The sequence below is a fragment of the Caloenas nicobarica genome, chromosome 21, assembly GCF_036013445.1.
Source record: "Caloenas nicobarica isolate bCalNic1 chromosome 21, bCalNic1.hap1, whole genome shotgun sequence".
NCBI lineage: Eukaryota > Metazoa > Chordata > Aves > Columbiformes > Columbidae > Caloenas > Caloenas nicobarica.
Window position 1 is genome coordinate 5,315,163 of NC_088265.1, and position 126,259 is coordinate 5,441,421.

A 126,259-nucleotide genomic window follows, 5' to 3' on the forward strand; every position below is an offset into this window, starting at 1 on the left:
ATCAGTGTCACATAGCCAGGAAGGAGCGTGAACAAGCCTCAAAGGTTCAGGACAGCATTACGTGCCTGTAACAGGTTTTATCCTACTTGAGGAATGTGACTTCAGTCTATAAAGGAGGAGGAGGTGGGACAGACACCTGTGGGACACCCTGTCCCATGTCCCCAGCGTGCAGGAACTGGCAGGAACCGATGCACATTGAGGGGCTGGTGCTTTTTCCAGAGCTTCTCTATTTTTAGAGGGGTTTTTGTGTCAAACTTCCCATCAGCCGATGAGCCAATGTCATCCAAAGAGCGAAGGTCCAGCTTCCCCGGCCCCGGCACCGTGTGTCTGCACATCTGGGTGTGCACAAAAGCATCTCCTTACGCACGCTGCTTTGAACGGGGAGCAGTGCCCGCTGTGCCGCCGAGCTGTGCGAGACACGAGCTTTTGTTCCAGCCCAAAGGGCCAGAACGAGCTGATCCAGCCCATGGCAGGTCCTTTTTGTCTGTGTGCCTATGGTGGTTTGAAAGTAGGGTGATATAAGGATATTCAGACTTATGGGGCTTCAGCCTGGAGAACAGGAGCTGAGGGGAGACCTTCTGATCTCTGCGCTGCCTGAAAGGAGCTTGGAGCCCGGGGGGGTCTGGCTCTGCTCCCCAGGAACAAGCGCCAGGACCAGAGGAAACGGCCTCAAGTTGCGCCAGGGGAGGTTGAGGTTGGATCTGGGAAACAATTTCTTCCCCAAAGGGCTGTCGAGCATTGGAACAGGCTGCCCAGGGCAGTGCTGGAGTCACCATTCCTGGAGGGGTTGGATGGACGGAGATGAGGTTCTCAGGGCCATGGGGCAGTGCCAGGGCTGGGGGAACGGTTGGACTTGATGATCTTGAGGGTCTTTTCCAACCAAAATGATTCCATGATTCTATCTGTTGTAAAGACTTAAAAACTTGTGAAGTTACAGTGGGACTATCCCATAACCAGCGTTGGACCAGCGGCCCTTGCACTGAGCTTATCCCCTTGCAGACAAAACCTGGCAAAGGTGGCACTATAGGGTGGGCAGGTCCCCAGGGCAGCTGTGGTGACAGTGGCACACTGAGCCTCACTGCTGGGGACCCTCATCTGGCTGCAGTGGGCTGAAGCTCACCTGAAGGTCTGTGTCACCAAAAAGCCCTGTCTGGCATCTTGCTTCTGGCTGGGATGGGGACATCGCAGCATCTGACACTGGTGGGTTTGGGCTGTGGAAGTGGAGCTGAGGCTGCAGGTACCAGCATCACCCCTGGGGTCAAATCCTTGGGTCCACCCGTGCTTTAATCCAGCCCAAATCTAAGCTGCTGCCCAAGCTGGCAGCTCTGCTGCTGCCTCCATCCCCCACGTAGAGATTTGACTGACACTGAGTGGCCAGTCCCACCACATCTGTCCCTGTTGGGGCCACAGGGAGAGCGGGGGTGAACATTAGTCTGATCACTCAACTCATTTGTTGCTGTAACTTCATGCCAGGTTTGGGCCAAACTCAGGTTTGAGCCTGGTTTTCTGCAAAGGGTGAGTTTCTGTGGCTGGGGGACACTTGGGCCGTGAGGTCCCTCGGCAATCTACAGAGGGGACAGGATCTTGGGATGAGATCTCGGCCCCAGATATGTGAATGCCAAAGGCAATTTTAGGATTTTGGGGTCCCAGGGATGCTGTTCCCTGCAGCTCCATACCACACTGGGTTCAGTGGAGTGCCACAACCTGACACAGCCCGTTCGTGGGTGCTGAGCCCACGTGTTGCAGCCCTCCGGGGTTTGGTGGGGGGCAAAGGGTGCCGGGCAGGTGCCCTGGGCATTTTGGGGGCAGCAGGAGGGATCTGATCTCTGTTCCCTGTCCTGTAGGTCACTGCCGTGTGTTTGAAGAGCTGTGATGCCAAACGGAGACACGTTCCCACACCCGCAGTGACCATCTCATCCAGCCTTGGGGACAGCAGCCTATTGTCACCGGGATCCTCCTCAGCATGTCCCACCAGCCCAAATATCCCCCGGACCCTCTCTGCGCTGCTGCCAGCTTGGCCGCCCCATTGGGACAAGTCCTCGAGGGTGGCTTTGTCCCCCTCTGAACACCCCATGGCTCACTGATGCTGCAGCCCCTCGGAAAGGCGTCAGAGAGGTGACACAAGGGACCCTGGCAGTGACAAGCAGCCGAGCAGAGGGATTTAAGACGGCGAGGGCCTTGTCAGCACCAAGGACGTCCCTCCATCCTCGCCGGAGTGATGCCAGCTTCTGCTTAGCACCCAAGAAGAAGGGATGGGGGATCCCCCCCACCTTCACCACCTCATTGTCCCCTCCCATGCTGGCTCCCCTGACCCACGGGAGCCCATAGCGATGTGATCAGGGCCTCGCGGCTCAACAGCACCCACCGCCCACCCCACCGGGCACCTTCAGGACCCTTGCCCACCTGTCGCGCCCCACCATGATGTGTGAGGTGATGCCCACCATCAGCGAGGGGGACCCTCTGGGTCCCCCACAGGGCTCCGAGGCGGACGCCGACTTCGAGCAGCTGATGGTGAACATGCTGGATGAGAGGGACAAGCTGCTGGACACCCTGCGGGAGACCCGTGAGACGCTCTCTGTCACCCAGAGCCGCTTGCAGGAGACTCTCCGGGAGCGCGACCAGCTCCAGAGACAGCTCAACTCGGCCCTCCCGCAGGTAAGGACCTGACCCCGGGATGAGCAGGAGCCTCCGCTGAGGCACACGAGGGCCATCAGCTGCTTGGATGTCATTTTTAGCTCACGCCTTTAGGAAGGTCGACCCGATGTGCCAGCGGTGATGCTGCCAGGTGTGTTGTCCCTCGTTCCAATACTAAAACCTGTGTGTATTCCCAGGCCAAGCCACAAGCAGCTCAGACATCTCCCCTTGTCCTCTGTACCGTACTGGTCTGTGAGTCCATGGGGGCAGGTGTGGGACTGCAGTCCCTTCTGTTACACAGGGGAATGTGTATGGAGAAGGGACAAAACCTCCTGAGGACATGCCAGGTCTGGTCTAAACCTTCCCTGGCACAACTTGGGTTTGTTTCCTCTCTGAGGAGTCCCTGCTCTGCTCCCACAGGAGAAGGCATCTCGGGAAAAGGGAAGCCTGTGTCCCCATCCACAGAGCTGTACTTGTCCTGGTTCTGCCCGGTCTCCCAAAAGCAAAACACCTGGCAATGCTTCTCCATGGCATCTGGGGTCCCTGTGGACGAGCTGCTCCCTGTCCTCAGAGACAGCCCAAGCGCTGGGTGCAGCAGGGCCACCGCCACCTCCCGCGTCCCCTCTGCTCCGGAGAGATCAAGCCAGGTCACCCTGAGCGCACATCGCCCGCCCTGCCGCAGCGCCTCGGATTAAGGCACCGCGCGGATTTAGTCTCCGCTGCTGCTCCAATAAAGGGACCGCGGTGCCTCGGTGCGGGCGGCGTGCGGACGGAGCAAACTGGGTCAGCGCAGAGGGACTCGGTGGCAGTGCCGGCACCCATCAGGCTGCCGGGTGCCCCGCGCCAGCCGGGGCTGTCCCCAGCCCCCTGTCCTGCAGCCAGGGATGTGATCAGGGGGGTGACAGATGGGAGCTCCCGCTGTCCCCCGCCGCCCTGCCTGTCCCCGCGCGGGCAGGGGGGCTTTGCGCACGGGCACGGCGGCCACCGCTGCCCATCGTGCCGCTCGCCCTCGGGGGAGATGAGGGCTCGGCATGAACCTGGGGAGCAAACCCAAAGCTGCTCACCTGCCCAATGGGACTAATCCCAGCATGTGCATGTACCAGGTAAGCTGGATGCGGTGGGTCCCTTCCCTGGGGGGCTGTGCGGGGGCTTTCCATGGGCCTGTGCCATCCTTGTCCTCCTCTTCTGTGAGCCCTTTTGCCCAAGAGCTTATCGCAACATGTTGGACCCCGCTGGGACGGGATTTGAAGTGGATTGCTTGAAGGAGTGGATTGTTGAAGCTGCTGAAGAAGCTGGAGCACAAGTGTGATGGGAGCGGCTGAGGGAGTTGGGGGGTTCAGCTGGAGAACAGGAGCTGAGGGGAGACCTTCTGATCTCTGACCTGCCTGAAAGGAGCTTGGAGCCAGGGGGGGTCGGGCTCTGCTCCCCAGGAACAAGCGCCAGGACCAGAGGAAACGGCCTCAGGTTGCGCCAGGGGAGGTTGAGATTGGATCTGGGGAACAATTTCTCCCCCAAAGGGCTGTGGGGCATTGGAACAGGCTGCCCGGGGTAGTGCTGGAGTCACCATCCCTGGAGGGGTTGGACAGACGGACATGAGGTTCTCAGGGACATGGGGCAGTGCCAAGGTCAGGGTGACAGTTGAACTGGATGATCTTGAGGGTCTCTTCCAAACAAAATGATTCTATGAGATTAAGAAACCTCCTTTTTGGGGCAGGGTTGGGCACTCAGGAAGCTGACAGCCCTTCCCCGGGTTGTGTGGTGGCCGTGCTGCCTGGAGAGGGTTGGGTGGGTGGTGGCCGGGAGATGTGACACTGTGTCCTCGCAGGGCACAGCAGCAGCTGAATGTGTCTGTGTCGGCACAGGATCTGGAGGGTCAGCGGAGCCGTCAGTGGGGCGGGCAGGGGATGTGTGTGTGGGGCAAACCCCGGCGTGGGGCAGGCAGGGATGCTCCAGGGATGCTCCTGCCTGTAGCTCCCGCCCCCCCTTGCTTGTGCGGGGTTTGGCTGCCACGTGGCCGAGCCACCCCGCTCCAATCCACGGGGACATCCCTCAACCCCTAAAAGGCAGAACTCCAGGGCGATTTCCCGGGGAAACTAAGCTGCCTTAATGCTTCTTACATGATTTATTTATTCATATGGGAATGCTCAACGCGACTTAATCGGGCTGAAAGCTCTCGGCTCCAATCCCTCGGCCTGTGCAGGGGGTGTGCGGCTGAGGACCAAGCCCTGGCCAGGGTTGGGGGGCCCTCAGCAGCCCCCTGGGGCTCCCAGGTCAGCCTCTGCTCTCCTGGGTGTAGGTACCACCTGGGAATGTGACATGCAGGACTGCAGGTGTGTCCAGATGTGTTCCCAGAGCATGGGGTGGCACTTAGTGGGATGGCACTTCTCCCTGCCATGCCAAGACTTGGGGGTTTGGCTGAAGTCCCTGTCCCTGTTTGTGTCAGGAGGAGAACAGGCTCCCAAATCTCACAGGAGCTGCTGTGCTCGGGGCTATTGATGGCCACGAAAAACTCCTGCGATGCTTCCTTCCAGGCCCCGCTCTGCTGAGCCTTCGCTGCCTCTTGGGGCTGCCCAGGGAGCTGAGAACTGGACTTTTTGGGGTGGGCAGACACCCTTAGACTCCCCGAGCTCCCTGGAGGTCCCTCAGGAGCTGGGGAGGGTCCTGGCATGAAACAATTACCCCAAATCCCTCCCATTGAGCTTAAAAATATATCTACAGTTAACACTTGCAAAAAGCAACATGGAAATAGGAACTGCAGAGGCTCCAAGCTGGGGGAAAACACTCGCTGGGTGAGACCTTTAAAGTGTCTCAAGGTTTTGGGGAAGGACGGAGGGATCTGGTGGCTCAGCATTGGAGCTGGTCACCCTCCCACAAGACCAGGTGTTGGATTCCCACTCGCTCAGCTGCACGATGCTCCTCTGCAAGCAACCCTGGGTGGAAATACACATCGTGACCACAGGTTGAGAAGAGAGGACACCAGTTCCTCATGGATGGTCCCCTAGAGTCACAGAGCTGTTGCAGAGCGGTCCAGGACATGTCACCGCGCTGCCCAGCGCTGGGGGTGGGTGATGGTCAAAGCGCTGGGTTTACCCAGAAGGATTTAATCTTCGTAATCCCATGCTACACACTGCTGGGGTTGTGTTTATCCCTTCAACTGTGACTTAGGGCTTTCTCGTCGTTCCGTACCGCTCCTGGGACAAGAAGGAGAAACTGCGGTGATGGGTCTGCCAGCTCCCAGTGCAGCCAGACGGACGGAGCTCCATCCCGTACATGCCGAGTCAGCAGCGCTGATTTCCCATTGCGGGCATCCTTCCCACATCACCCTCCGGCACACGCCTGGCCCATGAGGAGCAATCACTCCAATTATGGGCTTTAAAATGCCATTAATCCCACAGCTGGAGCCGGTTCGTTCCTGAAGCTCCGGCGCATTGGAGCAGCAACTGCACTCCTGCCACAAACGGGGGAATTTTGCTTGTTTTGGTGCAATCTTGGGATGGCACGGGGAAAGGCAGAATCATATAATCACAGAATGGTTTGGGTTGAAAGGACCTCCCCAGCTCCCCCAGTGCCACCCCTGCCATGAGCAGGGACATCTGCACCAGCTCAGGTTGCTCAGAGCCCCGTCCAGCCTGGCCTGGGATGTCTCCAGGGATGGTTCAGCCACCACCTCTCTGGCCAACCTGGGCCAGGCTCTCACCACCCTCAATCAGAAGATGGCTCTGGGCTGAGGACTTTTGCATTTCAGCTTTTTCATGCTATGAACCTTCTCCCCCGGAGCTTCCTAAACCTCTCCTTGCCTTCTGTCTCCATGTAGCTGGTTTCTAACCTCCCTCCAGCTCTTCCCCATTGATGCAGCCAAGGGGCGGCATCTGGGGTTGCACAGAACCCCAGACCTGCCCGGCACCGACCAAATATCCCAGCCCTGAGCCATGAGACCCTGTTTCAATACCTCGTGTGGTGCTCTGAGTCTCCCTCCCTGCTCCAACGGTGCAAATAGCATCTGTCCTCGCTGCTCCCTCCTGCCCTGGAGCTTGGGGCTGAGCCCAGCCGGTCACGCTTTGGGTGGTTCGGTTTTAATCTAAATGAGCCATTTCTCAGGCTGCTGGGCTCCCCGCAGGGCTCCCAGGGCTGTCTCTCATCATCCGTGCTTTGACTGAAGATCAGGCACCTCTCCTTCACTTTCTAATCCATTTATAGGTGTCCCTGCTTAGGTTCAGAGCTTATCGGAGCTGGGGACAGGCGGCTGCATCTCCTGGGAAACTCCTGGCAGAGGAAAATTACCCAGATCCTCTTTATTACCCGTTCTCTGGGATTTAGGGCAATGGCATAACTGTGGAGCGGGGTGAAAGCTGTGCTCCACAGTGTGACACTGCAGCCAGCAGCTGGGGACAGCTTGTCCTCATGTCCCCAAACTCGCCTGGTGCCACCGGTGGCCCAGAAGCCGGGTGGCAGTGCTGGGGCAGACGTCTGGCACAACCAGGGCTGATGGAGGGAGCTACAGGCGGGTGCTGGAGTGATTTATTCCTAATTTTTATTCCCAAGGCATCAAAATCAGGCTTTCAAGTGCCCCCAGCCCTGTGTGCTCAGCTAACCCTTACTGCTGCCCCGTCTCGCTGCAACGGAGTTGAGAGTCAGGCTCTGCTCCCAAGGAACAAGCACCCGGACCAGAGGAAACGGCCTCAAGTTGCGTCAGGGGAGGCTGAGGTTGGATCTGGGGAACAATTTCTTCCCCAAAGGGCTGTGGGGCATTGGAACAGGCTGCCCAGGGCAGTGCTAGAGTCACCATCCCTGGAGGGGTTGGACAGACGGAGATGAGGTTCTCAGGGACATGGGGCAGTGCCAGGGCTGGGGGCTGGATGATCTTGAGGGTCTTTTCCAACCAAGATGATTCTATGATTTTATTTTTGGTCGTAAATGCCTCTTTTTGCAGCCTTTCCCCAAGGAAGGACAGTTATCGTGGCATCTTTTGTTTGCTGTGGGATGCCCCAGCCCTGCCAGCCCTGCTGGGTGCAGGGCACAGGATCCAACCAGCCATTCCTGGGGGGCCGGGGGGCTCGGAGAGGAGCACCCGCTGGGATGGGGTCGGGCAGGAGCTTTGTGCCGTGCCGGGAGCGGAGCCACCACCGCGCTGACCCGCTGACCCGTGGATCGCATCGGGCTTGCAGGGTGGGACCTGCTCGTCTCTCTCCAGTGGATTTTCTCTCTTTTAATCCCCTTGCCTTTGGGGATGAAAGCCTGATTGCGGGCGCAAGCTGTACAGCTCGGCCAGCCCAGGCGGGTTGTGAGGAGGGCTGAGCACTGACCGTCACCATCCCCAGTGTGGCATCGCATCCCTCTTCCCTTGCTGCCCCCGCTGCCTTGTCCCATCCGTCCTGCACTCCCCGTATCCCTGTTCACCCTGGCAGGGACAGCATCCATGTCCGTGGGGCAGAGCAGGAGGTTTCCACCCTTTGCAGATCTGGGGGTTTGGATCTGCAGCGTCCCTGCCCCGTGCTGGGACAGAGTCCACAGCCAAGGTGTCACCCCTCGTTACAGCTTGGGCTGCTGAAAGACATTCCTGGGGCCATCGCAACTGCGAGGATGCTTTTACTGAGCTCCTTCAGCCTCACTGCCAGTCTCCTGACGTATCGAGGGACTGGGGGAGTGACACATCCCAACGTCTGAAGCAGCCAGCGGACACGGGCACCTGCTCCGGCACCTCTCGCTGCTGCTCTTGCTCCCGCACCAGCGTTCCCAGCCCCAATATAATCCCCGGGGATGCTCGCGAGCTGCTCGCTCTGGCGCAGCGCTTGCATAACCCAGCGGAGCGTACGCCTGTGTCAGCGGCTGTGCGAGCGGTAATCCCCGCTGGCAGGAGAACGCGGCTCCGGGAACCGCTTGGCCGGCACAGCCGTCCCCGGGGAACCGGCTCTGCAGGGGGTGCAGCGGTGCTTTGGAGGGCTCTGGGGTGGTGCAGAGGTTGGGGTTGGAGATTTGGGGTGCCATGAATGATTTGGGGGACAACTGATGGGGACACAGATGACCTAAGGGCTGGAGTGGTCCCTGGGGAAGTGATGGGTCTGCCCTGGTGAGGCCCCATCTGCAGAATTGTGTCCAGTTCTGGGCTCCCCAGTTCAAGAAGGACAAGGAATTACTGGAGAGAGTCCAGCGGAGGGACACAAAGATGCTGAGGGAGGAAAGGCTGAGAGAGCTGGGGCTGTTCAGCTGGAGAAGAGAAGCTGAGAGGGATCTGATCAATGGGATCAATATCTCAGGGTGGGTGTCAGAGGATGGAGCAGACTCTGTTCAGTGGTGCCCAACGCCAGGGTGAGGGGCAACGGGCACAGACTGAAACACAGGAGGGTCCATCTGAACAGGAGGAGAAACTTCTTTGCTGGGAGGTGCCAGAGCCTGGGCCAGGCTGCCCAGAGCGGGTGTGGAGTCTCCTGCTCTGAGACATTCAAACCCGCCTGGACCGACCTGTGTGATCTGCTCTGGTGACCCTGCGTGAGCAGGGCTGGGCTGGGGATCTACAGAGGTCCTGCAACCCCAGCCAGCCTGGGGTTCTGTGACCCTGTGATTCTGTGAGCGGGGCTGGAAAGGAGCTGAGAGACTCAGGGTGATACTGGGGTGAGGATGTTGGGTGGCAGCAGCCCTGAGGCCTGGGCCTGGGCAGCAAAGCAGCTGTTTGTAGGGGCGATTATGACCTGGGCTGCTGCAATTGCTGTTTCGCTTCCTCCACATTGCGACGTGCTCAGGTCCTGTCTCCCCATGGGGTGTCAGCATCACCAGTGACACCAGCATCCCCACCAACCCCAGGCCAACAACCACAGCAGTGTGAGCAGGTTGGGCTGGGAAGGGAGAGGGAACATCCAGCTGGGACAAACGGAGATTAAAAAGCTCTTGATTCCTTGGAGGGACGTCAGCTGTTGTAGGAGGTTTCACTTTGAGCTGAGCAGAGCATTTGATTCAGCCTGAGCCTCAACGTTTTGCTTCAGTTTGAAGGGTTTTTATTTGTTTAACTTGAAAATTAAAGTGAAAGAGAATTTCATGCTGTAAAACGCCTCTCAGCCCCCAGTCGAAATTTGGTTTGTTAATGCTCAATCAAATCCTTCTCAGCTTCTTCTGAAACCCTTTTCCTTTTTAAATTCTTCTCAACGACACTGTGAAACTAGTGTAAATTCATGAAGCGTTGCCACATTTGCATTTTTCACCCTGAAAAATCCCAGCTGCAAAATGTTGCTTAGTCCTGGCACCACTTGGCGACTGAAAGAGCAACTGGGAGCAATGGGAGAGTGTTCCTGAGCTAATCCAGCCGCTTGGTTTTCATTTTTTAAGGGAAAATGAACTCTTCCTGCATCTGAGGAGCTTCACAGCAAGTTTTCTTTCCCCTCCAACACAGTCACGATCACGATCGCCCCTGTTTCCAAGGAGTCCGTCATGTCCCAGTGGATGCGCTGGCTTTGCAGCTCTGCTTGGCCGTTGCTCTGTGCACATCCCTTCCTTGGTGGCTGTCACCTCCCTGGGGACAGCGGTGAGTGGAGCAAGGACTGGTGGCATCTGCACATCTGCTGCGCCCCATCTCTCTCAGAGGGTTCAGCTGGAGAACAGGAGCTGAGGGGAGACCTTCTGATCTCTGACCGGCCTGAAAGGAGCTTGGAGCCAGGGGGGGTCGGGCTCTGCTCCCCAGGAACAAGCGCCAGGACCAGAGGAAACGGCCTCAAGTTGCACCAGGGGAGGTTGAGGTTGGATCTGGGGAGCAATTTCTTCCCCAAAGGGCTGTGGGGCATTGGAACAGCTGCCCAGGGCAGTGGTGGAGTCACCATCCCTGGAGGGGTTGGACAGACGGACATGAGGTTCTCAGGGCCATGGGGCAGTGCCAGGGCTGGGAGAATGTTTGGACCGGATGATCTTGAGGGTCTCTTCCAACCAAAATGATTCTGTGATTCTATGATTTGGGGTTTGGGCGTGCCCCATAAGATGCTCGATGGCATCCCACATGCAGGACTGGGGCAGATCTCGCTCTTTCCTTTGGAAGGAGGTTTCGTCACAGGCCATAGCAGAGCCTGGCTCAGGGCCGGGGGGACCCGTCCTGGCCGCTGTGGTTTGCGGTGAGTTTTATCCCAATGGGATGCGCTGAGGTGGGTGCTCTGCTGGGCTGCATCAAGGGGACCGTGAGGATGGCAGCATGCTGGTGGCCTTGACTGGGATGCTTTAAATGCCATCAAGCACCTCTGGAGCTGTAGAGCCATTTCTTGTCTCATGGACATCAAACCAAATGGAGAAATATCAAGATGCTGCGTTCTCCCTTCTGCAGAGCACTTGGGGAAGCCGGGAGCAGATCACCTCCCAGCCTGGCTGTGCTTCTCTGCTGATTTCTCCGTGTTCTCTGTGGTATCCTCATCTCTCACTGGTTGGGTTCGGATGGGAGATGCTCTGTGCTGGCTGTGCTGGCGGCGGGGCCGGGACGCCGGCTCCATCTCTGTGCTCTCTGCTCACGGCCGTGCCCTGATTTCCCGCAGGAGTTTGCGACGCTGACGCGGGAGCTCAGCGCGTGCCGGGAGCAGCTCCTGGAGAGGGAAGAGGAGATCTCGGAGCTGAAAGCCGAGCGCAATAACACCCGGGTAAGCACAGAAAACCTGCTGCCTGGCTTTCGATCTCCAGAAATATGGGACACCGCAGGCTGCTGGGCTGCTATCCGTGTCACCAGCCCCTGGGATGGTGACGGTCTCATCCTTGTCCCCTTGCAGCTCTTGCTGGAGCACCTGGAGTGCCTGGTGTCGAGGCACGAGCGGTCCCTGAGGATGACCGTGGTCAAGCGTCAGGCCCAGTCGCCGTCTGGGGTTTCCAGTGAGGTCGAGGTGCTCAAGGCGCTCAAGTCACTCTTTGAGCATCACAAGGCACTGGATGAAAAGGTGAGACAGGCTATTGAGACCCGTCCCATCTCTCTCTGAGCATCCTCTGCTCAGAGCTGACCTCCCAACCCTCCTCCTCCCTCTCACTGTTTGCCATTCTTTGTTGTTAAGCTCAGTGGTGACATGGGCTCCCTCAGGATGTCCAAAAGCCACAGCACCCTTGTTTTAGGAGCTGGTGGGGCTGCCAAGTGGCTCCTGTGGCTCTGAGGCTGTCGGGGACAGGGATCTTGCTTCCCCACGTCACTCACGTGGTGGTGGTGAGTGCTGGCATTTGGCCGCCCTGGTTCAGTCTTGTGGTTCCTCCTGATTCGTTTACCTCAAACAGCTCTTCACTCTGCTGAAACACATCTTCAAGCTGCCCTGGCCATGGGTCTCCTGCAAGAATCAGTTTGGTCTGCGCCGTTCCTCTCCAACTTGCTTTCGCTCTCCCAAGTGATGGGCTGGAGCATCAGAGCCTGTGCCGTGGATGTGGATCCATCTGAGCTGGGCTGTCAGCCAGACAAATGGGCCTGGGAGCTTGCCTAGACCCTGGGCACCCTTGTCACGGATAAATAATGATCTTTCCTCTTGTCTTCCACAATTGCAGGTTCGGGAACGCTTGCGAGCAGCCTTAGAGCGAGTGGCGACCTTGGAGGAGCAGCTCGTGGACGCCCATCGGCAGGTAAGAGATGTTTGGGCAGCCCGGGCTGGTTACATTTGTGAATTCTTCCTGAATTTGCTGAGATACCACCCCAAAATGATCGTTCACATCAGAGAAATGGCTCTGGGGCATTTTTAATGTAAGGCTTTTATTCTATTTACAGGAAGGATTGTCTGTATTTAAGGAAACCTTGTAAATATTCTGAAAACTTTTATCTCACAGGCAAGGTTTCCTCTGTCATTTTGCTGTTTGGTGTTCATTTTGCTGACAAAAGCAACCTGAACTTGAATCATTTTGAGGACTGAGAGTGACCTGGGATTTTCCCTGCCTAAGCAGAGACCCAAACCTCACTTCTCCCTGGCATGTGGGCTTCGCTTTCCCCAACATCCAGCCCTTTTCATCTTGGAGAGATATTACCCCTGTTTTCCTTCCTGAAGTTTGTGCCCAGCCAAAAGGAAGGAGCCATCCTTAGAGCCTGCGCCTGGCCAAATTTTGCTCCTCTGTCCGGTTCCTGGAATGTGTCTCCTGGCACGTCCCCAGGCTTTTGGGGAGGCAGTGCCTGGCTTTTGGTCACCTTGCAGGGACATGTCCCCATCCTCCTGCGACAGAACAGGGTGCAATGCTGGTGTTTATTGCCTGCTCCTGACGGCCACATTTGCACCAGGTTTGGAGTCTGTCTGACTGCAAACCAGTGAAATGAATTGGGAGGGAGTCCTGGGATGTGAAGCTCAGATCGCAACCCCAGGAAAACATGGAGGGTTGGAGGGTGTTGGTCTCTGCTCCCAGGGAACAAGCACCAGGACCAGAGGAAACAGCCTCAGGTTGTACCAGGGGAGGTTTAAATTAGATCTTCGGAACAATTTCTTCCCCAAAGGGCTGTGGGGCATTGGAACAGGCTGCCCAGGGCAGTGGTGGAGTCACCATCCCTGGAGGGGTTGGACAGACGGAGATGAGGTTCTCAGGGACATGAGGCAGTGCCAGGGCTGGGGGAACGGTTGGACTCGAAGATCTTGAGGGTCTTTTCCAACCTAAATGATTCTATAATTCTTTAATTCTAGAACCTGATTGCTGGAGCTCAGGCTCTTCGTGTGCCTGTAGCAAGCACCGCTCTGTCCATGCGAGACGGACAGGCTTCATCCTCCATCAGTGCTGAGCCTTCATCTCTGCCTTCCCCTCGCTTCCTCACCCCGTCCCTCCAGCTCCTCCCCAGCCACAGACACTACCTGGAGGAACCCGATGGGGAGCCGGTTGCAGACCGGGGTGCACCAGGACTTGCCTGACAGCCAGACCAGCCAGTCCCATCTGCTTTCTCTCATTGATTAATCCCTGTTGTCACGCAGGTGGCGGCTCTGCAGCAAGGCGCCACGCGGGAGGGCCCGGCGGGTGAGCGGGATGAGAGAGAGACCAAGGAGCCGGCGCAAAAGCTTCCCTGGAAGGTGAGAACCCCAGGAACCCTGCTCTGACCACACTCACCGAGGCCATCGGTTCTCCATGCCCCTCCTTGCTGGCTCCAGGGTGCTGAAAACATTTTTCCCCCCTCCCCTGGGTCCAGCCCCTGGGAAATTCCCTGATGTCCCAATGGGTACAAGCGATTTCTGAGTGCAGATGCTCCTGGGATCTCTACTTCCCAGAGATGCGCTGGGAAACCCTTAGACATCCCTGTTCCATCGTGCGTGTGAGAAGCCACGTCCCTGTCTGGCAGAGACTCTTGACAGAGGGTCCCAGAGCCCCACGTCCCCACTGTCCCCCACCTCCCCGGGTCCCCGCGGGTCCACGTTCCCCCTTCTGCAGGCCATGCCAGCCCGTGCATTGGGGCAGCCCAGCATCTGCCTCCCTCTCTGCTGCCTTGCAGCGCCTCTCCAACGGCTCTGTCCACCCGGATGATGAGGCTGGGCGGGTGGTGGAGCTGCAGGAGCTCCTGGAGAAGCAGAATTTCGAAGTGGTCCAGGCCAAGGAGCGCATCTCTGCGTTGGCTGCCAGCGTCGCCGAGCTGGAGGAGGATCTGGGCACCGCCAGGAAGGATCTGATCAAATCAGAGGAGATGAGCAGCAAGTACCAGAGGGACCTCCGAGAGGTTAGACACTGCCCTCTCGCACGGCCAAGCCTGTTGCAGTGACATTCGCAGCAGCTTTCAAAGCTTCTGGGCTGGGAAGAGTTTGTAATCCCTGTTGTATGTGGGGTGAGGGCAGTGTTCCCCAAAAGAGGCCACTGGCTTTGGGAGATCTTCCCCAAGTCCATCAGCAGGACTTCCCTGAGGTTATGAGCGGACACTGAGATACCCAGGTGTGCTGCAGACCTGGGGCAGTTGTGTCCATACTGGAAGGTGTCTTTAGGACAAGAAGAAATGGCCTCAAGTTGCGCCAGGGGAGGTTGAGGTTGGATCTGGGGAGCAATTTCTTCCCCAAAGGGCTGTGGGGCATTGGAACAGGCTGCCCAGGGCAGTGCTGGAGTCACCATCCCTGGAGGGGTTGGACAGACGGCCATGAGGTTCTCAGGGACATGGGGTAGTGCCAGGGATGGGTTAATGGTTGGACTTGATGATCTCGAAGGTCTCTTCCAACCAAAATGATTCTGTGACTGTCTGACTCTCCCTTTGTTGCTCTCCCACTCTGCTGTCTCTCATTCCTGTGCAGAGCAGGGTTTTCATTGCATGCTTGGACTTTAAGGTGTCCCACGTTAGCAGGAGCTGGATGGGCCAGTTATTCCCAAACTGGTGGTCACGGATGAGGATTTGACAGCCCTGTCACTTCCCCAGGCCCTGGCTCAGAAAGAGGACATGGAGGAGAGGATCACCACGCTAGAGAAACGCTACCTGGCAGCCCAGCGAGAAGCCACCTCCATCCATGACCTCAATGACAAGCTGGAAAGCGAGTTGGCCAACAAGGAGTCCCTGCACCGCCAGGTACCGAAGCTGGACCCAACGTCTCCCCACCACCCTGGGGATTTGGGAGGGAAAAGTGGGTGCTGAGGATAGGACAAGCGAGTGAGCTGCGGTGCCAGGCACACATCGTGTCCTTCCCGCAGTGCGAGGAGAAAGCCCGGCATCTGCAGGAGCTGCTGGAGCTGGCAGAGCAGAAGCTGCAGCAGACGATGCGCAAGGCAGAGACGTTGCCCGAGGTGGAAGCGGAGCTGGCCCAGCGCATCGCTGCACTCACCAAGGCAAGTGTGCGGGCTGCTCAGAGATGGCTGGGGCAGCAGAGAGTGCAGGAACCAGGGGGAATTCCTCTGAGGAAGAGGCAGGTTTGGCCGATGTCTCCAGTACTGGAGGCCCTGGCAGGCCCAGTACACCCTGCTGTCATTCCCAGGCTCTGAGCTTCGGTGTCCTCTGCCTCTCCCGTGGCTGCAGGGACAATGCAGGGGTTTTAAAGCTTCCAATATACTCTGCACACACAAGGATTTCTCCCTTCCCTTGGCTCCTTTCTCCAAGGCAGAGATGGCCTTGGTGGGAGTGGGACCACTCTGGGATGAGGAGGAAGAGGAAGGACGCAGGCTGGATCTGGGAGGGTGCAGGGCTGGAGGGAGGTGTGGATCCGGCCAGTCTTGCCCTTCCCAGGCGCTAGAACAGGTGCCAGTTGCTCACAGAGCACATCCATCTCCCGTCACCTTGCTGGCGGGGCTGGTTTGGGCTTCCAGCACACCGTGAGCCTGGCAGGGATGTGGGAGGGAGCACCGCGTCCCGGGGAAGGATGCGGACACAGAGGTGGAGAGGGGGATGCAGGACAACCTGCGTGGTTTTGGGGAGCATCATCCGAGAGGGCTGCTCTGCTTTTCCCAGGCAGAAGAGAGGCACGGGAGCATCGAGGAGCACCTCCGGCAGCTGGAGAGTCAGCTGGAGGAGAAGAACCAGGAGCTGGCCAGGGTAAGCGCTGCTCAGCCGGGGCTGGGGAGCCCTTGCAGGTCCTGATCTGGCCTTGGCTCCCCCTTTCCACAGTGCCTGGGTACCTGGGCACACCACAAAGGGCCGGTGTCTCTGAAACAGGATGGAGAGAGGAGCTTGGTTAATCCTTTCCCACCCAGGACGTCCTGAACTAGAGCCACCCAGGAGCTCATGACACTCTCTGCTGGGATTTCCCCCTCTCTCAGGCACCTGAGTCTTGATGTTAGTGTGCCACACGCACTCCTCTCCCAGCATCACCTTCTGGGGCAAGCTGGGACCCGAAATACAGGGTGGAGGAGGAGGGTCCAGCTGCTCTTCCCCCCAGCCTGGCTCAGCAGCAGGGCAAGATCGGGGGCACTGGGAGCAAAGGTGCTGCCCTCAGGGACAGGGAGGCTGTGTCGAGGTGTTGAAGGATGCACAGTCCGTGCTGTGTGGCTCAAGGCTGGGCTGTCCACGCAGGAGGTTGTGATACACATTTCTGGGGTCACCCAGGTGGCATTACAGCCTGTGCCTTTCACAGAATCCCAGGCTGGTTGGGGTTGCAGGACCTCTGTAGATCCCCGGTCCTGCTCACGCAGGGTCACCAGAGCAGATCACACAGGTCGGTCCAGGCGGGTTTGAATGTCTCCAGAGAAGGAGACTCCACACCCGCTCTGGGCAGCCTGGTCCAGGCTCTGGCACCTCCCAGCAAAGAAGTTTCTCCTCCTGTTCAGATGGACCCTCCTGTGTTTCAGTCTGTGCCCGTTGCCCCTCACCCTGTTGTTGGGCACCACTGAACAGAGTCTGGTCCATCCTCTGCCACCCACCCTGAGATATTGATCCCATTGATCAGATCCCTCTCAGCTTCTCTTCTCCAGCTGAACAGCCCCAGCTCTCTCAGCCTTTTCTCAGCAGAAAGATGCTCCAGACCCCTCAGCATCTTTGTGTCCCTCCGCTGGACTCTCTCCAGTAATTCCTTGTCTTTCTTAAACTGAGGAGCCCAGAACTGGATGCAACCAGGGAAGTCCCTGGTTGTTTTGTCCTGGGGCAGAGATTTGGAGAGACCTTTGCAAATCCAGAGGGATTGTCACCCATGGGGGTCTGGAAAGGGTCCCTGGTGTGTCTGTCCCTGCCAGATGCACAGGTCAAGCTTTCTTGAGCGGCAGGCAGGCAGGATCTCTTTGAGTCCCGTCCTCTCTCCTCCTCATCCCTGGCTGGGGAATGGCAGAGACCAGCAAAGCCCCAACGGTGGGTCCGATCTGTGCTGTAAGCGGTGGCTTTGTGCCCACAAGCGGGGCCCGGGGGATCAGCTCTGACATGGGATGGCAGGAGAAGCAGATCTGCTGGATCTGACGTGTCCGGTCGCTGTTTGCCATTGCAGGCCCGCCAGCGGGAGAAGATGAACGAGGAGCACAATAAGCGGCTCTCGGACACCGTGGACCGTCTGCTGAGCGAGTCCAACGAGCGGCTGCAGCTGCATCTCAAGGAGAGGATGGCGGCCTTGGAAGAGAAGGTAATAATGGGGGACAGGGCGTCCTGTGGGGGCTGATGGAGGGTTGAGGGGTCAGTAGCCCGTCTAGCACGGAGCCTCGACCAGCCAGACCTCAGGGTTGAAAGTACCTGCTCGAGGATGGAGAAATGGACACATGCAGGACGCCAGCTGGGCGCTGAGGCCGGTGGGAGCGCAGGGAATCGCGCTCTGCATTGCACCCCCACCTCCGGCCGGCCCTCGCTCGGCAAGACCCACCGCCTTCCACCTCTGACCACAGCGGGATTTGTCCGGCTCCGTTCCCTGTGTCTCTTCTGGTGCAGCCTCGACTGCAGCCTGCGCTCGGCTGTTGGAGCAAAACCCCACTGCATTTTGCAGGAAAAAATGCAGCGTTCATCCTCTCCCGCCTGCCCATCTCCTCCACATGCTGCCTCAAAACCTTCCTGTCGCCCAAGCTGGATGGATCTGTCTTCTCCAAGCCAGGGCAGGGTCCATGAGCAGCCTCCCAGCTCCCATCCTGTTCCTCCTGGGGAACTGGGCTTTGAGGAGCCGGCTGAAGCTTCTGCTGCCTCAGTGTGAATGCAATGAGCTGGGAGAGCAGGGGACTCGGAGCGAGCATGAAGCTCACGATGAGGGAGGTGAGAGCCTGTCCCAGGTTGGCCAGAGAGGTGGTGGCTGAACCATCCCTGGAGACATCCCAGGCCAGGCTGGACGGGGCTCTGAGCAACCTGAGCTGGTGCAGATGTCCCTGCTCGTGGCAGGGGTGGCACTGGGGGAGCTGGGAAGGTCCTTCCAACTCAAACCATTCTGTGATTCTACGATTCGATGATTCTAATGCCCATGGGAGCTCAACCCTGGATAATTCCCCTCTCTCTGGGTTCCTGCAGGGACCAGATCCCCCTTAGCAAGTCAGAGCCCAGAGGGGCTGCATCCCCCAGCTGATCCCTCCAGGACCAGCTCCGTGTCCCTGCTGCTCTGCACCTCCTGTCCCCAACCAGACCCATTTGTGCCACCGTGTCCAGTCGTTCAGCAGACGCCTGCATGGCACTGGATAAAAAGCACGTCCCAACACATGGGACTGAGCCCAAATTCCCAGCCCAGCAAGCAACAGGGACCTGAATGGTCACTGTCTGCTCCCCAGCCTGCACCCAGCACTGCCTGACCCACAGAGTCTCTGCGGGTTTGCCATGGGCAAAAATGATGCTGTTTGGCCACCAGCACCTCCCAGAAAAGAGCATTAGGTCAGGCTGTTGCAAGCACATCTTGTTTTCCCCCTGCCTATTCTCCGGCTGAGATGCAGGGAGTATTTTTGCCCTTGATCCAGGTGCTCGAGGAGTTGATCTCCTTTTAGACACCTTTCCTAATTTTCAAGCCCTGCCCATCAAATCTCTAATCACCGCTTGCCTTCCATGGCCATGCCCTGGCTCTGGTGTGGGGCAGGAGTGGAGCCGTGGCAACCAAGCTTGAGGAGCAGGAGGTTTGCAGAGTGGAGTGGGTGAAGAACATGTTAGGGAGCTGTGGCCGTCCTGGGGAGCTGGTCAACAGCAGCAGAACATGAGCCAGCATGTGCCCAGGTGGCCAAGAGGCCACCAGCATCCTGGCTGGTACCAGCACTGGTGTGGCCAGCAGGCCCAGGGCAGTGACCGTCCTGTGCTGGGCACTGGGGAGGCCAAACCGCGAATCCTGGGGGCAGTTCTGGGCCCCTCACGCCAAGAAAGGCCTTGAGGTGCTGGAGCGAGTTGAGAGAAGGGAACGGAGCTGGGGAAGGGGCTGGAGCACAAGTGTGATGGGAGCGGCTGAGGGAGCTGGGGGTTCAGCTGGAGCACAGGAGCTGAGGGGAGACCTTCTGATCTCTGACCTGCCTGAAAGGAGCTGGGAGCCAGGGGGGGTCGGGCTCTGCTCCCCAGGAACAAGCACCAGGACCAGAGGAAACGGCCTCAAGTTGCGCCAGGGGAGGTTGAGGTTGGATCTGGGGAACAATTTCTTCCCCAAAGGGCTGTGGGGCATTGGAACAGGCTGCCCAGGGCAGTGCTGGAGTCACCATCCCTGGAGGGGTTGGACAGACGGACATGAGGTTCTCAGGGACATGGGGCAGTGCCAAGGTCAAGGTGACAGTTGGATTGGATGATCTTGAGGGTCTTTTCCAACCAAAATGATTCTGTGATCACTCCTGCCAGGCGTCCATCACACCATCCATGCAGCGATTCCACGCTGGCCATTCCCAGGAGTCCACGTGGCCGTTTTCTAAACGGTCTCTCTTTTTCTTTCCTGTTTTTGTTCCCTTTTGTTTTGTTTCGTTTTTTTTCTTTTTCCAAGAACACATTGTTACAAGAGCTGGAAAATACCCAAAAGCAGATAGAGGAACACCAGCACGACAAGGTAAATGCCGCTGCAGGGAGCCTGCCCTAATGCCTGCGCTTCTTCACTCCTCACTTCCTCACTCACAGGCTTCACCCGTGTCTTTAGAGGAGGGTTTATCCCTGTGCTAGTTGGTCCAGCCTGGCTACAAGGAACAGCCATGTCCCCTTCACCCCCCAGGCTTTCTGAACCCCGTTACTCAATGCGGGGAGGATCTGCTCCATGCCCAGCTTGCAGAGGGACCCGTAGGTCTTCACACCTCCGCTGCGCTCAGATACAGCATCTCCATAGGGTCTGCAACACGAGTCCACATTGGCCTGTGCTGGAAAGCTGGAGGGTCACAGCTTTTCAAAGCAACGGGAGGGTCGGGGGGCTGCGTTCCCCCTTGCCTGGGGTTTTGCTCTCCCAGATGCTCGCTGCTTGTGATAAGGACGTGCGGGACTGCTCACGCTTCCCACCACGGCTGCTCAGCTCGGAGGCTTGCATGACGCTGCATGTTGCCCACCCTGCTTCATCCCATTTGCTCTCAGGACAGGATCCAGCGGTGTCTGGAGGATCCTGGCTCCCTTGGCTCCCCGCAGCCCCTGGGGACAGCACAGCCACAGCGCAGGGACAGGTTCCCCATGGGGACAGGGCTGGCAGCAGGAGGGACACGGCCAGTGTCACAGGTTCCCTTGCTGCCGGCCCTTTGCCAAGGCGAACGCGCAGTCTGGAGCAAAACCAGAGCATCCCCCTGGGACCGATTTCCTTCATCTCCCAAACCGGCATCGCTTCGAGCACCCGTGTGTCTGTCTGGCCTGTGATTACCTCCTCCCTTTGCAGCATCTCCCCAGCGTCATCATTCACCATTACCTGCATGAGCTGTTTCTTTAATGATGTGCCAAAGGTGTTTTAAATCTGGGATGGAGATTTTTAAAGGCAATGCAAACCTGGAAATAGCTAAGGATATGGTTTGCCCCAAACCTGGCTGCTCTCCAGAGCAAACCCAACCCCTGCCTGTCTCTTTTCTCGCCCTGAACAGCGACGGTTGTCCGATGAGATCGACAAACTGAGGCTGGAGGTCGATCAGCTCAAGACCAGAAGTGGGACGTTTGTGGAGAGCGTGCACGCAAGGTAAGGGCCGCCTGCCAACCCCCAGCCTGTGTGCGCCCCGCTTGCCTCCTGCACCCACAGCTTTGGGGGCATTTTGCTTTTAAAGCCCCAAAAATGCAGTTGGCATCAGGTGTTTCTGGTTTCCCCCAGCCCCAGTGCAGGGTGGTTCATCACAGCAGGGTCGGCTCTGGCTGTGCTGTCCCCACCATGGATTTGTCCTGGGGTGGCACACAGATTGTTGACAATAGTCCAGCCCAACCAAATGGCCCTAAATTTGCTCTTCTAGGGGAAAAAAAAAGCCACTGGACATAGTTTCTTTTTCTGCACAAAGGGCTTAATTTTCTACGAAAACTGGATGTTCACTGAATACCTTTCCCTCTGTGGTGTGCTGGGGATGGGCTGGTGGAGAAGGGAGAATCTCTTTTGAGGTGTTGCAGGCAAAGGAGAATAGACCCCTCAATTTTTTCCCCTCCTCTCTGCAATGCTCCTCCCACACCCTTTCCTTTAAGGCCAGCTGGGAAATGAGGAGGTCCCAGCCCAGAGCACCAGAACGAGAGGTGAGCCCATCAGGTCTCAGCCTCCGGCACTGACCGGGGTACCCAGCACAGCTGCAAAAACCACATCCTGTAAGAATCATGGAGGAAAAAATCAGCAGAAAGCTTGAGTTACAGAGGCCAGAATAATCCCCCAGCTGAAATGTCAGCTTTTGTCTAAGGCTCCTTTATCCGTTTTTAGCTCTGGAACTGCTTGTCAGCGGCTCCACAGCTTAAATCCCCTTGAAACATGGGCTGTGCCTTCGTCTGCAAACACCGAGCTGACGCCAAGCCAAGCTGCCCATGTTAGCATTTTGTCTGCATTTGGTAGGATGCTGGGCTGGGGAGTCCAGATCTGTGTCTGCACTGGAAACCACACCCACTGTGGAGTTAAAACACTGATCTGCCTTGGACAACTGTGTTTGTCATCTTAAATCAAAAAAACCTCATGGCTCCCATGGCAATGCATACAAGGAGTAGTGACCCCATGCTCTGGGAAGGCATTTTGCTCAGCTGTGTCATTTGGTCTTCATAGAATTGAAGAATTGTTTTGGCTGGAAAAGACCCTCAAGATCATTGAGTCCGACTGTTAACCCAACCCTGGCACTACCCCATGTCCCTGAGAACCTCATCATGGGGGATGAGAGATTGGCCGTGACCCGGCCATGTGTGTTTGCAGCCCAGAAATCCAACCATATCTTGGGCTGCATCCCCAGCAGCGTGGGCAGCAGGTTTGGGGGGGATTCTGCCGCTCTGCTCTGCTCTGGTGAGACCCCCCTGCAGTGCTGGGTCCTCAGCACAGGACACACATGGACCTGCTGGAGAGGGCCCAGAAATGATCCGAGGCTGGAGCAGCTCTGCTGGGAGGACAGGCTGAGAGAGTTGGGGTGTTCAGCTGGAGAAGAGAAGCTCCGGGGAGACCTTATTGTGGCCTTTCTGGACTTAAAAGAGGCCCATAAGAAAGATGGTGACAGACTTTTGAGCAGGGCCTGTTGCGACAGGACAAGGGGTGATGGTTTTAAACTAAAGGAGGGAGATTCAGGTCAGACGTGAGGAAGGAATTGTTGGCCCTGAGGGTGGTGAGAGCCTGGCCCAGGTTGGCCAGAGAGGTGGTGGATGAACCATCCCTGGAGACATCCCAGGCCAGGCTGGACAGGGCTCTGAGCAACCTGAGCTGGTGCAGATGTCCCTGCTCATGGCAGGGGGGGCACTGGATGAGCTTGGAAGGTCCTTTCCAACCCCAGCTATTCTGTGATTTGATGATTATTTCATGCGGAGCAGGCCAGCATTGCTGGGGTGAACATCCCACAGTGGCCTCATCCTCCTCCTCCATCCAGTGACCCTGGGCTGCAAGAGGAGCAGCCCAGGGATGGGCACATCCTTGCGTGGAGCAATGTCCAAAACGGAACTCTTTCTCCCCAGGTCCCACATGGGCAGTGCCACAGACCTGCGCTTCCCGCTGGGTGCCGTGGTCCATGCCCCCGCCGAGCCCTTTGGGACAGCCCCGGGGCTGCCTCGGGCGCAGAAGGGCCGATTTGCCACCCGGCGAGAGGAACCAGCCAAGGTAACCCATCTTTGTGCCAGCACGGGGTCACGGTTGGGTTGGGGTCTCCTCCTGCCTTGCATGCTGGTCTCACGTGTCCTCGATTTGGGGGCATGGGGCAGTTTCCTTCACCCGGTGCCTGGATGGGGGTGACGTGATAGGAAGGTTTTCCCCACTGGGATTGCATTGGGGTGTGACTGGTGTATGGAGGTCTCCAGTTTGGCTTTTGGAGACATGGGGATGTCGTGTAGGACCAGTGGACCTTGTTCCCCCAGGACTGGGAGCAGGCCCAGGCAGGCAGCGTCCTGGCCACGGGGCCTCACGCCTTCGACAGCGACCCCGACATCTCCGACGTGGACGAGGATGACCGCGAGACGCTCTTCAGCTCCATGGATGTGCTCTCTCCTGGTGGGCACTCGGACGCCCAGACGTTGGCCATGATGCTCCAGGAGCAGCTGGATGCCATCAATGAAGAGATCAGGTAGCAGCCATGGCCAAAACCCCCCACTGCCTTGCTCTGAAGTTGCTTGGGGTGGGGGGGAAAACAATCTTCCAGGCAGTGGGAGGAGGCTCTTGTGCCCTAAAATTGAGGTCTTGGTCCAGCTGCAGCCAGGAATCATAGAATCATTCTGGTTGGAAAAGACCCTCAAGATCATCAAGTCCAACTGTTCCCCCACCCCCAGCACTACCCCATGTCCCTGAGAACCTCATCTCCGTCTGTCCAACCCCTCCAGGGATGGTGACTCCAGCACTGCTCTGGGCAGCCTGTTCCAATGCCCCACAGCCCTTTCTGGGAAGAAATGTTTCCTAATATCCAAAGGAAACTTGGCCCTTCCTGCATTCAGCTCCCTGTCTCTCAGCTGCACCTGTGCTGGCTCACAGAAAGTATCAGAATTAAAAAAAAAAATAGCCTCCCCATGAATATTAAAAGAAATCAGAGTCCCCGTCAGCTCTGGTTGATGTGGATCCTGATGGATCTTGCTGCCATTCCTGAAGACGTGGGGCTCGAGTCACAGCACCCAAGGCGCATTTCCGCGGGAGGTGCGAGACGAGTCCCTGAGCCCCGCCGCTCCTGCAGGATGATCCAAGAGGAGAAGGAATCCACCGAGCTGCGCGCGGAGGAGCTGGAGACGCGTGTGACGAGCGGCAGCATGGAGGGCCTCAACCTCACCCAGCTCTGCAAACGGGCGTCCATCCCCACCTCGCTGACTGCCCTGTCCCTGGCCAGCTCGTCCCCCCCGCTCAGCGGCCGCTCCACCCCTAAGCTCTCGTCCCGCAGCGCCGCTCAGGACCTCGACCGCATGGGCATCATGACGTTGGTGAGGAGGTGGCGGCGATGCAGGGGTTGGACGAGGGGGTGTGTGGGTACCTGGGGTGGGAGCGATGCCCCGACATCTGCAGGGGTGCGCGGGGGGGTGACGTGGAACGGGGGTGCCCGTGTTTGCCTGGCCCCGGGACTGCTCTGCGGGGGGGTTCTCCATTAACTGCCCCCCTTTCTGTGTCTCTCTCGCTTTCCCCCTTGCAATCAGCCCAGCGACTTGAGGAAGCACCGGAGGAAACTGCTAGTGAGTGGCTCCCATCCCGTTGGGTTTTGTCCAACCCTCCCTTTTCCAGCCTGCTCCTGGCTTTGTCCACACCAGGTCAGGGTGCAGCAGGCGCGGGATGGAGCTGGGGGATCCTGTAAGGTGCTTGGAGCCTGGGGGGCCTGGCAGGACATGGGGAGGTTCAGAAAGCCACTGGGTCCTCAAACCTTGTGTGTCCCCTCCGGTGACAGGGTGGCTTTGGGACATTCCCATCTGTGCTCCTCAGAGCCCTCTGCTGAGGGCCAGCAGCTTCTGTCCCCACCCTCTGACCTGGACCATGGGGCTGCGTCCTCTCTCCTCCCTGTTCCCAGGATCTTGGCCATATGGCCGCATCCTCCCCATCCGCTTGGGCATCTCGAGCCATTGCCAGAGCTCTAGTTCAGGCCAGTCCTGGAGCGTGGCAAAGCCTCAGGGCCCTGGTGGCTCTTTTGGCCATGTCTCCACGGAGCAAGAGAGAGGCAGGCAGCAGGGCAAGGATGGAGCTGGGCTTTGGCCACCCAGCCTCATGCCTCCCCTTGCTTGTTCAGTCACCTGGAGCTCGGGATGAAAGCCGAGAGGATAAAACCACCATCAAATGTGAGACATCCCCCCCGTCCTCACCCAGGACATTGCGGCTGGAGAAGCTGGGCCACCCTGCGCTAAGTCAGGAGGATGGGAAGAGGTACGTGGAGCATCCCTTTGGCTCTCACGCCAGTGCCTGCTCTGGTGGTTTGGGGATTTGTGTGGGGCGGTGGGATGGTCTGGGGTTTGCCATGGCTTGTGAGCTGCTCAGGAATAACCTCAAGGCTTTGCTGTTCCTCTCCCTCCATCCCCAGCTCACTGGAGGAGCAGACCGGCAACGCCAGCAGCACCAGCAGCCAGGACTCCTTGCACAAGGGCTCCAAGAGGAAGGGGATCAAATCCTCCATCGGGCGCTTGTTTGGGAAAAAAGAGAAGGGTCGCTTGATCCAGCTGAGCAGAGAAGGGGCCACGGGGCAGGGTCCGTGAGCAGCCCCGTTCCCGCGTGCGCCGGGCGGGTGAACCCTCGGGCCGAGCTCTCGGCACTGCCTGCCTTTGGGGTGCTGTTGGGGTGATGGGTGGAGGAGCGGGGACACCCCTACTTCTTTGGGGGTGTTGCGACCACTGGCTCTGGGCTCCCTGTGGCTCCAGGGCACTTGGATCCTGGTCCATGCGGCCCTTTCTGACCCGAGCATGGTGTCTCTCCTAATGCTCTGCGAGAGCTACAGTGGCCCCCATCACTGTGTCCTATCTTTAATGTCCCCAAATCTGCTTCCCTCCCCTTCTCAGTTTTGCACAGCCCTTTGGTGGGAGCTGCTCTTCGACCCCTAAATCCATTACTGCTTCAATGCTGAGCATCATGAAACAGGAGGCGGGCAGGCAGGGGTCCCCTTGGGCTTCCCAGGGATGCAGAGGACCCATGGGTTGGAAATGGAGACTGTCACCTCCTGTGCTGCCACTATGCATCCCCAATGCCCTGGCATGGGGACTGTGCCCACACTGACCCTGGGGGACGTCGCACTGATGTGGGGGTGTCTTCCTCGGCCCGCAGTGGTGCTGACCGACGTGGAGGTGGGCATGCAGGACCCTCTGGGACTTGGCAAGCTGGGCGCTCAGGCCGAGAAGGATCGGCGGCTGCGGAAGAAGTGAGTGAACCTCCTTCCCTGCCCCAGCAAGAAAATGTCCTGCTGGCTGGCTGAGAAGCCATGGCGTGGAACTTGCAATTGCTGAGCCCTGTTGGCTCTTTTATTGCTTTGCTGCCAGCTGGTTCTTACTGCCCATGGTCTATTCCCCTTCCAGAGCTGTTCCCTCCCCCATAAGCCCCCAATAAATCACTTTTCTGCTTCTGTTCCCTCCAGGCATGAACTCCTGGAAGAGGCTCGGAGGAAAGGATTGCCCTTTGCCCACTGGGATGGCCCCACCGTTGTGTCCTGGCTGGAGGTGAGGCAGAGTGCACCTGTGCATCGTCCCCGTGCATCGTCCCTGTGCATCATCTCCGTGCATCGTCCCCGTGCATTGTCCCTGTGCATCATCTCTGTGCATCGTCCCCGTGCATTGTCCCTGTGCATCATCTCTGTGCATCGTCCCCGTGCATTGTCCCTGTGCATCGTCCCTGTGCATCGTGCCCACGCACCAAAGGCTTTGCAGTCACCGCCGGTCTGTAGTGTGCTCCGCCGGCAGCTGTACAGCACCCCACAGTCTCACGGTGCACATGGTTGGTGGTTGTAAGGTCTAGGGGAGCAGAGCAGATCCCCAAATCCCTCAGATATTCTGTAGAGCTTTGAGCTGAAAGTCTCGGTGGGTGCATCCATCAGACAGAGGGGTGCTGAGCTGCCCGCAGGCTCTGTGCAAGGTGCAAACAGAAATGGAACCCCATATGGGTGTCCAACTTTGATATCGAGCTTCAAACAGGGTGGCCTTGGTCCTGCCAGAGGAGGGTAGGGAAGGTCAGCTGGGTATTCATGGGCTTCGCCCTGTTTTGGCAGCTCTGGGTGGGGATGCCGGCCTGGTACGTTGCTGCTTGCCGAGCCAACGTGAAGAGCGGAGCCATCATGTCAGCCCTGTCCGACACCGAGATCCAGCGGGAGATCGGCATCAGCAACGCGCTGCATCGCCTGAAGCTGCGTCTGGCCATCCAGGAGATGGTCTCGCTCACCAGCCCCTCGGCACCACCCACCTCGCGGACGGTACGTGCCACAAACCCCCTCTTCCCCCAGACAGACCCTTCGTGGGCAGGGGACACATTTTTCCCCCCTTTCCCCGACTCCTTGGGACCACAGTGCTCCATCGGTCACCAGGGAGTGTCACAGACAAGTGCAGCCGTGGAGGGGGTGACATTCGCTCAAACCCATCAAAGCACCAGACACTTGTCCTTGGGCACAAAGATGGTTTACAGCCATTGAGTGTGAAGCACTTTCCTGTCTTGAGGAACCAGCAAATGCTCTGGTCCCCACACCCAATGGTGTCAGCAGGAGCTGACCTGGCTGAGCAGCCGGCAAAGAGCAAAGCTCAGGGACTGGCTGCCCTGGAGAGGATAAAATCCCACCCAGACAGCACAGGTGTGATTTACAGGGCCAGCTTGGTTGTGCACAACCAGTTTGTCCATCATTTCAATACAAACCTTTTCCTGGGACCACATGAAATTCCTGGGGCAAGTCAAAGCAGCTGCAGATCCCGGCCTTGGCCTGGGCTGGGCATGGAACGGATGGAACGATCGTGTCTTGTGCTGGTCCTCGAACCACCTGAGGGATTAATGGTGCCCCAGTAATGCCAAGACAACATCTGTAGAAATGCAGACAGCAGAAAGAAGGGCCCCAAAGTGTCATGTGTCCCCTCAGATGGCCATCTGGGGTCACAGCTGTCACAGACAAGCCTGCAGGCTCCATGAGATGAAAGGAAATGGCCTCAAGTTGCGCCAGGGGAGGTTGAGGTTGGATCTGGGGAACAATTTCTTCCCCAAAGGGCTGTGGGGCATTGGAACAGGCTGCCCAGGGCAGTGCTGGAGTCACCATCCCTGGAGGGGTTGGACAGACGGAGATGAGGTTCTCAGGACATGGGGCAGTGCCAGGGCTGGGGGAACGGTTGGACTTGATGATCTTCAGGGTCTTTTCCAACCAACATGATTCTGTGATTCTATGAGCATAACACCAAAGTATAAAGGCAGCCAAAGGTCCTTGCTGCGCTCTCCATGGCCACACGGACAGCCCAGTGTCCCCATGGGAGCAGGTGCCACCAGCCCAAGTTGTAAGGACACTGCGAGATCTCCCCAGTCCAGCTCCAAGCTGATCCTAATCCTACCCTCTGTGCTGGTTCACCCTGACCACTCTGCTCTTTTCCCTGCAGTCCTCTGGAAATGTCTGGGTCACCCACGAGGAGATGGAGAACATGGCGACTTCCACCAAGACGGTGAGGCTGGCGGGCCCCGCCGCACGGCGTATCGGTTACCGAGCTGAGCTCCGGGCGTGTATTAACACGCTAAAGCCCGGGAGAGAAGGGGATCTTTGCTGCATCTCATGTGTCAGCTCTTGGCCAGCACCGTGCACCTGTTTAGAAACCATCTTTCAGCCTTTAATATCCCAACAATTTTCAAAAGTGGTTTGAAAACCATCAGATGCATTTTCCTTTTTCAAGCCCCCATGGGTTTTGCTGGGTTTCTGGAGCAGCTTGTCTGTTGGTTGTGTGTTAGAGGAAAGAAAGGGAAGATAAAACTCACGAGTGATCTCAGCTGCATGATACTGAGTCCCATGTTGGTTATCCTACACCCAAAGAGTCACCATCTCATCTCCCGTTGACCTTAGTGCACACAAATATTGTCCCTAGTGTCTGTCCCCACCACTCTGGCTTGGGGTCCCCTGCAGGGATACAGCCCTGCTACCCAAGGCTCTGGCTCCTTTGCAGAGATGTAGGACCAGCATTTTGGATTTATTGTGTGAATTAGGCATTTTATTGAAGCTTTTTGTCTGCTGGTCAAGTGGCACAGACCTGTAACCAGCACTTGTAGCAGGTGGGTGGCTTTGAGGGACAGAGAGCTCAGAGTTACCGCAGGGACGTGATGCTTTCCCTTGGCAGGTTTTGTGAAGTTGAGCAAAACCAGCACAGGTTGACAAGGGAAGAAACAGCTACAAACTGGGCAAATTGGGTTGGGCAGCCCCTCTGAGGGTTGTGACCCATGAGCTGAGGCTTCGGTTTCTCTCTGCACCCACCTGTCTTTGGGGGACCCAAAAACTACCCATATTTCCCAGGAAAGATGTACAAGCCCCCGTGACTGTGCCATCTCCAGCCCATGAGAAAAGCCTCAACCCGTATCCTCCTTACTTGACTGCGAGTTGGGCTGAAACCCAGGGCCCAGCGGGGTCGGGGTGTCCCCAGCACCCCGTTGACAAGGCTGAGGTCCCCGAGCCATGGGACGACCCCCATCCCCTCTGGGTCACGCCGTGCCGAGGGGTCCAACGCTCAGCACACGTGGCACACGCGTCCATGGTGCGGGGCCGCCGGTACTGACTTTCCCTGTCCTTTCTGTTGACATGCTGCGTGTGTCACACTTAGGACACAGAGGAGGGCAGCTGGGCACAGGTGAGGTCCCCATGTCACCCTTTTCCGCGGGCGGTACGTGGAGTGGTTGTGGGAGGGAGAACTGGACATCGTGGGGTGCCGGGAGATGAGCTTGGGGCATCAGTGTTCACCGAGTCCTTGTTGGAGCCTGAACCTGCACCTGTGGCTGCTCCTCTGGGGCATCTTTCGAGTACAGGCTGGTCCTCCTGGGACCTTGCACCAAGCAGTGTCCTGCTCTGCTTCAGGCAGAGTGACTTTGCCTGGGATCTCCTCTCCAAGATACAGATCCTGTGGCAAAAACCCCATCTAAGTGTGACCAGCCACCCTGCATGGGATGCAGGTTTCTGGCTGCACACACATTTCATTTTTGCATCTTTTTTAGCCCCAAGTTCAGGATATATAGCATGAACTGAGTGGGAGAAAAGAGTCCTGCTTGGATCCACCTCTTCTGATTTTATCACTCTCAAATGTTTTACTTTTCTTCTGGTGGGTTTTATTTCATTTTCGGACCCAAAATCAGCTGGCGGTGAGAGTGAATGGAGATTTTTCTGCCCAAAACTGACCTTTTCATTTTGGAGTCATAAAGCAGATCTTTCGGTGATTTCTAAGCTTCTTAAAAATCAGTTGGGAATGCACCGAAACCTGTTTCTTCATTTCAGCTTTCATGAATGTGTTTTTCCCAGAAGAAGCTGGTTATAAAGTTGAGCTATCCCTTACGCTTTTTGACTAATGCCTTGTCTCCTTGGGGACATCAGTAGGATGCAGACCATGGCCAACAGGACTCTTCCCTCCAGCTCCTTCAGTACAAACTAGGGTTAAACTTCTCTGGCCCAGGCTTGGTCCTCAAGACAGTGACCCCTGGGCTGCAGCACTGAACTGTCACTGGTCTTCTGGGAGCCTGGAGCTCCACCAAGCCCTGGTTTCTCCCCAGCTTCTCCATTTGCTTCTCCACAGACACTGGCCTATGGGGACATGAACCACGAGTGGATCGGGAACGAGTGGCTGCCCAGCTTGGGTCTCCCGCAGTATCGCAGCTACTTCATGGAGTGTCTCGTTGATGCACGGATGCTGGACCACCTCACCAAGAAAGATCTCAGAGTGCACTTGAAGATGGTGGACAGCTTCCACCGGTGAGTCCTGTCCTTCGGGAAGTCCCTGGGGTGAAGGTCTGCACATGGAGCAAAGGATGGGGCAATTTGTGGGATTCTCCCCTGTCTTGACCAGTTCTGGTGCTGGAGGATGGCTCTTCTAGGCTCAACTCAGCCATCTGGTCTGGGGCAGCTTGTATGGGCAAGTGTTCTCCTTCAGCACACTCCTTGCAGAGGAACGAGTCTTCTCCTGGCTGTGGAGCAAACCACAGGCAAAAAAAAAGAAATAGGCTTGTCCCGCCTGGTCCCCCACTGGCAGGCAGAGCAGATCTGCCAGCAGCCCAGCCTGGAGAAGGCTTGTGCCATCCCAACCACCTTGCCCAAACACCAGCGTCCTCCTCTGCTGCCCACCAGTACTCAGCTCAGCTCAGGAATGGTTGTGGTGGGAATCATGGGCATCGGCTCATTCCTCTCTTGGGCATGCAGAGGGGGAGGGATGCACGGGGAGCAGGTCCTGGCCTGGCTGTTGAGTGGGCAGAGCAGCACCCCAGCCCTTGAGGTTCCACCAGCTACCCCAAACCATGGGGCTGGGTCTGTGGTTCCTCCCGTCAGGCTGGAGCAGCTCCCGAGGGCTGATTCTCCCCAGCCACCAAGCTCAAAGTGTCATTGCTTGGATCCCTGCATCCTCGAGCAGGTGGAACAGCATAAACCAGAGCTGAGACTGAGAGAATTGGGGTGTTCAGCCTGGGGAAGAGAAGCTCCGAGGAGCCCTTACTGCAGCTTTTCAGTGCTTAAAAGGGGCCAATAAGAAAGATGGGGACAGACTTTTCAGCAGGGCCTGTTGTGATAGGGCAAGGGGTGACGGTTTTAAATTAAAGGAGGGAGATTCAGGCCGGACATGGGGAAGAAATTGTTGGCCCTGAGGGTGATGAGAGCCTGGCCCAGGTTGGCCAGAGAGGTGGTGGCTGAACCATCCCTGGAGACATCCCAGGCCAGGCTGGACGGGGCTCTGAGCAACCTGAGCTGGTGCAGATGTCCCTGCTCATGGCAGGGGGGGCACTGGGGGAGCTGGGAAGGTCCCTTCAACCCAGACCCTTCTGTGATTCTATGATTCCATGCTTCTAAAACTGATGGAGTGGCGAATTACTATGAAAGGGAGGGACATTCCCTGTTTTCCAGCCAAGATCTCCCCTTTGGGTTGTATCTGTACTGACCCAACCCTGCACCAACTCATCCTTTGGGCACATTTGAGCAAGCAGGGAAGTGGGTCCTTCCATAGGTCCCTCCAAGCCACCTGCCCCGCGATGCTGAGCACTCCTGAGGGTTGGGTGACATCTCATGTCCTTGCAGCACCAGCCTGCAGTACGGCATCATGTGCCTGAAGAGGCTCAACTATGACCGCAAAGAGCTCGAGAGGAGGCGAGAAGAGACCCAGCACGAAATCAAAGGTCAGCAGCCGCATCCGCCATCCAGCTCTGGAAAAGGACATGAGGAACCTCCCAAGAGACGCCCGGTGATGGTCTCTCTCCTGTCCCTTATTTTTAGCACAGCATTTGCCTGGGGACAAGGATTATTTCTGAGCAACCATGTCCACAGGGCTGTTCTCCGTGGGGAATCTCCTGCAGTATTTCCTCAACAGATTTCTCTGAGCGGCTTTATGCAGCTCACCCCAGCCAGACATGAGGAAGGAAGGTGTCAAGACAGGAAAGATCCTGTCTGAGCATCAGATCATCTTCTCCTGCCCATTTCAGATGCTCAGGACACCCCAGAGCTGGCTCAGACTTTCTTGTTGCCTGTCCTGAGGTTCCCTGTGCATCTGGCTGCTGCTTAGATTACATCTCATTATTGATAATGCCCCTAATTACACCAGCAGCCTTGGGCTCTTAGGATTAATTTCCACAGTTGTTTTCTGCCTGTTATTTCAGCATTTAGTTTGGTAAATTGAAGTGAGCTGTTCCTGGCGCTTGAGCACTCGCTATTGCTCGTGGAAGGGGCATCCCAGGTTCATCCTGGGGCTGTGCAAAAGGGCTTCAGGACATGGTCAGGTCCCCACGCAACCAAGAGCACGGTCTGAGCTGGCTCTGAGACGTCCCCTCGCTCTATTGCAGACGTGTTGGTGTGGACCAACGACCAGGTCATTCACTGGATCCAGTCCATCGGGCTCCGCGAGTACGCGAACAACCTCGCGGAGAGCGGGGTGCACGGGGCGCTCCTGGCCCTCGACGAAAACTTCGACCACAACAGCCTGGCGCTCGTCTTGCAAATCCCCACGCAGAACACGCAGGTAAGAGCAGCAGCTCTGGGGATTTTAGAGAGCGGGCAGCGTGGGACACGGCTGCAGCGTGACCCCACCAGCTCAGCTCTGCCTTTCCACACAGAGCACCTTGATGGCTCATGGGCTTTTTCTCTGTTATTCTCAGGGTTTCCTGGGATGGGGGTTTGTGCTGGGAACTTCCCACCAACAGAGAGTGCTCATTTGTTGTTGTTTTCAGGCTCGACAAGTGCTGGAGAGGGAGTTCAACAACCTGCTGGCCTTGGGCACGGATCGGAGGCTGGATGATGTGAGTACCAAACCTCTCTCATGTCCAGATCATGCTGAGCACCTGCTCTTGTGCAAGAAATGGCAGAGACGAGACCTCTGCCCTCTCCCTGCTTGTCCAGGGAGTCAGGTAGGGCCTCACAGACTCTCTAGAGCAGTCAGATGAGCAATATCCGTGGAATAAGCTAAAACTATTAGACAAGGCCCTGAGGAATGTGCTGCCAGGCTGTGGAGGCAGGCGAGGTAGAGTCTTGTGCATCATTTCTGCTCCTTGCCAGCTGCTTTCATATTGTCTTGTAGAGTCACAGATGTTCTGGGCATGATGTATCTGTCACAGGTGAAGCTGGTGGGTTAGAGATGCCCCATTAAGCAGCCAGAAAGCTGTTCGTGTTGAGTCACTGAAGGTGGGAATTCACCTAGATGTCTCCTACATATGGCTTTAGTACATGAGATATGACAGCAAAGATCACCAGGGCTCTCTTGAGAGCACAGAGAGAAGCAGACGCTTCCAGATGCTGTTACCTGGCCAAGGTCAGATGCATCCCTGGGAGTCCTTAGGGGCACTTGTGTGTTGATATCTCCAAGGCATCTGTGCAGGCTGGAGAGAAGAGATGGGCAAGCTGAAAAGGTTAAAGCCTATGTTGTGGGATCCTGGAGAAGTCTCCTATGTCCTTGGCCCAATTTGGTCACACACTTCTGCACTGTTGGAGTTGATATCTGCGTACGAGCACACCCTTGGTGGAGTGGAAGCAGTGCTGGTATCTCACAGGGGTGGAAGCTCCTGCTGCCACCGCAGCCATGCCCGTAACCTGCTCTTCCCTCGCAGGGCGACGACAAGACCTTCCGTCGCACCCCGTCCTGGCGAAAGCGCTTCCGCCCGCGCGACGTTCACAGCATCAACATGCTCAGCGGCTCGGCCGAGACGCTGCCCGCCGGCTTCCGCGTCACCAGCCTGGTGCCCCTGCCCCCTCCGTCCGCCCCCGCCAAGAAGATGCCCCCAGAAGGTGGGTCACACTCTTGTCCCCAGGGTCCCCTCGCAGCCCTGCTCAGGCCTCCCGGTGTGTATGGGGAACGATGCGCCGTCAGGAGAGGGAGAGTCTTGCTGATCGTGATGCTGAATCCATGGGATCCTTGAGCTCTTGTCTGCTGTAAATGTTTTTTTCAGGAGGGTATTTCAGACTCTGGTTTGGTGTGTGATTTCTCCCAAATCACAAGTGATAGGACGAGAGGAAATGGCCTCAAGTTGCGCCAGGGGAGGTTGAGGTTGGATGTTGGGAACAATTTCTTCCCCAAAGGGCTGTGGGGCATTGGAACAGGCTGCCCAGGGCAGTGCTGGAGTCACCATCCCTGGAGGGATTTAAAAGTTCTCCAGGGCAGAGCAGAGGGGGAGGAACAACCTCTCGTGACCTGCTGCCCACACTCTTCCTCACACCCCCCAGGTACCATTGGCCCCTTGGCCATATGGGCACATTGGTGGCTCGTGGCCAGCCTGTCCTGTGGCTCCAGTGCACAGATGCTGCCTAATGAATGGTTTGGTGGGAAACTGAGGGTTAATTGGCGCAGTCAGTAATTGCACACTCTGCTCTTTGCCTCACTTCCAGTTGGTGCCTCTGGGTCGCCAAGGCTGGAGACCTCCACGGTCCGGACGTACTCCTGCTGAGGGTCAGCGTGACGGGACCCAGCCCGGCCATGGGTAAGTGCAAGGATGGAGGTCTTGGAGCTGGATGGGGACCAAGAGCAGAGCACAAGGCCCAGTGTCCTCTGCCCAGTGTCCCCCAGGCGGGGTGGCTGCTGTCACCAAGGTTTGCCATGGAGACCTCAGCGGTGGGGGAACAGCCCGCTGCTGCCTGGGGCTCACAGGACCCTGAGGTGACGCAGAAGGGATGCTCAGCATCCCAACCATGTACGGCTGGTCCAGTCTCTGGACAGACAGCTCCACCGCGGACCCCAGGGCGGGGGACCCACTGGGGTGAGGGGAGGAGAGTCAAGCACTTCAGAGAGGCTCCCGGGACCCTGCTGTACCCCCAGGCACAGCTCCCCTGTGCCAGGAGGATTCGTTACCAACTCGGTCTGGGTTTGTCAGCCTGTGGGCACATGGGCAGACAAGAGCCCCCATCCTTACGCGGCCTTTCCCGCTTTGTTTCCCAGCACATCCCCACCGTCCATCCAGCCACGCGCTGGCTGCCATCCAGGACAAGAGCCCGGCCAGCGCCGGTTCCTCGGCCCAAACCAACAGACGCTGCAGTCTCGCTGCTGTGGACCGAAAAGGACGCTGTCCCTTCTGCTTGTGCACCCACCGCTTCCCCCAGCTCCCCACAGCTCCCACCTCTGGCTCATCTCTCACCTTTCCCTGTGCTGGCCGGCTATGGATGCACTCGCTGGGTGTCCACTCCGTCGCTGGCAGAAGTGAGGTACAACTCCACGGAGCAGCACAGACACCCTACAAGTGGGCTGCGATATTTGGAAACCTTCCTCCTGCCTGGTTCACGTCGCCAATGGGGCTGCTGTGCTGACTCGCCCAAGCCCCGGGCATCAGGGACGCCGCTGCCCGCAGGACGCAGAGCCCAGGAACATTCAGGCTCATGAAAATCTTCACGCCGGGGCAGCCGAGCGAGGAGCTCTCCCCAGGAGGGGCCATGGCCAGGGCTTGGTGCTGCACGGGATGGAGCAGGGACCGGCCACCATGGGGGCGAGGAGAGCAGCTGCCTGCCGAGAGGCGGGCGGTCAGGGTGCTGCATTTTGTGGTGCTGCGTTTCGGGGTGCCGCGTTTTGGGGTGCCGCCAGGTGCCACGCAGTGGGAGGCTGCGCCTGCACGGCGGCTCCACGAAGGGCTGGAACCGCCTCATACGGTTCGATGCCAACCGGGACGGTACCCGGCACCCACGGGACAGGGGACCCTCGTTGGGCACCCGGGGAGACATGGTGGGGACACCCAGCAGCCCGGGACGTCCCTGTCCCTTCCCTGCGGGTGCAGGGGAGCTGCTCTCCCCTCCTGCCGCTGAGCCACGGGCAGGGATCGATCCTGGAGGCTCTGAACTCTCCCCGTTTCTTCCCCGTAGGGTAGGATCTCCTCGTCTCCTCATGCCACGTTTGCCTTGTGTGGCCCCTATTTCTGATGTGATATTTATTGATGGCTGGAATGACCTTATACTTATCATGTGCTGTCTGGAAGTGCAATATCTGAGAGGCTATACAGTCACGATGTCTTTTCGGTGTATTATTTGCCTAATACAGTATTAAATATTTTTTTAATTTGAAGAGTCAGTGAGCCCTTTATATCGATGCCCTATTTCTTTCGTCATATTATTGGTACTGCATGGACTCCAAACCCTGGATCGGGTCAGGAAAGGATGTATGTGTGTTCCAATAAACAGGATTTTAAAACAGTGCTGGCTTGAGCCTTCTTTCTAGAGCCCAAATTAAAAATATAATTAATCTTTAGCTTCCTCAAGAGTTTTTGGGGTACAGGACTGAGCCCCAGTTGCAAACCAGTAAAATCACTGGTCTCTGCAGGGTGGATTTAAGTGTGGGACATAATTTCCCAACACTGAGTGACCATGCTGAGGTCCAGCTGGATTTTCTGATATGGAAAAATCCCCAACCTGGGAATTAGGAGAGACTTGCACAGAGGAGGACGGCAGTAAAGGAAGCCCTGAGCAGTCCAAACAAATGCCTTTATTTAAAAAAAAAAAAAAAATCCAAATAAGTTAGCAAAAATAATAATTAAGAAAAACAAAAACAAATGGCAACTCCACACAGAGATCAGTAGAAAAGACGGTGCGCGCAGCCTCCGCGGGGCTCGGCACCCGCAGGACACCAGCCGGAGAGACGCGTTGGTCAAAGAGCATCTTGGGAAAAAAAAAAATCAGCAAGCGAACCCAGCACACACATTGGCCCCCAAAAACCGATCGCCCCCAGACGGGGGGTGCAGAGCCCGACGCCAGGCGGCCGCCCTCACGGGAACCGGGGCCACGGCACCGCCAAGATCCCACCTCTCCCCATCGGCATTTCCCAGCTGGGCGAGCGGGAGCGTTTTGCGAGGAGTGGGAATGGAGGTGAGTAGTTCCAGCGGTGTGGTCCACGACGCCGGAGGGGTAAATACGATTTCCAGCGGCTGGACCCTTCCAGCATCTTATTCCCACCCCATCACCAGGTCGAAGAGCCACTGGGTGTTGTGCCGGCTCAGTTTTGAACCCGCTCCTCCTGGAACGTCACAGCCACGTCCTCCACGGCGATGTTCTCCACGATGGAGGAGAGCGAGTGGAGGTTGCGGTCCTCTGCCGCGTCATCGGCCAGGAGGTGATCTGCAGAGAGCAAGGGCATGATGGCTCTGCTGGGGACAGGGACCATGTGCTGAGGACAGGGACCACGTGCTGGGGCTGGGGACCATGTTCTGGGGACAGGGACCATGTGCTGGGGATAGGGACAATGTGCTGGGCATGGGGACCATGTGCTGGGGACGGGCAATGTGCTGGGGATGGGGACCATGTACTGGGGATGGGGACCATGTGCTGGGGATGGGGACCATGTACTGGGGATGGGGACCATGTGCTGAGTATGGGGACCATGTGTTGGGGACAGGGACCATGTGCTGGGGACACGGACAATATGCTGGGGATGGGGACCATGTGCTGGGAACAGGGACCATGTGCTGGGAACAGGGACCATGTACTGGGGATGGGGACCATGTACTGGGCATGGGGACCGTGTGCTGGGGACAGGAACTTTGTGCTAAGGACAGGGACCATGTGCGGGTACAGGGACCATGCGCTGGGGACAGCTTCTGGCTCCACGTAGAGGAGACCCCACAATCCCACCACATGGCTGGAGAGACCTGGGGACCCACTCCCGCTCCTGCCCTGAGGGATTTGGACCTTCCCCTGGAGAGAGCAAGAGGGACTGAAACTTTTGGATATTTTTTATGTTTTATTCTCTGTTGGCAAACGAGGTTTAAGTTTCTATCCCTGGGGGAAAAAAACAGGTGGATTTGGAGGGGGTTGACTGCAATAATGGAAAAAAAATCAGCAGCTGCAGAGGGGCATGGGGAGCCTGGGGCAGCGATGGTTTGTGATGCTCAGTGATGCTCAGCACCGCTGCGGGCAAAGCTGAGCCAAGGGACAGTGAGGGACAAACCCTTGATGGGGACCAGGCTGCTAATTCCATGGCTCACAAAGAACAGATATCGTGGGGAAATCAGGCAGCAGGAGAAGCCCGAAGTCTCTAAGCATCCAGCCAAGGAAACACTGGAGGATTTATGAGCTCATTTCTCTGCAACAGCGGGGTGGGCAGAGGAGGACAAGGCTCCTTTTGTCCTCTACTCTGAGCATCTCCTGCCTGGGGGGGGTTGGCTCAGTGATGCTCTGCCCCAGGACTGCAGTGTCCCCACAGCTGTCCCCCCCAGAGCCCAGCGAGGCTGCAGGACATGGGGATGACCTTACCTGCGGGGTTGGTGCCAAACTCCAGCTGGCTGCTCCACTCGGGGCTGCAGGACGAGCTGCCGGACCCGCACTCGCCGGCCGCCTGCAAGGAGCCGAGATACAGACTGTGGGTCTCACAGCCCCCGGCCCCACTAAACCCCACCAGCCACCACTAAAACACCCCGGGGGCGCCCATCCCCACAGCACAATCCCTCTGCGGAGGTGGGAACATCCATCCCCACCCGCAAAGATGCCTCAGGAGCCGACATCATTTCGGGTCCCCATCACCCATCGGGGGCAGATGCTTCGTTAACCAGTTTAGCAGGGTCTGTTGTGATAGGACAAGGGGTGATGGTTTTAAACTAAAGGAGGGAGATTCAGGCTGGACATGAGGAAGGAATTGTTGTCCTGAGGGTGGTGAGAGCCTGGCCCAGGTTGGCCAGAGAGGTGGTGGCTGAACCATCCCTGGAGACATCCCAGGCCAGGCTGGACGGGGCTCTGAGCAACCTGAGCTGGTGCAGATGTCCCTGCTCATGGCAGGGGGGGCACTGGATGAGTTTGAAGGTCCCTTCAACCCAAACTGTTCTGTGATTCTATGAACCATAAAGGCAGAAAAAAATCTCAGTTTGTGGCTCTGGACACAGGAGAAATGAAACTGTCCACTCACTGCAGGTAAAAAAACTCTTTTTGCTCAGTGACTCTGAGAAAGGGCCAGAGATGGACAAACGTACTTTGGCAAAACCGCTTTTTGTTGAAAATCACCTACTCGGGCTCACAAAAAACAACGCAGGGACTGGACACCCCCAGGCCATCCCAAGGGGATTTCTGGGGAAGATCTTTTGGCAGTTTGATTTGTGGATTTGGGGCTGAACGGCTATTTCAGAGAAAAGAGCTGACAGCCTGAAAAATGAGAGCGTTACTCAACAAAGCTCAGAATTAACTTTTGGTTTTGTCTGTGTATCTTTATTTGGAAGTGGATGCCAGCCCGCATTAAACACAAAATATGATTTATAGGAGCAACCCCAAGGACCCAGCTATTTGTAGCAGCCTAGAAATGGCACCTTGGGTCTACAAACTTGTAGCATCACAGGCTAATTAATTAACAATTGGATTTAGTTCCCAGCGAAGTAGGGAATTCTTACAGATAGGATTTTTTTTTCCCAAAACATATTGGATTTCGCACTCCATATATGAACCCCATGGCCATGCCTTGGAGAAGGGACAACTCCGAGCAGCCGCGACACGGGAACTGCCCTGCAATGTTTTGGGCGCATTTGCAGCAACAGCCAACAAATCAGCCCAAACCAAACCCAAGTGGATATATTGGGTTTACACCAGCAAGTCCAAAGTCTATATAGGATGGAGCTTAAAAGCCTTTTGAGTCCTTTATTCAGCCTCTAAATGTACCACATTGGGCTACAAGGGTACTTTCTAGTTTGCTCCTTAAATCCTTTAGTCTGAAAGGAGAGGAATCTTGGTGAATTCCACTTTTCTGTCCTTATATCTATATCTATATCTATATCTATATCTATCTAATCTATAACTATATATCTCTATCTCTATATCTCTATCTCTATATCTATATCTATATATCTACATCTAGCTATGTATATCTATGTCTCTATATCTACATCTACATCTATATCTATATATCTATATCTACATCTATAACCATATCAATATCCACATCCATATCCATATCTATATCTACCTATATTATCTATATCTACCTGTATCTATATCCATAGACGTATCACCTGTATCTACTTCTACACCTACATCTATCTGTATAACCTGTGTCTCTATCATCTGTATCTGCACCTATACCATCAAGACCTATGCTTATACCTACCTCTACATCTGCATCTATCTACATCATCTATACCAACACCGACACCTATATCTACATCTCTATCTATCTATACGTTTTGATATCCAGATCCTCAGAGCTGCAGGGAAGCACTTGCCCAGACCCCCCCGTGGTGACCCCCCCGATGGTGTTTGCTCAGGGGCTTTGTGGGTCGTGTCACTTTGTAGGGAGAAACCAGGAGCGTGTGTGTCTGTGAGCAGGGGGATTTAATTTTATTTTATATTTTATTCATTTAATCTCCTTATTTTAACTTATTTTTTAAATTTTTTTTTTTGGGGGGGTGTTTGTTTTTATCTTGGTTTTGCCTTTATCATCCCTCTCAAGCCCAAGCACATGTGCTGCGCTCACTGCATTTCCAGCACTGGACCACGCAGCCCTCACTACATCCATACATAAATCTATAGATGTATACATAGGGAAAGACGGCTACTGGCCCCTTTGTCCGAGAGCCCGGTTGGGCTGGACCATCGCTGCTCTCAGCCTTTGTGCAGGACACATTCACCAGCTCGTGACACCAGCATCTGCCTCGGCCCCAGGGCTCCCCAGCAGAACCCAGTGCCCCGATCATCACCCCCATAGAGCATCACCCCCATAGGGTGTCACCCCCATAGGGTGCTGCCCTCATAGAGTATCACCCTTACAGGGCATCACTCCCATAGAGCAGCACCCCTATAGAGTGTCACCCCCACAGGGCATCACCCCCAAAGGGCATCACCCCCATAAAGTATAAACCCCATAAAACATCACCCCCATAGGCCATCACCCTCATAGGGCAACGCCCCCCTAGGGCATCATCCCTAGAGAGCGTGACCCCCATAGACCACCACCCCATAGAGTATCACCCCCACAAAGCATCACCCCAAAGCACATCACACCCCTATAGAGTGTCACCCCCAAAGGTCATCACCCCCATAGACCATCACCCCCATAGAACACCACCTCCATAGGGCATCACCCTTAGAGAGTGTCACCCCCATGAAGTATCACTCCCAAAGGACATCACCCCCATAGACCACCACCCCCATAGAGCATCACCCCCAAAGCGCATCACCCCCATAGGGCATCCCCCCCATAAAGTATCACCCCCATAGGCCACCACCCCCATAGGGTTTCACCCCTATAGAGCATCACCCCCAAAGCACATCAACCCCATAGACCACCACTCCATAGGGCACCACCCTTATAGAGTGTCACCCCCATAAAGTATCACCCCAAAAGTCATCACCCCCATAGAGCATCACCCCCATAGACCATCACTCCCACAGGTCACCATCCCCATGCTGGTGCCCAGCCCAGATTTGGGGGCCCCGGGGGACACTCGGGGACACTCACCCCGGGCTGCGGGGCGGCGGGACGGAAGCGCAGGTCCCTCTGCTCCCGCTCCTGCTGGTTGAGGGTGCTGAGCAGGCTCTGCAGGCGCTCGATGTACTGGATGGCGCTGCGCAGGATCTCCACCTTGGGCAGCCGCTGGTTGGGGTTCAGCAGGGTGCTGCGCTTCAGCGCCTCGAAGGCTTCGTTCACCTTCTTCAACCTGCGCTTCTCCCGCAGCGTGGCCGCCCGGCGCCGGTCGATGGACACCGTCTTGCGCTTGCAAACCTTGCACGCCCACGGCAGACACTGCCCGGGACAGTGCTCGGCCAGCGCTGAGTCCTTCTCCTCCAAAGCCACCCTGCCCTCGGGACACAGGGCCACCTCGGGCCGCTCGGGGAACGCCGATGGCTCGTAGCCTTGCAAACGGGAGCCCAGGAAATTTTCCCCATCGTAAAACCTCTGGTCCGGGAAAAAATACGGGTTGGTCTCAAAGAGCTCCATGGGTGCGCAGGCGGCTCGGGGATGTGTGCGCGGCTCGGGGATGGCTGCTCCCTCTCCCCACGCCAACTGTTTGGTGCCATTTAAACCCCGGCGCTGGCATTAAATCACGGAGATAAATATAGAAAACCTAAAGGAAACCTGAGCCCAGCCTAAGCTGCTGCCTCACATCAAAACTTGTCCATCTGATTTCATGTGCTCTCCCCGCGGGGATTACGCTGCCCCAGACCGCGGCCGCGCCGGGGGGGTCCGGGGGAGCTGGCACGGTGGGGAGGGCAGCTCGTCGCCCCACGAACAAGGGCTTTGTTCGAGCCCAGGGGTGCCAGCGGGGACGGCGGGTGGCTGCCAGCTCCCCCCCGGCATTCCTGCATCATCTGGTCCCTTCAGTTACAGGCTGGTTGGGGGGAGCCCACGGTGGCCTCGTGGCCAGGCCACCCTTGTCACTTTGTGGCTGCTGCCTTCGTCCCTTGCACCCCCGCACCCTGGGGCCTGCTTTTCTTCCACCATGGGCTTCCTGAAGGTCCTTGGTCAAGTCCCTTATCCCAGAGCAGCATTCTTGGCACAAAATCCACGTTCGTGGCTTCTCCTCTGCACGAAACCCAAGGGACACCTTCTCCCGTGTGTCCCCGCTGCTGTCCCACCCCAGCTCATCTCCAGTCCATCTGTACTTGCAGATAGACCAAAGCCCCAACGCTGTCCTGCCGCACCCCTCTCCCAACAAAGACACATCAGTTACCCCTTCCCAACGGGGAAACTGAGGCACAATCACGGGCCAGCACGAGCAGCAGCGTGGGTGAGATTTTAACCCATCCCCAGCCCTTCCCTACAGACTCCAACTGCTCGACTATGTTACTCCAGCTTTGTCTTTTCCGAAGGGATTATTTTTTTTTTTTCCATCGGGAACGTCAGAAACCATCTCCCCTCTCCTCCTATTCCTGCTCCAGGCCAGATTCCAGGCGAGGGATCGGTCAGTGGAAAGAATGTCAGCCAAGCACAGGGCCAACCCTGCCGGGATTTTCCTTCCCCAAATCCCCCCACCCCGGCACATTCCCTGTGCCCGCTGCCAGCTCCCTTCCCCACTTTGGGTTGATTTCTAGCCTTTTGGGCACCTGCCACCATGCTCTTCTCTCTTTGCTGTGATTTCTTTGGGGCTAAGAGCTTTATAGCGCATCCTCACTCTGATTCCAGCTCTCCCCGGCTCTCAGTCCTGGGGATTTGCTCTCTCCACAGTTTTAGAATCTATCAAAAATCTGCAGGAAGGAAAGCAGGACCCACGGCCCCAGGGTTCACCCTTGGCACAGCCTCTGCACTCGCCAGGGTCAATCAAACCCCCAAAATACGCAAGAAGGAAAGAAATCAGAGCACTGGCTTGGCCCCTGCGTTAGGTGGAAGCACCAAAAGAGCGAGGAAGAAGCAAGATTTGTCCCTGAGAACTGCAGAGGAGCCAGCGGCAGGCGTGAAGCCGCTAGGAGGGGATAACCTGAACCCAAGGGCTCCACATCAACCTCACCTCGTCACATCCAGCAGTTTGACTCACTCGTGGGGACCCTTCTCAGTGGCACTTGCTTGTGGACATGACCCTGGCGAGCCCTTCGAGCTGCAGCCGGGTCCCTGGGCGAGCGATGCCCTGCAGGACCATACAAATGGGGTTTTTTTAATTGCAAGAGGGTGTTCGGAGGATGAGGAAGCTGGTGGTGACATAACTGGCTCCGCGGGGCATGTGGCAGACCCGGACAAGAGAGCGGTCAAACATTTAGCACTTCATAAAACAGGGGCAGCATCGGTAGAGCAGGCGGCGGCCACCCCGGTGGCCTTTCCCTGGGTCGAGGCAGCCCTGATGGGCCACCAAGGCCACCGAGTCCCTGCGGCTGAGCGGGCAGTGGAGGCAGCTCATGGGGACACGGAGGGAAGGTCACCCAGGAGCAGCTCAGGATGGGGACTGGGGAAGGACCCCGCACTGGGGTGGCAGCTCCAGCACCTGCATTCACCCCAGTGCTTTTTGGGTGTCCCATCCACGCTGTCCACGCTGTCACCGACACGGGGAGACAGGTAATGCTGTGCCAGCCCAGCCGCGGCTCTGCTGCTCCATCAGACCCTCTGTGCCAAGGCTGACCCCAATCTCAGACACAGTGGGGCGACAGGACCAGAGGAAACGGCCTCAAGTTGCACCAGGGGAGGTTGAGGTTGGATCTGGGGAACAATTTCTTCCCCAAAGGGCTGTGGGGCATTGGAACAGGCTGCCCAGGGCAGTGCTGGAGTCACCATCCCTGGAGGGGTTGGACAGACGGACATGAGGTTCTCAGGGACATGGGGCAGTGCCAGGGGTGGGGGAACAGCTGGACTCGATGATCTTGAGGGTCTTTTCCAACCAAAACGATTCTGTGATTCTACGACACAACGGGGTCCGTGGGTCCAGCAGGTCCCTCCCGGTGGGTATCAAATCAGCGATAACGATAACCGCTGCGCGAGCAGCCATCACTGAGGGACGCCGGTGTCTGGAGAAGCAAGGGGCTCCCATCGTATCCCGCACTCCCCTGAGCACCCCGCAAAGCCGGCTGCTGGGGGACGGGCGATCCGGGTGGCTTTTCCCGGGTCCCCTGGGTGCCCGCGGCGGCTGCAGGCTGCGCCCCGGGTAATTCGGAGCTGGTGGGGGATTAGGGCTCTGCTGCCGGCTGTCAGGTTAGCAGTGATGGATGGGGGCGGCTGGGAGGGACACAAAGGGACGCTGTGTGAGCGCCGGGCAGAACGTGCTGCGATCCGTCACGGGGTGACCTTCTGGGCTGGCGGAGGCCTCGCGGGGACGGCTCACCCCGTCACAGCCGGCGGGGACAGGCAGCCACGAGGGCCGAGCTAAAAATACCCGTCCATTGAGAAAATCCCAGCCAGGAGGCTTTGTCCTTGCTCCTCTGGGGCAGCTTCCCAAGCTGGTGGCCAGATCCACGGCACAGGGTCATGGAGAGGTGCCCTCGGGGCTGCTCCGAATGTTTTGCATTCCCACTATGGATGATGGTCTTGGTTCGCTGAGTTCCAGGGAAGTACATAAAGAGGTTGCAGCCCAGTGCACATGTCTGTCTGGTGCACAAAGCTGCACCCACCCAAGGCACGTCCCTGCTCCGTGCTCGGAGCTGCACACACCCTGTGCACATCCTTGCTCGGTGCATGGAGCTGCAAACACACAGTTCAGATCCCTGCCTGGTGCACAGAGCTGCACTACACCCTGTGCATGTCCCTGCTTGGTGCATGGAGCTGCACACACCCTGTGCATGTCCCTGCTTGGTGCATGGAGCTGCAAACACACAGTTCAGATCCCTGCCTGGTGCACAGAGCTGCACTACACCCTGTGCATGTCCCTGCTTGGTGCATGGAGCTGCACACACCCTGTGCATGTCCCTGCTCGGTGCATGGAGCTGCAAACACACAGTTCAGATCCCTGCCTGGTGCACAGAGCTGCACACACCCTGTGCACGTCCCTGCTCGGTGCATGGAGCTGCACACACCCCGTGCACATGTCTGCTCAGTGCACAGAGCTGCCCACACGCAGTGCGCGTTCCTGTCTCCTGCACGGAGTTGCTCACACCCAGTGCACATCCCTGTCTCCTGCACAGGGTTGCACACACGCAGTGCACGTCCCTGCTCTGTGCTCAGAGCTCCTCACACCCAGTGCACGTCCCTGTCTCCTGCACGGAGCTGCTCACACCCAGTGCACGTCCCTGCTCGGTGCACAGAGCTGCGCAGTCCCCACACTGAAGCAGCGATGCTGGGGGGTCATGCCGGCTGGCTCCTTCCATTGGAAAGGGCAGAAAAAGCAACAGGTTTTAGGGGCTGGTGATGCAAGCTGGGTGGTGGAGGCAGCATCTACAGCCTCAGCGTACAGCACCATCCCACTGATGGGGAGAGGTCGGGGGTGGTCAAGACCCAGCAGAGACCATCCTGCTGGGATTTCAGTGAAAGGGGTCCCACCAAAATGCCATTTCCAATGGGACCCAGCTTCCCGTCCCCCCCAGGCACCTCACCACCCCACGTCCCCTCTGGCTCTCCAGGCTTGCCGACATCCCTTCCTGCCGCCGTGACAAGTCGTAACATATTTGGGAGCAGCTGCAGGCGGCGGGGAGATGCTTGGCCCTCTCCCCGCTCCCGGCCCAGGAATGCGGAGCAGAGCTCTCCTCCGACACCCGGGATTTCCGACGTGCCTGCTCAACAGAGATTTGGGATGGTGACAGCTGCTCGGCGGCGATGGGGCCACGGCAGAACCTGCCCCTTCAACCCCGTCCCCACCAGTACCTCGCGCAGCCACCTCTCAACCTGCTGGGGATCGGGACTGGTTTTAGGTCCAGCAATGGGGACAGTGTCCTGCTGTCTGTCCCCGGCTGGGACGGGAGCAGATGTGGCTGGACCAGCTGACAGGACCTTCCTCGCCCATATGTGCCGGCTCGCCCAGTTTGGGTTCAGTGGTAGGTTGGGAGGGTGTTGGGATGGGGCTGCTCGTGCCCCTGCAGCACCGTGTCCCCACGGGGCTCGGCATCCTCAGTCCCCACCTTGCCTCTCATCCCCACGACCCCAGGTGTCACCCTCTGTGCCTCAGTTTCTCCACCAGGAAACCAGGGATAACGATGGAGCTATAATGTCCTGCTGGACAAAGGTTGTATTTTGATATTAACTATATTTACAGGGATGGGTATCAACAAGTTAAGCTGGTGGTTGAGCAGCCCCCAGTTCACTGAGTCCCAGTGTAAGGACAATACTGGGTGCCCCAACACACCAATCCACCGCATCCCAGTTCGAGCATATTAATGGGCACCCTGACCCACAGCCTATTGCCACCACCATGTGTGACCTGACCCACCAGTTACTGGGACCCCAGTCTGGGGACTAAACCAGGTGCCCCAACACACCAGCCTGCGGGCTCCCAGTCTGGGGACCATACTGGGTGCCCTGACCCCCTTGCTTGCCTATGCTCATCGGGGGATGCTCTGCCAGCACTAAACCCCATTTCTGCCTCGCTGTGACCTCTCTCAGCCCATGACCCAAACGTGGCCCTTCCCTTTCCCTTCCCAGCCCCAAACTGCAGCTAGAGGAGGGATTGACCCGGCAGGACCCCCACCAGCAAACCCCACTGGGGACTCTCCCATCCGGAGTCCCCCTGTGCCAGGGACATCCTTGACACTCCATCCCCTGCACGGTGGCACCAGCCGGGCTGTCCCCACATGTGTCACAGAGGGACCGGGGCAGACTCGGGTTGTCAACAAGGGGCTGTTTTCCCCGGGGTGGGAGAGTCTGGCTGGGGCGAGCGGGGGGACAGGTGGGTGTTTGGAGGAAGCCCCATGGATGCCAGGGATTCAGCAGTGACATATGGTGGCTATTCGACCCCCTGAGAGGGACAGCTGGCTGGGCCAGAGGGATGGCGCAAGGCCCAGGGATGGGACCTGGGGACAGCAGAGTCCCTTGGCAGGGGACAGCCCTGAGATGGGACCCCCAGAGCCATGTGGGGACCGTGGAGGGGCCAGGAGGGAGCGGGTGGCTGCGAGCCAGGGGTGACCATTGTCTTGTCCCTATGGTGGGCATGATCCTGCTGTGCCCCATGGCCCAAGCCAGGGCTGATGCTGTGGGATCAGGTTCTGGTGAACAGAAGGAAAAAGGAGCTGGTGATGCTGGTGTGAGGCTTTCAGGGCAGAAACTGGTGACTCCTGCATTTTTCTGTCCCCGCCCCATGGGACAGCAAATGTTGGCACAAGGACGGGTGACCCCCCAATGTAAGACACCCCGTGGTAACTCAGACTGCGGGGAGGGAGGGTCATGGTGATTTTGTGGCTTTGGGGTGGGATGGCCAAGGAGAGGAGGGACAGCAGACCCTCCCTGTGACATGCCAGCAGTGTCCCCAAGGAGGGACACCCAGCCCATCCGGAGGGGCCTCACCCTGCGGATTCCCAGTGCGAGGAGCAGCTGTGGGCTCAGCCCAGGCTCGCTCCCCCCGCCAGGCTGGGTTTCCCCATTGCTGGGGTGTTCAGCCCCATGCGGGGGTCATGCTTCGGCAACACCCCGACTCCCACTCGCATGCTCAGCTGTCGGTCGTTCCGGCATGTGCTGTCGGGACTGGTTGAGCGGCTGGAGGATAATCCTGACCCTGCAGCGGTGATACCTGGGGCTGGGTGCTGCACCCATGGGGGTCCTTGGGCCACCCACTGTGGGGGGGTCCTGCACCCCAGGAGCTGATGGAGCTGGACCACAGCTGGGGGAGGTGAGAGCTGGGAGGATGAGGAAGGGCTGGCAGCGGTGAGGAAGGCTGGTGGGTTTTGGTGTAGGGAGCAAAAGTGGGGCAGATGTTTTTGGGGTGCTCCCCACACCCTATCAGAAGGGATCGAGCTCCTTCCAGCCCGTCTCAACCACTGAGCTGCCTACGAGGAAAAATGCCTTGAAATGCAAATCTTTGGAGCCCTGAGCTTGTGACCGAGGATAAACCCCCCCATTCCCTGGCCAGGTCACCCGAGGGTCCCGGGGGGGCCGAGGCCAGCGGCTCCTTGCCAGGAGGATGGAGAACCCATCATCCCTCCAGCCGCTGCGGCCGTGCGGTGCGGCCGACGGGAGAGGGCACCAGCAGCCCGGGTATCTGCACGCCGGGTCCTGATTCAGAGCTGCGCACCCCAAGCCAGAGGCCAAAAGCAGCTCAGATCCCTTCAAACCCCTTTTTTGGGGGGTGTAGGAAGGAAACGCCATCTGGGGTGCAAACCTAGGGCTGATCCAGAGCTGGAACCCTTTGGGGTGACCCCCCTGTATCCAGCCCTGATTCCCCATCAGGAACAGCCCAGCTATTCATTTCCCACCCCCTGGGGAGAAAATCTTGAGATTTGTTTTTTCCCGCGGCGTAATGACCCCAGCAGGTGCTTTTCCTGCCCGAGGGCTGAAAATAGCTCCCGGGGTTTGGCTTCCTCCGGTTCCTGCCCCCCTCCCAGGCCCCCTGCTCAACTTTTGGGCCAAAACATCCCAATCCAGGGAGGAGAGGCTCCAGGGAAGTGGGACTTCCCGGAAACCCTTTGCTTTGCATTTTTGTGCTCGGCTGGAGGTGGAATCATCCTGGCGAAGGAATCTTTGGCCCCAGCTCTGGCAGCAACACTTGCCCTCGAGTCTCTCCTGGGGGGCAGCTCAGCTTTCACCCCATCGGGAGGGACAGGAATGTGCCTTGAAGGTTTTTTCCTCCCTTTATATTCCTCCCGCAGGAGCTGCGTCCTCTGTCACTCATAGGATGCTCTCACCCAGTGCCGGTGCCACATCTGGTCCCTTTGGCCCCATGGGTTTAATCACTTTTGGGGAGTAAAATGGCTGGGGGAACCCAAACCCCTCGGTCACCAATATATTTGGGTTGGTCTCTGCCTTATCAAGAGCATTTATTTAGGGGGTTGAAACCCGGAGCCCCCGTTGCCCCTGGGGATGGGCATGTCCCTTGTCCCCAGGAGGGGACCCTGGGGTGCACCTGGGGCCGTATCTGGATTTTTCTTTCCCAGTGCTGGGTCCCAGCTCCCCTCTAAACCTGGGAGATACACAGAGGTACAGCTCCTGGCCCCCCATGATATTTCGGGAAGGCCGAGCAGGGGTGAGATGGAGTGTCACCCTCTTTCATCCCCACAGGAGAACACACGGGATGGGGACACGGAGGGGAAACCGTCCATCCCCTGCCCCGTTCCTGCGTCTCCACCTTGGGTGGGGATGGACACGGATGGCAAACACCGCTTTGGCCGGGGCTTTCTGTGGGAAAGGGCTGATCCTGGGGGAGCGGAGAGGAAATTTGGGGCTACACACCCAGCTGCCTTCATGCCTGTCGGAGCTCTCTGCCCTCCAGCCCAGTGTTGTCCCAGCCCGTCCCTCCTCCCATGGGGACATCCGCATCCCCCCGGGGCCGGGTGAGCCCCAGGCTGGGTCCTGCACCCCGAATCCTCCCCACCCATGGGAGCCAGGGGACGAAAAGCAAGAGAAGCAGCCAAGTCTCCCTGCCCTGTGTCCCCCGAGGCTGATATCGACTCCAGGCTGGTGGCAGGGGACTCGTCCCCGAGGAAGGCAGCCGGCTGTGGGAACATCGCCGCCGACCAGCTCGGGGTTGCTCTGTGCAATTGCAAAATGTCACATGTCCCGCGGCAGCGTCACCGTCCCGCAGAAGCCGTCCCCCGGGGAGCGTGACGCTGTTTTCGCCGGCGCTCAGACCATTCGGGTGATGTTTGTGCTGCTCCGGGCTCACGGCGAAAGGATCCCAGCGGGAAGAGGAGAAGGGGAACGGGGCAGGAGGTGGATCCCCTCTGCTGATAAAGAATTTTCCATGTCTCCGATAGGAATCTGCAGGTTTAGACACGTGGGAAGGGTTTAAACTGCTTTTTCCTACAATACACAGGACCTGCCCAGTGAATTTCTGCCCTGACTTAATTTCTGGAAATAAAATATTCTTAGATGAGTTGGGAGAAAATATTCTCAGATTGGTTTGGCTCAGAGGCTGCAGGAGGCGGATGGAAGAAGAGCTTTTGCTTTGGAGGATGGTGATGTGGTTACGGTTTTTAAGTGTCTGTGGAAAAAAATCCCTGTTACCAAAATGGAGAGCTGCCCAGAAAGCTGAGGAAGATGCAGTAAGTGACAGCTGGAAGCTAAAAGTGGAGTATTGTAGAACAGAAACACGGGACATGTTTCGAAAGCAAGAAATACAAATTTTGGGAACGGCAGCCGCAGGGACGTGGTTTTGCTTTCCGTCCCATGCAATGGGGCTCTGCTCCATCCTCACACCAGGGACACTGAACCAGCCCAGCCCGGTCCTCCCCAGCCGCTTCCCTCTGTCATTGTCACTCCTTTGTCCACTGCTTTGTCCTTCACCCCACATCCTCATCATCCACCACCTCTATGGGATGCGGGGGGGAAGAGCCCATGTCCCCAGGCCACCACAGCCCCAGGTCTGGGACCAGCCCTGGGGTCTTCCACGCACAGCACCCACTCGGCTATTCATCCCCACCCCAACATTTCCCCCAAAATCAATCAGAAAATGATTATACCATCTCGAAGATCCATCAAGGGAAGAGGTTCCCCTTATTCACCTCTCACAGCAAACCAGGACTCGCAGAAGCCACATTTTGCCTTTTATATTTTCCTCCTCCCCCCTTTTTTTTCTCCTTTCCGGGGAAGTCGCTGTTTCACACGAGTCTTTGCCCCAGAAGGATCTGTCATCACCGTCGTGTGCTCCGGAGCACTCACACCACCAGCATCACCACCGGCATCCGTCCCTCCTCCCTCCCCGCGGGCACAGCTCGGTGGAGGCAACAAGCACCATCCTGCCTTTCCACGGGCCATTTCAAATAGAAAGAGAGACTAAAAAAGCACTAGGTTTGTTTAGGGGTAGCCATGGAGTGGGGGCAAAGAGTTTTAACCATCCTGTAACCTGATTTGCAGGAGTGAAAAGGTTTAACCCCCTCCCGCACTGCTGGGGCTGCTGGAAGCGCTGGGCAGGAATAGCTCTTGGCCGGCAGCCGGGCTTGATAAAGCTCCCGGGGCTCCCTTGGGATTAAAATAAACCCAGCGCGTGGTGAGGAAGATCCAGCGGCGAGGAGGCAAAGGGCCGGGATGGGGCGCGGGGGCCAGACCTCTGCTCTACCCGCCGCCGTGCCAAGGGCGGCGCTGGCGGAGAGCTCGCCGGGCTTTGGGCTCGGTTTCTCTTCCATCGAGCGATGTCTCAGCAGTTCCTCCCTGCCAGCAAAGCGCGAAATCTCCGTTAGCATCCGGCAGTGCCAAGGCGCACGGCTTGGCCGGGACCCAGCTGCCTGCGGGCAACATCTGGCTGACATCTGGCAGGGCACCCGGTGGGGCTTGTGCCCTTCGGCCGGTGCGTGGGAGCCCGCAGCCTTGTGAACATGGGGGAAGAGGGGACGTGGGGCATGTCCTCATGCCGCTACCCACTTGTGAATGGCCACAGACGCCCCCCGTGACTCGGTTTCTCCCTCGGGCATTGGCAGTGCTGCCAACGCACGGTAAAACCTGCTCTGAGCTGAAATGCGCTTGGCGGAAAGGGTCAGTCCATGGGGAAGCAGCTGTTTCACCATCCACCCTCCGGGATTTGCTGGTTTAAATTATCTCCCGGCAATTTTTTTCGATGCTGTGTCATTGCTGCTGAGTATCTGCTGCAAAGCCCGGATGGGGATGCATCACCCTGCAAAAGCGTGGTGCTCCTCGATCCCAAAAACGCTTCCTAAGGGCCATACATCCTGTTAAATGGGACAGAAACTGGGCACAAGTCATGGAGCAGCCCGGTACCCCCAGTAAAGTCCCGCTGAGGCTCTGTGTCACCGGTGGCCCCAGGGCTGGTGTTACTGGGCGAGCATTTCTCCACAGCATCTCAGCATCCTTGGGAAAGCTCCAGGTTTTCGCTTTGTTTGCTCCTTTTTCACCTTGTGCCATCTTGTCTGGACCCACTGAACGGTGGCATTAGGGGGAGGCACTCGTCCTAATTAATATCTTGCAGAGACATCAGCCCTCCGAGCACACAGTCCTGTGCTGCTGGCACCAACCACGCTCCTAATTAACTTTCCTAATTAAGAGGCCTCTTTCCATGACCAAAAGGGCTGTGAGATGGTTCCCGTGATGGAAAAGGTGGAGAAACCCTCAACTTCTTCTACCCTGAGCAGCCGAGATGGCAGCGTGGAGCTGCTCTTCATGTAGGTAAACTGAGGCAGCAGGGGGAAAGCTCGAACCCCCAAGAAAGGCTGCAGAAGAGGTGGGTGGAAATGAGCTGCCTTCGCCCTGACTTGCCTCTTTGGAAAAGCTTTTTTTGGCTGCTGCCGAGCCCTGGGGGTGTTCAGTCGGGATTTGGTGTTGTCAGCAGGGCGGGCTGGCTCAGCCGGCCCCGACACGCCAAACCCTCGGGTGCATCGTGCTGGCACGGAGCCGGACACGAACCGTTCCCTCCCACCGTGGCCCAGGTTGGGTCCTGTCCCCGTCTCACGGGACGTGCCAAGGTAGGAAAGCTGGTGCAGGAACATTGAAACCACTCCGTGTCCCTCTCTGCCCTCCATCGTCCCACCTCTCCCGTGAGTATTTGTCTGCAGAGTCATAGAATCATTTCAGCTGGAAGAGACTCTCAGGATCATCAAGTTCAACCACAACCCAACCTAACTCTGGAACTAAACCATGTCCCTAAGAAACTCATCTAAATGCCTTTTAAACCCCTCCAGGGATGGTGACTCCACCACTCCCCTGGGCAGCCTGTTCCAGTGCCCGACAGCCCTTTGGGGAAGAAATTGTTCCTAATATCCAATCTAAACCTCCCCTGGCGCAACTTGAGGCCATTAAGCAGCATCATCCAACACCTCTTTGGGATCATCGTGATCCCTGGCACCTCTCTGGCCATTTTCTCCTTCCAAACCCCAGCAAGAGCCTGGAAGACCTGAACAACCTTCTGGGTGCTGCATGTTCACCGGAAAAATTACCTTTCATGGGTTTTTAAGGAATCTCCCACACTCAACAACAAGCTGGTGTCCACGAGGGCGAGCAGATGATGCCATGTCCATCCGGAATGGGCTCTGTGCCACCACCTGCAACAACATTTGCTCGTTCAACCTTCGCAACCTTTGCCAAAGCCCTGGGACAGTTTGCTGGGGCTGGTGGGAGAGTTCCTACCCTGCTCGGGCACGCTCCCAGCCAGGCAGCTCATTTTTGGCACAGCATGGGGTTTTTTTAGGGGTGCTGCTAAAATTAAGTATGTTGGGCCATGAGTGCAGGGAGGGGGAACAAACTGCGAATCCACTAAGGAACAGGAGTGGTTTTTTAATCACTGTGTTTAGGAGATTTGCATACAATTAGCCAGGACCTGCCCGCATTCGCTTCCGCATTGCTCGCCCGTGATGAACCTGCCGGTTTTCCTGCTCTGCTCCCAGCCAGAGGTTGATTGCGGGGACACTCACCCTGGGAAGCTGCTGGGCGAGGGGTTTCGGGGCTCTCTGGGGGTGCCCTTTGTGCCCCCGCCCCACGCATTGCCTCCAGCTTTAGGGCTCGAGCTCTATAGGGGGGTAACATCTTCCTCCCCGCGGTAGAGGATGTGTGAGGAGATGTGCCGCGAGATGCTCCAGCAAACACCTCCCAGAAATAGCACGGTGTTTACGTGAGCCTGCCATCCTCCGTTTATTTTTTCTCTCTGCAGAGCAAACCGATCGTTGAAATCCAAGTTGGGTCCCCTCGCCCTGCTGCTGGCAGAGCCAAGTGGCCCAGGTGGCACGTCGCCACTGTTCCTGGCCAGCTCTCAGATGCTTGACCCCCCCAGCCCCACGCTGACCACTTGGCCAAGGTGGTGATGGGGAAGCCCATGGGCCGCCAGCTGATGGAGGAGACCAACACTGGGGTTGTGCTGGTCCCACAGCTGTTCCCATCCCTGCCCTGGAGAGTGCAGGCTCGGGGGGAGGAGGGGGGCCGAGGGTCTGTCCCAAGGGGCAGATCTGGGTGTTGGGACATCTCTGACCGAGGCAGAGGAGACAGCTCCAGCCCCAAGTCCCACCAAAGGAGGGAGAAAGGATGGGGAGAGGAGCTGATGGGGCTTGGGAGAGCCCCAAATCTGAGGTTGGGGCTGGTCCTGGCCCCTGCAGCACTCAGATAAACCAGCCCTGCTCCTGGGCAGGATGAGCCTTGCAGGTGCCTGGTCCATACCTGGGGCGGGGGGCCTGGGGGGCTTGGCAAGTTCAGCTCCACGATCAAGCCCCCAGACCCATTGCCTCTGTGCTACCCAACCCAGCGGGGGAAATTTTAGGGTGGCCATTTTCCCCCAAACCTCTCCCAGGACATTAAACAGCGTCTGGTCCAGCCCCAGCACCGGTTTGGGGTCACCGTTCCTTCCCAAGGACAGACCCTCCGCCTGCCCCCGCAGCTCTGTTTGTCACCAACACAGCCCTCTATGCAAGGGACACTGTGCCCCCCCTCACCAACATGGGGGTGCAGCCCCTCCAGCACCTAAGGGTGCCGTCCAGTGGGTGAAAGGTGCTTTGGGGCTCACCAGCAGTGATTTGGGGTGAGCCTTTGTCACCCAGAGCCCGAGCGAGCACCCCAGCACTTTGGGTGGGTCCAGGTCTCATTTGGGGTGCTGGGGCTGGACCCGGAGCAGCGGCTGATGCGCTGGGTGCTCGTCTCCGCCCCCCCCGCCGCCTTCTCCACCCTCCCCCGGGATCCTCTGCTCACACCCGACCTCAAAAACCGGTTCTGATGCTAAAACCGAGAGCGGACCCGTGTCGGGAGCTCGGGGTTGGCGCTGCCTCTGCTGCTCCCCCCTCTGCCGGGTCCCCCCCCGCCGCATCTCCCGGTTCCTCCCGGCCCCGCCGAGCCCCAAATCGGGTCAGTCGCTCTTTAAACGCCCGGAACGGCCGCACCATGTGATGCTCCCGCTCCGGCTGGGAACTGGCAGAGCCTGCGGGAGCCCAACGGTGCCGGGCACCGGGAGCGAGCCCAGCCCGCGCCCCCGCGCCCCGAGCATCCCTCCGCGCCCCCCCAGCATGTCCCCCCCGTTACCCTGCGGGTAAGAACCTCTTGCTATCTTGGGCACCCCCAAAACCAGCCCTCGGCTTGCAGGACAAGGTGAGGAGGGTCGGGGCCGGGCGGGGGGGGGGGGCGGTGCGAGGTCGGCGGGGGAGGAGCAGTTTTGGGGGGTGGGGTGGGGGGGTCCCGCTCCGGCTGCACCGGCCCCTCGGGGCTCTGGGGGGCGGCCCCGAGCGCTCCGCTGCTGCCCCCGCTGCCGGCGGCTCCCACTCGGTTGTAAAGCGGGATGGAGGTGGGTGCAGGATGAGCCCCGGGGAGGGGGGAGCCCCAGGGGACGGCAAAAACGGGAGAGGATTATTTTGTTTGTTGTTTTGGGAGTTTTTTTCCCACCCCCCCTGCACAGGCTGCATATCGGCTCGCAGCGCAGTTACTGACCGTCCCCCTGTGCGTTTGCAGGTGACCGAGGGACCCCAGCGAGAGCGGGGAGGGGACCCGAGCATCATGGCACACTCCGTCTCAGCCTTCCAGGCTGCCTACATCTCCATCGAAGTCCTCATCGCTTTGGTGTCCGTGCCGGGGAATATCCTGGTCATTTGGGCTGTGAAGATGAACCAGGCGTTGCGGGATGCCACTTTCTGCTTTATCGTCTCGCTGGCGGTGGCCGACGTGGCCGTGGGGGCCCTGGTCATCCCGCTGGCCATCATCATCGACGTCGGACCGCAGACGGAGTTTTACAGCTGCCTCATGGTGGCCTGTCCCGTCCTCATCCTCACCGAGAGCTCCATCCTGGCGCTCCTGGCCATCGCCGTGGATCGATACCTGCGGGTGAAGATCCCTGTCAGGTGGGAAAACGTGTCGGGACTGACTCTGCAGTGGCTGCTGGGGGGGTTAAAAGGGAGTGAGGATGCCCCAGACTCTGGGAGAAGCACTGGGAGAAAGGTCCTTCCTCCGCTCTGCTGGCCCGGACACATCTGGCTGCGGCAGCAACCGGGGCAGGCTGGGCTGGGGGGGCCCCGGAGCCTCCAGCAGCTTCACTGGGGGGTCACGGGGTGCGGGGTGTGCAGGAAGAGGTTGCATCGTGGCAGCCGGTCCCCATGACCAGGACAAATGTGTCCCACGTGGGAGAGCACCGGTGGGGCGCTTCAGGGAGTGGAAAGGGGATGATAGATTTGTCTTCAGCCCAGGTTTTCCCTTGCCATGGGGAGCCCGGGGGTGATAACTTGCTTGCTCATGGACATGTGCAACACAGCTTTGCGATTTTGAGGGACCAGAGGTGACAGACTGGCACGTCTTGTGGGGCAGGCACACCCAAGAGAGATCCCTGGCCATGGGGCTGCCCCACAAATGACTCCTCTCTCTGTTTTTCTCCATCTCATCATCTGTGTCTGTTGTCAAAGTCAAGCCCATAGCAAATACCACTGGGCATAAATGAGGGGAACGCACTTTATTTGAACTTTGCTGCTGCAGGAGGAGATATTTAACCACTTCATGGCTGACTCCCTCCCTGCAGTGGGACCGGGGGGTGTCAGTGGGGCTGGAAGGGGATGTGACACCCACAATCGGTGCTGCTCGAGGGCAGCCCGCACGTCCCGGTTGTGCAGCCGCTGTCACTGGTCCCTCTTGCTGTGTCCAAGGACATTTGGGGCTGCAGGGCCACCTCGCTCTGGCTTGTCGGCTCGGGGAAGGTTCCCGCTGCCAAGAGCGTTGCTGGAAAACTCAGGACGGCTGAGCACTCACCCAGCTCGTGTCACCCACCGACCCCTTTGCAGTTCAGATACACCCTCCATTCGCCAGAGGGGTCCACGACCCTTCATCAGCACACAGACCCCCCCAAAAGGGACCCAACGTCCTTGTGTTAGATGCTGCCCAGACCCCAGTGGGTGTCGGGCCCTTCCTGTGGCCGGAATCGCCTTCCCGGACAGGGACAGGGACAGGGACAGGAGGCACCTGTATCGCAATCAGCTCGCTGCTCCGATGTGCTCGGTGTTCCCTGATCCGCTGGATCAGGCCAGAGATCTGTTACTTTGGGACTTTCCCCCAGCCGTGACCAGCACAGGCTGCTCAGCGGCGGAGCAGAAGGGAGGGGGACACGGGACAAACCCACGGTCCCTGCCCACCCTCTCCCTGCCGCACACGATTTCACAGCCTGTTCCCAACTTTCTTCCTAAGTGTGATTTTTTTTTTTTTTTTTTTTTTTTTTTCCCCAGCCTGAAAAATCCTCGTCTTCCATATAACCAAAGCGATTCTCACCCTGTCAGTGCTCTCGGTGTTTTTTCGGTCCTCCTGCATCCCTGGCGCAGTGGGGATGGGTTCAGGTGTGGGAGGACCGTGGCTTTATACATAGCAACACTGCCTCACTCACATCTGTCATTTTTCTAGCAAACTCTGTCTTTTTAGCTCCCTTGCTGCCTCTGAGCATCAAATGAGCCTTTTTGAGGAGAATTCTGCCCTGAGCCCAGGAGCTTCCCTGGGAGCAATATTAAGTTATTGCTGTGTATAGTTTGGGTGGGTTTTTCTCCTGCAATATCAACCCTGAATTTTCTCGTCTCATTCTGTGCTTGAGCACTCGGCATCATGAGATTTTCCTCTGATGTTTTGTAGCCTATTTTAATATCGAAAGGTTTTGTAGCCTCAACAAGAAGGGTTCGGCTTCACCAACTCTCCTGTTCACTTATCCCTGGATGTTTCCTTCTTTCCCTGGTGTGAATTCCCGGCAGTTGGCAGATGTGATGATTTTAGGTGATTTTGTGCCCTAGGCATAGCAGCAGCAAAACATCGTAGATGGCAAATAGGGCAGAAAACACCACTTCAGAGTATTCCCAAAATCTGAAATGCCTCAAGTTTCTCCCAACCTGTTGCTAGATGCCAGCAGATGATACCGCAAACATTTTTACAGTGCTGACAGCTCAAATCGTGGCTTCGTGGTGCCGTTCCTCACTGAAACGCCAAACCCACCCATTGCGCAAATTGGAGCAGGGTGCTGAGAGCCTGTGACACCGCGGCAGAACTCGGGTCCCTGGTGACACGCGTGGCCACTCATGCCTGGGAGATCTCAGGGGGAGCTGCCAACGTGCCCGGGGGTCCACAGGCAGCGATGGCATCTCACGGAGATGGGGAGCGATGCGGGGGGTCTCTGCCTCAGCCACATCCCTGGGACAGCCAGGACACGGAGCAGGGACATCCCTCTGGCACATGGCCGGCCAGCATCATAGAATCACAGAATTGTTTTGGGTGGAAGAGACCCTCAAGATCATCCAGTCCAACCGTTCCCCCAGCCCTGGCACTGCCCCATGTCCCTGAGAACCTCATCTCCGTCTGTCCAACCCCTCCAGGGATGGTGACTCTAGCATTGCCTTGGGCAGCCTGTTCCAATGCCCCACAGCCCTTTGGGGAAGAAATTGTTCCCCAGATCCAACCTCAACCTCCCCTGGTGCAACTTGAGGCCATTTAGTTCCATGAAGGGGTGTGCACGGGTTTTCACATCCCTGCCACATCCTGGCCAACTGGGGAGAGAAGACAACGAGACTGTTGGCTGGGAAGTGTTGTCTGAAGGAGAAGCAAAGTCACCACTGGCTTTCTGTTTAATTAGGTGGAGCAGGGACTGGAAACGCAGCTTGGCAGGGAGGGGGGAACACGGTGCATCGCAGCCCAGATCCAGCTCCTGGCTGCCCACGCATACCCGGCCCCGGGACTGTGAACTTGGGGAACAGCCCACGGGTTTGCTCCTTCTTCAGCAAACACGTGGACCCGTCCGCTGCCCGCGCACCTGGCTGGAAAGCGAGCCCTGGGGGGAGATCGGGAGCTTTGCTGTCCCGGGATGGGGGTTTGCTGGCAGCGTCTTGAGCAAATGGTGCCCTGAGACGTTTGTCATGAGCCTCGGGATGGCAGCGGGAGATGCCCAAGTGGCATCTGCTGCTCCATCTTGGCCTCCCATGGCCATGTTTCCTATGGCCACAGAAACAGAGGAACACGGGCCACTTGTGTAAGGTGGAGGCAGATTTGGGGGGATGGAGAGGAGTCTCTGAGTTGGCAGCTCCTTTCTCCTGCTCTTGGAGGCAAACCCAGGGCATGCCCTGTGCCCACAGCATGCTTGAGGGAGCGGGATATCCCACCAAACCCTCTCCCTCTGTCCCAAACCCCTGGGTAGCATCCCTCCCCACTGCTGGGTTCTGGAGGAGACTGCCTCCCCCAAGGGGCCTTTTCCCAACTATGGTGGGATGCAAGAGCATCACTCCGGTCAAGCAGGTTAGAGCAGAGGGTACCAGACTCCCCAGCCTCCACAGGAACTGCTGGAAACCACCTAAAATAGATTTGCTTCCTTCACGCTGGTGGAAAAGCTCACATCTCCCCTCTCGCATCCTTCCTCCCCACCCAGCAGCAAGGCAGGACCCCCGTCCTGTCACCCCCCGCAAGCCGCACACAGCGGGGTCCCCCGGTCCAGCCCAAACTTCCCTCTTGCAGCCACACTTGAGGAAGATGAAACAAGTTCAAAGGGAGGGGAAGCAGCCGGCTGGGGGCGTCCGGCAGGAACCGGCCCCTCGGCATCCCCGCAGCGACCGGCGGCAGGATGCTGGAGGGGATGGTGCCAGAGGGATGTTTGGGGTGGGATGTAGCTCCTTTAGGATGCTGGAGAGGACGGTGCCGGAGGGATGTTTGGGGGGGAATGTAGCTCCTTTAGGATGCTGGAGGGGATGGTGCCGGAGGGATGTTTGGAGGGGATGTAGCTCCTTTAGGATGCTGGAGGGGATGGTGCCGGAGGGATGTTTGGAGGGGATGTAGCTCCTTTAGGATGCTGGAGGGGACGGTGCCGGAGGGATGTTTGGGGGAGATGTAGCTCCTTTAGGATGCTGGAGAGGACGGTGCCGGAGGGATGTTTGGGGTGGGATGTAGCTCCTTTAGGATGCTGGAGAGGACGGTGCCGGAGGGATGTTTGGGGGGGGATGTAGCTCCTTTAGGATGCTGGAGGGGATGGTGCCGGAGGGATGTTTGGGGCGGGATGTAGCTCCTTTAGGATGCTGGAGGGGACGGTGCTGGAGGGATGTTTGGGGGGGGATGTAGCTCCTTTAGGATGCTGGAGGGGACGGTGCTGGAGGGATGTTTGGGGGGGATGTAGCTCCTTTGGCTCCAGCCTTTGCCCCAAGGCTGGCTTGGTGGTCCTGGCTCTGCTCTGTGGTGGTGTGTTAGGCTTTTTGGAGAGGGCCACGGCGGGAGGAGTCAGTGTCCTCAGGACACGGTTGAGCTGCTGGCATGGGGACGCTGGATGGACTGATGCAGCTTGGTCCCATCTCAGGGTTTTCTTGGGGGTCTCACCCCTGTCTACGTGTCTTGGACCATCAATTCTTTCCACAAACGCTTTTAAATATGTGCCAGGAAGAAAAAAACCTGGATAGATCTGTTGGTAGCAAGAGCCTGTGGACATGGAGTCTCTCATTCCATGTCAGGGACCCCCACCCTCTGTGCCTGGGCCCTGATATTAGGGTGACCCCCCCAGCCCTGCAGCATCCCGAGGAACATCCCGCTGGGCCGAGCTGCATTTTGTGTTGCCGAAGGTTTCAAACACACGCGTGAGGCTGCAAAGCTGCGGAAATTAGACCAAACTGGGCTGGAAATGGCTAAGAAATGAGAGGGGCAGGAGGCTGGGACGCAGGTCTGTGGGTGGCTCTGGGGACAGCGTTGGCATTTTCTGGTGGTTCTGAAGTTCCCTGTCCTGAACGTGAGGAGATAACCCAGCTCAGGGATGGCAGGAGCATCCCTTGGCCCTGGACTGCAAGCAGGAGGTGAGGAAGACTTGCAGGCAGCCTGCGAGCCCCGGATGGACACGTCGGTGGAAGAGGAAAGTTTTCCCCCCTTGACCACACTGTTCTTCAGGCTCTTGCCGGGATTGCAGCGCTCTTTCCCCTTGTCTCCAGGGCTGCCAAGAGCTGCAGGCGTGGGGCCAGCTGGGGCTGGGTCACAGGGAAGCCCAGGAAGTCTCGTTGCCCTCGGCCAGCTGGGTCATGGAGCAGGACATGTGTCTGAGATGGTTTTCCCCACTTTCCTCTGCCGAGAGGTCACGGAGGGTCTTGGCAGGATGGGCTCCCTGCTGCCGTGGGATGGGGGATGAGGAGGATGTTGGGGTCAGACCCTGCTTTGGCCCAAATATCCAGGCACTAAAGCACCAAAGATCCCATGGAAAATCCTTCCAGCAGTCCCAACATGACGTGACAGGAAACTTCCCTGAACACTTGGGCTCTGAGACCCAGCAGATGTGTCCAGGATGGAGATGGGGAGGGTTTCGGACCAGGCTGGGACGCGTGGTGACCCCAGTGCCTGTGCAACCTGGTCCCCTGGGGACAGTACCCACCGAAATGGGGAGGTATCAAACCTCAGAAGCAATTTTTCAGGCTGGCTCAAGGATTCCAACCTCTGCATCGGAGGGCAATCCGTTGGCCAGGTGACATGTTTGACGTGTCCCCAGGGAGCCAAGGGTGACTGGACATGTCTCTAGCCAACCTGTCCAACACAACAGAGAATAAACGAGAGTGATGCTGCCCAGCCAGGCAAGTGAACAAACAATGTCCTGGCTCTTCTGAGGCTTATTTTTAAATTTAGAGGGAACATTTCAAAAGTTTCCAGGTGACCCAGAGCCAGGAGCGTGAGCTCAAAGAGCTGCGGGGGTCTCGCACCCAGGAGCTCATCTGGGTTTCCATCAACCTCCGTTAGTCAATGAAAAGATGCCATCCATCATCACAGGCCCTGTCCCTGCAAAAGCAGATTGAATTTCCAAGGAAAACGCTCCCATTTTTCCTAAACTTGAGAAATTTTGGGGACTGGCAGGTCCTTGCAGCCACCGCTTTTATTTCTTCCCTGGCTGCCTTGCACCAGGTATATTTTTAACAAACGAGGGTGATCTATGGAGACCTTCATTCCAAAGGAACAGGCAGATCTGAACCAAGGATGGAGAAAAAAAGGCAGGAATCACAGTTCAGAGGTTTGCTGGAGACTTGGGGGTGTTCCCAAGCTGCAGTTTCCAGCACCCTGCACCAGCTCAGCGTGCGGGTGCTAAATCAGAACAGCGTTTCACACCGAGCTCTGCTGGAACCAGACCCGGAGTGCACGGACAAGCTGTGCCGGTCTGGGACCAACACCCTAATTCTGGTATCACCAAAATTCTCAGAGCCTTGGAAAGGGGAAGGGATTTACCAGCAGGTTAGATTGGTCGTGAGATCCTGGTAAATACCCGGGTGAGCCGGTTTGCAGCCTGAGTCTGTGATCCGCAGAGTAATTTTCAGCCGAGGCTGTGCTAAGTCAGAGATCAAAGCCACGCGGGCTCTTCCCTCGGCGTGGGGACGTCTGGATCAGCTCGGCCGGAGCCTGCACAGCTGCTGCAGCGGCACCGCGAGACGTTTGCCGACAAAATCAGGTCACTCGAAAAAGCTGCAGACGCTGCCGTGCCAGCCAGCGGGAGAGACTCGGGCTGTGAAAAGTGTCCCCGGCTTCAGGGCTCTATGGGGAAATTTTGGGGTTTGTGAGTGTCCCCCTCCTTGGGATGCAGTGAGGATCTGACCGGGGGATGCTCCCTTCTCGGTAGCACAGAGGGAAGGGGAGAAGAGCAGTGAATACTGTGCAGGGATGCTCTGGATTTGCTGATATTTGGGGTTATTCCCAAATTTTCTGCATCAGAAGGGCAAGGGGAGATGCATCGCCTCCATATGCCCTGAGCAGCAGCACTCCATATCCTCCCCGCCCTTCTCCTGTCTCTGAGTGGGGAGAGTTGTGGTCCCCATGCTGGGTAATCTCCCAGGGTATCATTTTGCCCTGACCCCGTTTCTGCGAGTCAACATCTGTCCCCTCAGCAGAGCTCATGTCTGCCAACGTTGCACTGCAGGGAAATGAATGAAAACCAACTCCTTCTTGCTGGTGTTCTGCTACACCCCAAAATCATGTTCTGGGGATATTTTAATCGTTTGGGTTTTTTTTTCCCATTTCTACTGATTTTTAAATTAAAGCATTGATAATGCATCACCAGTAAATTTGAAGGCTTGTTCCCAGCAATGGCAAAAGCACATTTGCAGACAGGGAAACTGAGGCACAGAGCGGCACCGTGGCTCACTCAGGGTGATCCCACCAGGCAGGGATGGAGGTTGGGGCACAGCAGGTGTGGACACTGAGATATGTTGGGACAACCTGACCCTTCTGATCATGCGCGGTGTGGTGATCAGCTGGGCTCATGTCCATGACCCCAGCCCATGCCGTGGTGATCCATACAAGTAACTCAACAAAACGGGGTTATCCAGGAGGCCAAATGGTCCTCCTGGGCTGCAAGTCCCCGATTGGCAGAGCCTGGACTCAAGAATGCTAAAAGTCACTCTTGTCAGTAATCCATCCTGATTCAAAGTGACAGCATCTCCATCCACTGATGGTCAAAAGTGGCTGAGATACATCTGTGGGGACAATGTCCTTGGCAAGAGTGCTCCTGCCCATTAATTCATCCTGCAGGGAACACAGGCATCAAACCAGGTGGTGAAGGATGGATGGAACCCAGCAAGGTTCTACCATCTCCATAGCAATGACTCAGGTGTACCCAATGGTACTATCAACCCAAGAGGGCCTACTCTACAAAGCCAGCTAGCATTTCTTCATCCCATGGCAATATAAACCAGGCAGGAGGTTCCCACTGAGCAAAAGGTGAGGAGCGACTTCAGCCAGGGCCACCTAAACACGGTGGGATTGACAGCAAGGTGCCCACAGGGAGTACTTGAGCAAGGTGAGGTCCCTCGCTGTGTCCATGGTATGACAGTCCATCAGACCCATGGTCGAACAACAGAGCCCCCCAAACACCTGGGAACACCCAGACAGACTGTCCCACTTCCAACAGCACCACCGAGCACTTTGGGGATGGTTTTCACTTTTCCGGAGTGACTGGGGTGTTTCCGAGGGTACCGGGTTAGTGGAGGCGGTGGTGATGCACATCGGGACTTGGTGTCCTGTGCTCTGCACAGACCCTGTGCAGCTGCTGGCAACCAGACAAGTGAAACACCCTACAGGAGGAGGCTCTGCCGAAGGCAAAGCTGCTGATTCAGCCTGCCTGGTCCCCGCCAGCCCAGCCTGGCCCTGCAGGCAGCGTGTCAGGACTGAGTCAGGCCCAGCTCACCGTGGTGTGGCCGTCGCCGCTGCCACCCCATGCTGGAGCTGGCTCAGGACATGCAGGAGCCCTTTTATGGGGGTCCTGGGTCTTTTTCCAGCTCTGAGATGAAAGAATGTGACTCCATCAATGGGAGGTGTCATCATCACTTGGTCTTTACAGAAATGTTCCCACCTCTGCTCCACGCCGGCCAGAGCAGGTGATGGAGCAGAAAGGAGTGACTCACGGGGTCAGGGCTGGGTGTGCGGGCGGGCTCAGGCTCCACAGATCCAACACCAACCCTGTCCCCAGCCACTGGCTCTGGAGCCACAGGCTGATGTCCTTGTCATTGCCCAACCCTTGGCACACACATGTGGCATCTGTCTCGCTCTGGTTGGACATGGGCCATGAGGCCACCAACAGCTGAGCCACCCTCAGCTCCTGTTACACCCCAGGGTGCATCCCAGCAGGGTTTGTCTAGCCCATTCGTGGTGTTAGGATGAGCTTAACTGTGTCTTAAAAGTGTCAGGTTGACTTTGTTGACCAGAAAGGGGATTTTGGCCATGAGCTTGGATGGAGACAGCTGGGCCAAAGCTCACCAGATTCCATTCTCAAAGTCTGATCTGGAGGGACACCCAGACCCACAGCTGCAGTTTGCAGCCAGTGAGGCAAGACCCAACGAGATCTCCTGTCCAGGACATCTCGAAGCAGCTTATACCCAAACACAGGGGACTATTGGACACTGGACAGGCTCTGAGGGGACACAGCAGCCACCCAACTGGGTGGCCTGGGACCTGCGAGTCCATGGGCCTCCAAGGCAGAGCAGGCAGGGCTGGGCAAAGGCTCTGGGCGCTATCGAGCTATCGTATCCAAATGGCCATGCTGGAAATCAGCCTGACAGCAGGGAGGAGCAGGCTCATCCCACAGGGTCACAGTGTGAGCCGCGGCGTGGAGAGCAGGTTCAGTGGCACCGGTCAGAGCAGACGTGAGGGCGTCCAGAGGGGTCTGAAATTCAGAAAGTCGGCATGTTGGCCAGTCTATATTCTGGTGTGGAGGCAGAGGGGATGGAAAGGTCTTTGCAACACGGAGAAGGATGGAAAAAAGGAGGAAAACGTGGAGGAGGCACCGTGGTGAAATGACCCGGGAGATGAGTTTCTTCATGACACACACCTGAGTCGTTTCAACTGATGGGCTGGAAGAAAAACCTTTGGCTGGAGGAAGGAGGGGGAAAAACCCTGCAGGGTCCTGCCCGCAGGGGTGTGAGGGAAGCCCAGACACAGGTCATGGGGGGGTCGTGATCCCCGTGACAGCGGGACATGGAGCACCAGGAGACCATGCAGGCGAGAGGCTCCTGGGAGGGACAGGGACAGCTTGAGCGGCTCGTCCCCTTGGGGACAACAGCACCATCTCAGAGCCTGAGGAAATAACAGCCGGCACAGCTGAGCTAATATGAACAGTATTGGTTTATCCTGGAGATAAATGAATGATTTTTCAAGGGTACGGGAGCTGGAGAGATCCCAGCGTGCAGGTTACAGATGGGCTGGGAGGAGCGGTCCCAGGGTGCTGGTCCTTTTGGGCCACATCTCATCCAAGGTGCCCCGAACTTTAAAGCCCATGAAATGGGAAAGCAGCTGTCCCAGAGTCTGTCCAGCCTCCTGGCAGGGAGATTCCTTCTCTGGCAGCACGGCTGCCCAGCTGCTGGGACAGGCGCATGGCTCTTGTGCGGGATACCCAGTGGCAAGAAAGAGCAATTGATGCTCTCCAGGGTGGCCACAAAAAAGCCCCACAACCAGCGGGGTGTCCTGCAGAATAGCGATGAGCTGAGCACTCCAATCCCAGCACCCAGCCCCACCGCGGCATGCTGACGGGCACGCAGCCTTTCCAACCGGAGGGCGGCTGAACGGGCAGGTATGGGTACTAAGGAGACATCACTGGTGATGCAATCAGTAAGAGGGCATAAAATAACCCTGAGGGGTTGGGATCCTCCTTCCTATAGAGCACAGGCAGCAATTGCTGATGGGCTGAGGGCCAGATGGGTGATGGGGTCAAAGAGAGGGGAAGGACCGTTTTTGGAGATGTAGGGCAGCGCAGAGCAGGATGAACCAGCAGAAGGTCTGTGGCATCTGGGTTTGCTCTTCGTTGCACTGAGCTGGGGGAACCCAGCAGCCCCCCTTACACCCTGGCCCCGTCTCTCGCTGCCTTTTCCATTATTCCACCCATCCTTTCCCTCCTGGGCTTTGCCCCCCAGCACTGAGCAGGAAACAGTTTCAGCAGCCACCGCAGTCTTGGTTGGTTTGGATGGATTTTTGTTAAGAACAAAAGTCTCTGTTCACAAAAAAAGGAGCTCGAGGGGTTTTGTTCCTCAGCCCTGTTCACTTGTCTTCCTCACCAGCCTTCCTCAGTGCTGTCCCCAAGACCGGCCGTGGTGCCTTGGCACACAGACCCTGGGTACCAGCGATGCCCGAGCAGGACCACATGGACACAGAGGCAGAGAGGTGACATCCCCCAGTCCTGAGGGGGCAATAAAACCTTTCCATCGCTCCCCAAAGGAGGGCCAAAACACAGAAAATCTGGACATCGCCATCCTGGCTGTCTGTTTGCCTTCTCTGGGCCATTTTTCTCCCTGCATCCAGAGACCAGGGTGATTTTTCTTGGCCTCCTTCAAACAAGGGAGGTGCCAGCTCCTGGCACCAGGGATGCTTTCTCATTCAACTCGGTTCATCGTGCTTCACTTGGCATGTCACAGCTCCCCTCTGCGACTCAGTTTCCCCATCTGTTCACAGAGGGAACGATGCTACAAACTCTCCAAAAACACCAAGAGACCAACGCTGAGAAATGCCGTCTCAGACATAACCATAATTAGCACAGTCTTACAGACTAAATTATTTCTTTCATTGCTGCACTGGTAACAACAATCGGTGGCTTAAACCTTGTAACATGCAAAAATGAGACACTAATTTTTCTCGGTGCACATGGCTCTGTTCGCCTGTGGCACTGAGCAGACGAGACCGGCAGAGCTCAGAGCGCAGCCTGTGTCCAGATGGACGTGGCAAAGCCCGTGCAGAGCCGGGCAGATGCAGGCGAGAGGGGTTTATTTTAATGGACACCTTATTGTGGCCTTTCTGGACTTAAAAGGGGCCGATAAGAAAGATGCGGACAGACTTTTGAGCAGGCCCTGTTGCAATAGGACAAGGGGTGATGGTTTTAAACTAAAGGAGGGAGATTCAGGCTGGACATGAGGAAGAAATTGTTGCCCCTGGGGGTGGTGAGAGCCTGGCCCAGGTTGGCCAGAGAGGTGGTGGCTGAACCATCCCTGGAGACATCCCAGGCCAGGCTGGACGGGGCTCTGAGCAACCTGAGCTGGTGCAGATGTCCCTGCTCGTGGCAGGGGGGGCACTGGGGGAGCTGGGAAGGTCCCTCCAACCCAAACCCTTCTGTGATTCTATGATTCTATGTCCCTTGTGCCGTGATGTGCTGTGATGCCGTGATGCCGGGTCCCTTGCAGTCGTCATAGGGACCGTCACTCTCCTCGTACGTGGTGAGGGCTTGATCCTGCCTGGCCCACACAGCCCTCACGTCCATCCCCTTCGCCAGCCAGGCTGCCTGGGCAGACCCAGGCTGCGTCTGCCCATTGCTTCTTGCCTGGATTTAATTTCCAGAGTAATTAGGAAGATGAACAGGGTATCATTTATGCCTAGCTGATGCATTTTGCTGCAATTCCTGGTCTTAGGTCTCAGTTCTTTCTCTCCGCCATCCTAATGGAAATACTGAGCTGATTCCTTCCAGGCAGCAAGGTCAATCAGTTTTCCTCCAAGGGAATAAATCATCTATTAAATCTGAAAGAGAAAACAGAATTTAAGTAATAAACTTCATGTTTGCTTTGCACTTGCACTTTTTATTTGTTTTCTTGGCAAAAGATCGATTCTCTGCGGTGAGGGAACATTTGATTGTGGTGTTAACTGGAGCCTTCACTTGCAATTTGACATTTCGTTTGGCTGATCAAGGTACATGGATCTGCCCAGGACAGATTCATCCCAGCATAAATAACCTAAGGGCTTGACACGTACGTACTCCAGTCCTCACTCCTGTTTTTGTGGTGTTGTGGAGGGGTGAAAAACACAGGTTTTACTCATGTTTTGTGGCAAGTTGTGTAGGACAGAAGCTGGAAGTCAGCTGTGGCACGGAACAGCATCTCCCAAACGATTTTCACTCATTGGAAGTACATACAGCCAACTCATTAGCAAAAAAAGAAATTAATCTAACTTATTTTTTGCATTTGAAATTGATCTTTTAATCAGGCCAGGGGAAATGCGCATTGGACAGAAGACGCTGAACTGGTTGTTTTGGGTTACCGTGTCCTCCGCGGTTTAGAAACAGTAGATCTCGTCGGCGCTCCTAATTCTCATTTAGGCATTAGGCGGAGAAAACAACCTCCCTCATTTTGTGAGCTTCCAGCCAATTTTTCAGGCTTGAATGTACTAATCTTTGAACTGGGCTAAGGGCAAGAAGGAAAATGTTCCCTTTGCGGCGACAAATTGTGCTGTGAGGATCCTGGACAGCAATAACAAGTTGTAGCCTAAGAAACTCAGGAGCTCAGTTGTTGATTGCAAAATGAGGAGTCGGGTTAGCAAGCAGAAGTGTAAAAACCCAAGAAATTAAAAGGCAGGTGATACCGATCTCTTGTTCCAGCTGTAATGTAGGATATGTCTTTTTGAAGAGTCCTTCTGCATTGGAGAGATAAAAACCCATCTCAGGCGTGCTCAGTGGTTGGGTTAATGCCTCTTCACCGGAGATGCTGTCTCCCATTTCCCACCTCCCGTTTACCCAGGGAGTGGAGCGCGATGTCCTGTCGAACGCAGATGCGATGCCCACAGCCGGTCTTAAGACTCCTCTTATTCCCCTTCCACTCGGGATCTCTGATCTGCTCCTGCTTAATGACTTTTGGTGCTTTTCAGACTCACCAAGCCCGAGGTTTCCTCCGGCTCGTCCTTCGATGTAGCAGCATTTGGTGGTGACATGCAGGGAAGGACGGTGGCACTGGGCAGCTGCCCTGGTGCTGTGCAGGTGGTACCAGACACTTTCTTAGCTGGCATCTTCCCCCCCATGCTACCAGACACTTTTTAGCTGGCATCCTCCCCCCAGCACCGCCGGCTTTCTGCAAGCCGCAGCAGTTTGTGGAATGGGGCAGGAGCCATAAAGGCTCTCAGAGCCCAATCACACCGGGCATTTTATATTTGCCATCTCATTTCAGCTTCTCACAGAGCCCACATTTGACAGAGTTGGCATTTTAAGTGGTTTTCAGAGCTGCCTGCTTGCTTTGTCCTCCCCTCGTCCCCCTCCCATCTCCGTTTTGAGGGCTGACTTTGAGTCCTCATTTCAAAGAGATTATTTTGCATAAAGAACAAAAGTATGCAATGCATAGAAAAATTCAAGTACAATACAAACAGTAATTTAAAAAAATGACTGCTTTTATCCAGCAAAGTCCTGGATTCACACTGAAGATAGCCAAAGCTGCCTTTTATCCCATCTCCTTAGTGCTACATGAGTGCATCACCCTGACTGATTCTATTCTCTGATTCTATGACTTCTCTAATCACGCAGTGACATGCAGACACACGCAGGATCAGCTGCTGAGCCAGGCCTGGGTAATCAGCTCCCAGCTAATCACCGTGACGGGGCAGGGCTGTGTGAGAGCCTTTGAGCTGGCCAGAACCCCAGGGTGATGGTCCAGCGTGGTGAGGGTGGATGATCCAGGATTCCTGTGTCCAGCTCCGGGCTCCTCAGCACAGGACACACATGGAGCTGCTGGAGAGGGGCCAGAGGAGCCCCAGAAATGATCCGAGGCTGGAGCAGCTCTGCTGGGAGGACAGGCTGAGAGAGTTGGGGTGTTCAGCTGGAGAAGAGAAGCTCCGGGGAGACCTTAGTGCAGCCTTTCTGGACTTAAAAGTGGCCCATAAGAAAGATGGGGACAGACTTTCTAGCAGGGTCTGTTGCGATAGGACGAGGGGTGACGGTTTTAAATTAAAGGAGGGAGATTCAGGCTGGACATGAGGAAGCAATTGTTGCCCTGAGGGTGGTGAGAGCCTGGCCCAGGTTGGCCAGAGAGGTGGTGGCTGAACCATCCCTGGAGACATCCCAGGCCAGGCTGGACGGGGCTCTGAGCAACCTGAGCTGGTGCAGATGTCCCTGCTCATGGCTGGGGGGCACTGGGGGAGCTGGGAAGGTGCCTTTAACGCAAATCATTCTAGGATTCTATGATTCCTGGCCAAGCACATTCTCTCCCTGCCATGATGTTGGGTGAGAAACACTTCCAGCCCGTTATCCAAAGAGGGATGCACGTGGATTTTGAGTGTGTCCTCCTGAAACATTCTGGCCCTGCAGAAATTGTCTTCTGCTGGAGGTGGGGTCGCTCCCAGCATAGCAGGGGCTCAGCCATGTGATGGGGACGTGCGGGACCCACCCTCAGACTCAGACCTAAACTCCTCTCCAAGGAGATGTTCAAATTTCTATTTTTGGCAACAAAACTGTTTAGAAACTAAAAATGTCCAGTAAATTTATTGCACAGGGGCAACACTGAAAACAAGTCCAATGTGCCCATCACACCGTCCTTCAGTGATGCAGCCAGCCCTGCTAATTTCACCCTCAGCTCTTAGGGACCAGACTGTTCCTCTCTGTGTCCTAATTCCCCAAGTCCTGCTATGGAAGAATCTCAACTTCTGTTTCTTCTCTCTTTTAAAGCAGCACTTCTCATGCTTTGCATTGCAGACAAATGCTCAAAAATGCTGCTGCCTGAAACCAGGAGCCAAAACACAAGAACGTCACTTTTTTTTTCCCCCAGTTCTGAGGTTCTGCAGCTCGTTTCATGATTTTGCAGCCGTTGCCAATAGCGTTAAATCATTTCCTTCCCACCTACCTCAGGGTGCTGGAGGGAGAAGCCAGCGATCCAGGAAAATCCTGGAGGGCTGTGACCACACATGGTGGAGCTGGGAGGGAGCCCTGGAGCTGCCTGGGGGCAAATCTATGGCTCAGTGTTACTTGTACCTTGTTGACCAGGGACACCGGGTGTACCCTCAGGACAGTCACACGGCAGCAGGAGGGTGACACATCCAGAACTCAGCACCCTTGGGTGCACTCGGTGCTGCCCACAGCATCAGGTGTTGTGACAGCTCCCTTTGGGGCATGAAAGGTCTGCCTGGGGTTAGAGGGCGGCACTCCCCGCTAGGCACAAATTAAGTGATCATTTCCATCAGGCATTGGATGCCCTGGGTGTCCCCAGCCCTCTGCTTAACCCCCACGCACATTTGAGCTGAGGGGGCTGAGCACCGGGCGTGTGGTCCTTGCTGAGAATTGCTGCTTACGCAGTGACAAGGTGCTTGAAGGCATCAGGACCCAGCCACAGGCTTAAACCGAGCCCAGTTTGAAAACGAGATTAATTCTGTATGCCCAAAGGATTTCTATTTGCTGCTGGAGTAAAGGACACTGCTTGAAAGACGTCAGAATTGCCTTTCTCACTGATGACACAGGCTCCTTTGCCTTCTTTGGAAAACAGCAATGTCTCCTCCACACCCAGGGCACAGACGTGTGCGAGGTCCCTGTGCTTCAATCCTCCCCTGCTGCCATCTCCAGCCCTCCCGTGCTCCCCCGTCCCCTTGCCACGTCCTGTCACGGTGGGATGCCCTTGGCACTGGTCCACGCTGGAGGCTCCATGGTGGTTACTCACATCCCACCTCTGAGCTGAGGACAACCAGGCAGACGGTCTGAAAGAAGCTCCGCGGTTACTGAAAGCCTGGGTTCGTTCCCAAAGATGGGTTGTGATTCATCGCCAGAGCCCAGGGAATCTGGTGACACAGACATCCCGAACGAAGCTGCAGAGATCCATCCAGCAGCTACTTCTCTGCCGAGACCAGGAGCTGCCCCAGGAGGGGTCTGCAGCAGCTTGGCAATGAACTCAGCCAGGCTGCTGTGATGTTGTGGCTGCTCCTACCATCCCAGGGACCAGAGATGTGATAAGTCTCTGGCTCAGCAGGCAAAGATTTAACTTGGTCCTCTGGAGTTTAGACTCAAAAGCAACCACCAATGATAACACAACCAATAATAAGACAAGGGGCAGGGGGTGCAAACTGGAACACAGGAGGTGCCACTGAAATATGAGAAGAAACTTCTTCATGGTGAGGGTGCCAGAGCCTGGCCCAGGCTGCCCAGGGAGGTTGTGGCGTCTCCTTCTCTGCAGACATTCCAACCCGCCTGGACACCTTCCTGTGTAACCTCATCTGGGTGTTCCTGCTCCAGCGGGGGGGTTGGACTGGGTGAGCTTTCGAGGTCCCTTCCAGTCCCTGACATTCTGGGATTCTGTGAAAAAACAGGTGGCCAGTGTGGGCATGAGTTGGCTCAGTGAAGAACCAGTTAACACCAGAGCTGGTCCAAGGGTTGTGATGGAGCCACAAGATGGAGCTGAGAATGGCTGGGAGTGAAAGAGCAGGACCTGCTCCCACTCTCTGGGAAGCTCTTAGATCAGTGAAGTCCTAAAGGGCAATTTGTCCAAGTACGTCACCCTTGATAAGAGCTGGTAATGATAACATTTCCTTCCTGTTGGCTTCTCCCCACCTCATTCTAGAATGGTTCTTTGTGAAGGAGAAACTGTAGACTAGTAGAAGAGTTTACGTCAGAATTCACTTCTGGATGTCATCTGGTCCAGTTCCAGTGCAAATCAGAGCTAACTTCGAAGTCGTTTTGAGCTTTAATTCAGGAGTTGGACTCAATGATCCTTGTGGGTCCCTTCCAGCTCAGGACATTCTGTGATTCTATGTGTGTAGGTGTTGGGGAGCAGGGAAATGAGCCCTTAAGCAGCCTCACGAGGCTGTGGGTGGTGCCGTCCCATGGCAGATGCCAAAACAGAGGTGTGCTGAGGTGCCACGTGTGCTTTGAGGCTCAGTCCCACCAGGGCTGATGGCATCAAAAGAGCCACAGAGGATGTGTCTGGCCTCTGTGACCAGTCCATGGACCGCTGGAGCTGGGGGGACACACCTCTTCCCACACTTGTGACCATCCACTGGATGGACATCCCTAACAGACGCTCGTGTTTTGTATTGCCAGCCTGGGGTGAAGATACCCTGGCACAGCATCATTCCTCATTTCCAGACATTTTAGCCCATAAAGCCCTTTTCTGCCTTATTTCCACTGCTTCTTGGGGGGATGTTTGTGTCCCTAGGGTTGCTTTGGGGTGTGCCCACATCCCTCTGCAGTCCTCAGAGACCTCGGTCCTAGGAGAGGTGTTGGGGCAGGTTGAAGCCACACCAAGGCAGCAGCATCTCCCCAGACCCTGTCTGGGGTCCAGGGGGACTGCAAATGGTCCAGGGCCTTGCATGACCTGCTCCGACAAAGCTCAAAGCACAAAAACCTCATTTTTTCTGTCACTTTCTTGCCATTTGCAGGAGCTGTGGCCAGCTCCAGCTTTGCCCACCACTAAACGAAGCACTCACCAAAGCCCTGGGGATGCTGCATCTTGGTGTGTGGGGACCAGGCAATTTTGGCAGGATGGATTTGTTCTCATAAGCTTCATAATCACCCTCGCCTTTATCCATTAAAGAATTACTGGCTATTAAAAGCGGTTAGAAACATCTGGTGGACGTGCCAGCTCCTTCACCCAGCCATAACCGCTTGTGCTTTGCAGAATAATTCCTACCCAGAGAGTTACTGTCTTAGGATGGTAAAACCAAATCCTGGACACAGGCTGGACTAGGAGGAACTTCAGTAGGATGAGCACAACCCTGTGCACTTATGGATCTATATATCCCCATGCAAATGCTTTTGGTGTCTCCCATGGTGGCTTTGGACCAGGTTTGCATTGAGCAGCCTTGTGGTGGGCTTCCATCTCCTCTTGCTGCAGTGGAGGAGATCCAAAGCATTTTGGGAGCAGAGGTTCTCAAAGAAGAGGGTCGGTCATGCTCGGGTCCTCTCTTTGCTGAGCCTGGGCTGCTGAGCTGCTGTAACTCCAAGTCACCACGTGTGGGCTGAGCTGTAGGGCTCAGAAAGGTGCCAGCTGCTTGTAGAGCTGATGCCAAGCAGAACAGACACCATATGGTGAGAAAATCCTTCTCTGGCTCTCGGTGGGGTGGTCCCAGCCCCGCTGTGCCCCTCTGCAGGGCTATCTCCAGCTGTGGTGGCAGCTGTGACCCCCGAAGTCACAGCTCATTGCCTTGCAGCAGCCTGACAGGGAGAACCCAGCACCCATCAGGGACATCGACCCCAGGACACCCTCGCAGACTCAGGTTTGGACCTCCTGCGCCAACTCTTCTTGCAGCACACAGTTCAGGGAGCACTGAGCATCATTCTCCTGCTCTCCCCTGGGCTGTCCCAGTGCGCACTCCAGACTGGGACAGCTGGTGACGGTGGGAGCAGGGCAGCGCTGACTCAGGCTCTGTTTGCACCAGGGGTGCCAGAGAGGTTCTCGGTGGAGATTTGGGATGAAGTGGCCCATGGGTGTCTGTTCCCGTCAGTGCCTCTCCTGCCATGGGAACCCATCCTCAGCTCGTCCAAAAGTGTGACCAGTAGAAAAACCCAACGTTGTCCTCACCCGACTGTCCCCTCCAGCTGAGCAAACAGACACGGGTACGGTGCCAGGTGGTGGGAACCACCTTTCTGCAGCCACTTTGTCTGTCCTCTTGCACCGTGTCCTCCTGTCCCCTCTTGTCCCAGGCTGGAAATTCTCAGGTTTGTCCTGCAGCTCAAATTTGTTGTGGACAAACCAACAAGAGGTGCTGGGAGGTGACAGTGCACAGGGCACCTTGGGTCCTCCCAGTCCCTTTGGAGCGCTAGGAAGTGTCTCTCTGGTAGGACATCAGTGTCAGGCTGGAAATAATGTGCTGATGGAGCCTGCTGGGCTGTTTTGATGCCGGACAGGGTCTCCATCACCAACCAGCACCAACGTCCTTGCTGCAGAAGGATGCACTCTTCTGGCTCACCTGAAAGACTCTCTGTGGGTTTTGGACCAGTTTTTTATGTCTTTACCTGCCCGTTGGCATCTGACAAGTGACAGATCTGGGATTTGGGGATCAGGACGAGACCCCACGCATCCCAGAGGAGAATCTGATAGGGCCACCCTCCTCCCTTCCAAGCATTTGTAGGAACAGGCTGTCATGGAGAGCTCCATCCAGCTTCCAGCTTTGGCTGATGTTGGTTGATGGCCGTCCCTCCCAAGGCCACCACTCACATGGCCATGCACTCACCAGCTGTCACAAACCCACATTTCTTCCAAGGTGGAAAACCAGAAGTGACATGACCATGAGATCAATATGTTGAAACGGTGTTGGCATCCCTCTGCCCAGGAGATGTTTTCTCACATCATCTCTATGGTTGTGTCAATGCCACCTGTCAACCCGGCTGTGAAGTTCCTGGAATGACGCAGGAGGGTGTGAAAGGCCCTCGTGGTGGGCACCATCCAACAGCTCCAGCCCTGTGGACCCATCACTAGCACTGACTTGCTGCAGTTGTTGGATGGATGTTGTCGGGAGTGTGAAGGGCTGAGTGTCTCGTGTTTGAAACCAAAGAGCAGCAAAGCTCCCAACTGCCATGCAGAGTGATGGGAACAAAAAGGAGATGCACTCAAGTGACGCAAGGGGAATGTTGGTGCTAAGAGACATTTACGCCAATGCTGAGACCTTTTTAGATATTTTAATACATCTACAAATCCTTGATAACCTTCAATATTTTGAACTTTGGGTTTTTACCAAAACAAAGCCTGAAAGAGATCTGAAGGAAAGGAGGAAAATAACCAAGACAAGAGATTGAAGAAGGAATCAGCTTGTCACGTCCAGGGCTAGAGGTGACAAAGGAGTCATGATCAGGGTCCCTCTGTCACGTAATGTCTCTTCTGCAGCTCTTCCCACCTCGTGCAGGTGCCCAGGGACCTTCTCATCCCGCCCTGAGCCGCGGCTGAGATTGTCCCTCACAAAACCCAGATGCCACTTCACATTTCTCAGCTTCATATTTCTCAGCAGCTTTGAGCACCAATCGCCCAGCGGCCTCCAGGACGCTGAAAGATCTGAAGCAAAGATACAGGCAGGAAAAAAGGAGGAGAAACCAAAATCCTCTAAGATCAAAGCACTTTTGTTGAGACATTTTCAATTAGATCAGGACATGCTCTGGCTGCTTTTCCTTGCTGCGTTCATAATGCAGATGAGCTTCATGTCAGCTTGGCCTCCTTTCCTCCCACCACATTGGCTCCAGTTTCATTTCATTAGTGATGGCCTGCCTTCATTAGTGAATTAATTCCCTAGGAATTGCACTGCAATAAACCCGACCAGAGCAAGGACTAGCAAAGCCGCATCTTGGGGCTGGCTGGACATCTGCAAGTGTTTTCTGGACAAAAAAAGGATATTCCCAGAAATACTAAAAAACAAACAAATTTTATTCAAACCAGACCTGGAATCTTTGAGATTTTTTCAACCAAACCAAGAGGACATGTTCTGTGAGTGTTGGATTTGGAGATCTAGGAACTGAGCCCTCATCTCTCTCTTGGGGAACAGACCCCAAGGCAAAAGACAAATCAACAGAAACGCAATGAATACACTGCTCTGCATTGGTTTTCAGATGTGTCCTGATATGTTAGGTGGCCATGGGGATTCGCCCAGCCCATGCAGACACCCGAAGAGCAGGTCATGGGCTGAGCTGGGCTCCCTTGGCCACAAACGAGAGGGACGCAGAGGTCTGACCACATCAAGATGTGGCAGAAGAAGTTAAATCTAGTCTGGGAATCATGAGTGAAGAGAAAAGAGGGTGGATAGTGTCCCCGGGGTGAGGGCCCGAGGAGCATTTCATGATGTCCTGGAGAAAAGGGGCCTCATTGTCTCCCCCAGTGACTCCATCCTCAGCCCAATAAACTTTGACTGCAGCATCTCCGGGAGCATCCCATTGCGAGGCAGCATCTCTCCCCAGAGGACACTGCTCCACATCTCCCTGTTAGCTCAGCACAGCCCTTGGGGACAATTTGGCTGCCTCCTCCTCCAGCCATCACTTCTTGCACTTCCCCTGGGGATGCAAACAGCACTCTAGCAATAATTGATATTTTGCCTCTTTGCATTATTGTCCAAACCCTCAAAGATGTTTTTGTTCCACATCAAACTGAAGCTCCGGCCCATCCCATTTCACTGGGACGTCGATGAGGCTGGATGGTTGTTCTTCTGGCCTTGGCAGGGTGTCCAGGAGGACTTGGGGTGATGCCCATCTCTGTGGGGAAGGGATGATGCAAAAACCACCAAGGAGAGAGGGCAGGAGGAAAAGCCAGCAATTATGGTCACGTTCAAACCCCACAGACAAAGGGAACAAACCCAAATTGCATGATGATGCCAGTGATTATTATCATGGATGTTTTAGTTGCAGCTGTTAATAAAAATAATGGCAGTAATAAAATTGCAATGATGCTAGCAATTGTTCTGATGCTGATGATAATAATGAGATTATTTATTAATTGAGAGCCACTATCAGCATTTTCTAGTGCTTCTACCTCCCAGACCTGTCCCAAACTCCAGCCCTATCATATTAACATAAAATGAGGTAAATGAGAAAGGTTTTTTCTTTATGGTAGGACCAAGGCAGAAACGTGAACAGTAAAGTCTGTCCCTGACTCCTCTTCTGCTCATCCCCACCAAACACCCTGTGCTGTGGGGCTGAGGATTAGGGGAGATCCAGCATTTCCTTCCTTTCTGGTTGGGTTTGCAGCGTTGAGAGCAGCTGAGCCCCCTGAGAGCTGCATGGCCAGACCCTGTGGGGTGCATGGAGGAAGAACTCGAGTCATTTTTTGGATTTTGTCACTCTCCTTGTAGGGCTGATGGGGGCAGTGGGCACCCGTGAGCCCCCGGGGAGCACATTTCCCTACGAGGTGCTGCAGCTGCTCCTGCCCTTGGCTTGTTGCTTGAAGGAGAAAAAGCTCCAGCTCCAGATGTTGCTGTTTTCTATGTATTTTTCGGATTCAGCCGTAGTTCCTGTGACCATGATGCATACGTGCATGGGGATGCACGGACAAGCTTTGCTCTCAGTTGCTGGCTGCTTCTTCTGTGTCGCGATTAAACCTTGCCAGGTCCTGCTGCTCAAATCACTGTGTGGGTCGGACCAGGGATGCTCAGCGAGGCGGCGGAGCTGGATGTGCAGCAGGGAGGAATGGATGTGGACCACAGCAGAGAGATGGGTGTGGGGCAAGGATGCACAGCGAGGTGGGGGCATCCATGGGGGATGATCTGTCCTCATCCATATGGGGACAGGCTGGGAGAGTTGGGGTGTTCAGCCTGGAGAAGAGGAGGCTCCAGGGAGACCTTATTGCAGCCTTTCAGTGCTTAAAAGGGGCCAATAAGAAAGATGGGGACAGACTTTTGAGCAGGGCCTGTTGCGATAGGACAAGGGGTGATGGTTTTAAACTAAAAGAGGGAAATTCAGGCTGGACATGGGGAAGAAATTGTTGGCCCTGAGGGTGGTGAGAGCCTGGCCCAGGTTGGCCAGAGAGGTGGTGGCTGAACCATCCCTGGAGACATCCCAGGCCAGGCTGGACGGGGCTCTGAGCAACCTGAGCTGGTGCAGATGTCCCTGCTCATGGCAGGGGGGCACTGGGGGAGCTGGAGGGGTCCCTTCAACCCAAACCCTTCTGTGATTCTATGATTCTGTGTGAGGCAAAGAGGGATGGATGTGCAGTGGAGAGATGGGTGTGCAATAACAAGGATGTGTATTGAGAAGGGATGGATGTGCAGGGAGGACATGGGAGGGACATGCACTGAAGCAGGGAGGTGGGCGAGCAGCATGTGGGGCAGTTGCTCTGCTGTGTGTGTGTTACACCCTCTGGACCATGCGGGCTTGTGTGCACCCGGGGACCTGAGGTCTGCACGACCTCCACAACTGTCCTGATAGGCATCTGCAACAACACACTATGTTCTGGAGCCGCAGGGGGCCGGGACCAGCCAGGCTGGGCCCCCTGCAGCCGTTCCCCGTCCTCTGCCTTGGCTGTGAGACTGAACAGAGCGTCCTCTGATCCAGCCCTGGCTCATGGTTAACAATGAGGTGTCAGTGCTCCCCAAACCCAGGCGGGGGGGCAGGGGGAGAAGCGGTGGGTGCTCTGGGAGCAGCTCCATGCCTGGGGGCTGGCTGCAAGCCCCGGGAGGGTAGTTGGGGATCGCGGTGACACCGCCACTGTCACACAGCTCTGCAGAGCGGGGAGCAGCCGGGACTGCAGCACTTTCAGCAAAATCAGCAGAAGACCCTAGAAAACCCCTGAGAGTGGGGAGATGTGACCCAGCATCAATTTGCAGGGGTTGCAAAGAGGGCAGGAGCTCAGGCCGGGGGGGGTGTTGCTGTTATTTTTGGTGTCCTCCCCCAGCTGTCCGAGCCTGGGGAGGTGGGAGCAGGGTGTCACAGCTGGAAGGGCACATCAGCCCTCCCCAAGGACCTGTTCTCGGTGACGTGGGGTGCAGGGGCCAGCACGCAGCCCCACAGGAGCCTCTGGCATCCCTCTGCCGCCCGCTGTTCCTATGGGCCAGCCCAGACCTTCCCCTGGTGCTCTCCCACCACCCCTCGTCCTCCCTGTGCCCCAGCTCTCCCTGCTCTCCCGTCTTTCTCAGGGTCTCCTGCCCTCTCTCCTCCCCACGAGGAATAAATCACCCTCCGGCTCCAGCCTCTCAGAGGAAACAGCCGCCCGCGTTGCCACCTCCTTCCCACGGGACCTGGCTGCCACCGGGAGGCTGGGAATCTGTTCCCAGACCAGAGGGGGCTCATTTGGAAAATCTCTCGGGGACCATCTGATCTCCTGGGGACTAATGTCACCTCCTCCACCCTGCACCCCACCATATTTCCCCCTTCGAGGGAGTGGAGAGCGGGTTTGGGTCCTTGGCTGGTGTATTAAAAAGCCCCCAAATGCTCCGTTTTTATTCGCCACAGGGAAGGGCTGCAGACATGCGTCAGGGAGCTTTGAGCGCCAGGATGGAGATGCAGGTTTGCCAGCCACCTCCATGTGGTCCTCATGGCCAGGTTAACACCAGCACCACTGAAAAACCCAGTAAACTGTCAGAAAAACATTATTTTTTTAGTCCCCTCCAGTGGAAAGCAATAACACTCAGGCTGCAAATCTTCTCAGTGTCCAAGGAGCAGCTTTCCTTTGAGGGCCAAGGGGAAAAATCAATCCAGCAGGCTCCACTTGCCGCTTGGAGAGTTCTGGAGAGACGAGCCCAGCCCTGGCGTGCTCCCTGGTGGCATCGGGGGGAGCAGAGTCCAGCAGGAGCACGGCTCCCTCCTCCTCCTCCTCTTCCTCCTCCTCCTCCTCCTCCTCCTCTAGCCTTTGGCACCGGCCCATCAGGAAAGAAGGTTTTGTCGGTCGGCCCAGTGCATTAGGAAATGAAACAGGCTGTGCCCAGAAGCTTCCCCAAGGCTCCATTAGCACCAGCGGATCTTTTCTCCAGCCTGGTGGGTCCCCAAGGATGCTTTTGTTGGTGATTTCCTCCCCCAGTGCAGGGGAAATTGTCTGGGACAGGGTGCCGGCAGGGCTGGAGCGTGGTGGGAGGAATGGGTGACCTGCTGCTGTGGGCGTAGGGTGCTCAGATGTAAGGTGGGCTGCCAGAGCATCATGAAACCCCCCTAGATATGAGGGTTGAACGCATAGACACGCTCCAGGTTGCTAATGCATTTGCTGGCTTGGCATCAACCCCCAGAGCTCCAGCATCGCGTCTGAAGTTTCACCCATCCCTGGGGCCAGGGTGGTGATGGAACACAGGATGAGGTTCCCCAGAGCACATGCAGAGAAACCAGTCCATTAACACATCTATTAGCACAATTAGAATCATAGAATGTTCTGAGTTGGAAGGGGCCCATAAGGATCATCGAGTCCAGCTCCTGTCTCTGCAGAGATTTTTGCCAAGGAAGGGAGGGAGGAGCACGATGCCATCTCAGCATCAGCACTGCCACCCCACCTGGAGCAGTTTTAACCCCCAGGCAGAACATCCCACTCATATCTAATTCTTCCCTGCGCTTGTTGTCTCGTTCGCAGGTACAAGAGCGTGGTGACGCCCCGGCGGGCAGCCATGGCCATCGCTTGCTGTTGGATCGTCTCCTTTCTGGTGGGACTCACCCCTATGTTTGGCTGGAACAACCTGAACAAGATGCGGAGGACTCAGGAGCTGAACGCCAGCCACACGCAGTTCGTCATCAAGTGCCAGTTTGAGACGGTCATCAGCATGGAGTACATGGTGTACTTCAACTTCTTCGTCTGGGTCCTGCCTCCCCTGGTGCTGATGCTGCTCATCTACCTGGAAGTCTTCAACCTCATCCGTAAGCAGCTCAACAAGAAGGTCTCCTCCAACTCCAATGACCCGCAAAAGTATTATGGGAAGGAGCTGAAGATCGCCAAGTCCTTAGCGCTAGTCCTCTTCCTCTTTGCTCTCAGCTGGCTCCCTCTGCACATCCTCAACTGCATCACCTTGTTCTGCCCATCCTGCGAGACGCCGCACATCCTCACCTACACCGCCATCTTCCTCACCCACGGCAACTCGGCCATGAATCCCATCGTCTACGCCTTCAGGATCAAGAAGTTCCGGACAGCTTTCCTGCAGATCTGGAACCAGTACTTCTGCTGTAAAACCAACAAAAACGCCGGCACCACCGCGGCTGAGCTGGGCAACTAGGAGCTGGGAGAGGGCAGAGACAGGACGTCCGTGCCCAGGCTGGTCCCCATGTGGCCGCTGCTCCTGCTGCCACAGGAGCGGGTGGTGACGACCCGGGAGGGCTAGAGTCACCAGCCCTGTGCAATCCGAACAGCCGCGTCCCCCCCCCGCTTCCCTGGGGGGTTATTTATTCACAAGCATCATACTGTTTTGAGATTGTAGCCTGCACTGTTCCTTTCCTTTTTTTTTTTTCCCCTGTTTTGGTTTTTGTTTTGTTTTGTTTTGTTTTAAGGGTTCCAGAGTATTTAAGGAGAAATTGTACAGACAAAGGCGCAATTTATCTTCATGCAAATAAAGTAAAAATGATAAAAAACCACACAGGTCAATCTTCTGCCATTGGCCTCTGGCTCCTTGGAGCATGGCAGTTGATGATGCTGGAGGGCACCTCATCCATGGACCCGTGGGGGTACCTGGGCACCAGGCAAAGGGGTGATCTGGTAGGAGTGAAACTGCTGAGACCCAGGGCAATGGGATTTCTGCACCTCTGGGAGCTTTCGAGCCTTTTCTTTCCCCTCCATAACCAAGGGGAGGTGAGCTGGGCTGGGACACCAGAGTTAGGAAAAGGCGTCCCATGGCAATGCCAGCACCCTCAGGGTGATGAACCCACCATCCCTGTGGAGCAAAGGGTGAGTCTCCAACTCGCAATGCTACCAAAGAGGGGAGAGGACACCCCAGAGAACACTCTGCAAGAAGGACCGTTTGCTGCCCCAATGTCTCCCCACGGATCCCAGCAGCACCCACCACCTCTGAGAGCTGCACCCAGGGAGCTGCATCCCCTCCGTGTGTCTTTTCTCTCCTTTTACTTTGGCTTTGACTCATTTTCATAGAATCATAGAATCATTTTGGTTGGAAGAGACCCTCAAGATCGTCAAGTCCAACCATAACCTAACTCTAGTACTAAACCATGTCCCTAAGAACCTCATCTAAACGCCTTTTTCCCTCTTTTCTCCTGCACAAGGCAGAGGCAAGTCTCTCCCAGCCCCTGTTTCATGTCTCCCATGTCGCTCCCCACCACCCTCCCTGTGTCAAAACCCTTTGGACCCAAACTTTGTGGGTTGATGCAGCCACCTCCATGGCGTGGGGGAGCAGAGAGGGACCTGCGCCCATTTGGGGGTGAGCGTGGCATGACTGCAGGTCACCACGTTGGTGTTGATGTTGCCACAGTGCCACTTGGCCACCCCCAAGCATCTGCCCCAGGTTTGGCCATGGGCAGGGAGTGTCATTGGTCACACCTGAGGATGGGATGGCTGGAGATGGGCCATGACCCCCACCCAGCTCTGTGGTCCCTCTGGGTGCTGGCAGCCACACTGCCTGTCCCAGCTCTGCAGCAGGAGCTTTTCCAGAGCTGAAGTGGTGCTGGGAAGAGTTAATTGGGGTTATTTTCTTATCAGCATCCCTCGTTCACCAGTCTCCCATTGGAAACACACTTCTACAACCCTGCTCCAGGAGGGCTGTGCCCCTCGGACGACATCGACAGGCAAAGCTCCTGCAGCAAGTTCCCACAGGGGCTGGGAGGGGTGCGGAGAAGAAAAGGACTTTGGATGGGTGAGACTTACGGGCGGCTCTTTAGCTGGCTATGGGGAGCAGGGCCATGCATGTGTAGCAACGGGGCTGCTGGATGTCCCTGTCACCCACTGGTGCAGCCAGCTCTGATCAGCTTGGAGGGAGTTCCTCCATTTCTCTGAGAGGAAGAGGAGGGCAGCAAAGAGGGGTGGGAGGAAGGATGAGAGGAGGTGAGGGGCTCAGCCTCCCACATTCTGCAAGGTCCTTAATATATCACATCCAGGCTCCTGGCTCAGACCACACCAGGCACAACAGGAGCGGAGCGGAAGAGCAACAGCAAGGACAGGAGCAAATCCCAATAGAAGGGCCCTGAACACCCTCCAAGACTCCTCGAGTTGAAGAATCCCAAATCCTTTATCAGTAGCGCCTGTGGATGCTGCAGCCCCAGGGTAGCGCAGCCAGGACCCCCCTGCCCGTGGTCCCTTTGCACCACAGCAGCTCAGCCCCATATCACACTGGTGTTTACCGAGCACAGGTCTGATTCCCACTTGCATCTTATTCCTGCAAGTGGCTGCTTTCCTGGAACTGACGCCTTTGCCTGATCTTTGCTGAGGTGCCCAGAAACCTGACGACGGGGATGCTCATAAATTAAAAGGCATGTGGGTGCTTGCTTTCAGAAAAAACATTTGGTGGATTTTTCCACTCCGTGCTCTCTGGACCTTTCCCGGGGTGAGCTCACTGAAAGTGGAGGCTGTTACCCTCATAGGTCCCCTGTGGGGTTACAAACACAGTCTTTGCCCTGCAGGACTGCATTAAGAGGATGTAAAGGGCACATTGTGCAGCACGAGAGAGTCTTGGAGATGCTGCTTTTCCCCTGTGTTAGCAAACCCATGGCTAACACAGCCCCTGTCACTCAAAGGCACAAGCTAAGATGCCAAGGACATCAAGGGGACCAAGACATCTCCATCGGTGTCCATGGCCAGCTGTGAGCATGCTGGGGGAAGATCTGCTCTCAACCTCTACCCTGGCGGCATCATCACTAATCCCAACCACCTCGATAAACCAGCCTGACCTGGGATAAAAATTAATCTGACAATGCCCTCTGATGGTGGAAACGGTGTCTGGTGTGGACAGTGCTGTGCTGAGCCCCTGGGAACAGCAACACTCCCCCTGGACTTCAGCTTGGGCATGGAGAGCGGGTGACGGGGGACAGGTGGGGACAAAGCAGAGGGGCTGCAGGAGAGATGCTGCAGAGAAGCCTCGACTATTTCAGCTGTAGGTGCTGCCTGGCTTGGCTCTCCAGTGGCACCAAGGGCGGGAGGGACTCAGAACTGGATTTGCACCCTCATTTGCAGTGCCAGGGCCTTTCTCAGGGCAGGATCTCGGTCTGGCCCAGCAGCCCGAGAGGGAGGTTGTGCTGGCAGAGTGGGCACCCGCGCTGCTGACTCGGGCTTAACGATGGCCCTAGTCAACTTGATGGATCTGTCTGGGCTTTCTGTTAATAAACAGCATCTGACCCAAGCTGTCTCGGAGCTGTAAGCAATAAGTCATCTTTCTGCACATGAGTGATCAGCAGTTAACAGGGCCAATTCCTCCTCCTCCAGATAACGCATCACCATGTGCTGCCCCCACCGTCTCACGCCGTGGGGAGGGGATGCTGGTGGCTGGATCACTGCATCACTGATGTGGGTAAAGAAATTGTGCTTTGATGAAGAAGCATCAGTATGCCACAGTTTTCATGTTGCTATTTCCCCACGCAGCCAGAAGGAAACTTTTCCCCATCCTCCTCTTCCTTGTTGGGTCACTTCTAGTTTAATCATCTTCATATATGTTTTATAAAACTGGTGCTTTCTTTCCAAGCTCAAAAACCATCTCTCCCACCCCTGGTTCCGTGGGATGCTATAGGAACCCACAGCATCCCTGGCAGCTCTCTCCCCTCTACCTCCCCAACTCAAGCCAACTCTACAACAAGCAGAACATTGTGGTGTTTGGTTGTTTGTGGTTTTTTTTTTTAATGAGGAGCAAAGGTGAGCTTGTTTTTTTGTCACAGCCAAGAGAGGACCATGCCGTGACGGGATGAGGTGCAGGCCCCCAGTGGTACCACCGGGGAGCGGGCAGGCCTGCAGGCAGCAGGGGTCATGGCCAGAAGCATCACCACGTGCCACGCTGCCGAACAGCAGCTGCAGCATCCACCTGGGGTGAAGGAACGAGATCTGAGTCCTGCGAGGGAACCGCTGCTGGGAGACCAGTGGTCAGGGGTGAGATGGGAAATCACAGCCCAGACACAGCTCTAACACAAGACAAACCCAGCCTGGGTCTTCCACCCTCTCCTGCCCCACAAAATTCAGATGCGACCTTTTAGCTCTGCTTTTCAACCCCCAACCCCATTTCATACTCCTTTATATCTGCCCCCAGTCCCAGCACCCATTTGCAGCCGACTTGGCGCCCCACGTTTCTGAGCCCGGGCTGCAAACTGGGGCTCTGCCCACTCGTCTGCTGGGCACAGCCGTCTCCCTGCTGCACCTTCTTCCTCCTGGCCATATTTACAATCCTCCCTCCAACTCACAAAAGGGCAGGTTTTTCTCAGGCTCTGCAGCATCCCACCCCACCAGTGTACCTCCAGCCATGGGATGAGGTAGCCCTGAGCTGGGGCTCCATCAGCAGGTGACACTCATAGAATCACAGAATAGTTTGGGTTGGAAGGACCTCCCCGGCTCCCCCAGTGTACCCCCAGCCATGAGCAGGGACATCTGCACCAGCTCAGGTTGCTCAGAGCCCCGTCCAGCCTGGCCTGGGATGTCTCCAGGGATGGTTCAGCCACCACCTCTCTGGCCAACCTGGGCCAGGCTCTCACCACCCTCAGGGCCAACAATTCCTTCCTCATGTCCAGCCTGAATCTCCCTCCTTTAGTCGAAAACGATCACCCCTTGTCCTATTGCAACAGGCCCTGCTGGAAAGCCCGTTACCAAACTCAATCCACTCCATCCCTGAAGAACTGATCCACCCTCCTTCCATCCCACAGCCTCAACCCAGACCTACCTTGCTCTTCATCTTGCCCTCCAATCTGTCCTCACTTGGGCACTGCAGGAGAGTACAAGAGATATAACCCCCCTGAAATCTCACCTCACTCCCCTTTTGACTTCCAAAAACAAGCCAGGGCACAACCAACCCACTTGTGCGCACACACCAACATGCACCTGCACACACCACCTCTGCGCACACACGCTCTTAAGCAATCATGCACCCCACAGTCACTGCCTGTTCTTGGCCAACCTGTCCCCAAGATCCCAGCCACGCTTTGTGGCTCCCAGGTGCTTTGTGTCCCCAGCACAGCAACAAACCCAGTCTCTGCCTGACCTGACCGTGCTGCCCGCATGGCTGCACCGACAGGCCTGCCTGCAGGGCAGCGCGGCCAGGGCCAGCCGGGTCAATGCTCGCTGCACCGGCTGGAAGCTCTTGCACCAGCTGCTGTGGAGTCGAGCACTGACCCAGTGCCACGCCAGCAGCCCTGTGGCTTCAGGAGGGACACAGAGTGCCGGGTGCCTGCTGGATCCGAGCCCTGCCTGCATGGGAAGTAGGGCAGAGCGTGTCTCGGGGCAAACGCGTGCTGGGAAGAAATGGGAGGAGAAATAATAAAGATGACACGTTTCTAAGGACACACACTACAGGCTCAGGGAAGAGCAGCTGGAAAGCTGCTCAGTGGAAAAGGACCTGGGGGTGTTGGTGACAGTGGCTGAACATGAGCCAGCGTGTGCCCAGGTGGCCAAGAGGCCACCAGCATCCTGGCCGGTACCAGCACTGGTGTGGCCAGCAGGCCCAGGGCAGTGACCGTCCTGTGCTGGGCACTGGGGAGGCCAAACCGCGAATCCTGGGGGCAGTTCTGGGCCCCTCACGCCAAGAAAGGCCTCGAGGTGCTGGAGCGAGTTGAGAGAAGGGAACGGAGCTGGGGAAGGGGCTGGAGCACAAGTGTGATGGGAGCGGCCGAGGGAGCTGGGGGTTCAGCTGGAGAACAGGAGCTGAGGGGAGACCTTCTGATCTCTGACCTGCCTGAAAGGAGCTTGGAGCCAGGGGGGGTCGGGCTCTGCTCCCCAGGAACAAGCGCCAGGACCAGAGGAAACGGCCTCAAGTTGCGCCAGGGGAGGTTGAGGTTGGATCTGGGGAACAATTTCTTCCCCAAAGGGCTGTGGGGCATTGGAACAGGCTGCCCAGGGCAGTGCTGGAGTCACCATCCCTGGAGGGGCTGGACAGACGGACATGAGGTTCTCAGGGACATGGGGCAGTGCCAGGGGTGGGGGAACGGTTGAACTCGATGATCTTGAGGGTCTTTTCCAACCAAAATGATTCTCTGATTCTGTAGTGAGTGTGGGTGGACACGCACCCTCCTGCACGCCGAGGCGGGTCTGCGGCAGACAGCAGAGGCGTCTGCAAGGGGAGCAGAGCGGGGCACATCCATACAGGGTTGGGTTGGGTGCTCTGCTGAGGCAGGGAAATGTGAGCTGGGAAGTTTGGGCAGGATCCCGAAACATAAATTAAAACAGCCCAGGTGCAAGTGGAGGAGTTTGGGCACAGTCCCCACACGCGTGGCTGGCGGGTGGCTTGGGACACAAGTGCTGGTGGACTCAAGTGACTGCCCCATCCTCCACCAGCATCTCTGGCCCTTTGGCTCTGAACTTTCCAGTTTCCTCCCCACTTCTTAGACAAGACTGAGAAGATTTCAAGATGCTTTAAGACCATAAACCAAATAAGACCAAAGCTCCAGCTCCACAAGGCTGCCCAGTGTCCTTAGGCTCCCCCATCGCCAGGATCAACACAAAACAGGGACAAACCCCAGGACTGTGAAAGTGAGAGCAGGAAAAGGCAGGCACGGAGACCTGCTCCTCTATCTCCTCGGCCAACCTTACCTTTCACATCAAGTTTGCAGTCTACCGAGGCTTCTCCCAAAGGGTTCACAGCTTTGCAGGTGTAGACACCCCCATCGAAAGGGCTGGGCTTGCGGATTTCCAGGGAGCAGACACCCTGGTCAATCATCGCGATGTATTTGGGGTCTTCCCGTATCTCCATCTGATTTTTCATCCAGATGATTTTGGGCTGGAAGGCAGCAGGATTTGCTTATTTGTTTAAAGCCGGGAGAGAAATGACAAATATAACTGGCCCCAACATGCAGCCATCTCCCTTTGCCTTGGCCCTGCCTGAAGCTGCTGGCCCTGGTGGGATTCACAGTCAGAAGCAATTTGAAGAGCTAAATCTCCTGGTTTTAAGCCCTAATCTTCCCCAGACTTCCTCCCTCAGTGCAGAAGGAAATAGGACATGGCTTCAGTTCAGACCACTCTCCCATCTTCACGCAGAAACACCTTAAATCTGCCCAGGTTTGACTCGGAGGACAGCTGCAGCCACCTAACCTCATCCAACCCTAACCCAACATGACCAACCATCTCCCAACACCTCCAGCCACCTGCAAAATCCCCACTGCTGGCTGCTCGCACACAGAGGCGATGTTGTCCATGGAGGAGCCACTGACCTGGGGGAAGCCCCGGACGCTGCAGAAGAGATGTGTGCTGTAGCCCCGGGTGGTGGTTCGGTCTGTCAGGGGTTGGGTGAACTTTGGAGGCTCCATCATGTCCCTTTGGGGGATCTTCTCTGCCTGGTAGGTAGTTTCTAAGAAAATAATGAATTCTAGGTTGAGGCAGAATGCAGATTCCTGGGCTGACCAAAATATGGTTATGGGAACTCAGCCCAAGGTACCTCAAAATACTTCTGCTCCCTCACAAAATAAGCCAGACAGCATCTAGCCTGACCTGAGGCCCTGGCCTTCAGCTTAGACCAGCTCTGTCTATAAATCCCTTCTCATCCAATGATGCCACATTAGTGCCCAGTCCCTGCGGGGGACAGGGGAGATGACAAACCGCAAACCAACACCATATGTGCAGCACGTCAGATCCAGACCAGGCACCTCTCTGGATCTCCTAGTCCATCCCCAAAATCCAGTGCACAGAAATAGGAGCTGGAGGTAAGGTCTGCACGTGGCAGAGACCCCAACTCACTGTGTGCTACCAGGGAGCAGGATGGGAATAGGTGGGGCTGAGGGATGCTGGTTTAGAGATTTGGCCCTAAGATGGACCAGGGGTCTCTTCCTCTGCTTGTCCTGAGCTGCAGGGCCAAAACCAGGGCTGTTCCCCACCCCTCCTGGCTCCTGCTTCCATCTCACCCCAGAGATGTCCATCCTTTGATCCCTTCCAGAGGGCTGACCATGGCACAAGCTTTCCCCAAAGGAGAAAGGAGATGTAGAAGAAGGGAAGAGGATCCCTGGACCTCCACCTGGGGGACACATGGCCTCACGCTGCAGGGCTTATCCTGGGGACCAGCCCAGCAGCACCATCACGACACCGAGGAAGCCCCATTAGCCCAAATGGAGACAGGACCCCTCTTGCCCACCACCACCCCCGGCCCCCAAGCCAGATGCGGGTCCCCACTTGTCTTCTGGATGTGGGCCACCCCGGAGGCGACGGCTGCTGTTTCACTTGGCCCGCAGCCGTTTTCTGCGAACACTCGGAAGGAGTAGGTGTTGCCGATGATGAGGTCGGAGATGGTGCAGCTGGTGCGGGTGCAGCGCTCCAGCACCGTAAACCATCGCTGGGAGGAAAAAAAAACCCAGAGTATTGAGGAAAAGAAGGTTGTCCAAAGGATGGGGAAGGTGTGGGGGACACAGGGGTGTGCAGCTGCCCCTCTCCCAATCAGGGCACCCAAGCACCAGGGCACGGGAGTCCTGGGGGTGCTCAGACTCACCCCGCTCTTCTTGTCTGACTTCTGCACGATGTAGCCCTTGATCTCAGAGTTCCCATTGTCTGCCGGGGGGCTCCACTCTAGGGCCACATTAAAGCCCCACACGTCCACCAGCTTCAGGTTCTGGGGGGGGCCCGGTGGCTCTGTAAATAAAACCCGCACAGGGTGGCATCCTAATTTGCTCCCACTAAATTCTGCACCCTGAACATCCTTTACACCTCGTTTTTAATCTGTTTTCACTCTGTTGCAGCACACGTGGGATGAGAAGCTGTGATGAGGCATGGGCTGGCAGGAACCTTGCATCCCCAATCAGAGGATATCACCTCTATGATCCTGGAGAAGATCCTACTGGAAGAGGGACACAAAAGTCCCTTGCCTTGTTGCTGGTGCTGTCCCATCCCACCCAGAACAGGAGTTTCCCCCAGTTAAGAGGCAGAAACAAGTCCCAGAGTGACCCTGCAGGGTCCCATCCTCAGCCTTACCAATCACTTGGATGTCCAGGGTGGCCTTGTCCTCTGCTCCGTTTATCCGCACGGTGAGCTCGTACTTGCCCGAGTCACCACGCTGCGACTGGCGGATGTAGAAGATGGTGTCTTTGTCTGTGTTGCGGATGTTGATGCGGCTGGTGTCCAGGGGCTGGCCGCCCTTGGTCCAGATCACCTCGGGCTGCGGCTTTCCCTGGAGCAACAGGCAGGTTGGGAGCCGCTGGAGCACAGGGTCCCAACTGGTCCTGCTGGGAAGGACGGGTGGGCAAAGCCACCCCACTGTGTCCAGTCAGCAGTGGCCTGGATGTGGCCTCTCCCATCCAGCAGTCCCCAGGGAAGAACCTACAGCCCAACCCTGCCAGCCCCACTGATGAGAAGTCATCAGGCTCCAGGGGTGATGCTGGAACACGCTGTTCCCCCAAAGTCTTCATAGAGCAAGCCCAGCTTTACGTGCCCAGGGCACTGCAGGCAGAGCTGTGCTCCTGTTGCCCAGGCACTGAGACAACTGTGTTTGGGGTTGTCCCATTAGCAACATCATCAATAAAGACATAGCAGGAGAAAGAGGTGAGCTAGATAGGAATGGGAAAGGGGTTCCCACCCCATCTCCCACCCCGAGGCCATGAGACACAGTGAACAGGATAAGTAAGCCCGTGGTTGGCCCCAACCATATCATAGTGGCTAGAAAAGTCACTGTGGAAGCTAATCTGTAGTGAAAAAGCCTTGGGGATCAAATCCCAAATCTCCCACCTACCTGGAAAGGGATCATCATGTTCAGGGCATCCCCAACATGCCTGAAATAAGTCTGCCGCAGGTGACGGGGCAAGCGGATCTTCGGGAGCTCTGGGGACCAGAAAGTCATGCCATGGGGCCAAGGCAATCACAGCCCTCAACTGGGTGACCCATCCCATGCATTCACCCACATGGTCATCAGGAAATCCCACCCAGAAACATGACCACCTCTGCCTTCTCATCTCCTGGACAGGAGTCACGCCGGCCTACCCATTGCCTGAACCCCAGAATTATATCCATCCTTGAGATACCAGGTCACCAACTCAACGGCAGCACCCCAATGGATCATTCACCCCCTTCACTAGAGCCAGGCTATGGAGACCAACATGGGCTTAACCAGAAGAGCCACAGCACAGCCCACACAGTAGCAAGGCAGAGGACAGCACCTCCCAGTTAGGAAATATTCCTCCTCCAGCTCAGAGCAGTCTTTCCAGAGGCACACAACCCAACTTCCAGCAAGGACAAGGCTCATCAGACCTCCACCAAGGCCATCAAGAGACCAAGGCGGTGCATGGTTACTCACAGCAGAGCTGTGAAAGCCCTGGGCTTAAAATGAAGGCTAACGTCCCCAAGGGAACATAACAAAGATAAGCAAAAAACCCACTGGAGAATGCTGATGGCGCGTGTGTCTCCTTCTCGGGGTGAAAATAGCAGCTGTGTAACCCTACCGGCCTGGTGCCACTTGGTGATCCTTCTGGAAAGGCATTGGGTTTACGTGAGCCCCTCATAAAAGAGCTGCGTGTCTGTGCCTGGATTAAACGTGCTGGAGCTTAGCTCTGGGGAGGGGGCATGGTCAGAATTAACCCGGGACTGAGCGATGGTTAAACAGCTGAGAGGGTGAAACGCCGACAGTGGGCTGGGGAGGGCAGGGAGATGCCCGGCGGTCCCAGATGGCCCCACCAACAGCTGAGATGGTCTCTCCCCCACTCGTGCTGCTGTTGCTCCGGGGATCCACACATCAATGCTGCCACTTGGGCTCATCAGTCTCAGCAGGGCAGAGAAACCTGATCTTGGCGGAGGAATGTTAACTCATGGGTGTCTTCCCTGGCTCACGCGAGCCTTGCTCAGCCAGTGGCTGAGGGGACATGCTGCCACGGGTGGGAAGGCATTTTTCCTGCCTCAGCTCCCTGCAAAACATGACTCCCACACCAAAACTTCATCTGGTTTCTCCTCGTCTCTCTCCGCTTCCCAAACCCACTTGTCCCACCTGTTTTTAAACTCTCTGCCGTCTGTCTTGCTGCTATTTAAAATCCCTTGTGATGCTATAAATGAACTGGTGTGAGGTACAAAACGTGGTCTCGAGCAAAATATGAAGACCAGAAAGAGCAGATGAGGCAGAGAGGATCAGACTCATCACCTAACACACACCGGTGCCACCGGGGTGGACGCAGGGAGGCAGAGGGACATTGAGGGCTCATTTGGTCCTCAGAAAATCCAGGCAGTGTGCACAGGGCTGCACGCCAAATGAAATGCAAAAATAGGCAAGTGCAATTTGATGATGAAGAGTCTCCGCTAGCAAAAAGAAATAGAAAGAAGAAGAAAACCCCGCCAGCGTGGGGCAAGAACAAGTCACACGTGGGTCTTTCAGCTCTTTGGGTTTTACACCTCTCAGCAGGTACAGGTGGCTGGGACAAAGCTCAGGCAGCAGGGACAGGAGGGTTGAACTGGTGGGTGCAGCATGGGACTGGAAGTGGGAAACATGAGCTGTGTATTTGGCATCTCTTGCCAGTCCCCCGTGCCTCGGTTTCCCCAGTCCCACAAGGTACAGTGGGATGCCTTTGAGATCTGGAGGTGAACAGGGCAGCAGACACCAACCACTAAACCACGTCCACTTTCTCTGAGCAGACTGAGAGGACAGACCCTGCACGACCCTTTCCCAATGCTGATAATATCCTCCAAGCCTTTTCTTATGAAAAGCTGATGGTTCCTGGAATAACTCATGTTATTATTATTACTATTTTTAAGCAGCTGAGGAATCTAGCGTGTCCTTTGACTAACAGGAAAACTTATGCATTAATAATTCCTTGTAAAGGGAAAACAACACTATATTTGCTGTTTGATAGATGAAAACCAGCCTTGCAATCATACATCAGCCTCAGCATATTCGCAGCACCCCGGGAGGAATGTGAGTCTTGCCAAGCATGGGAGCAAGCCCTTCATTAGCGAGTTCAACGTGATTAAAGTTCCCATGCTCCAGACTACCAGTTCTTGGCTTTCCGTAGCTAAATAAACAAAGCTGTCCGGTGTGTGTGATGGGATATTAGAGATGTAAGTGTGGCCAAGGAGACATGTGCTGGAAGTGATCCCATTTCCGAGCTCTTGCACTGAAACGGGAAAACGTGGCTCTGCATTTTGAGTCCTTCACCCCCAACGCCTCATCAACTGCAAGATCAGTGTCTGGAGGTCAAGAAGCTGCTCCAACCCACCCCAAGGGAATCGGACACAGTTATTAAGAATAACACCTTGGTCAAAGGCTGGATTGGGAGGTATGAGAGGGCAGAGGCTGCTCAGGGATGGGCTGTGATTTCTCTGTGCTGCTGACAAAGCAGATGGGAATTACACATTAGGAGTGGTACTCACGGAGGATCTCTCTGATGACGACTGGCTGGTCCAAAGTAGCCGGGACGCTGGCACCGCTGGCACTGACAGCCTTGACCCGTATGTGGATCTTGTCACCGGAGCTGAGGTTCTGGACCGTGTACCGGGTGGAAAGAAAAGGCTCCTCGTTCGCAGCCTTCCAGTCTGTACCTGTGATGAACCCAGCAGAGCACTTCAGGTGTGCGATGGACAGATGGACACACACCCTAAATAGGGGGTGACACCCAGAGGCAAAAAAAACACTTCCCTGTGAAGGCTGAATGATTTGAGACAGCAAAAGGTATTTCATAGGGGAAATTGGCCACCCAAGCCTGCCCAGGAGTATGGGGTATGAAATGCTGGCAGAAGCTCAATTGTTGAGCAGGAGGCTGTTTGCTAGTAGAAAAACGCATTAGGCCAGCAAACATGGTCCCTGCTGACCTTCCAAGTGCATTTCTGGAAGGAATTAAGATCTTCTGACCACCCTGCCAGCCAGTCTGCTCCTCTCACTGCTCCAGGATAGCTCCTTGGGGTTTACCATGCTCCTCAGAGCATCCTCCACTTTGGGCAAGGTCTGCTCACCACCCACCACCAGCCAGCTACACCTCTCCAAATGCTCCTCCTGCTTGGAGGGAATGTCTCAAACTCACCCCACTGCCAAGATGTAGAAGCTCTCCCACATCAGCCAACTAACAGCCTCGCAATGTAACAAACCTTTCAGGAGGTTTCTCAATTTACAAAACACACCACTCCAGGCAGCAAAGAACTGGCTGTACCTGGAGGGCAACTAGAGCAACCCACATGTGCCAAGGTTGACTAAGCCACCCTGTCCACCTTGAAACCAAGAAAGTTTTCCTGTCAATGCCATCAGACCAGCCCAATCCCGCCAACTCGTCTTTCCCTTCACCACTGACATTACTCAAACCTCACTCAAATCTCGCTATATTTTAGCCAACCCAGGGTCTTGCACCAGCCCAAATACAGCAGTCATGGGGCCTGTGTGGTTATGACTGAATGACTAGAGCTCTCCTGTCAACCAGCCAAGCCCAAAGCAAGCTAGGAGAGCATCCAAAGCTGTGACCTTTGGGTGGCTGTCAGCCAGCATCCTCCAGGAATGGCTGCATCTTTCCTTGCCCTATGCAAGAGCCTCCTCATGCATCCCATCCAGTCGTGATTCCGTCCCCAGTCCCCAGCCCAATGTTGAAAGCCTCCCACAGCCAAGCATGTGTTGAGCGTGTCTGCCACAAGTTAATCAGCCAAGGGTCACAGATCAAGTTCCCCACTGCCCACAGAGCACTTTGGTCTCCCAAACCACTCCAGCCTCATGCAGCCCACCAGCCCCAGCCTCTCTTTGCAGACCCCTAGGTGAATCTGCTTTAGCAGGTGGGTTGGACTAGATGATCTCACAACCCCAACCATTCTGTGATTCAATTCCTCCAGCCACACAGGTCATTCACTCTCACCCCAAAGCCAAGCACGCCTTCAAGACAGTGCCCAACACACCAGTCTCATCCGCCCACCCCATTCCACCAACCAGCAATGCAACCGGAGAACCACAGATCATCGTTACCACCCACCAGCCCACCTCCATCCACCACAGCCATCCTCCTGCCAGGCATCTTGAGCCCCATCTCGCTGGGGCAGGAGTCTCCTGCTGACACATGCCAGCCTCCCTTGCACTTCCCAGGATCCTTTCCTCCCTCATCATCCCACCTTATCCCATTCCTTCTCCACTTCTTTTTGGACAAACATGAGAGAATTGCATTTTCTTCCTCCTGAGGTCTTGCATGACCATCCCAGCTCCAGGTCTGAGCAGAGCTGGAGTTCATCAGAGACCATCCTCAGTGGGTACACTGGTCTCTCCTCCACCCTCTAGCTGGACATGGCAATGACATAAAACCCCAAATAAAGGGATCACTACTCTCTGAAGCCAATGGGAAACCCCTCTCCTCCATGGAAAAAAAAACCAAAACAAAACGTTTTAAATGAAGTCTTTTAGGCAACGAAAAGGAAATGGTGCTCAGGGAAATGAGCTGCTGGGTTCTGCCCATCTCCATCCCACACCTCAGCAGAAACACCACAAGCTCTCTGTGCTTATGAGGCAGGAAAGCCCAAGCCTACTTCCATCTTTGCAGATCTCCACCACGTATCCATCCAGGCCTGACCGTCCTGTCTGCTCCGGGGCTTTCCAGGTCAGCGTAACGGAGTTTTGGCTCACTTCTTCCACAGCCAAGGACAAGGGGGAGCTGGGTGGCTCTGTAACAAACCCACATTGGTGAGAACTCAAGGCTCTAGAGTGCAATCACTCAATCTCCATGTTGGTCTTCACCCCCCGCCCATCCTCCTAATCCCACTCCAAAAATACCCTTGATGACTTCATCCCTCCATCCCTTCACCCCAGCATCCTCATGTCTCCCCTCCGCACTTCAGTGTCCCGTCCTCTCCTCACCTTCTTTTGGTTTCTCAGGTTCAGGGGCTGGGGTTTCAGCTGGAGGGGCTGGGGGACCTTCTTGAGGGGCTGGACTTGCCTCTGTAGTGGGGACAGGAGCAGATTCGCCTGCGGGGGCTGTGGGCTGCTCCGCGGTGGGGGGATGTTCAGGGGCTGAGGACTCTTCAGCAGCTGGGGCTGGTGCTGGTTCTTCCTTTGGGGCTGGCGCTGGTTCTTCCTTTGAGGTTGGTGCTGGTTCTTCCTTTGGAGCTGGTACTGGTTCTTCCTTTGGGGCTGGTGCTGGCTCTTTCTTAGGAGCCTTCGACTCTTTCTTTGGTGCTGCTGACCCTTTCTTTGGAGCTGCCGACTCTTTCTTCGGAGCCGCCGGGTCTGCAGCTGGAGGTGCAGTTTTGCCCGTCATTGCTGCAAAGCCTGGGGGCTGCGGAAGGGGATGTTTTGGGGTCTCTGCTCCGGGATCTCCGCTCTGGATTGGGTTCCCTGCTCCAGATCAAGGGTCTTTCCTCCAAATGTAGGATCTTGACTCCAAAACTGGAATCCTTGCTCTGGACCAGGCGTCTCCACTGCACAGACGGTTTCTGCTCCGGTACGGCTGTGCTGGGAGGGGGGGAACCAGGTCACTGAACCAGAACAGGGGCTGGGAGATTTTTATAGGCTTCGGCTGGCACTTGTCACCTCCCTGCAAACCAATCTGCCTGCGCAGGCGGGGGCCGCCAGGAATAGCCACCCGGGACCTGCACATTCAGCAGGGATGGCAGCACATGGTCCTGCCCCCCCGCCACCCCCTGGTCTCACACGCACGGGACTGGGCAGGCCAGGGCCAGGTCACCTTTCTTTGGGGACATGGCTCCTGTCCCCAGCACGAAAAGCCCCTCCAGCCAAGGGCTTCCCAGCCCCCGCACTGCCCCTCCAAGTCCTCCCACAGCCTCCCCATTGACCCTGCACCCCCCATCCCTTCCCCCAGCCCTTGCCTTGACACTAGAACCCCCCACCCCAATCCTCCCTGTTAATCCTGCATTGACTCGCCCAGCCCACCTGTTCCCCCCTGTGTCCTCCCATAGGCCCCACTGTAACCCCAGACCCCTCTGCTCCCCCGTGTCCTCCCCCAGCCTCAACCTCAGTCCCACAATTGTTGAGGTTGGAAGGCAGCTCTTGGGATCCTCTGGGCCAACCCAGCTGCCCGCACCCCTGACCCACATTCCTGGAGAAGACTAATCACCAGCCAGCCCTATGCCATGTCCTCCAGCCTCTGCCCTGCCCATCAACCAGGACCTTGTCCGTGGAGTCTGGTCACCCCAGGACTCAAAACCAGACCTTCTGTTAGCCCTCAAACCCCAAAGACCTTACTCATCCAGGAAAGCCCCATTAGTCCTATAAGATATAACCCCACTCACCCCCGTCCTTGCTTCCCTCACTTGCCAGGCTCTGCATGAGATGCTACTAAAAATGTCTCCATAACCTATGTTCTTATTCCTCAACCTTCTGCAAATCCAAGTTGACAGAGCGTTTTCTCCTGTTTCTCAGCTACTTGCCTGCCTCCAGGGATGCTGCTAGGCAGAGGCCAAGCAAGCCTGGCTCTCCTGGCTGTTGATCCAAATGCTCACGGTTTCATGGTCCCCAGGAAACATCTCCAAACATAGACATTGTGGTCAAGAGCCATCTCTGAGACAGCCAGAGCATGAAGCTACGTAGTCTGGCAGGGCCAGATGATCTGAGCTTTGCTAACAAGGGGGTGGTTTTCTAGGTGGGGGGAGCTGTGGTCAGCCAGGAAGGGGAAGGAGAGAAGAGTAAAACCCCAGCAAAAACCCATGGCCAGGCTGGTCTTTAAAGGGATGATGACATCCCCAAAAAGAGCCACAGCCCTGCTCCCCAGCAGAATGATACAGGGCTAGAGGAGACCATCCATCTGTCCCTCTCCCACAACCATCAGCACTACTCAGAAGTTTTCTGTGTGTCTTTTACAAAAGCAATCATGACGTCTAATCTAAACCAAAATCATTTGCAAAAAGCAGGTTTCTTTTGATTATGGGTCAAGAAAAGCAATTTTAAAAGCTCAGGAAGAAGAATAAAATCAATACAAAACTCTAGTTCATAAGGAAATGAGCACTCAGACTTCTCTCCTATTTCAATTTGTGTGAGCGTGGTTGAAAATGAGAAGAAAGGAAAAGAACATCAATGCAATAATTTCACTTGAAGTTCTTGATTTGAAGAAAACTTGAATTTTTCAACCTTCTCAATGATGTTTAGACGCTGTTTTCTCTGTTGACTCACAGGGTGACTCAGAGGTTATGAGCAAGTGAATCAACATGGTTTATCATCCAGACTTATCTGGGCCATGTTACTGTAGTATATTGGCATTCTGTTTATTCACACATTGCCGGCAAGACCACGGCACATTGAGAGAACTCAAGCATGGAAACACTACACTCACTGTAGATGACAAAGGCATCGTGGCAGGTTGCCCAAGTCCAAAGTTAAAGGGTTTCCCTTGCGGACCAGACTCGGGAGCTGGAAGTTATCTACCTACCACAAAGGCTTTGCTTGCAGATGCACAACAGGGAGGGAGAAACTGCTCCCATGGAGTCATTTCACCTACAAGAATGGGAACAGGGTGTCTCAGCCCGTCGGTTTTGGGGTGAGATAGCTAAAATGAGCCTGGCATCAGCAACAAAAGGAAATGCCCAGTGGTGCGATTCCTCTACCTTGACACGAAAACTAAGAGAACATTGAGTGGGCTGCGCTGGTTGATCCTGCAGGCAGCTGGGAGGGTTGAACGTTAAAATTCTAGTGATAATTTAAATATCAAGTACATTTTTGCCTGAAACTCCTGAAAAATATTTCAGGTTTTAGCCAAAATGCAGGATTTTCTTGTTTTCCAGTGAGAAAAGAATTCTTCTCTACAGGAAGCAGGCAATTTTTATAAATTGGTTTTGGCCCACATTTCCAGACCACTGCACCATTGATATGTTGCCTTACTTACCTCCCAGGAAACATATAGGTCTAAATAACGAGAGTATAATTTCTTCCTTAAAGGATCCGATCTTCCTCATGCCACTGCTATTCAAAACCCCCAAGAGACTCTGCACAGTCATCATTCAGCTGGGTTTATTGACAGGACCCCATTGCAAAGAGATAAACCCAAAAGCATCAGGTCTACCCATTCACCCAGACTCCCCAGTTTAGGAAATCACAGCATCAGAGACCAGGCAGGTGGTCTGGGGGAGACCCTTGGCGACACCTTTCCCCATCACAACAGCTGATATGTCAGTGCGGGAAGACAGAAGTGCCTCCGACAGCTGGGGCAAATCCTGGAGGCTTTTGGAGATTAAGGCCATCCCCTAAGCAGGGCTCCAGGATTAGACAGGAGGTGATGAGACCTTCCCACTTGCACATCATAAAGAAAAGCAGAGATGCCAAAGGCCCAGAATAAATGAATGGTCCACGTCATCTGGGTGGGAAGGGCTCCTTGAAGCCGTAACATCTTCTGCTCTTGTCCCTGTCCCCATGAACTTCTCTGGAAATCCTGGTGGGCTCTTTGCACCCCAGGAGGACTGTGAAAGCAGCAGGGTGGATGTCACATGCTGCTACCTGGGCCACCACTGGTTCTGGGCATGGCATCATGAGGTCCTTGGCACAAGCGATGTGCTTCACCGGAGCAGAGGACAGAGCCAGACAGCAAGGAATGGCAAGGAGCAGTCAACCATAGCCTGTATCAGCATGGGCAAGGGGACACACAAGACTGACAGGGTCCCCATTTCCATCCCCAGCGGGATATATTCAAAGCCACCCAACAGGAGAGAGCAGGAACCATCCCCACCTTCCTACTGCCACGTACACTTCTGTGCACATTATATGGACTGCGAGTCTATTGGAGACACCACAAACGGCCAGAAAAATGCCCAAGCCCCCTGAATTTAAGCAGCAAGAAGGTTCTAAACCCCTTTTGGGGAAGGACATCACTGCCGGTTACTGATGCAGCTGGAGATAGCTCCAGTGTGGGGCTCTCCCCTCCTTTTGGCTGCTTCCCCGCTCCTGCCCTTGCCCGTCCCCTTTCCAGGGGGGTAAGCCAAACCTCCAGAAAACCAGGGAGGTCGTATGGAAAATGCACAGTGGCCAGCACCAGTGCCAGCAGAGCTGCGGCTCAGGGCAGCCACGTCTCGCCTCCCCGCAGCACGTCTGGCCTCCGTGTCACCGGGATATTCGCAGCGCGCTGAGTCAAGCAGTCGGGGCAGGCGGCAGGTGGGCTGGGACGCAGACAAGCTTTCCACTTTGTGTGTCACACGCAAGCGGACACTTACTTCATCCCAAAGCAATGACCACAGGCAGGAGCTCCCGGGGCCGAGCTGGGACATGGGCTCAACCCCTCTCCCAAAGCTGCCCTGGGGTAGTTCTTGTTGTGGTGTCATCCAGGAACAGGAGTTTTAAGCAAGTATTTCTTTAAAATCACAGAATAACAGACTGGTTGGGGTTCAAGGGACCTCTGTAGATCCCCAGCCCAGCCCTGCTCACGCAGGGTCACCAGAGCAGATCCCACAGGTCGGTCCAGTTGGGTTTGAATGTCTCAGAGCAGGAGACTCCACACCCGCTCTGGGCAGCCTGGCCCAGGCTCTGGCACCTCCCAGCAAAGAAGTTTCTCCTCGTGTTCAGATGGACCCTCCTGTGTTTCAGTCTGTGCCCGTTGCCCCTCACCCTGGCGTTGGGCACCACTGAACAGAGTCTGGTCCATCCTCTGACACCCACCCTGAGATATTGATCCCATTGATCAGATCCCTCTCAGCTTCTCTTCTCCAGCTGAACAGCCCCAGCTTTCTCAGCCTTTCCTCATCAGAAAGATGCTCCAGGCCCCGCAGCATCTTTCTGTCCCTCCGCTGGACGGGTAGGGTAGTGGGTAATGGAAGGAGGTCCCCAAGGCATGTCCGAGGGGTTTGCCAAGGGCTGCCTTTCCCTGGATGCTCTGAAGGAACTGGGATCTGGTCCCTTAATGGGGCAGCATGACCTGGACCTGCCCCATGTCCCTCTCTAACCCCGGCACCTTTGTTTGGCAGTGTCCCTGCTGTGCCCCCTTCCCTGGAGTTTGCTGGATCAGAGCGGGGCTGGACCATCCCCAAATCCCAGTGACTCCCAGCAGGCTCCAGTAAGCCAGGAAGACAAACCAGTTTGGCGTTGTCCAATCTAGCTGCACCCTTCCAAGCTGCCACCAGGGAGCATCATGGGGACATTTAATCAGGCTGTCCTCATCCACCTGAAACCCTCCAGACATTGTGTCAGACTTTGGGAAGATGCTGTTCCCTTTATGCCTGGTCCTTAGTGTCCCTGGTGTCCTCACAGCCAGGTTTGACCCAGCCCTGCTTTGGACACAGGGTGCCAGCTGCCGTGATCAGGGCACGTCCCCGCAGGGTGCTGCTCCCTGTCCTGTCCCGTCCTTGCTGTCCCCATTCAGCACGGTGTGACAGCCCTGGGCCTTCCCTGGAGGAAGCGTCAACCCAAAGCATCTCCAGAGCAGCTGGGACAGGACATGGGCTTCAGAGACCAAAGGAGTTTTGATCTGTTGGCCCAATAACCTGCAAGGAAACAGCCATGGAAGAGGATGCTCCATCCTCCTCCTTGTCCATGTGCATGTCAGCACAGGAAGGACACTCTTGTATTTTTGCAGAAGGCCACCACTTCCAGCCTGCCGTGACCAGGGGCCAGGGCTGAGGCTGGTGGTGGCTTTTGGTGTGAGCGCATGCAATTGTTCCCACATCCCGGGGGTTAGGAGGTAGCAAAGATCCCGAGGGATCTGGGGACAAGAGGGAGAGATGGGGGGTCCCGTGCCTCCCAAGTGCTGGTCCTTAGGAAGGAGACAGACTTCTCCAGCAAACAGTGGGACAGACAGAGGGATCATCCCCACCACCAGCTGGAAATGCCCTGGGATCGCACCGGGTGACGGTGGCCAGAGGCATCATTCCTGCCCAGCACCTGTAAAGCCTTTGAGGATCCCGTGGGTGGTAAAATGCTGCAGGAATGCGAAGGGACGTGCCGGGCTCTCACCCAGCCTTGGATGCCACTGAAAGTGAGAAGCTGATTTAATTTCACCACCTGCAAAGTCCTTGGGGAGGTGGACATGGCCAGGAGGGCGCCAGGGCTGGTTATTTTCTGTCCCTGGCAGTGTGACTTGCTAAGCAAAGTGTTGGGGCTCTTCATGAATTCACATCCTCCTGCAAGCCAGGACTCGACCCACATCCCACCCCCCCACCTGGATGAGAAAAAACACCCTCGTGGTCCCTTTTTAACCGTGGTCACACTCGTGGGGTGCAGAAGAAGCTGATGTCCTTTTGCACGGCCACCAGGAGGGACACGGGGGACACAGAGGGAGCAGCCAGCGATGGGTTATCTGATCCCAGCAGCTCTGATGTAAACTTAGCATGGCCTTTCAGAAAGTACTTGCTGTGGCAAAACACGCAGTAAATCACTGTTCTGAATGCCAACAATATTTTGAGATTAGCAAATCTTACAGAGCTCCTTGGGTTAAAGCTCAGTTTGGGGTTGTGGTTTGCAGCCTTGACAGAGTAACTGAGGGGAGTCTCACCCCCCAGGTACCCCCCAGCCCCCAGGGATTTCACCCAGCTGCAAATCTTAATGTTCTATGGGGGAGATGGGGCAAGGTCTGGGGTCAGCATAGGGTGTGGGGCTGCAGAACCCCCATGCTCACAAGAGTGCCCACCCGAGGAGCAGGACCAGCCCTTGGCCTCAAGTTGCACCAGAGGAGGTTGAGGTTGGATCTGGGGAACAATTTCTTCCCAAAGGGCTATGGGGCATTGGAACAGGCTGCCCAGGGCAGTGGTGGAGTCACCATCCCTGGAGGGGTTGGACAGCCGGAGATGAGGTTCTCAGGGACATGGGGCAGTGCCAGGGCTGGGGGGAACAGTTGGACTCCATGATCTTGAGGGTCTCTTCCAACCAAAACGATTCTGTGATTCTATGATTCCCCTGCCCTTGCCTTCCCAGCCCACTCAGCCCAGCTTGGAAAACTCCCAATTTCCTCCTTTTTTAAAATCAAGTAGCAAAACAAGCTCCCCACTGGCTGCCCTGGACCTGCCCAGCATCTCCCCAGGGTGAGCCACTGTGACCCCCAGCACCATCACCCTGTCCTCCCTGTCCCCGGTGTCCCCGGTGTCCCCAGCAGTGGCAGGTCACTGAACCACAACGCTTTGGGGTGGGCATTCCCAGGACTTTGCAAAAGCCACCCAGGAGGTTGGACCCCGGTGCCACCACCTGCCTCCAGACACACCACGAGTTTTCCAGGCTCAGCTGAGGGTTCATCCTGCACCGGGGCCCTGCCTGTGGGACAAGGAAGAGGGAGAAGCCCCTTGAATTGAGCAGGATAAGGGGCAGCAAGTACGTGGGAGCCAAAACCAGGTGCATCCTGAGCGAAAATAAGGTGTAGGCTTTGCACGCTGCAGGAGATTAACCCCTGAAGCACGTCTCAAGGCCAACATGGCCCAGAGGTGGCATTTTAACCTAGGACGAGTCCCTGGCTCCGTATGGGAGGGACGGGGGAAAATCTCATGCTACACCTGAGGCTGGGCTCTGCGCCTCGACCCTTTCCATCTAGGGATGCCCATTTGCAAACAGCAACACCAGCCAGGCCGGGAGCCTGTAAACTGAGACGCCTTTGCACCTCCTGACCGTCCAGCAGCCTCGGAAAGGAGCAGTTTCCCTGCGCTATATTTGCCAGGGGGCTGCAGCCCAGCACCCATCCTCCCTGTCCACCCAGTGCTGCCCAAACCCCTCTGCCAAAAACCACCTTCGAGAAATCCTAAATATGGGTTGAAATATTTGGGGTTAAAACCATTAGGTTCAAGGAGAAGTGGCCAGATTCATTTTGCTTTCTAGTCCCTGGGAGCTTTGCAGCCCCCTCTGCAACCACCACGCAAAAAGCTTTTTTCCTGCGAAAATGTGTGGCTTCTGAGGTCTGTGACTTGGAGCTGGGGTGTCTGCACCCCAGCAGTTGGAGCAGGGAGGGCTTTGGGGGAAAGGGGATGCACCTTGCTAAGAAGCCATGATTTTGGTGTCCCATGAGGGTTGGGCTCGATGATCTTGAGGGTCTCTTCCAACCAAAATGATTCTATAATTCTGTGTTACATGGGTCCCTGTTTTGGGGAGCTGAGAGTGATTATGAAGCACTGAACAGGGCAGTGAGCAAAGCACCGGTGGCAGGAATGGTGCAAACACAAGTGTACTGAACCTGCACATCCTCAACCCAAGCACAAACCTCCCCGGAGCCGGATAACCAGAGAGAAAAGCCTCTCAGGAGGAAGGTCTGTTCTCTCACCAGGTTTCCCAGAAATGTTTATTTGCTCTAATGCTGCCATCCAGTGGGAGAAATCCCCTGCCATGGGAAAGGCTGGAAAGAAGGTCTTGGGATCCCCAGCCCTGGGGGATGCTCCAGCACCTAACGCCCTTTTGAAACATGGCACCCAGCGAGGGGACGGGGAAGGGATGAAGATGCACTGGGAGGGAGTAAGGGGCAGCGAGCTGAGCCTTCCTCGGCAGGAGGAGGAGGCTGAGGAGCTGCGCTGCGAGCAGGGTCCCTGCAGCGAGGATGCCCCGGTCCCATGGGATGCTCACCACGGTGTCCCCTGGCCGCGGGATATTTGCAGTCTGAGCACATCACGCCTGCAGAAAGCCAAATTCCAGCGTGTATTCATCAGCACTGGAGCTGCAAGGAGGGGAAAAAAAGTAAAAAAAAAAAAAAAACAAACCCAAACACAAAACTCCCCAGGCTCGGTTCAGGGAAGCAAAACGATTTTGGCAGCGGCGACACAGCAGCACAACGGCAAGTGCTGCATCCGCGGTGGCCAGTAGATCCCACAATGTGCCTGTTTGTTGTCCCGGTGGGTGGCTGGCTTCCCGCAGAAAGGAGCTTTCAGTAGGAATATTCAAAAGTTCGACCTCTTTCAGCAGCTCAAGGTTTGCCGGATTGTGTGAAGGGCACAAAGGGACAGTGTTTCCTCGGGAGCGGGGAGGTTTTGTGGCTGGGAACACGGCTCCTTTCTTCCCCACACAGCAGCCATCTGAGCAGAGGTAAAGCGTTATCGAGGCAGGATTGTAGTCAGAGATTTGCCTTAAAGGAAGAAAGCAGAAAAGATTTGTGTATATGGGAAAAAAATCAAAGAATTTGGGGATTTCTCCCAGCTGAGAGCAGCAGATGTTTTCTCAAAGTGGCTCTGGTTTCCAGGAAAGCAGGGATTTTCCTCCAAAATCGAGGGGGAAAACCCCTCACTTTTTATTCGTGCCAAAAGGAAATTTCTCCTGGGAACAAGCCCTGTGCGCAAACAAACACGCTGCCCTCTCCTCCGGGAAGTGCTTTTCCACCCACTCACAATCAGCCAGAAACCATCTCCTGGACCAGCAATTCCCCGATAACCTCGACGAGCAGCAGCATTGCAGCTGGGTCAGAGGCACGCGCAGCCATCGGGGACGTGTTTCCAAAGCATCCGCCACCTCTGCAATCTGGGAAGGGGCGTTTCTCCCATCTGCAAACCCACCGTCGAGCTCCAGCCCACACTGGAGGAAGGGAAGGAGGTGGGATGTGTTGCAAAATGTGAAAGGAGTATATTCGGTATAGGAAATCCAGTCTACATCTGCAAATAGCTACACTAGGGGTGAGGACTGTGCACAGCTCATCACACCTGAAGGCCACATAACCCGGAGCTGTGCCCAAAGCCCCTTCTGTGCATTTAATTACTGCATAAGCACTACCTAAAAAACAGCAAATGAAATATTAGGAGCATAAACAGGCTAAGGATGGGAAAAGGTGGGGTTTTTTTTAAAGATATCACTGGTTTTAAAGAGACTTTCCTCCTTGGTGGGTCTGGAGCGGTCAAAGCACGAGCAGTGGCCCAGCAAAGCTGAGCAGCTCCGCAGGAGTCCCGGCTCCGTGCCCAGGATGGGACGGCCGCCGTATCGCAGCGCTAACGAACGGCTCTCCCTTCCCGTAACGAAGAAGGATGGCAACCGGCCTCGAGCCCAAGAGTTGGCCGAGACGCCTCTGAGTCACTCTGAGCGGGGAATAAATCTGTGCCTGATGGAGAAACGCCAGCCCGAGGGGAAGCACAACCCGGCCGGCGTTCCCAAGCGGAGCCAGGACAAGCTCGCAGCCGATGGCTGTGGAAACAAAAGCACGGTGACATTGTCTGGGCAGCTTGGCTGACTCCTCATCACATTTTAGAGTGGGACACCCCAAAACCTTCATCCCCTGGAGGGGACAGTTCAGTGTCACCCCAGGCCCATAGCGCCTGTGGCACCAGCGGGAAAAGGGCTTGGAGGAGGCAGGGAGGCCAGAGCGGGGCTGGGGCAGGGATGCTGGAGGTTTGGGACAAAGCCACCCTTTGTCCTCAGGGTCCCTGCCCCATTTCTCACCCTGTTCCTGATGCCGGATTGGGAGTGCCAAGCTGCCACCATCCCCGGTGCGTGCAGCTCCCGTTCTGCCCAGGGATGCCCCTGTGCGCATCTCCCCCACCCAGCTACCCCATGCCCGATACTCCCAGGATCCCCATATCCAGGTCCCTCCTGGGACCCCCTTGCCTGGTGTTCCTGGCTTCCCCTGCCCTGTGCTCCCAGTATCCCCATTCCCGGTTCTCCTGGCTCCCCCCTGCTCAGCTTCTCCCACCATCCTCGTACCCAGGGCTGCTCCCGGCTCCCCCATTCCCGGTGTTCCCAGGACCGCGGTGGCTGGGTGCTCTCGGTGCCCGGTGCTCCCCGCATCCCCGTGCTCGGTGCTCCCGGCTCTTCCACAAGCAGGTGTAACATCACAACACCACGACCTGTGTAACCTCATCTGGGTGTTCCTGCTCCGGCGGGAGGATTGGACTGGATGATCTTTTGAGGTCCCTTCCAATCCCTGACATTCTGGGATTCTGTGAACCAGGTGCTCCCCGCTCCCCGATGCTCACAGGACCCCCATGTCCGCTTCTCCCACCTCCCCGTCCCCTCCCCCGGTATCTAAGTGCCCGGGGGCGGACTCCCGCTGCCCCGGCCGGTGCCAGGTGCGGCCCGGCCCCCCCGCTCCTCCTTTCTTCTCCTCTCCGCCCCGTCCCGTCCCTCCTCCCCCGGGAAAGCGAAAGCGCGGCGGGCGGAAGCCGAGCGCTCCGCTCCGCTCCGCTCCGCGCCGGGGCCGCTCCGCTCCGCGCCGGGGCCACCATGGCCGCGTCCATCGGCAACTTCTTCCGACGGAGCCTGCGGCGATCCGGCCGCAGAGGTGAGGGCGGGGAGGGCACAGCGCCGTGCTCCGGGAGGTGCCGCTGTCGGTATCGATGTCGCTGCCTGAACCGCTGCCGGTGGCAGCCCCGGGGCCGCGGTTGCGGGAGCCGACGCTGCCGGCGGAGCGGGGACTTTCCCGGGCAGCGCAGCGCGGCCACGCCGGGTGGCACCGTCGGGACGGGGACCGGGGGAACGGCACTGGCACCGCTCGGTCCCCTCACCCTGCAGAGCCCCGCTCGGACCGTCTGCCCCGGGACTTACCGCATCTCCCGGGGATGCTCCATCCCCCGCCTCGCTAGTGCCCCCCATCTCGCAGGAGCACACCCCATCCCGGGAGCCGCACGCCGTCCCCTGGGAGCCTTCCCTGTCCCAAATAGACAACCCCAGCCCCCCGGGGGGGTTCCCACTCCCCTGGGGGTTCCCCCCATCCCAGGGGCAGCCCCCCAGGCTCCCTGTTACCACATTCCCAAGAGCTTTCCCAGCCCTTGGGCCGCCGAGCGCAGCGTCGCAGGGCACACCGGAGCGTGGCACCGCGGACAAGGTGGCCACACCAGCCCTCGAACCGGCCAGGACACACCAGGTCCAGCCGGTGACAGCCCAGGCACGGTGTCCCCGAGGCAGGTCAGTGCTGTGGAGCCTTTCAGGATGGTGCAGGAATCGGTCCTTTGGGATTTGTGAGCTTTTCTAGAGATACAGCATGGATCATTGAGTTTTTCTGGCCTGCCTTAGAGCAGGTTGGGGCAACCTGTGGTGGATTTGCGGGCTCATTGCAATCCCCCGCCCAGGTCTGTTTTGTGCTCTGGGTGTGATATATGTTTTTCCAAGCTCAGCGAAAGAGGTTCGATAAACCAAAAGCCATTTCCTCTCTGCTGGGGCAGGTGGGTGGCCACACGGCTGGGGAAGCAGAACTCCCCCGCAAACCGTCCGCCGGGCTGGGAGATTTTGGCACGCTGCAGCCTGGGAGTTTACCGGGAGGAAAGAAACAGGTTGTGCAGCATTGAAACGTGGGGCTGAACGCAGCCCTCGGCTGATAAGAAAACCCCGCTCTGATCGGGGAAGCTGGTTGTGCAGGAAAACATCTTTCATGCCAGTGGCCCTGGTGCCGCGCGGGCCGGGGTGCACCAGCCTTTGCCCTCTCCGTGCTCGGTGGAAGGAGGGGTGAAAATCCACATTATCAGCAGCCGTTTCCCATCCAGGACCTGTGTGAGCCCCCTGGGTCCCCTGGCTCATCTCTCCTCGCTGGGGATGCTCTCGCTGCTGGGGGAACTGGGAGATGGTCCCCAAGTGGTCCCCCCTTGGGCTACGGGAGAGTCATTGGCCAAAGCTCTTGTGACAGTGGTTTGAGTCCCCAGGAGACTGCAAATCCTGCTGGTTTGGGGATGTGCTGTGAGCTCTGATGCCACATTAAACTGGTCCGACGCACAATGGTGTATGGCCCTGTACACCCCTAGAGCTTGTCTTGTAGCCCAGGGATGGGGTTTTGTGGTCCCAGAGGGATTTAGGCTCTGCCAGCAAGGGCTTTATAACCAGACCCGGTGCAGGGGAGTGCTCCCAGGGGATGCTGTGCTTTGGGCAGGGCTCAGCATGGCAGGTTGTGTTTTGGGGAGCGTGTGGGTCCATCAGAGAGGGGCAGATCTGCACCCTGGCATGACCGGCCTCCCCGGAGCAGCGGGTTTTACTTGGCTGTTTGAAAATTCCATGGACACGATGCAAATCCAGCCCTTGCTTGAGAGCATGTCTTGTATTCTCTGAAATGCAGGATGAGGCTGGATAGGCAGGATTTAACCAGACTCTCACCTTACCCTGGCAATCTGATGGGGAAACAATAGATGCTGGTGTCCAGCGAGGATGTGGGACACCAGCTGCCCTCCCCACTGCACAGCCCAGCTCCCTGGAGTTCCCCAGCAACAACCTCCTGCCCTGGCCCCTTAGTGGGAGGCTGGAATGCCAAAGCCATCGCTGGAGTATCCCAAGGAGGAGCAGGAGAAGCAAAGTGCATCTTGTCAACCTTTTCTCCCTGGCCCGGAACAATTTGTTGGGCTATCACCTGGATGATCCCTGCCGAGGACAAACCAGAGGTGTCTGCAGCCGGGTCTCATCCTTGGGGTGCTTCTGGGCTCCCCTCGCTGCGCAGGGTTCTCTTTGGGATGAATCGCACCTTGCCAAGAGGAAGGACTTTGCATGCGGAGGTGGAGCAGCCTCGGGGTGCACGCGGTGGTGGATTTGCACATCTCCCCACCCCGAGCTGGGAAAGGTGCTTCTAGTCCCTGGGAAGGGACGTCCCGTGGCGGGACTGTGAGTGTCACCTCCTCGGACGAGCTTCCTGCTCCCGTCAGCTCCCAGTGACCTGGAGCGGAGGCTGGAAAGGTGTTTCCAGGCTAAAGGAGGCAGCTACGGAGCTCAGGGGTACACGGGGTGGGGTGCCCACCAGCGCTGCTTTGGGAGGAGGATGGGACGGGGACAGGGCCGGTGTCCTGCTGAGCTGCGGCACAACCGAAAGAGCCCGGGACCAAACGCCAGGATGCGAGGAAAGTTTTCATCCAGCCACACATTTATTTTCCTTTCCTAGGAGCAGCTCAAGCATTTCGGTTTGACCATAATCAGAGCCAAGACCAAGCCCAGGACAGTTTCAGTGCCAGGAATTGGGGATTTATGTGGCATGTCCCGCCTGCCGGCATTTCCCTCCTCTCCTTCCCAGCCCTCGCATCTCGCTGCCCCACCACCATCATCCCACAGCCCTTCCCCATGTCAGCTTGGGCCCTTTTCACTCTTATTTCTAGTTTTTCGGGTTATGGAAGCTGATGCTCCCCAGCTGTCCTCCCCAACCAGCCAAACAAGAAACGGGGTGTCACCTCAGGGACCTGCTTTGCTTTGGGAGCCGCGGTTTAGGGAAAACCCTCATTTGCAATCAGCAGTTCCCAGGACATTTGGCAGTTAGAGGTTGGGATTCATCTCGTTGGAGGTGCTCAAACAAGATCTGTGTTGTTTGTTTGCTGTTTCGTTTTATTTTTCCCCCCCAGGGGAATCAAATTAACTACTGTAGAAACATTCTCACACCTTCTCACGGATGGTTCCTGCAGGGACTGGCTGCTCGCTGCCGTCCCATGTGCAGGTTTCTCTCTGAGCATCCCTCTGCCCTCCCTGGGATGGGGCAAAGGATGCTGGCGGTGTCTGACAGCACTTTGATTTTCTCCAAAAGACTCCAAAAAGCCGTTTCTCTTTCCGTTCTGTGTCCTGTGCCCACGTGTCCCTGTCAGGGACCAAAACACCCTGTGCGCCAGGTCCGTGTGTAGCTCTGCACCTCCTGTCCTGCTACCAGGACTATTCCGGGCCTCTCCTTTCACCCTGATCTGTTGGGGTTTGGGTGTTTTTTTGGCCACAGAAGGAAAAGAGGAGGCCTCCGCTGCAGAAAACAACCCCTCGCGGGTGCCGCCAGGGAAGCCAGGAGAGCGGAGCTCCGTCTTCTATTCTGCCGGACAGTTTTTCTTCGAGTACCTGGTGGTGGTGTCGCTGAAGAAGATGTCAGACGGGCGTTATGAACCCAAGATAACCTACCAGTTCCCGAAGGTATTTAGTCCCCTGTTTTCGGGAAGATGAGTTTTCTGAATTTAGAGGAAAAGATGTTGCTCCTGCCCCATCACTAGAGCTGAGGCAGGAGAACAGAAAAATCCCCCGTGCCCTGGAGTCACTGACCCAAACCCCAGGGCTTTGCCTGCAGTGGGTTGGGGTTGTTGGGACCGTCTGTCCCTCCCTGTGATCCGAGTTCAAGGCCGCAAACCCCAGGAGGAAAATCCTGGGGTGTTCCTTGGTCTCCTGTCCCAAAAGGGGAGACCACAGCGGTGAAATCCCACTTCGGAGACGTGGCACAGGAGGAAACTCCCTGTTTGCAGAGGGACCCCCAGGCGCCTCTGCTTTGCCCCACCATCCATGGGGTAAAAGAGTCAAAAATTGGATTTTTGAGAGATGCTTGTCCAGGGATGTGCAGGCACCTTCTGCTTCAGTCTGAGCCAGGAGCTCCTTCGAGACGTGGCCCTTCCAACCCCATCCCACTCCATCCCCTGGGGCTATGGGCACCCTCCATCACCCTGACTCTTGGCATCGCTTCGTTCTAGCGTGAGAACTTGCTGAAGGGCCAGAAGGAGGAGGAGGAACGTCTCTTACAAGCCATCCCCCTCTTCTGCTTCCCCGATGGCAACAACTGGGCCCCCGTCACCGAGTTCACCAGGTACCTGCCCCATTCGCGGTCTCGGTTTCCCACCCCCAAGGGCTGCGGGCTGGATGAGCCGTCCCGTCCCCACATGTTGTGTCTCTTTTTTGCAGTGAAACCTTTTCTTTTGTCCTGACCAACGTGGACGGCAGCAGGAAGATCGGCTACTGCAGGCGGCTGCTGGTGAGCATCCCACCGCTCTTGGGGACGTGCCTTAGAAAGCCACTTGCCTTGACAAAGATGGTGACAAGTAGCAAGGGGGTGCTCAAAGGGATTTTTTTTTTTTTTTTTTGCTTCCTTCTGCTGGGGCATCAGTCAGATGCCGGATGGAGGAAAGCAGCGTTTGCTGTGGACCTGAAATGCAACCAGGAGATGTGACGGTCAGGAGGTGCCTCCCCACCAACCTCCTGCAGCTTCCCTGGCTCCTTTCGCTTGGCCATAGTGGTCAGAACGGCTGCAAACCCTCTCGGGATCAGGATGGGGATGCACATGTGCCCATCCGGGTGCCAAGGAGCCAGGTGGCCTTAGCCCCGTCCCCAAAAATGGCTTCTCACCAGCGGCTACTTTTCTCATCCCATGGATTTGGCCAGCTCGGGGGCTGCGAGGTGCGATGGAGATCGCACTTTGCTGCTGATTTACGCACAGCCTACTGAAACAGGGACATAAAGCCACAGGGACATACACTGCGGCTCGGTGACTTGCTGGATCCCACCACCTGGCAAACCCGCCCACTTCTGCATCCAGGGATGCTCTCTGGGTGGTGGAACTGGATGTCTGGAGGGCTAAAGGCGCAGAGAGCAAAGGGATAGTCCAATTGGAAAGGGAAAAAAAGCCTGGATGCTCATCCTGACGTCCCTGTTTCAGTAGGAGGCAGGACAAGCCCTAAGGATGGGGGGCAGGATGTCTTGGAGGACACGTGTCTGGGGGGGAGAAAAGTTTGGGAAGATGCCAGAGAGCTTTGCACCAAAATGATGAACAGCTTTGGTATCTGGATTGCCTTCCCTGGGCACCCTCTGCTTTTACAGCATCAGCTGCACCTTTGGCCTCAGCCCCAGCTCTGAAAATCACCCCGTGAGCAACTGGGTGTTTGGGTGGGGGGTGAGTGGGGCCAGGGCGGGTCTCCGGGGAGGGCGCGGTGCAGTGGGGCTGGGAGGTGCTCAAACCCTTTCCCCATCCTCTTCCAGCCATCCGGCCGTGGTATCCGCCTCCCCGAGGTCTTCTGCATCATCAGCTGCCTGGGCTGCTTTGGGCTCTTCTCCAAGGTAGGGACGTGGTGGCTCCGTTTGGCACGGTGGTGGCCCAGGCAGCCGCCCCGGTGTGTGCCGGGGTTTCACAGCTCATGTTTCCCCTCCCCAGATCCTGGACGAGGTGGAGAAGAGGCGCCAGATCTCCATGGCGGTGATTTACCCCTTCATGCAGGGCCTTCGGGAATCACCCTTCCCAGCTCCGGGGAAAACCGTCACCATTAAAAGCTTCATCCCCGAGTCAGGCACGGAGGTTGGTGGGGGTCTCAGGGGTTCAGCGGCACCTCCTGGACTGCTCCGATGTGGGGAGCCCGGGATATCTCTGGGAGCGTCTTCCACTCCTGCAGCACCCATGGGTGCTGGGTCGGGCTGCTGGGGGCCTCGTGCCCTGGGAAGCTGGTGAGGGGCTGGAGCACAAGTGTGATGGGAGCGGCCGAGGGAGCTGGGGGTTCAGCTGGAGAACAGGAGCTGAGGGGAGACCTTCTGATCTCTGACCTGCCTGAAAGGAGCTTGGAGCCAGGGGGGTCGGGCTCTGCTCCCCAGGAACAAGCGCCAGGACCAGAGGAAACGGCCTCAAGTTGCGCCAGGGGAGGTTGAGGTTGGATCTGGGGAACAATTTCTTCCCCAAAGGGCTGTGGGGCATTGGAACAGGCTGCCCAGGGCAGTGCTGGAGTCACCATCCCTGGAGGGTTGAACAGACGGAGATGAGGTTCTCAGGGACATGGGGCTGGGGGAACGGTTGGACTCGATGATCTTGAGGGTCATTTCCAACCAAAGTGATTCTGTGACTAGGAGTGGCACTTCCCTCCTGGTCCAGGAGGAGAGCAGCCGGCAGTGAGGATGAGGATGGAGCCACAGGTGATGCTGCCCCATCTTTGCATCCTTGCAAAGCAGCATCTTTGCAGCTTCACCAGTCTCCAGCCAGAGCTGCCGGCACAAAACCTCCCCAGCCACCGGTTCTTAACACGTCGGTTCTTGCACAGCTTTTACATCAGGGCGACACGTCGTGCTGGGGGCCGGGGAGCTGCACCCGGTGCCTGCGCCGGCATTGGCACCTCTGGGTGCAGCATATGGGGTTTAGGTTGGATATTAGGAAATGCTGGGGTTCTCAGTGGTGCTGTGGGGCGTCACGGGCTGCAGCTTCCCTTCTGCACCGCGGTTCGGCTGCACGGCGCAGGCGTGCGGCCAGCCCAGCCCTCACCTGTGGAACGCACATCTGATCCGGGCACGGCGCCCGCGGGGCTCGTCTCGCCCACGCACAGCCCAGGCTTGCACAGGCACAGCCTTTTCTTTTGATTTTTCTTTCTCTTGTGGCAAAGCTGGGGTGGAAAAAGGGGGAGAATCTGCCCCGGCACTGGGCAAAATAACCTCGGCGCTGAGCAAGCCAGGGATGTGTCCTGCCAGGATGGGTCTGAGAGCAAGATCCCTCCTCTGTAGTGCAATTTAGCAGCTGGCTCTCAAATTTCAAGTGATTTCTTCATCCAGGAAGGCTTGTGCAAGGGCTGCACAGGTTGCTCAACGCTCTGGCCATAGGCCAGGCTGCAGGGAGCGCGATGGGGAGGGAGGACGGACGGGGATGTTCTTCGAAAGAGCTGAGCTCTGGGGCTCTGGGCAGGGCCTGGAGCGAGTCGAGACCGGTGAGAAAACAGGGAAAGGGGTGAAAAGAAATTCTGGTGCTGCATGAGCTGGGGATAGTGCAGGATTTGTGCTGGAAAGGGGCTGCGGAGCCCGGCCGAGCCCTGTGCTCCTCGCTGGGAAGATGCTGCTTTGCTGGAAAGGTGACCTGGCCCATGGAGGAGGGGGATTCCTCCCCAAAATCTGGGGAGAGGGGCCAGGACTGTGTCCTGAGCTGCACGGTCCTGTTAACCCTTCAGCGGTCACCGGCTTGGGGCTGCCCGCAGCCTGGCAGGGCTATCGACCCCATTTGGGAGACTTTTCTGGGGTAAAGCCAACAGAATAGACAGACCACCTGCAAATATCCACTAGATAATTCACTTTTGGGCCATCCTAGCCGTGGTTTTTATAGCAGAAGTCATGCCCTCATCCCTCCTCCCTTTCCTGGAAGCTGCTGCTCACGGACGAGCTGTCAGATACCCAGATGGGGACACGTTCCTGCTTGTCTCCTACCAGGGACTTGTGAGCACTGGAAAAAGAGGCATTTTAGTTAAAAATCCAGTGCCCCAATAAATAAAAGCCCCGGCACACGTCGCCACTGGCTTCCCCTGCACCCTCAGCGCCGCACAGCCCGAACCTCCAGGCAGGACAAGATGAGGTTTGTGCCTTGCGGAGGGACGTGATGCAGATGCTGCAAACTCTGGGTCGTTAATTGCTCCCAAATCACCTTCTCGAGGGGCCAGGGCGGTGCAGGGGGAGCTTCGCTCTCCTCCTAACCTGGGGTTTGGTGGCTCTTCCTTGCAGCTCATCGAGCTCACGCGGCCGGTGGATGCTCACCTGGAGCACGTGGAGTTCCAGGCTCTGCTCCAGCGGCTCAGCCCCCACCTCATCCTGCACATTTTTGCCTCTGCTGTGTTGGAGCGACGGCTCATTTTCCTGGCAGAGGAGCTGAGGTGAGTCCTGGTCTGTTTATTTAAAAATAAAACCAGAACAAACAAAAAAAACCCAACCTTGAAAGAGCTTCCAGGACACAGCTGAGCCAGGGTGGGATGTTCCCTCCGAGCTGTGAAATTCCCTTTCACAGAACCCCAGGCTGGTTGGGTTGCAGGACCTCTGCAGATCCCCAGCCCAGCCCTGCTCACGCAGGGTCACCAGAGCAGATCACACAGGTCGGTCCAGGCGGGTTTGAATGTCTCAGAGCAGGAGACTCCACACCCGCTCTGGGCAGCCTGGCCCAGGCTCTGGCACCTCCCAGCAAAGAAGTTTCTCCTCCTGTTCACATGGACCCTCCTGTGTTTCAGTCTGTGCCCGTTGCCCCTCACCCTGGCGTTGGGCACCACTGAACAGAGTCTGGTCCATCCTCTGACACCCACCCTGAGATATTGATCCCATTGATCAGATCCCTCTCAGCTTCTCTCCTCCGGCTGAACAGCCCCAGCTCTCCCAGTCTCTCCTCATCACAAAGATGCTCCAGACCCCTCAGCATCTCTGTGTCCCTCTGCTGGACTCTCTCCAGTCATTCCTTGTCCTTCTGAAACTGGGGAGCCCAGAACTGGACCCGGTGCTGCAGATGGGGTCTCACCGGGACAGAACAGAGTGGGAGGAACAACATCCCTGACCTGCTGCTCACACTCTTCCTCATGCACCCCAAGAAACATTGGGTTCTTGGCCATGAGGACACATTGGTGGCTCATGTCACCCTGTTGTCTACCAGGACTCCCAGGTCCTTCTCTGCAAAGCTGCTTTGCAGCAGGTCCCCCCACCCCCCCCGTACTGGTTCATGCCACCTCGTGCGATGCCACCACGATGGCTCCTTGTCCCGCAGCGTCCTGTCGCAGTGCATCCACGCCGTGGCCGCTCTCCTCTACCCCTTCACCTGGGCTCACACCTACATCCCCGTGGTCCCCGAGTGCCTGCTCGACACCGTCTGCTGCCCCACGCCCTTCATGGTCGGCATCCAGATGCGGCACCTGGAGCGGGTCCTGGACCAGCCAATGGAGGAGGTATTTCACCTAAGAGGGGGGAACATCTGGATGGAGCCGTCGATTAGTCCGTGACCCTGGGTTTGGGCTGGCTCTGGGGTGAAAGGCTCTGGCTGTGCCCTTTTCTCATCCAGGGAATATGGAGACTGGGGCTTCTTGCATGTCCCCTCCTGTTGGCACCGGGGGTGACACCTCTATGTCCCCCTGGGTGCTGCCGGCCACCCCAGCACCCACAGCCGTGACCCTGGGGGCCAGGCTGGCTGGTGGCATCGTCCCAACCTTGCAGGAGCAAAGAAAGGCTGCGTGGGGCCAAGCCACCAAACCTGGGGCAAACACTGTCCCTGGGGGATGCCCCAGTTCCCTGTCCGGGTCCCTCCAGCTCAGAGGGACTGATGCTGCTCCTGCTGCCCTCCTGGGCTGCGCACACAGATGGATGATGATAAAAGGAGCGGGAGGAAGCCCGGCTGCCGCGCTAGGGCTAAACCTGCTTTTGCTCCGCTCTCTTGCAGGCTCTGATAGTCGACCTCTGCCAAGGGAAGATCCTCCGGGCGGTAGGTGCCCTGCGCAGGGTGGGGGTGGGTTTGCCTGGCCGGGGTCACCCCGGGACGGGCCCCGTTCCACCCTTGGTCCCAGCAACCTGGCAGCTTTTGCGGGCAGAGACATCTGGTGTCACCCATGCAGGGATAATGTCCTACGAAGCTGGTACCAGCACTGGTGTGGCCAGCAGGCCCAGGGCAGTGACCGTCCTGTGCTGGGCACTGGGGAGGCCAAACCGCGAATCCTGGGGGCAGTTTAGGTTGGATCTGGGGAACAATTTCTTCCCCAAAGGGCTGTGGGGCATTGGAACAGGCTGCCCAGGGCAGTGCTGGAGTCACCATCCCTGGAGGGGTTGGACAGACGGACATGAGGTTCTCAGGGACACGGGGCAGTGCCGGGGGTGGGGGAACGGTTGGACTCGATCTTGCGGGTCTTTTCCAACCAAAATGACTCTGTGATTCTATGAAAGGGAAGTCTCTATCCACTGCATCTCTCTTCTCATGAATGGTAGCAGCAGGGTCCATGTGTTGGGCATCCCACTCCCAGCATCACCCTGCAATCATAATTAATTAATGAGCTCTGCAGAAAGCCCCATTGACGGGCTGCACTAACGGCTGCTCGCAGCCACCTGAGCTGGGTTCCCACCTCTGCTGGGTGCTTCACAGCCCCTTTGCCTTGCAGGTTGGCGATGAGGAGGAGATCTTGCCCATCAAGCTGCAGAATGAGATGCTGGCGTCTCTGAACAGGCACAACAACAACAACAACGTACACAGTAAGGGCATCTCTTTATATATGGTAAAACAGATGCAAGATGGCCAGAGTCCTCAGCGAAACTGTTTCCTAAAGACACCGGGCCTGGGATGTTTCTGCCCTGATTTGCAATAAAATGCAATGACAGGAGAGAAATCCCTTGGCCTTTCCCCTGTCCTGCAAAACATGAGAGCAGGAACAATTAATTTTGCTGAAAAAGTTGGGGTTTGCCTCTATTTGGCCCATAAAGATGCCACCACTCTGGAAAGCAAACACAGCCAGTGCTCCCTCAGCAAAATTAGTCTGATCTTGGTTTACTGGCAGAGGGAGCCTTTCAGCAAATAATTTCTCGGGATGCAAACAGAGGCTGCGAACCGGTGGGGTTAAAAAACATCCGTCCCTTCTGTGCTCAGAGGTCCCATCCCCACCTCGCGCTCCGTGTCCTCTTCCAGCGTCCGAGCAGGTGAACGCGCTCGTCTCTGAAGCCTTCGTGCAGTTCTTCGTCCGGATGGTCGGCCACTACGCCTCGCACATCAAGTGGAGCAAAAACGGCTCGGGCACCTTCCAGGAGCGAGCCTTCTGCAAAGCCATCGCCTCCAAGACCAACCGCAAGTTTGTGAAGAAGTTCGTGAAGACGAACATGTTTTCCTTATTTATTGAGGAAGCAGAAAAGAGCAGGATCCCACAGGAAGGTAAACGGCCCCATTTTTCCTTCGGGAGAGCTCTGCAAAGTCCTGGTTAAGGGAAGGAGCTGGGCGGGATGCAGCTCAAGGCTGAGGATGCTCCGGGCAGCGAGTAGCACCCGTTTGCTCTCAACAGCTGCATTTCTCTGTCTATGTCAGACAATCAAAAAAACCCCTGGGCTCATTTACATCTTGTCGCTTGACATCAAGAGCTCAGTGTTTCGGCAAACATGCCAGCAGCAGCACAAATATTTGGCTGGGATGCAGGCAGCAGCTGGGAGCTGCTGCAAACCCTGACTCATCTCTGCCACTGGACCCGTGGCAGCCGGGCTGGTTCTTCCCCCTTTCTGGGGATTTACTGGGCAGAGTTGAGCCTCCTCCCAGCCTGGGACGAGGACAAACAGGGGTGATAGAAGTTGAGGAAGCCACCCAAAAAACCTCTGGTGGCCAGTGATGTCCTGGCCCAGGATTTGCCCCGTGGCAGCGAGCGGCAGATGGTGCCAGCGGTGGGTCCCTCCCCAGCCCCGGGGACTCCGGCACCGGCACTACCGCAGTTGCTGCTTTCTCTGTCCTTTTAGGTCAGACTTTATATGGACCCGGGTATGCCCGGGGTTGGGAGAGAGGGATGGCACAATCCCAGCTTTCTCGTTACATTCCCAGTCCACATCACCTTTTTGGCTGTTCGCATTCCTGGGGTCTCCCGCTTTCTTGCTGGTTGGAGAGGAAACACAAAAAGTGGACAGGAGTGAATGTGTGCATTAAAAACTTAGGCTAACCCAGCATAAATAAAGCCCATTTTGGGTAGGGATGGTGGAACTGCAACAACCCCGATTTCACCTGGGTGCAGTTATCTGTAACCCAGCACGGTTTGGCCCCTGGGTGCGTTTCACTAACGACTTTTTCTCATCCGCAGCGTATTTCCAGCAGAAAATAATGCAGTACCACGAGCAGAAGAAGCACCGAAGGGACTCCTGAAGCCCGGCCTGGGGACAGAGGAGCAGGGCTGGCACCCAGCAGGTCCCCATCAGCGCCAAGGGCCAAACACGCTGGATCCTGCCGGATCCGTCCCACGGTTCCTTCCCACCTGCGACTCACGAGACGTGTGGGCAGCACCAAACACCAGTTTCTACCCTTTCTTTATCCCTCAGGGCATCGTTGCACTGGAAAACCCATTGGCAGGGAGGTAGCGAGCGGGCTGTGATTTCTTTTCCCATTTTGCCGCTGACGGGGACAAACCACGACACGCAGCGCTGAGCCCCGCGCGGAGTTTTTGGCCCCGTCGGGACCTCACGCAGCGAGGGAGGGAACGCGGGGAACCGGCTGCAGGACGACAGAGGTTGTAGAGTCATTGTTAGAGAAAAAAAAAAAGGATGAGTAGGAAATAGTGTTATTTCTAATTAAAACAAACGTGTAGGTTTTGCAGATAAGTGACATCCTATTGAATAACTTTCTGAGGTTTCTATTCTTAACTGTTCCACTGTGTTTTCTATCAAGATACGCTCATTGTTAAATACCGGTAGGAGCAGTTGCGGTGGATTTCAGCGGTTTCCTCTCCAGCGCTGTCTGCTTCAGTGGTACCACCTAGAGCCCAGTTTAGCTCTTTAAAGAAACAAAAAGACTCTTTTTTTCCGACAGGTTATTTATTTGTGCTGTAAGCAAACTGTGAAGGCCCCCGGGCTGTGCTTTGTAGGAGAGGGAAACGGCCGAGCGAGAGCTTTGGGTCGGGAGGAAGTTATTTGTTAAATCCAGTAGTAAAACATGTCGACATCCTCCGTGTTTCTGGTTTTGATGCCAACTCCTTGTGAAAACCTTGCAGTTCGTTGAAGCGCCGTCTCTGACGTGATGCCTGCAGCAGATCGAAAGCTAAATTATGGTTCTCCTCCTTTCCTAACGCACTCGTCCGGGGAATAAATATTGCAGGAGGGGAAGCTGGTGCTGGCTGCAGATCTCCATGTGCACACGTGTAGATGTTATCAAAAAATAGAGTTTAATCCGACTTTTGCAGCGGTATTGAACACCACAGTGAGAGATTTTACAGAAACACTAAAAAACCAGCAGGCTGAGCGCCAGGCAGCTTTGGCTTTCAGAGCTGTTGAACATCGAACTAAAACGAGGCAGATGGAAAGGGCATTTATTTTGGAAGGAACTATTTGTGCGGTCACGCACAGACCCGAGTGACAGAAACGCAGTTGGACAGAGGGTACGAACTGAACAGCCGTGAAACTACCCGGCGATGCTGAAACAGAACGGTTGTTTTCTTTTTTTGTTCAGCCCCCCTGTGCATTCAGAGGGAGGTACGAGAATTATTTGTAAGTTAAAAAAGGGGATTTTGGGCACTGTAGGTATCTTCCCTGGCTCCACAAGTTCCCCCTCACCGGTAGAGAGAATGCTACAGGTTAACTGCAGGAAATTTTTCTGTGGTTGTGGTTTTTTTTGTTGTTTTTCGTTTTCAAAAGTTCACGTGTGTTTGTGTGTAAAATCAAGGGCACCTACCCAGAATCGGCCCTTCTGAAAAGGCCACTTGCCTCCCCCTTCTCCTCCTTTTTTGTTACCATTTTGAGAAGGTGCCAACTTTTTTGGTTGTGAAGCCTTAACACCGTCGCACTGAGAAAAATGGGAAGCGGCCCTTGCTTTGGCAGTCGCTCTGTAGAAAAGGAGAATTAGAAATCACATGAAGGACTGCGTTTTGTGCCTGCTTAATCCACACCGCAGAAAAAGATTATTCAGAGATACGCAAAACCTGATCTTTAAATAAAAAAGAAAAAAGATGTTCAAATGTAGCCAGTGCTACGGATGTCAGCAAGGGCTAAATACAGTGAAATAAAAGGGTTGGTGCCACCTTACTGCTGAACAAAGAATAGGTTGAGATACTATCTTAAGTTACCTAAAGCGCTTTTCCTTTTAGTATTGTTATGGAAAAAGCGACCTAAATCCATTCCAGTGACGGGCCCCAGCACATCTGCTCTTGGTTCAGCTTTAGAAAAGGAACAGGTACAGAGGAACAGGAGCAACCGGGCACTTTTCTGGCACTGACATCTCTCCCCACCATCCAGCAGCAGCTTCAGAGCTTCCAGGTGGTGGGGAAGAAGGGAAGGGAAAGCAAGGGAAGGGAGGAAAGGAACAGAAAGGAATGGAAAGGAAGGAACAGAAAGGAACGGAAGCCTCAGGACCCCCACGTCTCCCCCTAGGCTCCTCTCACATCTTTTCCCCTTCGGCATGCTGTCACTCCGACAGCTCTGTCCTTGTTTCCTAAACCTGTACGGTGATGTCATTCCTGATCAGCAAGTTTTAAGGGTTCCTTGAGTCATGTTGGCCCGACTACTGAAAAGCAGCTTGATATCAACATGCTTGCCTACTCACCTGACCAGTGCAATCTGGCAAGAGCTTTAATGCTCTCCCTTTAATGGCCAGAGAAGGTGGACAGGCTGCAGGTTGCTCTGCAACTACCTGAAAGGAGGTTGGAGCACCGAGGTGTTGGTCTCTTCTCACAAGTAACAGGCGATAGGACAAGAAACGGCCTCAAGTTGCGCCAGGGGAAGTTGAGGTTGGATCTGGGGAACAATTTCTTCCCCAAAGGGCTGTGGGGCATTGGAACAGGCTGCCCAGGGCAGTGCTGGAGTCACCATCCCTGGAGGGGTTGGACAGACGGACATGAGGTTCTCAGGGACAGGGGGCAGTGCCAGGGGTGGGGGAACGGTTGGACTCAATGATCTTGAGGGTCTTTTCCAGCCAAAATGGTTTTGTGAGGTACGTACATCCCTGTGATCAATGAGGATCAGTGAAGAAATGACACTGTGCTGAAAGGACAGATGCTGAATTAAATAATTTATTTCTTTGAGCTCATTCTGCTTCTCTTAAACCACCTGCGTGTAGGTGGGAGATACTGGGATAAACTCAGCTGGTGTTTGCTGGGAGCGCGGACACATCCAGCCGGGCTCAGGTCACATTGCAGCGTATCAGCAAAACTTGCAGCATATTTTTAAATCCTCCTTCCTGCTCAAGATTTGCCTTAACACTTGACCTAAGACGACAACAGTAAATAAAATGGTGCCAAGAAATGTTTCCCTGAACTGGAAAGTGCTCGTTTATTCTGCTAAATTGTTAACATAGTTCCCAGCATTGTATGAGCCAACTCACGCTCGTCCAAACAACTCCCAGGCGTGGTTTGGGAGTCAGCTCAGGATTCGCTCCTGATTTGCGGTTCAATTCCTGCTCTGCAGCTGCCCTGCTTAGAAGATAAGCCTCGTGTTATGGCATGTGTCACCCTCTGCCAGCTGGCCACGGTGCCAGCAAATAGTCCTGGGCACGTTTAACCGACCAGAGTCGGCGCAGTCGTTATCGCTAACGCTTCCAGGTTGCTGCGCAGCAATAACAGACGCGGGTCCTACCTCAGATCGCTTCCCACCTGGCTTTCCCACCTCTGAAAACCGCTGCAGTCTTCACCCCCCGCTCTCTGGAAATGATTAAACTTCTCTGCAACTCCACGCCAAATTCAGAGATTAGGTACAGCAGCACTGGAGGTACCTGGTGCACACAGGGCAGGAAGGAAAAAAGCAGAAAAATACTAGTGTGAAACAAAACCGATCCTCAGATGAAACAGAAACAGGCCTGGAGGCATCTCGACCTTTTACTTGCATTAAAACTTGCCAAATCAAGGGAATTCCTTTACCAGTTCTTAGAGGAGGCAACGCTCCAACGCCAAGTGGGAATTTTCGGCTTGCCTTTACAGCTATATGGAAAAACTTGCTGAACACAGAACAGGTTGTGTTCGTTTTGAAGGGAACATACTCAGCCGCAGGTGTTCCAGGAAGCTCAACAGGCTGCTGTTGTGAAAACTCTTCCTTCCGAGCGTCTCCTGAATGCAACAGAAAGTGAAAAAGCACGTCACGAGATTGGGCTGAGCCCACAAAAATTCTGTTCCCCTTCTCCTCTCCTCGAGCAGCCTCAGCTCTACCAACATATCCACGATAACCTACAATCACAAGACAGTGCTGTAATGTGCAAGTGCCAGGGGCAAAGTTCATTTATTTCATTATTTATTACAGGCATTTATACAATACTTGCATCTATAGCAACATTTTATTCGGCTTGGATTAGCAGAAGTAACGATTCCCTGATAACACTGAGACTTGATCAAGATAGAAATGGGGATTTTTTTCCTGGCTGGCTAAACACCAGGGAAAATTAAAATTTCCAAGTAGTGAAAAGGTGCCTGATTGAATATCCTGAACACCAACAGGCTTTAGTTTAGACATGTTTTGTAAACAAAAGTTTGGTCCTAGACAACCCTTTAAAGAATTCAGTTCTTCACCAGTCTCAAGTATCAGCGACTAATTATTTGGAGCAGCTTGGATCTTAAAGTCTTGAAGACTGAGAATGTGATTCTCCTTGTTTGCATCTCTGCAAAAACACTTACACTGCAGGGAGGGATTTTCCAAGAGACTGAGTTTTCAATCCACTTCATGCTGATGAGAAGAAACACGAGGTTTGTGCAAGGGGAGACAGGACCTCGGTGCTTTTAAATCCTTCCAGACCTTGTCTTGGTCACCACCTGAAGGGCAGCAGCCTGGACTATCTAGATCCAACCTTCGCCCAGCTAAATGAAGTGAAAAAATTAAATAAATGAGTTACCTAAAACTGTGATACTCAACAGACAGCTGCCACCTTTCGCCCTGGAGATGCTCCCAGTACAAAGACACTGGGACACCGTTTCCAGGACACTGAAGAGCTGTGACCCAGGTCCATGCTGAGGACGTAGGAATCAAACTCTCCCTCAGGCTCAGCTTTGCAGGGACCCTTTGGGAACCCCAATACAGACCGGCAGGGCCAGGACCCCCCAAAAGCCCTCAGCTGCGCTTTTGCCTCATGCGCCATATTCGCCGGACCCCTTGCCAACCGACCAGCACTTCTTCAAGCATCTCGACAACTCTTTTTGCAGGGAAAACTCTTCCACAACCAGTAGGATGCAGAAAATACTTTCCAAGAGTTCGTCGAATCCTGAAGCACAGATTTTTCCACCACAGGAATAAACAAATTTATTTCTTGTTGGCAAAAATGCATTGATTGTAATGGTTCTCATTTTGATTAATAAACACATTTGAGCCTAGTTATAATGATTTAAAATTCACAGTCCAAAGCCACAGTTACTTTTGCGCCAACCTAATAGCTGCTCACAAGCAGACAAATGCCAGGGAGTTCAAGGGCAAATAAAATTTTTCTTCATCCCAAAGATGTTCCTCCTTCCCCCAGTGCCCCAATCCCGAGCTGTGAACTCCAACTCACTAGTTGCAATAGAATCACCTCCTGTGAAGGAACCAGGACTTTTCCAAGCAGAGCAGACAGGAGCCAGAGCACGTCTGCACGCTGGAGAAGCTGACATCTCAGTTCTGCCGCCTGCAACATCTCCAGCAAGTTTCAGCCCCGGTTCTTTCCTCACAAACACTTGGACAACCAAACCACATCCACGCTCCTCCCACGTTGTCTCTCTAGTCCAGTCCCGTGTCTCTGCAAGGACACAACTTTGGGAGACCAACCTGTCCATCCATGATACCCTGACATGGGGACTGGCCCAGGGAGGTGGAAAAAGGAGTTTAAAAGCTCTCAAATCACCCAAGGAAGTGAATTTTCTCTCCACTTCCTGAGCATGTTTTCTAATCGCTCTGGTATCGCAGGAAATACATGTCACCACTTCCCGTGACCAAGTGGGGGTTTGATTTATTGTCACTGGGGTTTATTTTATGTTTTTAAAGTCAGCTGTG

The 126,259-nt window shown here is 56.1% G+C and overlaps 5 protein-coding genes across 9 annotated transcripts; 3 read left to right on the forward strand and 2 right to left on the reverse strand.

Annotated features, from left to right (window-relative positions):
* The first annotated feature begins 2,418 nt into the window (after positions 1-2,418).
* On the forward strand, positions 2,419-35,503 carry PPFIA4 (PTPRF interacting protein alpha 4). Its single transcript, XM_065649199.1, has 30 exons — positions 2,419-2,655; positions 11,136-11,237; positions 11,364-11,528; positions 12,115-12,189; positions 13,509-13,604; positions 14,021-14,242; positions 14,924-15,070; positions 15,193-15,331; positions 15,948-16,027; positions 17,406-17,537; positions 19,830-19,892; positions 20,893-20,984; positions 22,919-23,060; positions 23,315-23,520; positions 24,118-24,358; positions 24,569-24,604; positions 25,150-25,283; positions 25,438-25,601; positions 26,172-26,265; positions 26,479-26,560; positions 27,106-27,306; positions 28,463-28,525; positions 29,666-29,692; positions 30,626-30,801; positions 32,110-32,207; positions 32,868-33,043; positions 33,252-33,320; positions 34,125-34,302; positions 34,900-34,991; positions 35,447-35,503. Exons 1-29 carry the CDS (start codon positions 2,419-2,421, stop codon positions 34,956-34,958), a joined length of 3,696 nt encoding a protein of 1,231 aa, XP_065505271.1. The 3' UTR covers positions 34,959-34,991; positions 35,447-35,503.
* A 1,545-nt stretch (positions 35,504-37,048) lies between these two features.
* Positions 37,049-42,435, reverse strand: MYOG (myogenin). The gene is made up of 3 exons (XM_065649439.1): positions 41,918-42,435; positions 38,737-38,818; positions 37,049-37,602 (listed from the first exon to the last, which is right to left on the reverse strand). The coding sequence occupies exons 1-3, from the start codon at positions 42,395-42,397 to the stop codon at positions 37,481-37,483; spliced, it is 684 nt and encodes a 227-aa protein (XP_065505511.1). The 5' UTR covers positions 42,398-42,435; the 3' UTR covers positions 37,049-37,480.
* A 13,196-nt stretch (positions 42,436-55,631) lies between these two features.
* Positions 55,632-82,897, forward strand: ADORA1 (adenosine A1 receptor). 3 transcript variants are annotated; one of them, XM_065649436.1, is made up of 3 exons: positions 55,632-55,966; positions 56,324-56,709; positions 81,988-82,897. In XM_065649436.1, exons 2-3 carry the CDS (start codon positions 56,369-56,371, stop codon positions 82,619-82,621), a joined length of 975 nt encoding a protein of 324 aa, XP_065505508.1. In that variant the 5' UTR covers positions 55,632-55,966; positions 56,324-56,368; the 3' UTR covers positions 82,622-82,897. The 3 variants fall into 3 exon arrangements, with proteins under 3 accessions (XP_065505508.1, XP_065505510.1, XP_065505509.1); XM_065649438.1 differs by having other exon boundaries at positions 55,755-55,907; XM_065649437.1 differs by lacking the exon at positions 55,632-55,966 and adding an exon at positions 56,096-56,159.
* Positions 82,898-86,200: 3,303 nt separating this feature from the next.
* Positions 86,201-97,834, reverse strand: MYBPH (myosin binding protein H). Of its 3 annotated transcripts, none has more exons than XM_065649577.1 (11): positions 97,244-97,834; positions 96,916-97,050; positions 94,798-94,965; positions 92,180-92,268; positions 91,426-91,621; positions 90,947-91,086; positions 90,634-90,793; positions 89,682-89,818; positions 89,065-89,251; positions 87,203-87,244; positions 86,201-86,356 (listed from the first exon to the last, which is right to left on the reverse strand). In XM_065649577.1, exons 1-10 carry the CDS (start codon positions 97,641-97,643, stop codon positions 87,234-87,236), a joined length of 1,623 nt encoding a protein of 540 aa, XP_065505649.1. In that variant the 5' UTR covers positions 97,644-97,834; the 3' UTR covers positions 86,201-86,356; positions 87,203-87,233. The 3 variants fall into 3 exon arrangements, with proteins under 3 accessions (XP_065505649.1, XP_065505648.1, XP_065505646.1); XM_065649576.1 differs by having other exon boundaries at positions 86,201-86,397; XM_065649574.1 differs by having other exon boundaries at positions 86,201-86,400.
* A 10,567-nt stretch (positions 97,835-108,401) lies between these two features.
* Positions 108,402-121,454, forward strand: DENND2D (DENN domain containing 2D). The gene is made up of 12 exons (XM_065649519.1): positions 108,402-108,482; positions 111,867-112,051; positions 112,597-112,709; positions 112,805-112,874; positions 113,876-113,953; positions 114,048-114,188; positions 116,354-116,502; positions 117,375-117,552; positions 118,041-118,082; positions 118,750-118,840; positions 119,271-119,510; positions 120,415-121,454. The coding sequence occupies exons 1-12, from the start codon at positions 108,425-108,427 to the stop codon at positions 120,474-120,476; spliced, it is 1,407 nt and encodes a 468-aa protein (XP_065505591.1). The 5' UTR covers positions 108,402-108,424; the 3' UTR covers positions 120,477-121,454.
* Positions 121,455-126,259: the final 4,805 nt, after the last annotated feature.

Bases quoted from the DNA above. Each gene is read 5' to 3' on its own strand.
- MYOG (XM_065649439.1), bottom strand. From the start codon at position 42,397: ATGGAGCTCTTTGAGACCAACCCGTATTTTTTCCCGGACCAGAGGTTT. The intron at 38,819-41,917 runs GTGAGTGTCCCC...GGCTCCTTGCAG, and splicing joins CCGCCGCCCCGCAGCCCGGG to GCGGCCGGCGAGTGCGGGTC. The intron at 37,603-38,736 runs GTAAGGTCATCC...TGCTCTCTGCAG, and splicing joins GTTTGGCACCAACCCCGCAG to ATCACCTCCTGGCCGATGAC.
- MYBPH (XM_065649577.1), bottom strand. From the start codon at position 97,643: ATGACGGGCAAAACTGCACCTCCAGCTGCAGACCCGGCGGCTCCGAAG. The intron at 97,051-97,243 runs GTGAGGAGAGGA...GGTTTGTTACAG, and splicing joins ACCTGAGAAACCAAAAGAAG to AGCCACCCAGCTCCCCCTTG. The intron at 90,794-90,946 runs GTGAGTCTGAGC...TTTTCCTCCCAG, and splicing joins AGTCAGACAAGAAGAGCGGG to CGATGGTTTACGGTGCTGGA.
- PPFIA4 (XM_065649199.1), top strand. From the start codon at position 2,419: ATGATGTGTGAGGTGATGCCCACCATCAGCGAGGGGGACCCTCTGGGT. The intron at 16,028-17,405 runs GTAAGCGCTGCT...TTGCCATTGCAG, and splicing joins AGAACCAGGAGCTGGCCAGG to GCCCGCCAGCGGGAGAAGAT. The intron at 19,893-20,892 runs GTAAATGCCGCT...CGCCCTGAACAG, and splicing joins AGGAACACCAGCACGACAAG to CGACGGTTGTCCGATGAGAT.
- ADORA1 (XM_065649437.1), top strand. The intron at 56,710-81,987 runs GTGGGAAAACGT...TCTCGTTCGCAG, and splicing joins CGGGTGAAGATCCCTGTCAG to GTACAAGAGCGTGGTGACGC.
- DENND2D (XM_065649519.1), top strand. From the start codon at position 108,425: ATGGCCGCGTCCATCGGCAACTTCTTCCGACGGAGCCTGCGGCGATCC. The intron at 114,189-116,353 runs GTTGGTGGGGGT...TCTTCCTTGCAG, and splicing joins TCCCCGAGTCAGGCACGGAG to CTCATCGAGCTCACGCGGCC. The intron at 116,503-117,374 runs GTGAGTCCTGGT...CTTGTCCCGCAG, and splicing joins TTCCTGGCAGAGGAGCTGAG to CGTCCTGTCGCAGTGCATCC.